Source organism: Vigna umbellata, chromosome 7 (assembly GCF_029865625.1).
Source record: "Vigna umbellata cultivar VRB3 chromosome 7, Vumbellata_1.0, whole genome shotgun sequence".
Lineage (NCBI taxonomy): Eukaryota > Viridiplantae > Streptophyta > Magnoliopsida > Fabales > Fabaceae > Vigna > Vigna umbellata.
The window spans coordinates 17,791,241-17,933,656 of record NC_142171.1 but is presented as its reverse complement, the minus strand read 5'-3'; the positions used below and the strand labels follow the sequence as shown (position 1 = coordinate 17,933,656).

Below are 142,416 nucleotides of genomic sequence, written 5' to 3'. Positions count from 1 at the left end.
TTGTAATTATCAATGAAAACAAAAAATATTAAGGGAAAAGAACACATTTTGTTGAACTAAAACTAAGTTTTAGTTTCCCTGCTTGTGGAAGAAACTGAAACTAAAACTAAGTCACCTAAATGTGGAAGAAAGTGTTTCTGTTTTAGGAAGTTATATCCACCAACAAACTGTTTCTGATAGCTGAAAAGAGAAAACCAACTTTTCTAAATGTTCAAAGGAATTTCCTTTTTATCATGACCCAAGAATGGTGCACCCACCCACCTCAATTTTCCTACCTCCTACATCTCTAATTCCATGTTGTTAGGAACTTGAAATTGAATTACATACCATGTTGGACAACACAAAGCAAGAAATTATAGAATATAACAACTCATAGACTGATTTTGGAACAATACTGTTCCAGAAGACTGAATCCTCTTTCAGCAAGGATTGAAGGGCTAAAGCACCAAGAGAGATACAGAAAGAAATTCAAAATCAGTGAATACATGGAGCAGTAGAGTAGTTTATCTTGATCCTATTTGAGTTTTGAACTTGTAATCTGTTTTCTTTTGTTTTCTTGTAAAAGGTCATTAAGAAAATTTGATATAATACATCCTTCTCTTCCTAGAGATACTGAATCCTTTGCTCTTAACATATATCTTTGTAGATTACAAGAACATGCAAGTGAGTGGTGGAGTCATAGGCAATATTCTTTTGAGATAGAAGAATATCGGTACATTGTTGTTAAAAACAAATGCAGTGTGGACAAATAAGCAAAGAGATTAGCCGTAACCCTCACGGGTGTTTACCTTCCAATTCCATGTCTTTTTCCCTACACTGCGCACCACTACAGTTGGAATAATTATCCAATGATATTTACTGTTAAACAAAATCTCCAATGCGAATTTCAGGCAATACACACATATTCAGGTTAACTCACACATGCATCACAAACAGGGCAGCCACCAAAAGGTACATAATAATTTCAAGCAATAATTTGAACCAGTAACTCACCTCTACGGTAGCGACAACCCTCCGATACCCTCTGTCGTGCAACCCTTCTCACGCAACGAAAGGTACTTCGTCACACAACCCCTGGATTAGCCTCCCTTGGTACAAGCTCTGCCCACGCCGCGACAACACCTCCTCACGCCGCCAAACCACCGTCGTAAAGAAATAGCAGCTCCACAGGTTGAGAATCAATGCCAATGATGGTTTGGGATGGTGAATGACAAAGGGAGGTAGAGCTTAGGGCACGGTTGAGTGGAAAGCGGGGACGGGAGTGAAAGATTGGGACAAGCTTTTCGGAAAGTATTTGGGAAAATGGAAGAGGGAAATCCCAAATTCAGATTTCATTAAGTGAATGCATATACCGACGGCCAAAAGCCTTCGGTAAATCCTCTGTGTAATACCGAGGGCCAAAAGCCTTCGGTAATGATCAACTTCAATGACCGTCGAAAAATCCTTCGGTATTACCATTTTTACCGAGGGGCAAGCGGCCTTCGGTAATTATCCTTCGGTAATAAATGATTTTCTAGTAGTGAAAATATGATCACTATATGCATCACTCATTCATTTAATTTGTATATTTTGTGGGAAAAGACAAAAAGAATGGCATGGGTGAATGCATTGGATGAGTGAGTCTATGTTGAATTGCGAGCATAATCGCATCCCTGTTCCATTCCCAGATGATATCATGGTATGGTAAACATGATTTTCTTACCGGTGCCTGTTACATAAAAAACACGTTATTTTAGAAACGCAGACAGATGAGTAGACACTTTAGATATCAGTGATCTGGCATTGTTATGGTGATGGTGTCATGCAAGTCTCAGTTAGAACAAATAAAACCGCTTTAACGGTCTGAGAAGTACGTTTCACTCTTCATAGTGGTTTTATTTTGTTTGAGCTAGCAATTTATATAGAAGATGCAAATGAGAACTCGTGCACAAATACTTCCACAGGAGATGACATAGTATCTGATAAATATTTATTATGCTATTTGTTTTCTTATGATGTATTTATTGTGCAGCATGGGAATGACAGACATGATTGTTGTCGCAATACAGAATATAAATATTGCATAATTTTGTTTACATTTGTACTGAATCTTATATTCATGAGGAATTGCGACTCTTCATGCTTAAAAAATATAAATCCCATTTTCAATTTGTCAATTCTGCTGCTTATAATTATGTAAACTTTCATGTCAATTCTGATGCTTACAACAATATAAACTTTTTTCGTGTCAATCTTGATGCTTACATTACAACAATATCAGACAATTAACTTGAACTATTCTACTCAATGCTTTTATCATCTTAAATGTTTTCCTCTGTTGGGAACTAGAAATAATCTTCTAAACTTTGTTCTCTGATAAATTCAAATTAATACCATAACTATTATAGCAAAAAGACTTGATGAAGTGCAATGCAGTATTGCTTAACAAAAAAACATATAATAAGCTATTCTCAAGTAGAAATCAATGTTTCACTTGAACTCGAGCATTTCTTTAAAGCAAACCTTATCTCCTTTAACATCTCATTAATCTGGATGCCCTTTCTGCTAGCAACAACAAATTATCGTATAGTTGTTATTAGTGTCTAATAACTTTTTCTTTCCGTTAATATAACCAAAAGGATAATAATACCATCTCATCTGCGTAGAGTGAGCTACCATAAAATATATAGGACATCATTGCAGAATAATTTTCACTTGAATAAATTATCTCCTTTGAGTGAAATTAAAAAAAAAAGGCTATAAACACCATTTTTGTTTAAGTTAAAAAAACCTAAAATATAGATTTTATTTTAGAAAAAAGTAACTCACTTCATCATTATTTCTTCAACTTATACATGCCTAAAAACACATTTTCATATAGGAGAAAAAATTAGAGACAGTCAAGGTAGAAGAAGATTAATTTTAAGTGGGAGTGAAAATTTCCACATCGACTCTTTTTCTTTATATTCAATGGCAATAGAACTATATAATACTTTTTTAGTAAAGAGTTAAATATGAAATAGAGCAGATTAATAAATGGAGAAATATAATTCTCAAGCCTATGTATCATCTAGAAAAGATTAATGTGATAAAAAATGTTTTTAGTAAAAGAGTTGTTCAAATATATAACGATGTTGAAAGAGTTAAAGTTTATTGAGTAATTTTAATATATGAATATGATAGTAAAATTTTCAAATAATCATACCAGCTTTACACTAAAAATTCAAAGATGTGTATATCATTATAATTTTGACCCATGCAACGTATTACATTCGTTTTTAATGTATTTTGTTTCTATAAAAACAATTTTACAAACCATCATTATTGGTGTGGGTGGGTTAACCTTTCAATTTTGATTTTTTTTTCTACTATTAAATTTAATATTATCAATTTTGTTGGGCTAGTTTGTTTGGTCGGGATGATTGTTGGGTTGATTGGTCTGGTCTATATGATTGTTGGGTTAGTTTAGTCTAGATCTACGTCGGATTGGTCGAGTCTGGTTTGAGGGATTGTTTGGATGCTAGTCTCATGATTGTCAAGCTATTATGCAATGGTCTAGATGATTGTCGAGTTGATCTAGTGTGGTATACTATCAGGTTAGTCTGGTGTAGTCTAGTCAAAATGATTGTCGAACTAGTTGGTTTGATCTAGATGACTACTGGGTTAGTCTGGTTGAATTAAAGATCTTTTTCAAGAAATGCAAAAGCTTTCTCTATGACGATTGAGATACATTAATGTTGTGAAAAAAATGATAGATATATGCTCTAAAGAGATCTCACATGTAGTATTTGCGGTGGTTAACAAAATTGAAAGAAAACAATAAAAATTTTATAAGAACATATGAGAAAACATTTGCATCTTCACAGAGAAAGAAGCAAAATTTGGAAATAAGTAAACCCTAAATAAACCTATGTGTAAAAAAAAGTAGAGTTTCTTGTGGGATGAACTCATGTTGTATATATGTCGAGCTTCTCTCCTACCGAGTTTGCTAAGGTTGTTCCTTCCAAGCTTGTCTCCATGTTTCTCATGTGGAGCTTTTCTTCTACCGCACTTGTTGCTTGTCTCTTGTTGAGCTTGTATATATGGCTAGCTTGTTTCACTAAAGGTTCTACTTCTAATTTTATACATGTTTTGGTTTATGTTGATGACATTATGCTTGCTAGTCGTAATTCAACTATCTTGATTCTGGTACTGTTATGTTAAATAATTATTAGAAGTCTCACATTCACTAAAGATAAGGCCAGTTTATAATATATAAGTGGGTGCAAACCTCATCTTACAAGCCGATTTTGTAGAGTTGAGTTAGGCTTAAAATTCACTTCTTAACGATAATCATTTCAAATTAAAAGATCTTAGTAATCTTAAGTTTTTTGTAGGCTTGAGCTTTCTTGGTCCAACTATATATAGTATTTTTATGTGTCAACGACATTATGTCTTGTCCATTCTTTCTAATTGTGCCCCGATGGATTGTAAACCATCTTCCATTCCCATAATGCCCAATGTTAAGCTTCATTGTAATTGAGTTGATCATTTATTTGACACAAGTATTCATAGATGTCTCATAGTAAATTACTATCCAGACCTGATATTTGTTATATTATTCATAAATTGAGCAAATTTGTATCTAATCCTTTATCTAAACATATGAATGTTGCACATTTTCTTTTTATATACTTAAAGCATATTGTTAGTCAAAGTCTTTTATTCAAATATGTTATTTAGTCGTACATCGATTAGATATGAGATCAATTTAGAGTACATATGTGAGCAAACTTTACCTCCCAAGTCGATTTTATGGGGTTGACTTAAGTTTAAAGTTCACTTTTTAACATGGTAACAAAACTATGAATTAGAACTTATTCTAGTATAAGATTTGTATTTGTTGGGCATATAATTCTACTTACTATCTGACCGCTATCGAACCATCCATTAATGTTTAATTTCACGCACGAGTTGTATATACATCAGCATAAAGATAGTGTATTAGAAGTTTTACTACAATTAGAGATAGATCAATTTAAAATACATATATGAATACAAAATTTATTTTATAAATCGGTTTTGTATCGTTAAATTAGGTTTAAAATTTCCTTTTTAGCAAAATTCAATTCTGAAATACATAAATAAATGCTTATTGGAGTTCATGTCTTGAGAATAGAAAACCTACTATTAAGTTTTGCACTTTTTTGACAGTTGATTAATTTCATGGAAAGGAAAGAAGCAACCAACTATTAGCAAATCTTCAACTAAAGCTGAGTAGAGATATCTTGCATCTCTTACAACTAAAATTACTTAGATACTGACTTTGCTAACTGATTTTCGCATTATTCCTTTTGCTTACTGTGAAACAAGGCTATTATTTGCATTGCATCCAATTGTACACATAATAAGCGAACAAAACATTTGGAAATTGACCTCCATTATGTTTCTGAAGAAGTTGGTAAAAACATCATCAAACTCATTCACATCAAAAGACATCATCAAATTGCATATATTTTTACAAAATTCGTACGAAGACAACGTTTTCTCTCAAAGAGTTGATAACATTTTTCTCGATCTTGAGGGAGTGTATTGGATTTCATGTTTCGGGCCTATTTGATTTGGATTTCTTTTAATTTGTTTTTATGTTTGAGTGTTACTCCCTCCACCACCACCCTATACTTCTTCCACCTCCTCACATTATTTTAAATACAATTATATCTTAAGTTAAAAAGATTTTTACTTTTACCCTATTTTAAATAATTTGAAACCCTAATTTTACTTTCCCAACACCCACCCACGGAACTCTCTTCTCCTTTCCCCATTTTCGTTTCACCTCCCCACCTCCCGCACTTCCATTCCTTTTTTTTTCCAGTTTTTTTTTGTTTGAAAGCTTCCATTCGCCGTGGTGTGGAGGAACATCGAGGAGCGTCCAGAGCATCAACCAGCGTGAGGAAGTATACATCAACGGAGGTGACATCTTCAACGGATGTCGACATCCGTTTTTCCTTAAACGGATGTTGACATATGTTGAACGATGTCACCTCCGTTTAAAGGTTACGTTTTTTATTTTAAGGTTTTATTTCAAGGTTTATTCGAATACAAGGAAACACGACACGCACTGCACCACTCCATGCCACTGCACCACGAGAGCGATACTGCACCACGAGAAGAAGACTGCTTGATAATTCTTTCCACCACCACCAACCTTTGCAACTTGTAGTATCTCACAACGACGGATGAAAGAAAGAGAGGAAGAAATATAATGTTAAAATGAAAGAAAAGTATTTTACTCATGTATGGGACTAGAATAGGTTATTAGTGAAAAGTGAAATAGGTTGTGAATGGGTAAAATTAAAAAATAATAATCCTAAAAATAAAATTTTACTGAAGGACAAAATAGTAAAGGAGAGGTGGAGGGAGAAAGGTGTGGTGGTGGAGGGAGCAACACCCTTTATGTTTTTGTTTTGCAACCCTTCGTATAGGGTTTTGGCAGTTGCTCCCTCCACCACCACCGAATGCTCCCTACACCACCTCATACCAATTTTGCCCTTCTCTAAAACGGATGTCAACATCCGTTTCACCTTCAACGGATGTTGACATCCGTCCGTTCACATATTTTATATTTTAATTTATTGTTTTTATTTTAAAAAAAATAAATCTTCAACGTTGCCACATCCGTTTTAATATAATTCTTAAAACTATTTTGATTAATATTTAAATAATAATACATAAATTAAATTAATAATAATTATTTTATTAAATAAAATAAAATAAATTTATAATTAATTAAATAATAATTTTAAAAAAATTAAATAATATTTATATATTAATTTAAAATATAATAAAATAAAAAACTAAAAACTTTAAAAAGAAAAAAACTTTACGGATGTGAACATCCGTATCCATTCTAATAAATTTTTAAAAATTATTTTAATTATTATTTAAAATAATAATACATAACTTAAATTATAATAATTATTTTATTAAATAAAATTAAATTAAATTTTAAATAATTAAGTAATAATTTTTAAAAAAATTAAATAATATTTATATATTAATTTAAAAACTTAAAAAAACTAAAAACTTAAAAAAAAAACTAAACGGATGTGGAACATCCGTTCAAGAGAAAAGGAGGAGGTGTAGAATATTTTAAAATATAAAAGATAGTTTTGGAATTTAAAAAAAGTGTGGTGGTGTAGAGAGCGATGTGTGGTGGTGTAGAGAGTAACCCTCTAGGGTTTTTTGTGTATTTCTGGGATGCAGTTGTTTTTTATTCTCTTTTCTTCAAACAATAAACACGTTTCGTTTTTCCCTACTTCTGTTCAATATGTATATTAACAATTTAAGTAATATTTTTGTTGTTTCGAGTAATACCGAAAGTAAATATTTTTAAACAAAGTAATCTGAAGCATAGTTATGGAGACTAATGTTAAAAAAATTCGATAAATGTTTCGTGTCAGCAATACAATAAAGATATGCACAAATTGATGCGTTAAAATATTAATATATAATTAACATTTTTTACAACATGTCAAAGTCCATTTACTCATATATGTAATTTCGATTACTAAAGTAATAATTATTTATCATAGTTGATTTAACAGAAAAAAAACAAATATTGGTATAGTTTTATCATAGTTTATATGGATGCGGGATCAAATCAAAGAAAAAAAAATATAAATTAAAAGTGTAGTAAAACTAACAACTAAGTGTGCATTTTAATTGTACAGAAATAGTAGAAATTAAGCGATTTTTTTTCAATTTATTTATTAGACTAATAAAATAAAAAGTGAAAGTTAAATAAATTATACGAAACAGATTTTTTATAATGATAAAAATACCAATGTAATAAAAATTAAAACGTATGTCTGTAGTACTTTTAATAAAATTGTTTTAATTTCTATATGTTATATAAAAAATTATTAAACATTATAAGTAATTAAAAATAGCTTGCCCCCACCTTACGAGAAAAGCATTTTTAATAATTACCCACTCCATTGTTCCATCTCCTTCGTCCTCTCTCCCAACAATTACACTTCTAATAACTTTATGATAATTATTTCACAATAATAGATCAATCGCCACCGTAATTTGTTCTTTCCTTTTCACTAAAATCCAACCAATCAACTACAGTTTTTTTTTTCTAAAATAAACCCATGCAGTTTTTTTTTTTCAAAAGAAAAATATATTGTTTTGGTGCACAAACACATGCAAAGATGCTTTCAGAATTTTTTTTTTAAATCGCCGAATATGATGAGACAGAGACGTGTTACTTCCTTGTTGAGACACACGAATTAATTTACCTTGTGATATTTTTTTTCTATTAGGGTCCACCTAAAATATTATTCCTCTTCTCATAAAAGCAACCCTCCTCCATTCCTACATCATGCACAACCATTTCCACTCTAAGCTCATAAGGAAGGACACAGTGTTTTAATATTTTAAAAACTATTTTTCCACAATTAGAAATCATAAGAGTGACCTCTACAAATTACAAATTAACAAGATTCTTTTTTCAATTTTCAAATTTTAATTATAAAATGAGAAAAATAGAATAGGTTTAGAAGGTAACCTTGGGCTCCATCTAACTACCATTGTATCCTTGGTGATGTCCCCAAGTTAAAACCATGTTCATATATTGAGCAAAACAAAACAAGAAGGTCTATTCAATTTGAATGAAGAGGTAGGGTTTGGTGAATTGAAGTGGTGAGAGATCCTTTGCATGGTTAGCTATGGCAGGTAAAATATTCATTATTCCGTTCTAAAATTGTTTACTTTAACTGTATATTAAATTTAATTTGGATTCACTCTGTTTTCTTGTTTTTCCTTTTTTGTGATTGATCGTCAGCAACGATTGCAAAGGCGTGAAGTAAGGAAAAGGGAACAGTGATTGAGTGAATTATACACATCTGGATTTTGCTTTAAGAAGGTTGGGAGTGGTTGGAAGAGAGCAGAATGGAAGGAGGAAGAAGGAAGAGGAAAATGGCGAGGGAGGAAGAGAGTGAGGAGGAGCAGATGGAGAAGTTCTTTGCACTGATTAAGAGCACGAAAGAAGCACGGGATCAGTTATCTAAACAGAAGGAAGAAGAGAAGGCCAAGGGTGTTTGGAAACCCAGTTTTGAACCTGAAGATTTCATGGATGATCAAGAGCTGGTGAAGATTAACTTTAAAGATGTACCAGCTCGTTCTGGGAAAGAGACAGAGCAAGATCCTCCGCACAAAGAATCAGCAGAACCAAGCACAGAGCCACACTCACGAAATCAAAATGGAAATAACAACAAACCAACCCATGATTTAGACCTAAATCTTTCTCTATAAGTAACACCAATAACGTCTCTACTGTAATGGATTGCCTTCAAGACCACCGAATTGCTTTCTTCCTTCAATTTTCCCTGTATTTCCTCAATCAATATATATACATATTTTATAGTTTTAATTTTGTTATATATGTTAATTACTTTTTTTTAAAACAGTTTTATCGTTTATTTATATTATAAAATATGTTTTTGACAGGTTTCATAAAATGTCATTGTAATGATTGAGCATACAAGTGTCTCAATTTGATGAATTTAGCATGTAGGGAGAAAGAGCACCGTCACTCTCACTGAACCAATTTTCCATGCCAACAAGAAACAAGTCACAACCACACAATAATAAGGGAGGAGAGAGGGGAAAAATTCACAAATGTGTAAAGTAGAAGGCAAGTAAATTGGAAAATTTAATCAATAATGATACTTTTTCTCACACACAATCAAGATAGAGGTTACAAGGTCATGTTAACATAGATGTCAAATAATGCATTAATGTCCCATATTATTTGATACATCATCATGAAAAAAAAAAACGTGTAGATATAATAATAAATAGGTTTAAACCCTCCCTTAGTCCTATTTTTGTACTAAAATCTCATGTCGGTAACTGGTCTCAGACAACCTTAAATTAAGGTCACGTGCAGAGAAAATGTACTGATGTGTGATATGACATTATTTACTTCTCTTATTTAATATTTTTAAAACCAAGTTTTATTTATTTTTTATTTACTTATAGAAGACTTTTTTATTTACTTATAGAAGATTTTTTTTTAAGTTTCACCACCTACAGTGGGTTAGAACACAATTATTCTTCGAAATTAAATTAGTTTATTTTTAATTATTTATTTGATAATTTTTATTTAATATTTTAATTTTCAAGTTTTACATAATATTTTAATATTATCTTTTTTCTTTAAATATAAATACATAAATATTAATTTTTATAGAAAACTATTTAAAATAATTTTTTATTGTAATCATTAGATATATAATTTTATTACTTTGAAAAGTTAAAAATATAATATATATATATATATATATTGAATTTATTTAAATTTAAAAATAAAATAATTTTAAAAAAATATAATAAACATATTTTAGTTTAAAAAGAAATGTTTTCTCTCAAATAGTCATCTAAAAAATATTAAATAAGTTATTAGTTTTATATAATAATTTGATATAATATAAACAATTTTATATATTAATATTCAATTAAAATACACATAATTTTATAAAAATTTTAAAGTTAAAAAAGTAAATTTATAATAATTTAGTTCAAAATAATGCCGAGTGAATATGATTAAATAGGATTATTAATTAAATTGGATTATTAATATATTATTAATTAAATTAAAATATTATTTTAATATAAAAGATTGGAAAAAAAATATGGTGATGTGACTTTAAGGATATTCATTTTAGGGATTTCAACGCATTCTCTCTACACGTAAATGAGGAACACACATCAACACATTCTCTCTGCACTACGTGACCTTAATTTAACGTCGTTTGAGACCAGTTAACGGTTAGAATAAAATGTGTTCATTTTTACAAAAAATATGACCCAACTGAGAGAGATGAAAAAATGAGGACCAAACTGAGATTTTCATACAAAAATAGGACTAACATAGGGTTTAAACCTAATAAATACTAGTTAAATAGAATAAAGTGTTGATATTTTTTTTATAAATAGCTAAATTACTAAATAAATTGTATATTATTGAAGGATTTTAGTGATTAATTTTTATATTTTAATTATTAATTAAAATATTTGTTAGTAATATTTGTTTTAAATTAAGATTTTTATTATCAACAAAAAAATTATTAATAATAAATTCATCAATAATATTTGTCCATAATTTATAATATTTATTATAAATGGATAATTTTTTCGATGAAATGGATGTCGTTAAAAAATTGTTTATAAATATATTATTTTGTATATATTTTAAATTTGACAATAATTTTTTGCTAATTTAATTTTTTTAAATTTGCCCATTACTTTGTTTGTATATTTATTATAAAATGATGTCAATTTTCCTATTATATATGAAGAAATATCTAATGTAAATTAATTATAAAAAAACATAAAGAAAAAGAAAATGAAATGATAACAATAATAACAGTAATAATAATTATATTTATAAAAGTAATGGTAGGGATGGAGTTGGTAATGATGTGACTAGGGTTGGCAACCGAGCAGGTCGGACACGGGTAGTTCTTACTCGTAATCCGACTTGTTGGATAAAACTGTACACGTTATCCGACCTATTATTCGTATAGGTACCCGTTTAAAAAATACCCGTGGGTATTTTAAAACCCATGACACCCACGAATACCAGCAAAAATAAAAAAATATATATTTAATACAATTTTAAAATAAAATTTAAATAAAATTACAAAAAAATATATAATATAATATAAGTTAAATTAAATATAAATAAAATTTTAATTTTAATTAAATTTAACCTAATAAATTATAATTTTATTTTAATTTTAATTAAAAAATATATAAATTATTTTTTTATAATTTTTTGCGGATAATGAATACCTACAGGGCGGGTAGTATACTATCCGTACCCGACCCGTTTAGAAGCAAATATTAAAATACACGCTACCCGTTACTCGCGGATAGTAAATACTCGCAAATAGTAATTACTCGCCTCGGATTTTATCCGCGGATAACCATGTCCGCACGTAAAATTTTCATCTAGATGTGACCGAGAAGAATGAATAAAAAGGTAAATGAAGAGAACAAAGGAAATGAAAAAAAAAGAATATTAAATTACAATATTTATTAATAATTAAAATTTATCGGTAATTATTAATAAATATTTTTTAATAAATAATTATCGATTCTATCAATATTGATGAACTTTTTATTAATAGTTTTTTAATCATTAAACATATATTAATAACTTTAGTTTATTAACAAATTTTAGTTATTGGTATCAAATTTTATCTATCTTTAAATCTGTTCCTTTTACTATCTTACAGAAATAAATTGTGATTACAAAAAAAAAAAAATTACCTAAGTCTAGAATAATAAATATATAACAAGATTTTTCTTTTCCCTAGCTAAATCAACAACATATTAAAAGGCCAAGTTAACAAAGTGACTCAACCAGAGAGCAGACTATTGATTATGCATTGATACCGGAAAACAACCCCTGAGAGAAAAAAAAAAAAAAGAAAAAAAGGGAAAAGTTAATGGTATCCACTCTTATACCAAAAACCAACTTACTAACCTAAGTATATATCCGTATTAAGAAATATGTAATTTTATTATATAAACCTCTAAAATTTTATTTTTAATATGTAATTCCAATTTTAATAATAATATCTTTATTTTCATAGTTAGTGATTTTTGTGTACATTTTCTTTTGGAATTAGATGACAGAAGTAAAATTTTTAGTTAAAAAAATTAATAATTGAATAACCATTTAAATTTGCTTTTGTAAATTTATAAGTTTTTATTTAGATTTATATAAAAAGAGTATATATATATTATAACTCTTTATATGTTTTTAAATTTATATGCCTCTTAATGCATTATTAATTTAATTTTTCTTTATATTTATTTAACTACTACATATCTATAGAAACTATTTTACATTTTTATCTATTTGTTATATTTAAACTAATTTGTCTGAAAAATATAAATATATTTTTATATTATTTTTTCATTTTAAATTTTATTTTTTATAATTTTTAAATACTTAGTCATTTAATATATTATCAAAGAATAACTCATATTTAAAGTATTCGTTATTGTTCTGTATTAATTTTTTAATTTTTTTTATAATTTCAAATTATTTGATCATTTAATAAAATAAAATTTAGAAAAATATATTTTATTTTTATTTATTAAAATAAATTTATTTCAAATATAATATATATTTATTAAATATAAATCGTTTATCCTGCATGTAAAAATTATTTCTCTAAATAATTATTTCACTATTATATTCATGTGTTATTAAACTTATTTACCGTAAAAATAAAAGTATATTAATTCTCTATTTAAAATCTAATAAAATACTATTTTAATTTTTAAATAACATTATTAGTTTTTTATATTTAAATTCTACATACTAATATATAAAATGTCAATTATAACTTAATTTTAAAATTTTATTCTTAACCAATTTAATTCAGGATATGCATTTTACAAATTATTTTAAAAATTAGTCTATTTTTAAAATAAATAAATAATTACTTTTTTCAATAGAGGTCTTTCAATAGGTGTTTTTATACACATATTTTATCCTTTTATAATTTTTAATTATTTTTTATTTAATAAGTTATTTTAAAAATAACTGATATTTAAAATATTATTTTTTTATACTACATATTTCATTTTATTTTGTTATAATTTCTAATTACTTGATGATTTAATAAATTAAAAAATATATTTTACTTTTTTCTCTTAAAATAATATTATTTAAAAAAATATTAATAATAAAAATTGTTTACACATTCATATAAAAAAATTGTCTATGTAAAGATTTGTTTTACTTCTTTTATCCATTTTATTTATTTTTAAGTTTAAAAAGTAAAAATATATTTAACTATATTATTTAATATTTAATAAATTATTATTCTAGTTATTAATTAGCACCATTAGTTTCTAAAATTTAAAACCTTCGTATCATTCTTTAAAACGTCAATTATGTTTAAAATTTGAAATTTTTTTATTAATTAATTTAATCTATGATACACATCGCTAAAATAAATTATTTTAGAAAAAAAGTTGACTTTTAGAATAAATAAATAATTATTTCTTTTACTATGCCGTTCTAAATACATTTTAATCACCGTTACAAGTTTTCTTTTTAATATAATATTGGATTCTTTTCTTAATCAATTTAATTCTTTTTTATATTATTTTTTATGTTTATTTTATCCTTTCATATTAATTATTTTAAAATATACTTTTAATATATTTATATTATTATTAAATGACTCTGTGAATATATATTATACATATAACTATATTAATTAGGGTTAAATATGTTTTTAGTCCCTAAACTATTGACCGTTTCTGGTTTTCGTCCCTCTTCCAAACTAAGGTACGATTTGGTCCTCAATCTTTAAAAAACGTTCGTTTTAGTCGAAAAAACGAACGGACTAAAACGAGGATTAAAAACAAAATTTTGAGGACTAAAACGAACGTTTTTCTAAAGAATGAGGACCAAATCGTACCTTACTTTGGAAGAGGGACGAAAACCAGAAACGGCCAATAGTTTAGGGACTAAAAACATATTTAACCCTATTAATTAGACGAGTACTATAAACTACATTAGTATAATAAAAATATTAAATAAAAATAACTTATATTAAGTTATTAATTCTCCATTTTATATATATTTTTCATTTTCAATTCTAACTTTTAATCATTTATAATTACTTATTCATTTAATAAAATAAAATTATAAAAAATAAGTTTTACTTTTATTTCTTAAAATAATATTATTTAATTGAATTTCTGTTTAATAATGAGTTTTAAAAATGTGAACTTAGGAGTAAGAGCGTTAACTTCACGCTTAAATAGTTAAACTCTTTTTCTCTCTCCTCTCATCTTCTTGACACCTTTTCTTTCTTTTTTTTTTTTTTCTATTTTTCTCACCGTTACAAAAGCTACTCACAACAGTAGCAAACCACAGCTTCAATCTCTCCCTGTTTGCATGTTGAACCAGAGTATACTCCATCACGAGGACCCTTTGTCACTGGAAGTGATTCACCTGTAAGTGCGGACTGAAAAGCACAAAGGAAAAAGAGGATAATTGACCAATTACGCATGTGGAGAATTCAAAGAACAAATACTATAACATAGATATATGAAAATAATAATAAAAAACAACCCGCTTGATCAATTTCCAAAGGATCACATTCAAGAAGCCGAGCATATGCTAGAATAATATCTCCAAGCTTGATGTTGATTATGTCACCAGCATCTGCGTGGTGTAATATATTTCGAAACGAAATTATAGCTACTCACAGCAAGTTCAAAAGCTTCCATAAGATCGAATGATGATAAGAACCATACTTTAAAACGATGACGTCTCGAATTAATGAAGAAAGAAATAAATAAACATATACTAAAGACCTTCTCACCCAGCAGAAGCAGCAGCGGATAGAACTACATTTAGAAGATAATATCCTCATCTTTGTCACCCACAGCCAACAAATGAGAGGAATTGTAAGAAACCGCTTTGTGCAGAGGTAAATTAGACTCAACCTTCTTCAACAACATCTGCTTCTCAATCTCCCTCTTCTTATACCCCTGAATCTTCTTCAGCCTGAAGAAATCTTCCCTCTCGAGCTCATCCAACTCCCCCTTGATGTAACTAATCGTATTCTCCAACCGCGGCTTCACCACATTCTCCTGAGCGTTAACCCTACGATTCGTGGTCTTGATAACCTCATCGAGAGTGAGGAACGAGGTCTGAAGCGAGGCGAGCTCGACGAGAACCTCGATGGCCTTGATGTAGGCGGCACGACAGTGCTGCACCTGCTGGCCGCCCCGCGCCAGTCCGGTGAGGTCGTTCTTGTTGGCGTCAGCGTCGGAGGTGTACTCGAACTTGGGGAGCTTGACACCGGCGACATTTTCCTGGCGCAAGCGGACGCGGAGGGAGGCTTCCCGGACATTCTCGAGGACCACGTGTTTGATATTGTCGCCGGCGACGTACTTGGCCTCGGTGAGCGCGAACGACGAGGTTTTCGTGATGTCGCCCATGGACTCCTTCGCGGTGACAATCTTCTTCAGGATCTGACGGAACTGCACCGTGAGCGCATCGCTCTTCTTCTTCTTCTTCAGCGCATCACTTTCTGCTTTTACTCGATGGTGAGAGAAACAGAAGAAAGAGAAAAAGGTGAGAAAAAAATTGCAACCAGTTAAGTGTCAAATTAACGTTATTTCTACCCGGTTAACTTTCATAAGAAAAACTGATTATTAAACAAAAATTAACTTCTTAATAGTGAGATCAAACAAAAATTTATTTCTTGATATGGAGATCAAGTAAGTATTTAAACTTATTATTTATTATATAATATATATATATATATATATATATATATATATATATATATATTGATAATAATAAAAATTTAGAGTGTTACACAAAAATTCTCATGTGATAATTTTGTCTTAAAAAAATTTTCAACAAAAAATTACATTTATTTTTTTATATTAAATTATAATACAAATATTTTTTTTAATATTTTTCATAATTTTTGTATGTAAAAGTTAAAATGAAATTATTTAATAAAAAGATTAGTATTAATCATATGTACATAAAAATTGATAATAAGGTTTTAAATAATTATATTTGTAAATGAGTAAACTAAAACATTGTAGTTAACCGTTCATTTCAATGGTTTAAGTTATATATTTATAATAAAAAAATTACACCTTTTGATATTATATATATTTTGTTTTATATTCTTTGTATTTACTTTTTATTATTTTTTAAGTTGAAAATGTAGACTTAAGACTTTAGTAAGACCAAAATGAAAGGTAAAATTAACAAATTAATTGTTTTAAATATATCACTAATGTATTTATATTGTTATTAGATGAGTTCAAAAATACGTACATTAATTATACAAGCCTAGCAACACGCTAAACAAACATAATAAAAATTATTAGATGAGTTTAGCAATATATACTTGACGAGTATGTCCATACATTAATTAGACGAATATAAATAAAATCATTAGATGAGTTTAACAATACATAATAGATGAGTTTGCCTATACATTAATTAGATGAGTATAACAAAAAATATTAAAAAGTTTGTCAACAGTGATTAGACAAGTTCAATAATAGAGATTAGATAAGTTGTTCATACAATCACTAGATAGTAAAAAACATGACACAAATCATTCCACATATTGATTAGAAGAGTCTAATTATGATGGTAAAATATAATTATGATGCAAAGAAGAAATTGTGCTCGATGGGTATGGAGGCAAAAAGATTCATGCATGTATGAACGATTATGTGTTGTATATGAAGGAATTTGAAAAGTTACATTAATGTCCACATTGTGGATTATCAAGATACAAGAAAAAAGATGGTGACTTTGAATATGATGTTAGGAAGGGTGTTCTACCAAAGGTGTTATGATATCTTCCTATAATTATGAGGTTTAAAAGATTATTTGTTAATGTAAAAGATAAAAAACTTATTAGATAACATGCAAATGAACTTAAAAAGTATGGTCATTTAAGGTATCGAGCTGATTATAGTCAATAACATGAACTCATATGGTGACTTGAGTAATAAACATAGTACATGGTTTGTCATGCTAGTGATCTACAACTTACCTCCATAGTTGTCCATGAAACGTAAATATGTGATGTTATCTTTAATGGTTTTTGGTCTACGACAATAAGAAAATGACATTGATTTTTATTTAAGCCCACTAATTGAAGATTTGAAAATGTTGGGGGAAGGGATTGATGTATTTAAAGGGTATACATACTCCACTTTTAAGTTGCATGTTATATTATTTTGTATAATCAATAACTTTTCAATGATAATTTGAGTGGGTAAAACACAAAAGGTCACATAATACATATATTTTAATTACTTTTAGGCTTCAATTATTGAAAATCTTACAACATATTAAAAAAAAAAAAGTAAAAACTCTCCAAGTATGAAGGTAACATTGACCATCTTATGGTAAACAACAAGAGAAAGAATAGGAAACATATTTAAGCTTTAGCTTTAGTAAAGACCCACCTTGTACTGGTGTTTTGTGGGTGTAACTTACAATACGTCATCCATAAAGATGAAAGAAAATCGTTGATCATAAGCACAATCCATATAATTTGGTTAATTCAATTGAAATAAAAAAGAAATAAATAAAATTAAAAATTAAAAATTAAAAAGTTTGTTTGAGTGAAAACATAAGTTGAGAAAGACAAAAATTATGCACCATAACAATACGCTTAATAATGCTGGAAAAAAAAGGAGAGTTAAATTTTAGCTTTTAAAAGATTCAATTGTTTTAAACATAAAAAATAAATAATAATTACTTTTATCAAAGTTTGAGTAAAACTGAAACGTTATAGTATTGTCGGTATAAGCACGTTTACAACAAGCTATTTACGCCAAAAGTAACACCAGAGAGATACGTACCAAACGTTTTCCTTAGGTGCATTGAGATTGTGCTAAAAGTAAAAGTAAAAGAAAGATTGCACGTGTTAAAATAAAAGTTGTAAAAGTAATATTTCGCATATACTTGAAATAGATAAGAAGTTGATATAGCTACAATTCGATTTCACAAGCCATGCATTTGCTTACCGTATTACAGTTTGTTAAGAACGTTAGTTTGCGTAAGTAATTTGGCAGTGTTTACTTTCTTATTTCACTTTTTATATTGAAAAAATATATTTTAACACGATTTTTTTTACAATATTTTAATACAACACACATTATTTTCTTACTAGTTTATTATTTATTTGTTATTGAAAATGTTATAAAAAAAATCTGTGTTAACATATTATTCTCCTTTTATATTACAGAAACTCCACACTTACGCTAATGCTATCCACGATATCCTATACTTGTTGGTGTTTCTTGTGTATATATTTGAATAGAGAGACATGTATATCTCATACTCTGGAACATTTCATTTCTCATCCTTTGAAAAAACTCTGGCCAAATTCCCAAGAAGAACCTTTGAAGAGAGAATGGGTGGTAGCGTTATTCCACTCTTGGCCATGATTGTTGTACAATTGAGTTATGCAGGAATGAATATTTCCTCAAAGCTTGCAATACAATCTGGCATGCACCCTCTTGTCCTTGTTGCTTATCGTCAAATTTTTGCCACTTTCTCCTTAGCTCCTTTTGCTTATTGCTTTGAACGGTAATACACATTATATCATACACTAATTACCTCCCTTAAACACTTTTACTTTCACATTAACACCTATTATTTTTGTTTGCTTTCAATAGGAATACGGCTCCCCCAATGACAAAGCGAATTGCGTTCCAGATATTATTAGCTTCCTTAACAGGGTAAGTTTAATCTGGTCTGTTGCTGCTACCTTTTAACGTCTTCAACTTGCACTTTCTTCTTATGCTATATAACGTACAAGTTACAACCATCATTGTATTTCTAATCGATACAAAATCTCTTATTTTGTTTACTGATTTAGTGTTTCACCCATTCTAATTGTTTAGTAATTATTAGTTTGACCTCGAATGCAGAATTACAGGAAATCAGATACTATATTTCTTGGGTCTTAAATATTCAACCCCTACAATTGCATGTGCACTAAACAACTTGCTCCCAGCATTCACTTTCGTTCTTGCAGTTCTCTTCGGGTAACTATCATGCAAGCAAGCAAACAAACAGAAGCAACCACCCCAATATTTTCTTTGCAGTGCACAAATTCATGTTGTAATTGATTAAGATTATGTTTTTATGAGCAGACAAGAGTGTTTGAGGATCAAGACAAAGGCTGGGGTAGCGAAGGTGTTTGGGACAATCCTTAGTGTGGGTGGAGCAGTGGTTCTATCATTTTACCATGGAAAACTCCTTGGTCTAGGTGAATCAAAAATTCAATGGAAATATGCTGAGAAAATGGAAGGAGGAGCCTCCTCTCGCGGTGAAACAAACTTGCTTCTGGGTCCTGTTACTGTAATTTGTAGCGCTCTTCTTTGGGCAGTATGGTTCATAATTCAAGTAAGGATCATATAAACTAAGTTACGTTAAACTAAACAAACACTACATCTTAAAAAAAGCTCCTAAATTAAGTACATACACATACACTTGTTTTGTTTGTTTGTTCAGGCAAACATAAGCAGGAGCTACCCAGTTCCTTTTACCAGCAGTTTCTACATGTGTTTGATGGCAAGCATTCAGTGTTTGGTCATTGCCTTGTCTGTCGAACACGAGGCCTCAGCTTGGTCACTGTACAGTACAATAAGACTTACCTCTGCACTTTATGCGGTATATATATTATATAGTTTCCATTTTCTATGATGAATTGGGTTATTCATTTCGCTAATTATTGCATTTTACAATGTCGGTTTCAAGGGAATTATTTCAACTGGGCTAACCTATTCGCTCCTCTCGTGGTCTATCGAGAAGAAAGGTCCTCTCTATGCGTCTGTGTTCTCCCCTTTGCAGCTTGTCATCATTGCTGTTGTTAGCTGGGCACTACTGCACGAAAAAATATACATTGGCACGTACGAAATTCATGGACTTCAATAAAACTCAATAAAAATTGAACATTTTGGGTTCTTCAATTTGATTTCTTTGTTCCTAATCAAAGGTTTTTGGTCATGTTCAGTGCGATAGGGTCTCTGGTGATAGTGTTTGGGCTGTATTTTGTGTTGTTGGGAAAAAACAAAGATGTGGATGAGAATGACGGTGTTGATGAGATAACGGAGGCAATGGAGGATGATGTGAAAGACCTGGAATTGGAACCCTATAATCCTTTCAACGGTAACGGAAAGCATCATGAAGAAGATGATAAAAGGAAAGGGAAGGTGACAGGCAGAGGATTCGACGCAGATTAGGTGCATGAAGACAAAGACGTTTCTATATTATAGTGCAGTTTGAAATGTCGCATTTGAAAGTCTAGATCGAAAATTGCTCCTACACATTTCAATTTATTACCTTTATCTAACAACAAGGTCGAAGGTCTCTTTCACATTTAGGAAAGATGATTGTACAAGTTACTATAGATCATATGAGTTTTAAAGTAGAAGAATTCCATATAAACTTTCTTCTATTCCTATCGCTCCTCGTCTATCATTATTAGTTTCCTCGTGCTCATTCATAATTCTTTTTGCTTTTATTAATAAACGGCATCCTTACTTCAAAATTTCCCTTCATTAGAATTTTTCTTAAAACAAGCAAGAATCATAACCTGAAATCAAAGTTATTATATATATATTATATATATATATATATATATATATATATATATATATATATTTCATCTTACACTTTATAAAAATAACGTGAAATATTTTTTCAATAAACAACACATAAAGATTGTATTATAAATTTTGTTTGTTATATAAGGAACCGGTCTCCTCCTAATGTCGGTTTACATCATTTTACATAAAATACAGAAATATATATTAGTTTAGTTTATAGGACATATATAATATACTTTTTCTTTTTAAATAGCTTGAGGTAAAAATCATATTTAACCTAAAAGTTAATCATATCGAGAAACTTATAGCTATAAATGTTAATATAAAAGATTTGGACTATGAATGAAAACAAAAACTCTACCAATAAACTTTATAGCTATCACATTATTACAATTTGTTCTATGTAAATAACTACCAACTTCATTCTTTTAGTCTGAAGTCGTTTTTAACATAAAACTTTGTAGTCATGTCTTTAAATATTGATTCTTTTATTCTCGTTCACACAAATGGTATCAATTTTTAGGTTCACACAACGATAGCAGTAATAAAAGAGGACAATTGTATTATAAAAGAAAGTCAATCAAGAGACAATAAAAAGTTTTTTAATTCTATGGTATTAAATAATCAAATTACTTTAATCAATCTCATGAATTTAACATTTTTTTATTTCTAATCTAAATAGAATATTTTATCATAAAACATTTAAATACTTTATATAATATAAGCTTGTTTTAAAATATTTTATATACATAAATTTTCTTTTAAATACTCTATTACGAACACATTATAAATATTTTGTTGACATATATCGTTTGATGAATGAATTTTAAGATTTATATTTACATGAAATAAATTTAATTAAAATGTACTAGAATCTAATCGTATACGACCATGCATAATTAACTAGGGTATTAAATATAGAATAGTATTTCTCTTTTATTATATTAAATAATAATTTTTGGTACTAAAATAACTCAATAATATTAAACGTAAGAAGCATCGTTCCCTTCACCACCACCGTCTGGATTCGATTTGGAGGGAGCTTCTTCTTGGATCTACCCTCTCCATTTCTCTAATCGTCTCAATTATCTGCCTCTTCTTCTTCTACAAAGTCATCTCTCTGTAAGATTCTTCTCTTTTGGACTGTGATTGATTCATTTTTGCCTCTCGCTTGCTCTAGATCTGATTACCTTTTGTTCAAGTTCTGGATTGAAATCCTTGCCATCTCGTTACGTGTTATGATAGCAGATCTGTTGCAAGTAAAAAAGTTTCTCATTTTCAATTATAAAATCAAGCAGGTTTTTCTCAATTACGGAGATCTTGGCTTTCACATTTCCTGTCTTATGATGTTCGATGAAGAAATCGAATAATTTCATTTCAAAACTTTCTTTCGTATTTGTGTTTAACAGACTGTTCATCTTACCTTGCACCGAATTATGTTATTCTAATTTTTTGATAGATTTCGCGAAATAAATTAACACTTGACACCACCTCTCCAGTTTTCAAAAATTGATGGGATATCACTTGCGTGTAGTATTTTTTTTTTCGTATTTCTGTCTGAATTTGGAAAATTAAGGTTAATGGTTCTCATGTACATTGATTCTTAAAATATGAGTTTTGACTGCGACTATCTGATTTTGTTGACATGTACCTTCCCATGAATATCTGCATCCAGTTGAAGCAAGATGGGGTTGTCTTTCACCAAGCTTTTTAGCCGGCTCTTTGCAAAGAAAGAGATGCGTATTCTCATGGTAGGTCTCGACGCTGCTGGTAAGACAACCATATTGTACAAGCTCAAGCTGGGAGAGATTGTGACAACCATTCCCACAATTGGTATTCTCCTGAATTTGTCTTTTACATGCTTCAGTTTTTGCTTATGTTGCGATTCTCCTTAGTTTTAGAAGTTCTAGTGCTTTTATGATCTGATCCAAACTTACCATCCAACTTCTCTTGTGTACATCTTTTGTTTGTTGAAAAAGGAATTGCCAATTGATGCTGATGTTTGTTGTTATACAGGATTTAATGTGGAGACTGTGGAGTATAAAAATATTAGCTTTACTGTATGGGATGTGGGTGGCCAAGACAAGGTCCGTTGCTTGCATATTTGTATTAAGATCTGTTAAGGTTTTGGAGGAATCGTTTATTATTTTTGTCCTGTTCCTTTTCTTTGTTGATAAAGCACTCTGAACCTTAGACAACAGATGTGAACATGTGGCAGTAACTACTTCTTTCTTTGTTAAACATACTTTTTGACGATCAACGTAAACTACATAAATCTCGTTACAAGTTTTATTTGAACCATATTAGGGAAAATTATAGCGTTGTGCTGTGACTTACCTCTTAAAAATAATTAAATAGAATTCATGTAAACAGTGATGGAGCATTTCAGAAAATCACCCAAAAGTTTGATGGGGACAGGAGCTTAATGAAGGCTTCTATGTAGTTGTGGTGAAAAAGCTTCGAGCTTTGATTGTGATAGAAGATTTATAACCAATACAAGAAAGATAAAAAAAATTAGGGCGCAACTGCCACCCCTCTCCCTAAAGATGCTCCACCACTGCCAATGAACATATACAAGGCTTTATGTTTCCTTATTTGTAGACATATGCTATCTTTCACAATTTATTCTAGATTTGCTGCTTGAAATTTATAGGTTTTGATGAAAATATGCTTATTGATGGTCCTGTGCCTAGCGGAGTTTCTCTCATTAACACACAACACAAACATAAACTAGTATTGAGCCATCGATGTTTACAAGTTTTTCCTGAACACATTGTGACTTACAGTTTAGATGTCAAACATATATATTGGTGTTCATTGAAGAGTTGCATTTACCTATAGACAGTCTGTGTCGAGTAGTCTATCTTCCCAGTACTTTTCTATGCATTTTTGTTAAGAACGTTCTTCATTTGTCCATTTTTCTTGCTTTGAAAGTATTTACCAAATATATATTCTATTATGTGCTTTAGATTGACTAAAATTTTTGTACTCGCGTGTGGTAGCAAAATTTCTACCGTGTTCCTGTTTACTTTTGAAAATGTTTTGGATGGTTTCTATGGCTTTTGCACCGTTATTACAGTACATACGATACAAGGTCTTTTAGGTTAGCTTCTAAATTTTTCTTGCCTTCATCTTGATCCTTGCATGTTAACATTAATGGTCTTTTGTGCGGTGCTCTCACAGATTCGTCCTTTATGGAGACACTACTTCCAAAACACTCAGGGACTTATCTTTGTTGTGGACAGCAATGATCGTGACCGTGTTGTTGAAGCTAGAGATGAGCTCCACCGGATGCTGAATGAGGTAAATGGATTAAAATAAGAGCAAGATGAGTGTAAATTAATATGGACGGCATCACCGTGATCGAAATGTCTTGCATTTTCAGTTGTTTTAAATAATTTTGGACTTTAATTTTTATACTTCTCTTACTCTGTCAACTACATACATGGCCTTAGTTATGAGGTAAATGGATTAAAGTAAGAGCAAGATGAGTGTAAATTAATATGGACGGCATCACCGTGATTGAAATGTCTTGCATGTTCAGTTGTTTTAAATAATATTGGATTTTAATTTTGATACTTCTCTTATTCTGTCAACTACATACATGATGGCATTAGTTATACTCTTTTTATTGATAATCTTCTGGTTTTAGCCTTTCTCGATTGACCGAGTGTTGATAGTGAAACTGCTGCATTTAAGATTTACATTGTGGTAGAAAATTTAGTTGTCTACTTGGTTAATTGATAGGATGAGTTGAGAGATGCAGTTCTCCTTGTATTTGCCAACAAACAAGATCTTCCAAATGCTATGAATGCTGCAGAAATCACAGACAAGCTTGGTCTTCATTCTCTTCGTCAACGCCACTGGTATTCAAATGCATCTCTGTTATGTATGCCGCATGCTGCCATCTTTATCGATTACTTATGATAATTGGATTTTGGTGTTGGGTGTTTTGTTTTTCTTGTTCATCACAGGTATATCCAGAGCACATGTGCCACCTCTGGGGAAGGGCTCTATGAAGGTCTGGACTGGCTCTCCAACAATATAGCTAACAAGGTAGGTTTAGATTCTTCATCTCTTGCGTTCGATGCTTGAGCTGTATAACTGTAGTTGATTTCTGTTTACTTTTCTGGATCAGGCTTAGGGACATTTTTGGGGAACGCTGCTATCTTGCTCGGCTTTACGATTATATTTTGAAGTTGATCGGTTGATGTTTAAAGTCTTTTTCAACTACTTATTAAGTTCTTTTTGTCTTTATTTAGGTTTTTGATACTATATTATCATAGCAATCTTATTTGTTCCTGTAGAATTTCTAAACAATTAATAATATTAATGAATTACAAACTATACATGCAGTGATCATGCTTTTCTTAGAATTCTGCATGAGTCAATAATCTCACCCATTTTAAGCCGCGACTGCTAGTTGTTCCGAGGTACAATGTACTGGTTATACTCGTTATATGATTTTGATTATGCAGTAACGTTGGTACTTTTCAATAGTGGTACTGTTTTTTTTTTTTCAAAAGAAATTAAATTACTTGAGTCATGAGCCTAGGGTTGGAAAAATAGGTTCTAATAGTTAATATTTTGCTCACTACGAATTTGAACCGGAAAAAATTTAGGATTTTTGATTGTGAATCTAATTAGACATAATTCACTTAACTAGGAGATTAAATGGATTCAAGTTGAGTGAAGGTGGATTGACTTAGTTGACTGTTAAACAATAATTTTTCATTAATTTTTTATGATTTTTTATCATAATTATTTATTATTTCTAATTATGTAGATTAATAATTTGATATTTTTAAATATTAGAACATTGTATAACAATATTTAAATAATTTGAATATTTAATTTATTTATCTGTTAAGTGATTGATACTTTAATTTTTAACTATTAACTATTGTCTTCGTAATAATGTTTATTAAAATAGATGAATATTTTGTTTATATTTTTATAAAATAATGAGTTAAATTAATTTATTTTAATTGTATTATAATAAATATATAAAATAAATTAAAATGTAAAATATTATTTAGTAAATTAGTTTACTAATTTATTAATATGTGAAGAGTGAAACTTATTTATAGAATATTTTACTCAAAAAATAAATTGTGTTAGTCATTATATTTAGCTCCTAGGATGATGAGTGTGGTTGACTCACCTTGATACTCTTTGCGTAGTGGTTCAGTTGCAATGCATAGCAAAGTCTATGTTACGTAGAAATTGGGAACCCCATATGTCTTTCACAGACATCACAAGATTCAATTGAAGACATGGGGAACGGATATACGATTTAAAGTGCAACGTTATATTGCTAGCGTATTTTAATTCGTAGGATAAATAAAGCGTTTCCTTCTTTGTTATCTTTTATAAACAAGGTATGTGGAGAATTACATATTCTTTGTTTGTAAAAGCTTATTTTTCGTGGAAGTGGAATTCTCTGATATTTGGATTTACAGTCAAAGACTCCAACTTAATGAAAAGAACAGGAAATTAATGGTAACGAGAATTTCACGAGGCTATTTTCTTTATTCTCATATATCGAGCACAATTTTGCAAATACTAAGGCCACATTAGACATATATATTATTACCTCACATGTTATGCTTCCTATATAACAACAACTCATCATATATGCCATAAGGCACTGAAGAAGAAATTTTGTTCAGAAGTTGATTGCATTTGAAATTTATCTACTGCCTCAGTACTCGATTAGAGCTGAGGATGAAGTTTTCCTCACCAGCAACGGTGGAATTTAATCGTCCTGCTGCCCACCCATTATTAGTTGCTCGAATTGCAGCACGTGCAGGATCCCCTGTTACACGGCTTCCCTCAATTTTCTTTCCAAATTCAGGAAGCCCAGCTGCTTTTCTTTCTTTTCTTTTCCTTCTATCTTCATCTCGTTCCTTCCGCAGCCAACTTTCTACTGTTCTCTGCATATTCAACACCAATTACTTTTGCATATACTCAAGACACACAGCACATTACTTCGCGTTACAATCTAACAGTAGCACACATATCAATAACATGTTGAGTTATCCATGTTTGGGGTCTTGACAAGTTTTATAATGGCCGAATTGTTATTTTCTTTGGCATAGGCTCGCACTACGGGCAACAAATAAATAATCGATCAATAACTCATTCAAGTCTTAAGATTATGTACAAGAACACTAACCATTAGTGACAATTTGCTAATTTCTTTGACTTTGTCCATAGGCATTGCTAGTTGCAGCTTTCCATGGGCTACATACACCTGATAAAAAGAACATTAAGAATGGTGTAGAGCTTATGCTAAAACTGACACAAAAAGAGTTCAGAAATAGCCCAAACGTACAATATGTGTAGGCCAATCCTCAAGACCGTCAAATATATGTGTTGCATAGATAATGGTGGCACCCCTCTCTTCACATTCCTTTCTTAGAAATCTAAGAAGGTCAGCTCTTGCTAGAACATCAAGGTCAACAGTTATCTCATCAAGAAGAAGAACCTATATAAACAAGGAACAAGCTTGTACATATGTGTAATGAGGCTAAACTGACTTTTTGACAGATCAAGCACAAGATTAACATACCTTGAACGGTTTGAGAAGACCCATACAAATCTGTACTCTTCTTCTTTGACCGTCAGATACTTTATGCAATCTCCAGGAAAGATCAATGTCCAATACCTACCCAGTTGAACAGTAAAACTATATATAACAAAAAACATGAACATGAAGAGAAAGTAACAACTTGGTTTTAGACATATTCCGATAAATATCTGCATAAACACTAAAAGAAGAGAAAAATGAAAGTTTATCCATAAGCTTAAATTAGCTAATGCAATAAAAAATCATCTTTTGGAAAAACTAGTATGGAAGAATTTCTACAGATTAACTAAGTATAAGCTAATCTTAGTTTATCAATAAACAGACCCTAGTCAAGTACCAAGCTCAGTCTTCATGGAATCAAATATTAAATTGATGGATATAGAATCAGGTACCATATAGAACACATTTAGGTTCTTATGTTTTCCACCACGATGAGTTACTTATATTTTATCAACATGAACGACATAAGTTAATAGAAACCACATGCAGAAATGAACAAGTAGTTAAAACATAATCAATAAATAAAGCAATGGAAAAAGGAGGAAATAATAGGAAAAGATTCATCCAACCTTGATGAGCTCCGCCCTTCTTTGAGGATCAATCCCAGCCACACCAAATATCATTTTTTCAGCAGAAACGTCCATCTGTATTGGCACATCAAAACCCGCAAAAGCAACATCTCGCCTCCACTGATGGAATCAATTTCAAACAATTAAAAAAGTTCCAGAGACACAAGAAATAAAATAAAAATGCAGATCGCAATACCAATTTCCGACAGTCCTAAAGTTTAACTGGGGAGTTGGGCATATAACTAGTTTGTAATAACCAAAATGAACATTAGTTATTAGTTACATAAACAGAAGCAGTAGAGTTGAAAGGTAAAAGTAAAATGAAAACAGGAACGAACCTCGCCACCGAGATAACAGAGATCACCAGAAGACACCAAAGTGGTGTCGTGAAAAGCTGATCTTCCAAGCACGCGAACCATGTCAGGTTCCACCAAGTGCTTCCCTCCTAGTATCTTCAGGATCGTGGTTTTCCCTATAAATCGCAAAACCAATAAACTTACAATTGAATACAAAAAAAGGGCCAATCGCATATTCCAAGATTCAAAGAGAGAGAGAGAGTACCGGCGCCGTTGGAACCGACGAGAAGGCAGCGGTCGCCGGAACCGAGAGTGAGAGAGAAGTTTTGAATAAGCGGTGAGGAACCCGGCGGCGCGTGGCCGTCGATGCCGGGGTATGTAAATTTGAGATCTTTAATGACAATTGTTGCAGCTTTTGAATCTGAATGGGTCCCATCACCGGCCATTTTGATTTGAACTTTTAACAGCGAAACGTATCTGAGTGTCTCTGCTTCTGCTTATTCTTGTGAGCTTTTGATTGGCGAATAAATTGATTCATGAAGTGGGGTTTGGTGGCTTTGAGGGAAAGGAAAAGGAGTTGCGTGGCTTCTTCTCAGACACTCGCGTTGGCCTCCGCCACCAACCCAAAGGACCATCAAAAATGGAAAACTCTGAAAACTCATATATTGTCTTTTAATGAAAACGGTGGATCTACTTAGCTTCTTTTTAGTAACCTTTGTCAAAACACTATAAGATTAATTCTTAAATAATTTATTTTTTTTAAAATTTAAAAATACTTTGACAGTTATATTAATCAAAACTTGAAAAATATTATTTGAGGAATTATGTTAATGTATATTCAATACCTAACTTGATAATAAGTGATTGAGATTTACAATTTTATTTGATGTTTTCAGGATTTATTAATCTTTTCATTATTTTATACATTTTCTGACAGCACAGAGGCATTCTTTAAGAAAAATATTGTTCCTTTAAAAGAAAATAAAGAATTATATCTTATTATATGTTCTATGATGATTGTATAGTTATAGAGCACTCCTACTTCTAAAAATTTTTATAGTTACACACAATTACATCTTATTGATATGTTTATAGAATAATTTTATCATTAAATTACGAGGTTTTAAAACTAATATAATATTAGATCATATTTTTCAAAGAATGTTTCACCTTATGTAATAAAATTCAAGGATTAATTATTATTCAGTAGTAAAATTGAATCGGAATTTTCTTTTTTCACACACCAACGGAATAAGTAGTGTATACAAAGAAAAGTATGTGAATCATGTAATGTAAAATCCTATCACACCAATCTGGTTATAATAGTTGAAAAAAAAATATATGAAAAAGGACACAAAAAAAGGGTCCTCTCAACTACAAATCCATAAAACTTAATGATCTACAAGTCTTAAATATAGTATATGGAAGCAAAAACACTTTAAGCAGCAGATGGAGCAGGAACGTAATTGAGTTCGCCACCCTCTAAAAGCGCCTCAGTGAACCTTTCTGCATTGAGTGAATAGTTATAATCCAAAGTCTCATCCTCATATATATCCCACCACTTCTTCACTAACATCTTTATATCTTCTCTCTGCATATTCTCCTCTTTTCCACTGTACCTCCAAGGTTTTGATCCCTGTCACACCAATGCAACCAAAATAAATAAATATTATATCACTATTCTACATTCCATTTTCATTTCATTCAGAATTCAACACTCACCGCAGCACAGTAGTGAACCACTTTAACTTTTTCAAGCTCAACATTCTCAGGGTGACGCCATAACATGGCCAGCACAAGATTGTACATATTGGAAATTGGCTTATACTTATCCTTGAAGTACATGTTCAGAAAATCCTGCAACACAATAAACAAAATCATAAGTTTCTGTCATAAGCTAATTTCATACTAACATGTTTGTTGTATCAGCAATTAGTACTTGTTCAGCAAAGGAAGTGGGCTTGGTGACTTGAACTTTTTGAAGAAGGTCCTTGTAGGTAGCCAGATTGGGCTGGTAAACAAACATCCCAGCGTTGAAATAGAGAGGAGGCTTTGGCCCAAGGTTGGTGGGCCACTGAACCTTGTCGGGGCACTGCTGGCAGTACCCGATCCCATACTGCGGAGTGTGGGCCCAGGTGGCTTCACAGAAACAGTCCTTCACCGCATAGAAGTAGTTGTCAGCCAAGTCGAACAAGTGGTCGATGTTGTCAAACACTTGGATATCACCATCTAGGTAAATCATCTTCGAGTATTCCACAAACTGGAACATTTGGCAGAAAAAAAAAACACATTAATACTATAAGAAAATGGAAAAAAGAACAAAAATTAAAAGATGAATTATAGTTGTGTGTTTACCTCCCAAATTCTTAGCTTGGAGTAGTTGATGACATAATATGCCATGGCAAACTGGGTTTGGTTTTCTGGAGGGTACACGGGCTCAATCTCTCTAACAATGCAGCCTTGGTTGATGAGAATGTTGCGATGCTCTTCGGGAACATCCGGTAGCATTGCTACCACCAGAGGGTACATGCTCTTCACCTTTCTCAGACCTTTCGCCAACCCAACCACACCTTTTACATAGTCACCGTTTCCGGCAAGGAAGGTCACGTAGGCACGGTCAACACCTCCGACGGATTTAGCTTCTGCTTTGGTGAGATTGGCTTCCACGGTGGTCATGACAGGGGCCATGGTCTCAGTGAGTAGTTTTACTTGCTTGAAGGATATTTTTAGACAGGACACTGCAAAGTTGCAAAGAAGATCTTGGTTTGTTGCTGTGTTGATCGGGAGTTGCACAATTCTTTATATAGATCTCCGAAGGGTACTATAGTCATTAACTACGTCATTAATCCAACGGTTAGGAGATCGTTCTGGAATCTCACAGTGATATCTTTCATTGATTAATTAATTTATTATTCCACTGATCACGCGGTTAGAAATGGTCTTTTTTCCGGTTAATCAATTAAAGAAATTATCAATCAATTCACATTATCCCTTTAGTGTACTTTTATAACATTAGAGTATTCTAGCACACTTTCAGGATGAATTATTGGTGTTATTAATTACTGTTAGGTGTAATTATGATAAATCCTTGATAAAAATGGATAATATAGGAAAATAATGATAGTAAAATGGGTGCTTTATTAGCTGATCAATAGAATCTTGACATTAATGTAGTCCACAATTTACAAGCTGACTCTTATGTCATTATTACAAGCAAATCATAGTTGATTTTTTTTACAATATAGTATATCTCAGTAGAAATTAATAAAACGACCTGAATCAAAATTATTATAGTTTAGGAACATGAGAGAATCTTCAATTTCTAGTAAAGAAAACACATTGAAATATTTGTTTTTTTTTTGTCATAATAGTTATTTTCTGAGGAAAATATGGAGTAATAGCGTTGAAATGGACACATGCAAGAGGAGAAAAATTGAAAAGAAAAAAACCGACATCCAAAAAATTTGGAAAAAGTTAAACTGAGGTGACATGATGAAAGAAAGATATGGGCATGCATAAAGGAGAAAAAGAGAGTACAGATAGAATATCCGTTAAGAGCTTAACTGCCACCGCCCAAACAGTGGATATCATCACCACCGACTGCCACATGGACTATCATTGGACACGTGGCATTAAATGAGGGTATTGTTGGGAACTCTGTATATTTTTGTGGGATCCATGAAATCCTTTGCGTGTGTAAACGGGGTGGTGCTGTAAGGTGGAGAGAGAGCCACATGGTAGTTAGTTTAACTTCCTATCACAATCGTTTTCTGGTTTTGTTAGTTGGTGGACCAAATATAATTCATTTTGCGACTCTTTTTATTTATTAATTAATAAAATATAGTAAGGTCACTAAAAGAAATTTAAAAAAACACGACACTAATCCATGTTATAAGATTTATAAGATGTTGCAGCATGAAGAATAGTCAAATAGTCAAGTGAAACGTAATTTTATAATGTTAGGATAATGCTTTGATCTTCTTTTCCAACGCCGACAGCCTTAACTTGGGTTCGAAGGTTTTCCTTAAATTTTGACAAAAGAAACTCACTGCCAACGCCTAGGAAACATCCTTTACAAGAATATTCTCTGAAATTCTAGATTCCTTTCTTTTTTTTCTTTTTTTATATTTTGATTATTATTACCTTTGACGTCAAAATGAAAAAAAAAATTAAAATGAATTTTTATTGATAGCATCAAATAAGAATATTTGTATTGCTTTTCTATCATTGTAGAAAAGATACTAGTGAAACATGCATTCTATAATTCACTTATCTGTTTGCTTGTAGATTAAGTACAGAATTTTTACTTCTAACATGCACATGATTTTAACTGTTTTAACATGCACAATAATGTATATTTAATATTTCATAATACTTTAAAAGGTATTGTTCCGAATAATAAAAAAAATCTGTTAGAAATTACAAAATATATACTGAAAGGCGGTTTTTCCCTCCACCTCTAATGTTTCTCCCAGCATTAAGTTTACAGTTTCTTTTATCAGTAAAAAAAATTATATAAAATAAAATAAAAATAGATAAGCAATAATTGTTCATTACCAAAGCGTATTTATTGTATTTTTTATATTTATTTAATCATGTATCCTTTAAGTCTTCATGTGTTTTTTTTATTTCTTTAGTCTCTTTTCACATATATTAAAATTTGAAATTCCGTTAAACTTATCATTTTGAAATTCATATTAAAAAATTACTCAATTTTAAAATCTAGTTTTAAAAATTATTGGATTTTGAAATTTGATTAAAAAACTTACATAATTTTGAAATCCAATATTTATTGATTTCAGATTTTGAAATATGATATTTATTATTTTTGGATTTTGAAATCAGTATTTATTTTCCTCGAATTTCAAAATTTGGTGTATATTTTTTTTTTGGATTTCAAAACTGATGAACACTCCTACTTAATTTCAAAATTCGGTAATAAAAAATTATATATTTACATGTTTTAATTCATAAATAATTTATTATTAATAGTATTAATGATATTATAATTAACATAATATTGGTAATGATATTATAACTTATAATATAATAATATTAATAATATAAATTTTATCATTAAAAATTGTAGGAATAATGTATCAAATTTTACTATTTTTATTTATTATAACTGAATTCATCATGTATTCTTCAAATAATTGATCTAATTTAAAGCAAAATTCCAATAAATATGTCAATTCTAATTTTGAAATCATGTTAATATAATTTAAAATATATTAAAATATCAAATTATTCTAAAACGAAATTCAATTAACTTTAAATTATATTAAAATGAAATCAGGTTAAATATAAATATGAAATCTGATTAACTAAACTTAAAATATTTAATAAATTTTATTTAAACCTTTATTCAAATGAATTTAAATTTCCATTATTAAAATTTGAAAATCCTGTTTAAATTATGTTTAAAAATAGAATTTAATCATTGTTTTTATTAGTATAATTTATATATATATATATATATATATATATATATAATATATATATATATATATATATATATTCATTTGAATTAACATAAAAACAAAAATTATTTTATTTGGATCAATTTTAATTTTATAAAATTTAAATAATTCAATCTATGTTAATATTTTAACATATAATTTATTAAAACAAGTAAAACACATTTAACAAAAAAAATTAAAAAAGAAAAGAAAATAAATAAAATATAATAATAAAATCAATAGTGAATTTTGAAATATAAAGAAAGTGTTTATTGAATTTTGAAATTTGGAAGAAATGAACTTTATCAAATTTTGAAACATTGAAAATACATTCAACCTAATTTCAAAATTCGATAAGTTTTCAAAACAGATTTTAAAATTTGATGAGTTCTTAAATTAAATTTTAAAATTTGAAAAATTTCCTTCACCAAATTTTGAAATTTTGTAAATTTTTAAATCAGATTTTGAATTCTGATTAGAGGCTTTATCTTTTAAAATATAGTTAAGTGTCACTATGTTTAGATTAAGAAAAAATGAGAGTAAAAATGGGTAATGAGTGGATGAGGTAATTATAGGAGAGAGAAAAAATTTTACATTTATAAAGAGAGTAGTTTAGACATTAAAAAAAAGTTTGGAGGTGGAGAAACCTTGGAAATACATGGAGAAGCATCCGTACTGAAATGCATGAAACTTCCACCCGGCCCGCTAATTTGTTTTATTGTACTGGGCTCGAAAGATAGCCCAATTTGTAACATTTGGCAATTGCTTCCTACACTCTATTATTTTCTTCCTGTACTCCATCATTTTATTTAATTTCCATTTTGGCCCTGAGACTTTTATTTGAAATCTATCTCAATAAAGGAGTCATAGTGAACAAGGAAGAACTAGTGTTGCATTGTTGAAGGTTCTTGGAAAATAAAATGTTATCCTAAATGATTGTGGAGGTGGGAAATTTATTTTAGAATTATGTTTTCAGAATTTGAAATCTATATTCCTGAACCTGATTAATAAATCTGCAAGTAGTTTACTATGTTCTGAAAAATAAATTCTGTAATACTAGTTTTGTTTCGTTACAGAAAGTGAAAACGAAGTGTAAATATGACTTCCGGAAAATCTATTTCAGGAAGCATAAAATATCTTATCCGTAAAATGTCTCACTTTTGGGTCATCGTGGGAGCAGAAACATTTAACAATTGCGAAAATTTGTGGCAATTTGTAGGCTTCATAGCTTTTCTCTGTTATTTGCGCTGTCACTGGTGGAAGCAGTTGTCACCATGAACGTAGAGAAGAAGATGCAATCAAGTGATAACGGGAAAATTTAGGATAAAGTAAAAAAAGGTATAAAGGTCAGTTCTGGTATTTCACATGTTTGATGGGTACAGAAATAAAATGTTAGAAAGAAAAATAATAGGGTGCAGGAAGCAATTTTCCTTTCATCTCCTTGAAAAAGCCCAATCATTAGCCCGAGTAAAATTCCTTTCCAGCACAAAACGTTTTTGTTGTACAGTTTGCAGTTCCTCGAAATAAAGAAGTTCTTACTCTCCAAAAATATTTATTTAAGTGTTTTGCTAACAAATTTTGGTCCGAAATTCGTTGGAGGGTATGAGATCTGGTATGCTATAGTTCCCAAGACTCTCGTTACTTGCAAGCTTCGTTCATTCTCTCTCATCTGTACACATGGATCCCAACCAGGTTAGTCAACCACCTTTCTACATTTCTTCGCAATTCCTAGATCTGGTGTTATCCAAGTTCTTTCATTCAATTACTGTGCGTTTCTTGAAATAAAGTTTATTTCATTTTTGTCGCCGAGATTATCTAACCAAATAACATACATGCTTAATTTCCTCTGATGATTTACAATGTCTTTGATTTTCTGCTCGATTTTTCACTTGTTGCGCTGGACACTGAAAATGGATGTTTTATGATTGATCTTGGTATTGAATATTGATTCTTTCCAGATTTAATTGATTAGATAAATTTTTCTGTGTGCAGCCTGTGGGTGAAAACTACGCTAATCCTAGGACTTGCTTCTTTCATGTCCTCTTCAAGGTTTGTTTATCCAATTGTGCACTTTAATATGTATTTTTATGCAAGCCATGTTCATTTCATTGAGGCATAAGTTTTTTCTCTGTATCTTGCAGGCTGCATCCTTGGCATTTTATATTCTCTCGGCCCTCTTTATCGATAACTTTGTCATCATTTTTGTGGTGACTGTCCTTCTCGCTGCCCTTGACTTTTGGGTAGTCAAGAATGTGAGTGGGCGAATTTTAGTTGGTTTGAGGTGGTGGAATGAAATCAATGATCTGGGTGAGAGTGTTTGGAAATTTGAGTGTCTTGACCAAGAGGTAGGTAGTTCTTCTTCAGATCAGTGGCATTTTTGAAATGATATCTCTGTCATGTACTGTTTCTGCTGAATCGGAACATAGCAAAAGAACGAGCGCTTAATTCTTTATAGATACTTCCTTGCACCTTACACATTGACTTTCCCCCTGCAGTCTTTGTCTCGGATGAACAAGAAAGATTCTTGGCTTTTCTGGTGGACCCTGTACCTTACGGTAAGTAAATATAGATTGATTACCGTATGCAATGGCATTCCCAGTTTTCTCTCGGATTGTTAGAATTACAGTCAAAATGTGGGCGTTGGCAGTTTTTGATAATGGGGGCTTTATGTAATAATATTGATCAGATTCATTCACATGGTGCATGTGTTGTTTAGGATTAAATAGTATTCTAAATAGGTTAATACCCGCCAGATGGAGAGAAACTCTAGGAATTAACATGGCATGGTGTGTTAGTGCTTAGGGTCATTGCGTCTGAAAGGTGGTTCTGATGTGATGATGGGATGGCGTGACCAACTTTCAAGAAGATACCATACTGAGTCTATGGTGCGGCAGATTTGTGGTTGTGCTATGGTGAATATCACGCTCACCGCGCAATAGAGCCGAAAAACAGTTATGGTGGAAAATTCCCAGGAAAAAAACGGGGCCACTCTAACCTGACATGTTAGACCCATATTCATGGATATACCCATGATTCATAAGTTCTAGTGTAACCGTGTTGCACAATCTTCAGGAAACCTGTATCTTTCTCCTCAGTTTTCATTTTCAGCACTCACTCCCATTCTAGATCTTTCCTCGTCCACCTCTGGCCAGCCTAGACTCTATTTCCCACAGTTTCCTCCCTGTTTTTGGTTTTTATGCTCCCTGACCCCTTTTTGTGTCTCTTCCATATCCTTACATTCTCTAGGCAGACACTGTTTCTTTTTCTTTCCCGTTCCATCGGTTGTCTTTTTGGATTTATTCTGCACTCCATTTTTTTCGTAAGTGTTTATTTAGGTTCTAGTGCTCTGTGTCTAAAGTTTATGAATTGAGCATTTCTTTTGTGCATTGTTCTTTAACACGTTGGTTTTATGTTCTATTGTTAGTTTATTTTTTATATTTTTTGCATCCACTTTGAAATGCTACCCCTTCTAGCAGATTTTTATCGGCTGTTTTGACCTGTTTCCATAAACCATGATCTCTCATTAACAAAATTGCTTGTAGTTTTGATACAATCCCCCTCCGAGAAGTTAAAATCGTAATGGTGATCAACATAAGAATTGATGTTTTCTATTTGTATTTTTATACAGGCTACTGCATGGATTTTTCTGGCAATATTCTCGCTCATAAGGCTTCAAGCTGATTATCTCCTTGTTATTGGAGTTTGTCTGACCCTCAGCATTGCAAATATTGTTGGTTTTACCAAATGCAAAAAAGGTTAGTAAGTTTACTGATAGTATTCTTAAAAGTGTATGTTTTCCACTCTCCTAATATTCAAAAATTGATTTGGAATGGAGGAACCATCTTCATATAATAATAAGATACGGGTAATTTTTATTGTTTATGATATATACTATACATATATCTCATCATGAAGTTATTGAAACTTAATCTTGAAGTGCCCTTTTCCTCATCTCATTTCTAAAAATGTGAACTCTAATTTGCTGCATTCTCCTACTTCCTTAAGTTTGTTGACATATTAGGATGATCACTAATAGATGATTCATGTTTAGAGTCCACCTCTTATTTGTGAACTGCCAATTTATGATATTTGTTTCAATTCACTGTTGGTGAAAGGGCTTCATTATGAATCAACATGACCTTTTTAATATCTGAATCATAATTCCCCAGGGTTGGATATGATGTTAAGTATGAAAAATGGTTTGGGTGCTGATATAAACTTATGTAGGGTGCTCTTAGTCTCATTCTACATTCACAACAATTGGAATATATTACTAGTGACTTTCTGCCAAGCACACCATTAGCATTAGTAGTTTTAAAAGTTAAAGTGTTGAATCCTCGTGGACTCGATGTAATGCTGAGAATTATACTAACTTTGATCCTACTAGGCATAAAAGAAACAATCAAGCATGAAGTGAGACTAAATAGCAATAACTTAAAAAATAGTAAAAATTAAACACTACAATATTTTTGATATTTTTTAAATATGAAAGCTAGTCAGATAGAAATATATGATGGATATTCTTGGGTAGACTTCACACCTCCCTCTCCTGATTCATTAAGCTCATGAATAAAGAGTTTCCTCTTCTTTGACATCAATCCTTATCATGAAAAGTTATTCTCCAATTTCTCAAAGCGAACCTAAGTATACTCCAATCTCTTAGAGCAAATTGAATTACAAATCCTTGTCAAATTAATAAAATCAACACGCATTGTGTTCAAGGATTTGAAGATGATCAATAAGTCATTCTCTTTCCTAGACAAATGATTTATTGATTGTTTTATCTTAGGTCAAGAACTCATAAGGGTTTTCGAACCTCTTACAACTTCACTAATTTATGATTGAGTAAGCCACAATAAACAAAAAGCATTAAGAGTAAACATCAAAGGATAAGAGTAATATAACATTGTACATAGATATAGTCAACACATACAAGAGAGTTTGGTGATTATATCTAACCCCAATAGAAGAGGGTTTAGTTGGAGTTGAATAACATGGAAGCAATGTTTTCATGCTCTTTGCCTATAGAACTCACTAGGCTACCCTGATCTCTTGCTGGGAAGACCTGATCTTCCATATATGGTAATCTTTGGTCTATGTTTTGTCTGAGCAAGGAGAAGATTGATTAAGAGCGAGGTCAATTTTGGGCAAGCAAGGAATCATGTTAGCTTGGCTAGCTTTGCTTCTTCCATGTTCCTTTATTCTCTTAACTTTTTTTTCTTCCCTAAATCCTACCAACAGAATTTCAAAATGTTATCAATAAAAAATATGTTAAAGCTTTTTTTTACTGTAATTATAAAAAGAGAAAACTGTGAGAGTCATCTTCAAGTGTCTAAAAAAATGAAATAAGTGAATATTATGCTTAAGCATAAAGAACTCTATCAATTACAGTTATTGTTGTTACTGTACAAAATAATTGCAGGGGGGGTGTTAAGTAACAAAAAACATTTTGGAACGAAGATTCCTTTGTACTAGCACCTGTTTTTGTCAGATTGGGAGCTCTGGGTCTTGTATTGTATCAATATTTTCTGCATTCCATCTGGTTTAATTGATGTTACCACGGAGGCATGTTTCATTCTGAATGATTGGGATGTTTGTGAAACATACACGCCTAAGGAGTTCTCTATTAGTCTAGTTTTACTCATCTCAAGAGTGGTTTTATACTCGAAATGAATGGCTAAAAACTTGCAATGGTGAGCTTATTGGTTTTATTTCAGATGCCAAGAAGCAGATACAACAATTTGCGTCTCAGACAATTGCCTCTCGGTTCTCATCAACCCTACAGTCAGCATTCAGTGTCGTCTGATTGTGAAAGATGGAAATACAAGTTGAATTGAGATGCGGTGGAAGTTTGTACATGATTATACAGCACGTGCAAAATTTTGTACTTTTTATATTAAATGGCTTGAATGAGACTTTTATGATCTAATAGCGAAACAGTTATTTTTAGGCGTAAATCATGTTTTTTTCTTGTATTCTTTTTCCATTGAAGGATATTCAATATTGACTGCAAAAAAAATCTTTACGGCATATATAATCAGGATATTGACTCATGGAAATGAATGATAATAATTATAAATGACGATGTTTCATAATCACGGGTAACTGGCCACAGTTGTTTCACTGAACAGAATATATGCAGAACTCGCATAAAATTTATGATTTAATTTTAATCATCTTTTCCTGTCTACATATATAAATTCTAACTGTTTCTAACCACTTCAACACAGGACAAGAAAAACAGAGTTTCCAATTATATAAAGCTCTGTATCTCCGATAACTGTAGAATTTATTTGTTGCAACCTTCGATTTTAAAATTTATTTTACGAAATAGTATAAATTCCTTCTTTTTTCCCTTCTGTTTCTTCCTTTTGTTGATACGTTTAACACCTTTTTCATATAATTTTCTCTGCTTCTTTTATGTAAGACACTATTAATTATTTGGCGAAGTTCATTTCATAATTCAACTCCAGCCTTTGCAATTTCCGTCAATCACAAAATTATATATTTTTTTATTTAGTGTTTAAAAGTGTGTTAATATCATTTTGATAATCATTAATATATTAAATGTATTGTAACATCCAAAAAATACAATGTAAAACCATATACGAGTGTAATCACATATTAACAATACTACAGATCAGTTCAACATTAAGCCAGATATAATTATGGCCTTACTTAACAACAAGGAATTAAAAACCACTAGACCGAACGGTGTACAAAATAACTTATATTGAACGGTCTTACAAAAAGGTAAGCTAGCAATAGACCGAACGTCACTAAGGTTCGGCCTTCACTTCCGTCGCGTCTTCCAATACTTCTTCCAGCAGCTCTTCTCCTTCTGCTCACATCCACACGGATGATCATTGCAACAGGACAACGACAGGAAGCACAACACAGATAAAAATGATAAACAGGGTAAGCTTATGTAATTTAATTTATTGAATAACAACGTACAACATTCATAATTAAACCAACAACACCCAATTTATTATTCATACATCAAGGCATACAAATAACGACCACTTGACTATGACTGTCCGGACTGTATGAATCCTGTGTAGCTACGACGTTCGTGCACCCGGGTGATGTAGTAACTGGGATACCTTCAACAGCTTCCACCCGAGGTTGATCCGTTCCGTCCAAGTTAACCTTATGGACTAGGACCTCCGGTCATTCCTACACATGACTTACTCCTCTCTAAATGAGAACTAGTAATCATGGAATATCAGGATGAACGCCTGCTAAGCTTTGCCCACGTTCATACTTTACCAATCAGTAACCACTTCCTGAGATATTCCTCCCTGGAATACTCGTTCATAATCACATTATTTCATTCACATCACATTTCAAACTCCATTAAAATCAATCATTAATACATTCGACTGAAATACGATCACATTCTCTCATCATCTCATAAATTCGACTCGAATAATACTTCTTAGAAACTAACATGACTGAGCGTTACTTATTAACTTAAATAAACAGACCACTAAGAGTTCAAAACGGACGTCACGAAGCCTAGGCCGAGTACTAAGACTCTAGGCCAAACACCTTTTAAAGACCAACATTGTTTGACATACAATACTAATACTGATGAGAAACTATGAGTAACGAACGCTATCGAGTTTGAATAAAAACTCTTATTCTAAAAACGGTAATAATATATTATAGAAAACAAGACTCAACGCTTGGTTTAAGACCGAGCCCTACAGAAACCGAACACTATTGAACGAGCATTGGTCCAAGACCAAGTGCTTATCAGGAACGAACGCTACTGAGACTGAACGTTTGGTCCAAGATCGATCACTAATAAACTTACATAAAACGAATGAATCTATATATATACAATTGAGCCACCACTTATTCTGAATGAAAAAGAATGATAACGTCCACGACTTTAAGTAGTATATAATACATTAACTAAACTGCTTAGGAAACCTAAAGAAGAACTACACTTAGGCCGAACACTCATTCATACATTTCTAATATTATAACACGATCGTTATTACCGAAATTCCTAGTATAAGAAGAACATAATATAAACGGACGCTCGACCAGATTACCACCTTTACTCAGAATACTACAGTTGACGATCAATCCCTATCTCAACTCAATTCACCACATGCATCATTCATCCATCCACACGTCCAAACAAGCACTACACACCTACTCATACTCATCAAATAATCAAACAACAAATCATGCAAACATACCAACGTTCAAACAAGAATTTAATCAAGTTATATAAGATTCCCTTACCTCTATACGTAACCGAACGCTCAACGATGCAGAATAGAACTCCCCACTACCAAAGTCTTAACGTTCGACAGTCACGTTTTAGGAGTACGACTCAAAATCATAAACCGATCGGTTTAAACGAAAGCTCTTGTCGCCGGGAGTGTTCCAACGGTGCCTGAGAGGTGATCGGAAGAAGAAAATGAGAGATTTTCTTAGAGAGAAGGAGGAGATTTTAGAGAAAAGGAGGAGAAAAATGGTTTCAGCAGTTAGGAGAAGAAGAAAGACATGCAGAGAAGTGGCACGACATTTGAAATTTGGCATTAAATACTGCCATCACCCAAACCGAACGGCGACTCTCCTGCAACCACCTGTTGTTTTCCACTAACTGAAACCCTCAGTCACTTCCTGCCACATGGATCCCACTGCTTGGAGTTTTGAGTGTGTTTTAATGGGTCTGACATATATCAATTTATAACAAATTATTTCTTTAATCAAATTATAAAACTACCATGAAATAATTCTTAATATATCTAAAACATAATTGATATAAAAAAAATCTAATCATTCATAATTCATAACATTAGTAAACATAAAAGTAAATTATATAGTTAAATACTTTAACTTTTGAGATTAAATCAACATGTGACTGCGTGAAATAAATTACAGCAATGTTGTGACAGAGTTTTGTAATAATTATTTAAAAATCAGATATAAAATTATTTGTATTTAATCTTCACTTAAGATTAAATTAAGATAATAGTTTATTGGATATCCATGTCAGCAGGAAAGTTTGCCAGCTTCTTTGTGGTTGGAACTTGGAATCATTGCAAAGCTGACGAATTGTTTATAGTTTCGCAGCAAAAGCAAACTTTTTCTCATCTTCTTCACTACCAATTCTGCTTCCGATTTTGGGTATACTCCAGAGAACGACAGTGATGCTGCAGTGCATATTTCTCCTCTCAGATGCCGGGTAAGATAAATCAAACTTCATAATCTTCATTTTATTTTAAATCTGCTCTACTTGCTCCAAATTCAGTTAAATTTTATTGCAATTTGAATTTGATTCCATGTGAAGAGAGGTAGTACTAGAGAAACAGCTTTCGGGGCACTGCGTCGATCGCTCCATATGTGCCTGGTTCTGGGAACAAGCCGTTTCATTTGGCGACTCCTTCAAGGTTTTTTTTTTCTTCTTTCAGATTTTTGAACTTCATTGACCTTATTTATTTGCGCTCTTCATTCAACTATTTTACTTTTAGCAACAACCAGTGATCACCTCTCATTCGCATTACATTTTCCAAGTTTTTCGCGATGGAATCACTTTTTTGGGGTGCACGCAAATTGAAATGCCACCCTTGATGGCCATTGAGGTATGTTTTTTGCTACTCAGAATATGAAGCCGAATGAATGCTACTCTGTTTATTTAATGATTTTTCCCTTAACTATGTCAGTTTTAGTTCCTTTGTAGGGCCGCTGATGTTCTCAATGATTATTTTGGGGCCTTAAACGAAGACATAATTAAAGACAACTTTGTCATTGTGTACGAGGTACTTGTCTTGAGTACTAATGTCTACTGACAACTTTATCAACTGGTCTCTGTTGATTAGATGCAAACTGACCAGTTTACTTTGCGTTATTCTTTTAGTTGTTGGATGAGATGATAGACAATGGATTCCCCTTAACTACAGAACCTAGTATCCTGCGAGAGATTATTAATCCCCCAAATGTGGTTAACAAAGCTTTGAGTATTGTGACTGGTAGCAATTCAAATGTGAGTGATACCCTTTCGAGGGCTACTGCATCTTGTATTCCCTGGAGAACAGCAGAGCCAAAGTACTCCAACAATGAAGTATATGTTGACCTTGTTGAAGAAATGGATGCGATTATTAACAGGTCTATTATACACATTCTTCTTTATCACTTCTTAATATTACACTTTGATATTGATAATATTAACGGTGTTTTTACTTTTTGGATATTGCGGTCGAATGCCACAATGTTTTTGTAATGGGACATCTACCTTACAATATTTGTGAATGGGATATTACTAACTATTCGAAGTCAGAACTTGGAGGAACCTTTTTTGTAAAAAATATTGCAGATCATGTTCAGACCGCTCTTTTGTAGTTTTTATCTTTTGGAGAATTTCATTATTTCTTAGCAGTCACAGCTAAAGTGCTTTATTCATTCAGGGATGGAGGTTTGTTGAAATGTGAGATCTATGGTGAAGTTCAAGTAAATTCCCGTATCTCAGGTTTTCCTGATTTGACCCTTTCTTTTACAAATCCTTCCGTCCTAGATGATGTCAGGTTCCATCCGTGTGTTCGTTTTCGGCCTTGGGAGTCTCATCAAATTCTTTCGTTTGTGCCTCCTGATGGACAATTTAAGCTTATGAGTTACAGGTGCAAAATCCCCTCGTGTGTTGCCTGGATCAAAATTTGAAACTAGCATGTGTGAGCTTTGTTTCTCTTGGCGGTGTTTATCAAGAACCAAAATCTTTTTGGAAAAAAGTTGTAATGGATACAGTTGTGATTCTGAATGTTAAATTATCCCAATTTGTGTTCTTTCAATAATTCAAGCACTTCACTTTTCAGGGTAAGAAAGTTGAAGAGCACCCCAATATATGTAAAGCCGCAGTTAATATCTGATGGTGGGACATGCCGTCTTAGTGTATTGGTTGGAATAAGAAATGATCCTGGAAAGACAATCGACTCGGTTACTGTTCAGTTTCAGCTCCCTCCTTTCATCTTGTCAGCTGATCTGACTTCAAATCATGGAACAGTGAACATCCTTGCTAAAAAGGTACTTAAAATTTCGCTAGCATCATGTTTCTAATGAATAGTGAGTAGTGAGCATCAGTGTTTCATATTGACAATTAATTATCCACTGTGAAACTTGAGAATAATTAAAATCATTAAAGACAAGCTTCTGGGTCCATTTTTGTAACATCATTATAGATAGTATATACATAATATAAAAGGTTTTCATACTGTTATCCAATTACAAATCCATTGCTAAGTGATTGCAATGATTTTTACAATAACTAGTTTAAAAACGATGATTTCAGACTGACTGACACTGTAAACTTTTATCCTATCATTACTCTTGCTTTATTCTTTCTTTATATCATACCAGACATGCATATGGTCCATTGGTCGGATTCCAAAAGATAAAGCCCCTTCCATGTCTGGATTATTGGTGATTGAAACTGGCTTGGAGCGCCTTCATGTCTGCCCCTCATTTCAAGTGGGTTTTAGGATTATGGGTGTCGCCCTCTCTGGTCTGCAAATAGATAAACTGGATCTGAAGAATGCACCATACCAATTTTACAAAGGTTTTAGAGCTCTTACTCGGGCAGGTCAATTTGATGTAAGATCATAATTTATGATCTACCATAAGTCATTTGTATAGTGTGGATATGAAATTATTGTCTGTATAACATTAGGTGGTTTTTTTTGTAATTTGTTGGAATTTTGTAACTCACGTTTGGTTGAAAGAGTCAAATAAGTTAAATAAAAATATATCCCTATCCTATTTTAGGAAGATTTTATGCATTATTTAATTAATTAGGTTTAGTAAATATTTTTCAAAGTTGGTTACAAATCTTGTAATTTAAATATTTACTGTTTATGTTCAATAAAAGATATCAGTTCCCCTTTCATTTTTTTGCCTCTTATATTTTAAAACCCAACAATTGATATCAGAGTAAAAAGGATCTCACAGGATCTGTGATATAACCCACAAACACCTACAACCACAAAATAGCCACCACACATAAGATGGAATCTCAAACATCCTGCACCTGAATTTGATGGACAAAACTATCAAATGTGGGTTGTCAAAATGGAAGCATATACAGATGCTAACCATGGAAAGCATATCAAATGTGGGCTGTCAAAATGGAAATTGTAATAATTACTAATTATATACAAATTAACATTTCTATTATTACATTTAAATAAAAATGGTAATAATTACTAATTATATACAAATTAACATTTTTATTATTACATTTAAATGGAAATTGTAATAATTACTAATTATATACAAATTAACAAACATAGCACACAGAACAAAAAAAACTCTTTGTTTTAACACTAAAACCTTCTGGTAATCAATTACCATACCAGAGCTTATGTCTATTACAGGTGAAGTCGTGCCTCCTCTACATGAGTTCAAACTTCTGTAATCGATTACAAGGCCGGATAATCGATTACCAGACCTAAAATCGTTTCAGGGGTACACGACTTCACTTCTGACTCGTGTCAGGGTGGAGCACGACTTCTTCATTTGAAGTCGTCTGGACCCCACAACTTGCCTAAATGTGTAATTTTTAAAATTTTTGCCTATATCTATAAAATGTTTTTCAAATTTGCCTATTTACGTAAAAAAATCCAACTTTTAAATATAAGCTCCATTCTATTTATTCTTGTGATGTATACTATATCTGCCAGTTCTTACTATATGCATTAGATGGTACTTCACTTTTTACTTACACAACCTTTCGAATTGAAAGAAATTCACAGGCAATCAAAAGAAAAATGTGGTTTACTTCCTTGAAGCTCCTGTTTCGGATAGCAAGAAGCCTGCAGAAGATGGCCAACTAGTCATACTTGTCGCTGGGGACAAGGTATTAATTGTTGATAAATGTTCTTTGCATGCTTCTCTGTTGTGCCTTTAACTATGCGAGGGCATTGAAATATTCATATGCCTCTTCTCTCCACCATATGACATGTTTGCCTGACTGGATGTTTTCAGAGTATAGGATGCATAAGATATATCAGCAACCAGTTAATGCCCTCAAAACCTTTTAATGAATGTCATTGATGATCAGTGTTCTCCTGGAGTATTCTGTTGATTTCCCAAAACAATAAAATGATGTATATTTGAGTAATTTAAGCAATATTTAGTGTTGTAAAATGCAATCTGATGACAACAATGTGAAGATAATATCTATAAATTATGGAAACATCTATTGATTATTGTTATCCAAACAGCAGTCAACTTTCCACAGAGAACTTGAAAATATCATGACAGAGTCCTACCAGTCAATTTTAAAATGTATAGGCAAAGACGATTGTTGTGAACCAACTATTCCATAAATTTAAGTTGCAAAGGAAGTTATCAGGAAGCAATTTTAAAAGGTATTATTGTAAAGGATTTGCTACCGTACCATGAATTAGGATTGATTGGTCATGCTTGTTGTATTCGCGTTGATGTCCATAATTCTAGCATAGTTCAAAGCTGTATAAATAGTATTTCTTGTTATACTGTGCTCTCATTCAGATTCTTTGTTGTGAACTGCTCCATACTGAGTAAAACACGAGAATTGTTGATTCTTTTGACTTGCAGGCATTGTATGATGAAGCACTTCCAGCATTTGACATACTGGGGAAGAAGTCTTTCTTTTTGGGTGACATTGTAGAATCTAATTGAAATGAATGAACCATTTAAAATTTTGACATCGTTGCAACAATATGCCTTAATATGTGAAAACGAGTTTAGTTCAACTCATTTATGATTAGATAAACAACACGAAAGCATTAACCATAGAAAATGTAATTTTCCCTTAATTGCACCGGTGGTACCCATCATTTATATTTCATACAGTGATGTCAAAATGGGTTGTAACCCGCGAGCCAATCCGACTCACCACGGGTTTGAGCCGGATTGAGTTTGAAAGAAATGTAATTTTTTTTTTATGCAGGTTAGTTTTCAACCCGACTCACTTAGAACCCGGCTCATCGGGCTGAACCCGTGGTGAGTCGGATTGAACCCGTGGTGAGCCGGGTTGGCTCACCAACCCACCTAATTTAATTTAATGATTTATTATTTTGTGTTTCAATATTATTAGTTAGCATTTTTTTTTATTATATTGTAGATAGTGATAAAGAAGATGTTTTAAGAGAGAAAAATATTATAGATTTATTTATTCAAAACTCTAATATTATAAATGGACAAGTGATACAAAAATTTTTAATATTAAAAACTTATTTGTTCTTGTGTACATGTTTTTGGATTACGCTTGGATTGTATAATATTTCTTTATTTATTTTGAATTATCTGAGTTTAATATCATTTTAGAGTTACGTCTATTTATATTTGAATTTAAAAAAATTGTAACTTTTTTATTTTAAAAAAAATTATAATTAAATGAACTAGTGAACCAACTCGTTTAATCCACCAACCCGTACCCGTAGTGAGTCGAGTCGGATTCGAATTTTTTCAGCTCGATAATAAATAAGCCGGATTGGGTTGACTCACTAAATGATCAATCCGTGGTGGGTCGAGCCGAGTCTAACCGGGTTACTGACACCTCTTTTCATATCGGTATAAAGTAACATCATGTATATATACTTGACATATATGAACTTAAAAAACACTTGACAAACCATACAACTTCAAATTATTTTAGAGAGAAGTAAGAAAATTTAACGTAAATACGACCAACATGCAAATTGTGTTTCTTTGTAAAACAAGATGGAACACTTTTTTTGTCTTAACTAGTGTGATTTTAAGTTTAATAACTTTTTCATAGAAACTTCATAACTTACTAGAGTTTAATTTATAAGTGTTCTCAAATTATATTAAACTTTAACGTTAAAATTAAAAATAATTTGATAAAATATATTAAAAATAATTTTTAGATTGAATAACCTAATATTAAAAATAATATTTATAATTTATAAAATAATCTATAAACCATAGATAAAACATAATGATTTTAAGTGAAAATACAATTTTAAAAATAAACTACTGAATTAAAAAGTAGAAATAACATAAAATTTTACCTTATTCATATTTAATATATTACATAGGTTTCTTTATATTCTAGTTAATGAAGTATATTATAAATATTAATTCTTAATCTTCAAATTTATATATCATTATATCTTTAGAGATAAAGTATCTGTTTATAATGTTCCAATATAACTAAAAGATAGAAACAAAAATCAAATTTTAAACCGTAAGTAAAATATAACTATTTTTAATGAAAATCCAATTTTAGAATACATTGTTTTTTTAAATACGTTATCCAGTGCAATAATACTTAATAATAAAATTATCTTATTTGTATTAAATAATGAATAAATATATCAAATTAAATTAAGCATTCAAAGAATAAAATTAACTTAATTTAAATTTTGTTTACTTCAATTACTTTAATAATTAATAATTCTCTGTTTTACAAGAATAAGACGACAAAGAACATTTAAAAAAATCTCAGATTTAAAATTTGAACATTATTTTCAAAAACCAAATATATTCCTAAAATTTGAAATTATTTGAGTAAATACTTATTAATTATAAATATATATTTTATTTTAAACTTTGATAGTTATACTTAAGGCAGAAATGCTTTAAGATCAATTATTATATTATTTTCATAGATCCGACCGCGCTATGAATATATTACTTTTTGTTATCAACAAGTTGAAATTAAAATTAAAATAAAATAAACATAAAATTAAAGAAGAACAAATTAAAATTAAAATAAAATAAAATTATTATATTATTTTCATAGATCGGACCGCGCTATGAATATATTACTTTTTGTTATCAACAAGTTCAAATTAAAATAAAAATAAAATAAACATAAAATTAAAGAAGAACAAATATAGCTATCAACCGAATTCGAATTTAAATAAAATAAACATACAAAAAAAATAAGTTGATTTCAAGTTGAAAAATTGACTACAATTAAAAGATAAGAGCGTAATCTTTACAACGAAATTTCATCTGATATTAAAACTACATCTCCTTAGTAATTAAGGGAATAACTAAATAATTAACAAAATAACAGTGATTAACAAAATAATTAAACATCTCAAAATTTAGTAATTTTTTTTCTTAAAATTTGCCTTAGTAATTTTGCTGTTCGTTGTAACATAAATTTTGAGGCCGACAAGGAAATGTAAACGGCTGATTATACTACTAAGGAAAATACCATCGATAATCCATTAAAATTAAATGTTAAGACAAAAATAAATATAACTCCACTCCAAAAGTATCCCAAAATTGTGATCCAGATGCAAGTTAAACACCTCCTATTAATGCAGCAATTAGACTGCACCCATGATAAAGTTTCACTCATCATCATCTTCATCAACATCAGCAGCAGAGTTCAGAGCCTGCAAGCGTGCAACCAACTTGGCCTTTCTCTCTTCATAAGTGAGCTTCTTCAGGTTGTACCTACGCAAAGATGGAAATACTTTCAGAAACATTCTCCAAACCAGACATTACAAATGTCAAACAATATAATGAGCACAAACTAGATTAAAAACATGTGCAAATCCAAAAAATTGATAGACTATACATAGTTCATTATTTGTGGAACGTATAAGCATTCTCAAAAATTATCAGAGCGATTTAATTTACCTCTTGTGCTCCTTTGGTGGCTCTTTCTCAGATTTCTTGACAGTAGGATCTGCACGGATGGCAGCATGGACATTCTTGTAGAGCTCCTCCATACCATCAGGCTCTATTCCACGCTTAATATACTCACTGAAGTGTGTCTGGTATTTTTCTGGCTCATCTTCGATCAGGCTCTGCAAAAAAAATAAAATGGTTTGCCTAGCTTATCCTTTGAAAAGTCACAATAAAGCTCCAAAACATTCTACCAGCACGATGCTAAATAAAATCTGTCCATACCTTCATATAAGAAGCAACATGTCCACCAAAGACATATTTGCGATGAACATCAGCATCAAGCTCCTTTTTATCCTTATCAAATCCAGCAAACCTTTTGTCACTGTGAGGAATATCCAAACCACCATCCAGAGCTCCCTGTAAACGATTACAAATACTCCATTAATAACTAATAAATCAGAAACAAACCAAGTAGCATTGCGTATAGATCACCTTAAGGGCACCAAAGACACGATTTCCCGTTGTAGTCCTGATAAGACCAACATCAAGGAGAGCACGGAATGGTCTCCTGGTATCAGCGGGTTCAACAGAATAATCCTCTCCACTGGCCTAAAAAGTGAAAAAAGTTAACTAAATAAGATGTAAAAACAAATACAAACACAGATCATAGAAAACTCCTATACCTCAACATTTCCTTCATAATCCTCGTCCATTTCAAGCTTTTTAAGTACTCGACGGGCCAATAAGAGCCCAGTGCAATAAGCTGTTCACAGACCCAAAAGAGTGAGATATAAGCACAAAACAATAAGTGGGTTGGGGAGATAAACTATAGCAGAAAATACCTGCAGCATAATTTGTAAGGCCTACTTCAAGACCATAGCGTGGCAGCTCATGTGAATATGCTGCAGCGAGGACAATATCGCCAGCAATGCTAGCAGATGTTATTTGGGCGATGATGTCTTTGTTGGTCTAATAAGAAGGTCAAGGTTTGTACACAGACACATAACAGGACATATACCGGTAAAATAACTTCACTTATTCACATAATCTAAGTATGTCTCAACATAAAAATCGGACGATCAATGAATTCTAAACAAGTAAAACCAACTAGTCATAACATAAAAAAAAATTATAAGCAGGATACAAATCGAACCACAAAGCGATATTTTGGAGTGTTGTACTTGTTCTTATCCTGGTTAATCAATCGAATCCTGGCTCGGTAATCGGTTTTACCCTCTGCGATAATTAAAATTACAATTATAAAAAAAACGTATGGAAGAAACAATTTAAACATTAAACACAAAGAAACAAAACAAACAACACACCTCTTCTTCTTTTAAACTTCACTTGATATCTCTTGAAGTAGGCCCTTGATTTCTGAGCCTTAACAAACGCCTTTCACATACACACAAGTTTCGATACAAATTATGTCAGAGACCCGTTATATATTATCAAAAGCTTTGTTTAAAACAGACCCGTTATATAATTATCAAAAGCATAAAAACTCCGAAAAAAAAAATAAGAAAACAATGGAACAAGATGCAAAACCCCATCGTAATTGAAAACTTCAAAGAGACGACGTAAACACATTAATTGGATTGGACACTTTTGTAAGCAAGATGCGGTTAGCGGAACTCAGTTCTACGACCTACCCTTTTGAAGTCTTTTTTCTGGGACTATAAACCTTTGGAATTGATGCCAAGACTAGATTCGAAACTAGGGATAGTTCTTGTTCAGGAAAATATTACTATAACTACCCAAAACCCTTACTATAACAAACAATAAAAGTATAAGACAAACTAAAACATGTATAACTGAAGTTCAAATTAGGGCATCTGATGAGATGAAAGAAGAAGGATCCAATACGCACCATTGCTGTGAAGCTCGGTCTCTTCCCCCGACTGTGACTGATGGAAGAGTGAAAGCAAATTAGGGTTTGCCAATATTTTTTGCTTATAAAGACGTTGAGTTTTGGGTAGACTGGTTTGTTGTGGGCTTAGGGTTTTGTAGGCCCAAATGGGGTTATTTTTTTGGACTAACCTGCTGTTTGAAATCCTGCACCATATTTTCTACATATACCCTCATCTCACTAAAAAAACTGAAATATCTCATGTGGATTTTAACTTCATTGTTTCAAAAACAACACACGAGGAATTACTTTTTGCACTCATGTTTTCTTTTTAGCAAATTAGAAAGTGGTAAAAGATGTCACCTAAGCATTTTCTATGGGTAGATATGACTAAGGATGTACTTCCTAATGTAGAGAATCCTTCACGTACTTTTAGATTATAATTATTGTTAATGTGAGAAGTTTATAATCAAATCGTATTCTTATTTATTAAATTGACAAATAAAATTATTGGTGAAAGACATATTAATTACTGAAATATTGTTTTACTATTTGACTTAATATATATTTTTTTATTGAGGTTTATAAAATGAAGGTTATTAAAATGAAATAATTTTAGTAAATTTATATTTTAGTGTAATTCATTTAAATTTACATTGCATTAATATTTTAATGAGTAATTTGATTTAAATCATATTTTTAAAATTAATGTTGTATTTACTTGTATATTTACAAAGATTATTTTTAAATAATTTTATTTAAAATTTAAAATAGAATAAGATATAAAAATATTTGTCTGTGTCCATGGTATTTACATGTATAAAAATACTGCAATATTTCTTAATAAATACCCAATGGATAATGTGACTGATACCGAAACAATTTTTTTAGACGACAAATAATAGGTGGACATTACATATATCCGATCCATTGTCATTTATAAGTGAGACTCAAAAATTTAAAATGTTAACAATTTTAGATTATTTATATAATCAAATATGTTAGTGTCGTTATTTTATTAACTAAAAATATGAGAGTGATTTAATTAATATAAAATTGTATAATTTAAGAAGATATATGTCTAATTGTATAGATACCATAAATAATATTTTTAAATTTAATAAGGAATAAAATTAAAAATATTAAAAATTATGAATGTAAATAAAAGTTATATAAAATAATTATAGTTCTCATATGTAAAGAAATGATATTATTTCTATTTTTTTTCTTTTCATCCTGGTCGAAAATGCAAATCATTAAAAAATTTAAAGTGTTACATGCTTCTTACTCATTTTATAACTTTTGTTACTATTTTTAATGAGAAATCCATATACGCTCTCGTGTTTTCATTGGAATATCATATGCTTCTGCAGTTTTTAAATGCTATAAAATTCTATAAACCTTTATTTCTTTATTTTTTGTTTTTTCCTACAAATAATTTGACATAGTACTAACACCAAGCTAAGAAACTTTAGCAGATCCAGTACGAAGATAGCCATAGTCAAACATTGTGTGATACTATTTACCACTACAAATACTAATATGCTGCAGTAATTTCATTAGAATGTTTATTCATTACCATATCCAGAGGAACATAACCACCATAGCAGCCACTGAAATTCTTTAATTCTTAGCATATGCTGAGAACATAAAAGGCTTATTAAATGTTTATTTAGTATAAGTTACTAAACATGGAGTCAAGCAACCTTAGTTTCAGATAATTGAGTTGTTGGAGAAGATCATAGAGATCAATTTTAATAGTAGTCAAAGACAACTGTTAGAAGTACACTTGTAGGGTGAGGTTTGCACCCACTTATAAAGTATGAATTGACCTCTAGTCGAGACGGAGCTTCCAACACACCTCTTTCATGCCGAAATATATACATCTCGAGCATGGAATTAGACATTTTTAATGAGTGGTCCGATAGATTTGCACCCACTTACCTCGAGCATAACAAACAATAAATTATCGCTATGATAGGCTCTAACCATGACTCTGATACCATGTTAGAAATGGAGATTAAGCGTAACTCAACCCCACAAAATCGGTTTGTAGGGTGAGATTTGCACCCACTTATAAATTATGAATTGGTCTCATCTCTAGTCGATGTGAAATTTTTAACAACAATCAAGTAGAAATAAAGTTCTGCTGCTTACTCATATAAGGTTGATTCACTATAAATTTGGAAAATATCCGGTCCAAGTTCAGATTCTGCTGATCTTGAAGTAACCTCTAGCATCCATGTTGAGATTCTGCTGATCTTGAAGTAACCTCTAGCATCCATGTTGTAGTTGTCTTTAATCTTTTGTACTCCCTTTATAACAAAAGATATACTAATCATTTTGTTATAACAAAATCCAGAGATTGTCAAAATTTGCTTTCTTTAATAGATCAAAGTTAACTCTTCTTCTCTTATAAACGATAACTGAAACAAAGGTAAAATTCAAATTATTAAATGCATGTTTCAATATGCAATGATTTTGTATTTAATTCCAATTTCATATTAAAAGTTAAAAGTTAAAGTAACAAGTTACTTCCGCATATTCAAATTTTGGATCATGATGACACTACAAAAAATTCATATTAAATAAGATGATATGTGATATAAAATGGTGTTTATGACAATTATATTTTGCACAAATGACATTCAAATATCACTCTATATATTGTCGTCACAAAATATAAATTTTTCTAAATTTCTATAACTATGTTTCTACCTAGTTTTGTCTCCCTCGCTTAATCTTCTTACACCAGTTTGATCTTCTTACACCAGTTTGATCTTCTTACATTCAGTGGTGATGAACGCTATTTCTAACATTCAGTGTCTGAAATAAAAAATATACATATAAATTATTTAATCTTTTTAGGCAGAAGCCCAAATGGGGTGCAGATGGAAAAGGCCCACTGGGCGGCCCACATTGAAGCTGAGGCTGTAATAATCCAACATGGGTAAGACGTGTCTTAAGCGTCTCTTGCACGAGTGAAGAGAAAAGACTAAGCTACTCCAGAAGCTTCTTCCTGGGAGCGAGGCAGAGCACTGACGGTGCCGTGGAAGAGACCTACCAGAGCTTCAGAAGATGATGCCGGAGAAGAGAAAAGAAAAGCTATCAAAGGCACAAGTAAGTAAAATGCAAACTTTCCTTCATCTGATTTATTTCACTGTTGCAAAATACATTGTTTCATCATCTGTAAAATATAAAGCAGAACTCTATTTATAGAGTTCTGATCTAACAGAAAACCAAAACAATAATGAACCTAATAAAAGCCCTAAACTGAAACACTGAACGAAGACCAAAAGAGGTTTTGGTCCATTCTGTTAGTTGATGAAACTAACAGATTCTTAATAGCCTCCCCTCAAACTGGATGGTGTATGGTTACTAATCCAAGTTTGGGAACAATAGATCTGTATTTGACACGGTGAGGAAACTTTGTGAAGATGTCTGCAAGCTGCTCGTCTGACCGTACTGGAAGGAGAGTGAGGAGACCTTCCTGAAGCTTCTCACGAACAACATGGCAGTCAAGCTCAATGTGCTTGGTGCGTTCGTGAAAGCTCTGATTGTGAGCTATGTGCCTCGCTGATTTGTTGTCACAATATAGAGCAGGAGTTCCTGATTCTTCAATCTGAAAATCACGTAGCAAATAGCAGAGCCACTGTATTTCACATACAGTGGCTGCTAATGCCCTGTATTCTGCCTCTGTAGATGACCGGGAAACTGTCTTCTGCTTCTTAGACTTCCATGAAACAAGAGATGACCCTAGGAAGATGCAGTATCCCGTTGTGGATCTTCTAGTTTTGGGACAAGTGGCCCAATCAGAGTCACTAAAACCCTTTAGCTGCATAGGTGAGTTAGCTGAGAAAAATAGCCCTTCAGATGGCTTACCTTTAATATACCTTAGTATGTGTTGGATAGCGCTGTAGTGGTGATTAGTGGGTGACTGCATGAACTGACTGAGCAGGTTTACAGAGAAACATAAATCAGGCCTAGTGTTGGTAAGGTAGAGCAATTTTCCTATTAGCCTTCTATATGGTCCTGGATCTTCCAGATAGCCGTCCTCCTTGTATAATGGGGCTGTATCACTGAGGAAAGGAGTAGAGGAAGGCTTGCACCCTAACATCCCTGTCTCTTCTAGTATGTCCAAAGCATATTTTCTTTGGCACAAATGGATGCCTCTCTTTGACCTAGCAACTTCCAAACCCAGAAAATACTTGAGTTCACCAAGGTTCTTTATTCGAAACTCTTTGTGTAAGAGTTCTTTCATGCGGTTTATTTCTGTCATAGAGTTCCCTGTCAAAACAATATCATCTACATATACAAGTAGTGCAGTAAAACTGGTAGGTGTTGCTCTAATGAACAGAGAATGGTCAGATTTAGATTGAATGTAATTAACATTTATTAAGAAAGATGACAGTTTTTCAAACCACTGTCTACTGGCCTGCTTCAAGCCATATAGAGACTTTCTCAGTCTGCATACCTGTCCCTTACCGTGAGTCATCAAACCTGGTGGGAGTTCCATGTATACCTCTTCATTGAGGTCTCCATGCAGAAATGCATTGTCAACATCAAGTTGGTGTAGAAACCAGTTGTTTGAAGCCGCTAGGGCAATGAGTAATCTTACTGTGGTTAATTTGGCAACCGGGGAAAAGGTGTCAAGGTAATCTATCCCCTCTTGTTGTGTGTAGCCTTTTGCTACCAGGCGCGCTTTGAACCTCTCAATGCTTCCATCAGCTTTGTACTTTATTTTATATACCCATTTACAACCTATGGCAGCCTTCCCTGAAGGCAGCTGGGTGAGCACCCACGTATCATTATCCTGCAGGGCTCTAATTTCTCTCTGCATTGCCTCTATCCATTCATTCATACCTTTTGCCTCATTGTAGGACTTAGGCTCCCTGCTAGCAGTAATGGCCATGGTGTATTTCATGTGTCTCCCTGAAAGATTATCACAGCATAGTACTTTTGAAATCGGATAAGGTGTTTTGAAATTATTTTTCAGAGATAGGGATTGATTGACCTGATGGACATAGTCTTTAAGGTAGTCAGGAGCCTTTCTGGGTCTGTTTGACCTTCTTTGCAGCTGGACATCTTGATTATCTCCTGCACTGCCACTGTTATTCTCATTAACAGTGAGCTGTTCAGTATTTTCCTGTCTAGAATCATCATGTTCGACATGTGTGTCAGTGTCCTGGTGATAGTGATCTCTTAGAAGATCACTGAGTGTGTTGGAGTTATCCTTTCCAGTAGGGGAATCCTCACTGTTATCTTGCAGATTCATATAGGGAAAAACATTTTCATGGAAAACCACATTTCTACTTATAAAAAGTTCTTTGGAGTTGATGTCAAGAACAAGGTATCCCTTGATACCAGGTCTATAGCCTAGAAAAACAGTTTTTCTAGCTCTTGGGTCAAGTTTGTTTCTGTTCTGTTCAAGGGTAGAGACAAAGCACAAGCATCCAAAAATTTTGAGGTTTAAATATGAAGGGGGCAGGTTATATAGGAGTTCATAAGGGGTTTTGTTATTCAGAGTGGGAGTGGGCAACCTATTTATAATGTAAACTGCATGACTAACAGCATATGACCAATAGGAATTAGGCACATTAGATTGGAAAAGGAGGCCACGGGTAACATTCAATATGTGTTGATGCTTCCTCTCAACCACAGAGTTTTGTTCAGGAGTTTCAACACAACTCCTTTGATGGTTAATGCCATGTATCTTGTAGAAATCCACACAATTAAATTCTGGACCGTTATCAGACCTAATGGTTTTAATTCCCTTGTTGAACTGATTTTTAATCTTGATGACAAAATCCTGCAGTAAACCCCTAGTCTGGCCTTTATTATTCATTAAAAAAATCCATGTGTGTCTACTATAGTCATCAACAATGGTGAGAAAGTACCTATGACCATGAATAGAAGCAGTAGCAAAAGGGCCCCATATATCACAGTGAACAATATCAAAACAATTTGCAGTAGCAGTAATACTTTGTGGAAAAGGCAACTTTCGTTGCTTAGCATAATGGCAAGTGTCACAAACAACATTAGTACCAAGTTTAACATAAGGAAAATCATCACATATTTGTCTTAAAACTTTGTCCCCTGGGTGGCCCAATCTACAGTGCCAGAGATTTACATGAGTACTATTAAACGAAAAAGCTGTCTTAGTTGCACATCTATGATCAGGTTTAGAAATATCTTGCAGATAATAGAGCCCTCCCCAACAATTAGCATATCCAATCATCTTCAATGTATGGTTCTCCTTTATCTGGCAAGTCTTGGATGAAAAAGTTAGACTACAATTTAAGTCTTTAATAAGACTTTGAACAGAGATCAAATTGAACTGAAATTCAGGAATGTATAGCACATTGTAAATGATAAGATCCTTAGATAATTGTATGGTACCAGCATGTTTAGCAGTTAAAACAGTGTTATTAGGGAGTTTAACAGATATAGGTTTTATCTGGTAAAATGTAACAAAGTTCATTTTATTATGTGTCACATGATCAGTGGCACCAGTGTCAATAATCCATGAGGTATTACCTTGTTTGTCAGCACTGTCAGCCCTCTGAATTTGATTAATCTTGTGGGCTGGCTCTTCATCTCTGTCTATTAGTTTAAGCAGCCTCTGCATCTGTTCTGCAGTGAGGGAGTTGAATGTGTTGTTGTTATTATTTGACTGAGTTCTCTGATTTACATCTGGTTCAGTGGTGTTCTGGCAAACATTGGCTGAACTCCACTCATTCTTTTTGTCTTGACTGCCCTCTGCCTTCTTGTACCAAGGTGGGTAGCCATGCTTAGAGTAGCATTCATCAACAGTATGGTTCATTTTGTTGCAGTAGGAGCATTGTTTGCCATGGTTAGGATTTCTGCCCCTTCCTCTTCCTTGGCCACGCTGTCCAGCCCCCCGTCCTTGCCCTTTCCACTGGCTGTTTCTATCAGCAGTGTTAATCATGACCTTAGCATCAGTTGACCCATGTTTTTCTTGTCTTTCCTGTTGCATGATAAGAGAGAAGACTCGGTTGATGTTTGGAAGAGGGTCCATTAGAAGAATTTGTGTTCTAACAGTGTTGTAAGAGTCATTCAATCCCTTTAGAAAACATATCACATGCTCCATTTCTCTATACTTCAAGAAAACCTTTGAAAGGGCACAGCTGCATGGAATCTTGCATGTGCAAATGGGTATTGGTCTCAAGGACTCCAATTCTTCCCATAAAATCTTCAAATCTGTAAAGAATTGATTGACTCCTCTCTCCCCTTGTCTAATGGAGTGTATATCTTGAAGGAGATCCGAAATCTTGAAATGATCACCTTTAGAAAATCTTTCCTTCAATTCATCCCATAATTCTTTAGCTTCTTCCACATATATGACACTCTCGGCAATTTGTGGAGAAAGAGTCTTGGTTATCCAAGACAATATCATCATGTTGCACCTTTCCCAAGCATCATACATGATGTCATTTTTCTGTGGTTTCTTTATGGATCCATCAATGAATTTCACTTTATTCTTGGAGAGCAGTGCTCTTCTCATGCTTCTGCTCCAAGATGAGTAGTTATTTTCACTCAAAACTTGTGTGATGAGGGTAAGTCCAGGATTCTCTCCTGGGTGCAGATAGTAAGGGCTGGATGGGTTGTTAAACTCAGCCTGTTCCATGAAGCTGTCCGAGCCAGTCCAAGAATTAGTCAAGAAAGGCAGTAGGTGGAGCGGAAGCAGAGCAGGCACTAGACCTGCTCTGATACCATTTTAGGCAGAAGCCCAAATGGGGTGCAGATGGAAAAGGCCCACTGGGCGGCCCACATTGAAGCTGAGGCTGTAATAATCCAACATGGGTAAGACGTGTCTTAAGCGTCTCTTGCACGAGTGAAGAGAAAAGACTAAGCTACTCCAGAAGCTTCTTCCTGGGAGCGAGGCAGAGCACTGACGGTGCCGTGGAAGAGACCTACCAGAGCTTCAGAAGATGATGCCGGAGAAGAGAAAAGAAAAGCTATCAAAGGCACAAGTAAGTAAAATGCAAACTTTCCTTCATCTGATTTATTTCACTGTTGCAAAATACATTGTTTCATCATCTGTAAAATATAAAGCAGAACTCTATTTATAGAGTTCTGATCTAACAGAAAACCAAAACAATAATGAACCTAATAAAAGCCCTAAACTGAAACACTGAACGAAGACCAAAAGAGGTTTTGGTCCATTCTGTTAGTTGATGAAACTAACAGATTCTTAATAAATCTCAATGTTTATAAACTTATGTAATTTTTTTAGTCTATCTCTGACCATGTTTTCTGTTATTTGAAACTTATCAATAAATAAATAGCAATAATATACAAATGGATTCTTATATATTATCATTTAAATCTAATTTATTCTTTATATATGACTAAATTATATTTTAATTGAAAATTAAGAATAGCAAAATTAAATTGTATTTTAATGAATATGTAAGATTTTATCTAAAATGAACTGAAAGTTATTTTCAGAATCTTATTAAGACCAACTTCAAACCTCCAGTACTTTCAGCAAACCGTTCCATCATTTTATTTTCACATACTTCTATGGAGTATGCCTTGGGAACAAAAGACCGAAAAATAAAATTATATGTAATGAATAAAAATTTGAAAAAAATAAAAACATATACAGAGGCACATATAAATAATCATACTTCATACTGCATGCAGTGTACTACTACAATTGAATAAAGTAGGATATTTAAATCAAATGAATTTATGTCCATTAAAAAATAGAAAACCAATTTACTCTGTTTAAAAATTCATTCAGGTTTTTTTATATTAGTGAACAAAATTATTAAAATTGAGTACAGGTGTACGTGAAGAGATAAATTTTAGACACATGATTATATAGTCCAAACACTACAAATAAAAAGGTTTTTTCAACTATAAAACTAAACTGGTGCCAAAACCATATATTACCTTATTACTGTATTTGATCCAGTAAATGCTTTAATATTTTTCCAATCACAATAAAATCTGCATACAAAAGGAAAGCAATAAATTATATAGGAAACATCAAATGGTTCGATTTTAATGGGAGCATCACTCTAATACTTATCATAACTTAGAAATGTGATGGTAAATTTTAGGTTTAAACTCTCGTATTTGTGTGTCAGTTTTCGTTTTTTTTTAGTTTCAATCGGCTTTATAAACTTGTTAAAATGAGTCAGTTAAGTTCTCTCTGTTAATTCATCAGTAATGCCGTCTAACTCTGATGACGTGGTGCACATATTATTAGCTCAGTTATAAGGATTAAATTACGTGGATATTTATATTTAAAAAAAACAGTTTTTGATGTGGTAGGAAATTAGAGATTTTTTTTCTTGAACTTGCATTAGGGATATGTTTGTTCAGAGTCTTCATCATTATTCACCGTCTTCGTCTTTCCTTTTGAGCCTTTTCCTTTCTCAAGCTTTTGGTTTGCACGACGGAGATGGATGAACTGAGGGAAAGAGGGGTGTAGTTTCAAACTGGGCCATACTAGATCCGACTCTGGATCCGCACCGACGTCGCTGATATACTCCGGCCAGAGTGCTACTTCGTCAACAGTGAATGTTCTCCCCACCAGAACATCTACCCTTCCGGGAAGATCTTCGCATTCATCTGCCCCACCGGCGATGAATGCTCTCTGATCATGTTATTTCTCTTCACCATTTACCATCCTTACCCAGTAGAATTTTCTCTAATGGAAAGAGCCGGGGTTCGTGCATCTTTACGCAGTAGGGCCGCAAGGGTAGTAATCAGGATGCCATGATTGTGTGGGAAGTAAGGGTATTGCTTAAAGAGAGACTGTTAATTTTAGACACTGAATCCTATTTTGGATCTGTATCTGTGCAAGATTTTATGTCTGAAGATATGATCTTTTGTGGTGTTTTTGATGGGCATGGTCCGCACGGTCATCTTGTTGCACGCAAAGTTAGGGATGATCTACCTCTTAAACTACTATCATTTTTGCATTCTTCTAAATCAAAGCGAAATGGGTCTGGTAAAACTTGCTTCAAAGGGAATGTAAAATTTGATAGTGTAGAATTTGAGAAGGATTCCTCCATAGAGGATAAAATGAACTCTGTGTGGATTGCTTCTACAATGGGAGCACTGCTGTGACTATAGTGAAGTGGGTAGTAGAAGAGCACTATTTTACTGTTATGATTGTTTCCCATTCTTTTTCAATTTTCTTGATTTCTTACCTTACCAGGGTTCCAATCTGGTATTGACAATGGCGCAAGGGCAAGCTTCCTTTCCTCTCCATCTTTCTCTGATTTTTGATTGGGTTCTCTTGGGATTTCCTGTTAGTGTATTGCGGTCTTGAAATTGGGATTTCTGGGAAGGTTCATTGGATTTTCTATGCAGGTTTTTTATCGCATTTTTGGAAGTTGGAGTTGAATTGGGATTTTGATTTTGTGTTCCTATTTGTGAGCTTGAAACGGTTAGGTTTAATTGAATTTGTGAGTGGTGGTTGTTGTTGTTGGTGGTGCCAGTGGAGCAACGACGGGGGAGGACGCAGAGGGGGAGGGAAGAGAAGAACTGGTGGAGCGTGTCGTGCGGGAGACCGTAGATTGAAGGCTCTCTAAATGTTAGGTGGAATTGAGATGGTAAAACACATCACTCACTAAATTTAATCACAATGACACATCCTCTTAAAAAATAATTACAGCTCAGCATTTGTTAACACCGTATGAGAACATTTAACGGAAATGACAAAATTGGCTCAAAATATTGGACTAATTTAGACACTTGAAAATATAAGAACTCGCTTGAGATTTATTAACAAATACGAGGACCAAAAAGAGGGTTTAAACTTAAATTTTAAAAAGGAATTTGTTTAAAATATGATTTGGTGTTGTATGGTTCTTGTAAAATTAAATTAGGTTTTATAAAAAAAAATATTTTTACTTTTTACATTTGGACGAATTTATGAGAGATTCCAAAATGATTTTTTTGTTTCATATAAATCTAAAAGCATATATATTATTTTTATAAATATTAAATATTTGGAGACATTTATACAGTGATAAATCGTGTTCGACACGTCCAGTCGAGTCGGTAATTGACAGTCATGTTATTATGAACCAAGTGAAAAAGAAAATAATATAATTAGAATTGTAAAGTTTTTATTTGTGATCATTAAATTTAATACTTTTTTAGGAAACCTTGTTTTTTTTTGTAAGTTTTTTTTTTCACTAACAAAACTCAAACTATTATTTTTAGTGGTGATATTGATAATTATTTTATTTTTCCATTTTAGGAGAATAATTATATGTTCCAGAAACAACTAAGATTTCATGAGTTTGACAAAATTGTTGTTTTTCTTATTTTTCCATGGAGAAATCTGTGTCAAATTTATTATGTTGGATAAAAGTGTAGTATTATTACAAGGACCAAAGTTATAAAATAAACAACAAAAAACAAAATGTATTTAAATTTTCCGGGAGGTTATAAAGATCAAAACATTGAAGTGCAGACAGGTGTAGATATCAAATTAATAGTTAAGCCAATTAAAATATTTTAAAACTAATATTTGGATAACCCACTCACGTTTTAAATCGAAAAGGTGTCGAAGGATATTGTCTTCCCCGCCGGCAACAGCACCGCCTTCAGCCCACATGCCATGATGCCATAGCCACTCAACCTAAACTTTCTCATTCATTCTTACAAACACCAAATTTCTCATTCCCGAATGCTAATAACATCGTCTTTAACATATTTTTCGTACAAATTTCCTTAGTTTCTGTCTCTGTTGCCGTTCTTATTTCTTTGTCACGATGAACACAATTGTCCTTATTCGCAACCGGGCCATGAAATCCATTCGCAGGATTCTCATCAGTTCTCGGAACTCTTCGCCTTTTCTGTCCACACCTGCAAATTCAGGTCATGCTCCTCCTATTGCTAGCAATTCCCCGAAACCCCGTTTCAATCATCACCAGCCTTTGCAAATGCATCGCATAAAGGGTATTGCGCAGAATGTTTTTGGCTTGCCCTCTCCGAATTTCGCCCCTTTAACAATGCCCTTTATTTTAATCACGTCCAACAGGGACGTATCTACCTTCAAGGTTCGAAATTGCTCAACCTCTGTGGAGAGCCGTGGCCATGACAAGAATTTTGAGAGGATTTACGTACAGGGTGGCATGAATAACGTGAAGCCCTTGGTGGTGGAAAGTTCTCATGAGGATGTTACAGATGAGAGAATTTTAGGTGATGTGAATGTGAGTGTGGGGAAGAGTAAATGGGAGGAGTCAGATGTGGAAAAACAGGCATGGAAGTTGTTGCAGGGAGCCGTTGTGACTTATTGTGGCAACCCTGTGGGGACTGTGGCGGCAAATGATCCTGGTGACAAGCTACCCTTGAATTATGATCAGGTCTTTCTTAGGGATTTTATCCCATCAGCACTTGCTTTCTTGCTTAGAGGAGAAAGTGAGATTGTCAAGAACTTTCTTCTTCACACCTTGCAGTTGCAGGTAATCTACCCTTTTGAAGTCAGACACCTAATGATTCAATCACGTGCTTCATCACTTGAATACCTTCTATGTAGGAAGAATAAGAACTGTGGACTACACAAAATGATTTTCATGATTTAGTAGTTTTTAATAAACTCTGATAATAGTAGAAAATGTTATAGAAAAAGCGAGTTGCTAGCTATGAAAAGGATTGTCAAATTAAACAAACGTTTGTTGGGTTTCTGGCAGACATAGTACTAAAACAACCTTAGTAAGGGCAGATACACACTGTATTCTATGATAACTAAGAATATTATGAAGTTTCTATTATGTTTATGAAAATAGGCCAGAAATCACATATAATCAAGAATGTTTTGAATTATATATATGCATTATTTAGAATATTTTTATTTATTTTCTTCTTATATCTTTATATAATATGAAAATTGTTAAAGTTGTCAATTCCGAGTAGAGTGTCTTTCTTTTTCAATTAGATGACGAAGAAGATGATAAAATGTCCTAAATGAATCCTCTTTTACTTTTTATTTATTTTAGATAAATGGATTAGATTCAATTTGTATTTGGTAAGAATATATTTAAATTGTTATATTTTGCTAATCTTGTTATAGATAATTTTAAATAAATAACTTATAATGATTTTCAATATATATATATATATATATATATATATATATATATATATATATATATATATATATATATATATATATATATATATATACACTTTTGTTTTATTATACGTGATGTAATGTCCGTGTTGTGTTGCTAGCACTCCTTTTTGGATGAATATATTTTACAGTTCAGTGTTTTGTCTGTAATTGATTGATCCTGAAAGAAAGTGATTTTTGTGTAGCAAGATTCATTTAGTGTTTAAAAATTTTGTTCAGAAATGATTGTTAATATTATACATTTTTGTTAAAAGAGTTGGGAGAAAACAGTGGACTGCTACAGTCCAGGGCAGGGCTTGATGCCTGCAAGTTTCAAAGTTAGAACTGTAGCTCTGGACGAAGATAAACATGAAGAAGTTTTAGATCCTGATTTCGGGGAATCAGCTATTGGTCGCGTTGCACCTGTAGATTCAGGTGAGCAGTTGATTATTTAGCAGTTTCTTAAATACTTCCCATAGAGGAATATGTTGAAAATTGCTAGAGTTGTACATACGCAATGAGAACTCTGGAAAATATTATTTGAGTAGTATGGAAAAGAACTTTCATTTATTAATTCTGTTTTTGTTTTCTCGATAGGATTGTGGTGGATCATCCTCTTGCGGGCTTACGGGAAGCTCACAGGAGATTGCAGCTTGCAAGAAAGGGCTGATGTTCAAACAGGCTTAAAAATGATCCTTAACTTGTGTTTAACAGATGGTTTCGATATGTTTCCTTCTCTGCTAGTCACTGATGGTTCTTGCATGATAGACAGGAGGATGGGGATTCATGGTCACCCCCTTGAGATCCAAGTAAGTTTAACTATGCTATAAGCTTTTTCATTCTTCTGCTGTTCTGTTTAAAATTGTACAATGCTCTGTATTACACATTTGAAATTGCCCAAGTCTATGCATCTATCATTATATGCTCCCGTTCCATTGAAGTATGTTATTTTAGTGCATATGCTTCAGCTCACATTAATCTGTCTGCTAAATAAAGATAAAACTCTCAATTCAGGCAACGTGGTTTCTGCAATGTACTTCTACTTTTTCACATATTATCCTTCTATTTAGCTGTGGCAGTTTTACTTTTCAGGCATTATTTTACTCAGCTCTTCGCTGCTCACGTGAGATGCTTGTTGTAACTGAGGGAACTGATAATCTTATTAGAGCTATTAACAACCGGCTCAGCGCTTTGTCATTCCACATTAGAGAATACTATTGGGTGGACATGAAAAAGATAAATGAAATATACAGGTATAAAACAGAAGAGTACTCCATGGATGCCATCAATAAATTCAACATCTATCCAGAGCAAATTCCACCGTGGTTAATGGATTGGATTCCAGAAGAAGGTGGATATCTGATTGGGAATTTGCAGCCAGCTCACATGGACTTCAGGTTTTTCACACTTGGAAATCTTTGGTCCATTGTATCGTCATTGGGCACCCCAAGACAGAACCAGGCTACTTTAAATCTGATAGAAGCAAAATGGGATGATCTTGTGGGCCATATGCCTCTTAAGATATGTTATCCTGCCTTGGATAATGAAGAGTGGCGCATAACTACTGGTTCTGACCCAAAGAATACGTGAGTTCATACCATAATTTTCCTTTTTGTTGTTTGCAGACCTGAAAATTTTGATTCTTTTTTAATATGAAGCACATTTGTTGAATTCCATTTTCATTATTTGTTAGTCTTTGTAGTCAGAACTGCGAATTCCATTTTTATTATTTGTTAGTCTTTGTAATCAGAATTGCTGCTACTGTGTGCATCTTAACCTAAACACCGTGCTTAACTTTTGCAGCCATTGGTCATATCACAATGGTGGATCTTGGCCAACCCTTCTGTGGCAGGTAAATTTTTCCTGATGGCAATGGGTGTATTTTAAGGAAAGCTAAGACTCGTTGTTGGCTATTCTCTTTGGCCTGTGTCTTACCACCTAAACCTTTGAACTCAATGGGGAATAATAATAAGCATGGCAGGAATACATACCAGGTCACCAATAGAAACTCATTCTACTATAATGCGGTAAAGTGGAAATTAAAACCATACACTGCAGAACCTGAAGTAAGAGAAAAATATCCAGAGAGATTATTTCCTCGGTTTTTTAATTGAGAGCAAAATATTTTATAAATAAAACAAAATTATTTTCCAGTTTTGTTGCTGGGACCTTGCATGTCAACTGTCAAGTCATGAACTGTTGCTTTAATTTCTGATATATTCCCTTGCACCTCATCTCATATTCAGTTCACGCTGGCATGCATCAAAATGGGGAGGACTGAACTTGCCCAGAAAGCAGTTGCTTTGGCTGAGAAAAGACTGCCAGTTGATTCTTGGCCTGAATACTATGATACACGCACTGGAAAATTTATCGGAAAACAAGCCCGGATGTATCAAACATGGACCATAGCTGGTTTCCTTACATCCAAGATGCTTTTGAAAGATCCTGAGACGGCATCCAGGTTATTCTGGGAGGAGGATTATGAGCTTCTAGACATATGTGTTTGTGGACTTAGCAAGAATGGCAGGAAAAGGTGTTCCCGTGGTGCTGCCAGGTCTCAGATTCTTGTATGATGAAAACCTAGTGTTGTGTGAAATTCAGAGTTCAGGGGATCATTGGTATATGCTTATAGTAAAAGTTACATAGGAAGGTTAACATATTCTGCATTGGTATAATTATGGTTGAGAAGGCGTTCCTTTGTTCTAGGATGGCAATTCTTACTTTATTTTAACAATGAGGAAATAGAAGGTTAAAAGTACGTCCTCTTCTTGTATATGAACTAATATTCACATTGATTTATTTCACACTATACAGTCGCTCCTTTTCAGCATTTTGTAAGAGTTTCTTTATCTCCCAATACAATTGTTTTACCTTGTTCTGGTTCGTGTTTGACTTCACTTTCTCATCACTGGTCTTAAGATTGAAGGACATTACTAATCATATAGTCAAGGTTGCCGTATAGGATGTTTGCAGAGAACAGTGGCTGTAACACTACCAAGATTAATGATTCACCGTTTAGTTTAAAAGGACGCATTACAAGGTAAATTATAATTATAACCCTTGACTAGAACATTATAGATATTGTGAAAGAAATACTGAGTCCAGAAACTTATCAAGTGATAATTTCAATAGTTATTTTTTTGTTAAAAAAAAAAATCTCTAGTAGTGCAAGATCCGAAGAACTTGAGGAACAATAGGGAACCACGAACAGAAACAGTTTTGAAAGCCACATTGAATTGAGAAGAAGAATACAAGAATATGAGAAACGTCAATTGAATGTCTTCACATAAGGTCGGAGTTGCTTATATAGCAAAACTGATCAACTAACTCCTACCAGAGTTAACCCCTTACTATTGACTTACTGCAGCCTAGTCCTAACCGACTAATGGCTATACAAGTTTCCTAACATGGCCCTTCCCTTGAAAGAATCCTTGACCTCAAGGATGGAAGATTAGGAATTTCTTTTTCAAACCGTAGTAGTATTTCCAAGTTGCATCTTCTAGAAGCTGGTGTTTCCATTTCACAAGGCCTTTAGTAACAGGCATGCCTCTTCTTCTAGCTATCATACGATACGTTCAGGCTCCTTTTCCGCAAAAATATCTTCTTGCTGGTAAAGAAGATAAGTGGCAGTAGCCAAGTTGCCCCCATGTTTCTTGAGTTGAGAGACAAGCCTGTATGTAGGCTACACTACCAATGCAGTAAGAGGCTAAAATATTTAGGACTCAGTTTAGAATTGTGCCTGAATGCCATTGATACCTGTCTATAAGGATGTAGCTTCACATAGACAAAATCTCTAATCTTAAATTGCTATCACTTCTATGTTTATCAGCAACCTGTTTCATCCTTTCTTTGGCTCTTCTCAAGTGGAACTTGATTAATTTCATAATTTCTTCTCTTGATTAAACTTTTGTTCACCAATTCTACTTTTGATTCTCTGGGGAGGTAAGGGAGATTGATTGGGTTTGGCTGTCCATACATTATTTCGAAAGGAGTAGCTTTAGTAGCAGTGTGGTAGGAAGTGTTGTACCAGCATTCAGCCAATGGCGGCCACTTTGATCCCTTGTGAGAACCATCATTACACAGACATCTCAGATAAGTTTCCAAGCATCTATTAAATGATAACTTCAGTTTGACCATCTGTCTGCAGATGGTAACTTGATGACAGCTGAACCTAAATCCCGTGCAAAGTCATGAAATTTTAACAGAACTAACTGATAAAAATGGGATCTCTGCCACTGGGGCTGGTGCTTGGGAATCCATGCAATTTAAACACATTATCCATATAAGATTGGCCACATCACTGTCTGTATAAGGATGGGACAAATCCATAAAATATGCAGCTTTGCTCAATCTGTCAACCACTACAAATATCACGTTCTTACTGAATGAACTTGGCAAGCCCTCAATGAAATCTATAGTGACATGCTTCCAAATTTGTTCAGGAACTGGAAGAGGTTGATGTAAACCAGGAGCCGCTGAAGAGTCATATTTTTCATTGTTGGCAAATTGTACATCGTTGGATGAACTTCTTGACATCATTATACCCCTTTCCAATATACCACATCTTAAACCGGTTTCATAGTAGCATTGATCCCTGAATGTCCTTCCCCAGCAAAAGTGTGCAACCACTTTAAATATCATTCCCTAATGCTAGATCATTGCCAATAACTAACTTGCCCTTCCTTCTCAATTCTCCATGCTGCCATCTATAATGATTTTGAGAAACTGATCCCTCTTGAATTTCTTTGATTAGCTTCTGTAGGTTAGCATCATTCACCCATGACAAATGAATTTTATTTATCCAATGAGCTTGTAACTGATGCATAGGAAGACTATTGTATTCAATTGAAAGAGCATCAACAACTGCATTTTCTAGCCCCTTTTATAATCTATTGAAAAGTCAAACTCCATAAGTTTAACTAGCCATTTTCACTGAAAATCTATTGACAACCTCTGCTCCAGTATACACTTAAGGTTGTAATGATCTGTTCTGACATTAAAGTGCCTGTTCAAAAGGTAGTGTCTCCATCTCTGAGTCGCAAAGACAACAGCTAATAACTCTTCCTCATGTGTGGCCAAAGATTGTTGCTGCAGATTAGAGGACTCTATTGATATAAGCATAAGGTGTTGATCTTGCATAATAACTGCTCCTATTCCACCGCCCGGGGCATCCACTTCCACCACAAAAACTTTAGAAAAATTAGAAAGAGCTAAAACTGGAGTACAATTGAGCAATTCTTTCAGTTTCTGAAATGCCAGTTTAGCATCTAGGGTCCCACTAAATCCATTTTTTTTAACATATTAGTTAAGGGTTTTACTACTATTCAATACCCTTTCACAAACCTTCTATAATATCCCACGACACCAAGAAACCCTCTCAATTGTTCGATAGTCTGTGTAAGAGGGCAGTTGAGCATAGCTTCAGTTTTATTTGGATCTGTAGATATGCCTGAACCATAAATGAAATGCCAAGGTGTTCTACTTTACAAACAACAAAATAGCATTTACTCCTCTTAGCGAACAATTAATTGTTCCTAAGAGTGAGTTTCAACAGACCCAAGTGTTCTTCCAAGGTCTTCCTATATACCAAAATATGATAAAAAGAACAATAAGTGTCGTCTCAAGAATTGCTGAAATACTGTATTCATTAACCACTGAAAGGTTGCTGGAGCATAAGTGAGACCAAATGGCATCACTACATGCTCATAGTATTCCCTATGAGTCCTAAAAGCTATCTTGTACACATCGAAGGGATCCATCTTCACTTGGTTATAGCCAGACTGAAGGTCAATCTTGGATAAGATTGAAGATCCAGGAAGCTCATCTAATAAATCATCTACTAAGGGAAACTCATTCTTCAAAGAGTTGGTTGCATGGGCATTTTTGGAAGATGGTGTTTACTGAGAAGTTACTGTCCTCTTTTGGTTTTCAATTCAACCTTGGTGGTAAAAAGCTATCTTCACAGCATCCAATTGAATGAACTGTTTCCCCCTAAGGATTTGACCATTTAGCCAATGATATTTTAATATTCTTCTTGATAAGAGCTCAATCAAAGAGGCATGTGTTTTGTTTGAAGAAATGCCCCATAGAAATGTGATCACCTAAATGCCATCATCAATGGAAACAATTTGTGCAATCGCTATAAGCATGGATGGAGTGTCTTTCTTCAAATGCTCAGAGATGGGGCATAGCCCATTGAATTCACCATATCTGCTATTTTGAATGCAGGGTTTGAAAGCTCTTTGTGTGGCCAATTAGCTCATGCTTTGGCTATCAAGATTGGTGTCCTAGGATAATTCATATATGTTGACAATGCACTCATAGACATGTATGCCACTTGCTGCAATGCCATGGACTACACAAAAATGATATCACAACCAAACTTATGACTGTCAGACTACTTTGACCACTGGATACACTCAGAACAGACATATGCCATGGTCTTAGAATTTTCTGTCAAATGTTTCTGGTATGTTTTTTCTTAATCCCTCTTGTCTTGCTTCAAAGCCATATCTATTTTTACTTAATTGTTTTATTTATTAGTGTTCTAAATAGCACAACACAATTTCTTGTTGACAAACAGGAGGAAGGACCACCAAGTCCCTTTAGCTTCTCAATCCCGCACTTCTGTCTTTATTTGTTTCGGTTTTTAGGGTAAGTATGGAGTTGAGTCCAACCTTCCTATTATGCATTCCATGCTACACATAGTGTCATTATGTTTTCAGAGTCAAAACAATTATTATCTGAAATGACTTGGAAAGACATCATCGTCACATTGAATACTTTGATAGCTGGATTTAGAAAGTTTTAATCAAGATTGCTTCTCCTATAGATGCATTTACTAACTTAGCAGTTCTATCTTGTGGCCAACAGCTTCACAGTGTAATAGTTCATACAGGCCTTGATAACAACTTGGAAATATCCAATGCCCTAATTTATATGTATGCCAAGTGTGGAAATACAGCTTATTCACAAGAAATATTTAACAAATGTTATTCACAAATCTGGTCTTTTGGACTTCAATGGTGAATGACCTCTGGGATCATGGATATGGTAGAAAAGCTGCTGAACTTTTCAATGAAATTGTAGGATAAGGTACTAAACTAGATAGGATATTGTTTATCACAATTGCTTGTGGCCAGGACTAGTGGGTGAAGGACTGAGACATTTTATCTTATAGCTCTGAAAAAGTGAAGCAAACTTGTTAACTAATTGAGAATATACAATTTCAGTCAGATGGGTCTATATGAGAGGCTTATAAATTGCATGATCAACCCAGTGTGGCCAAATTAGCATGTTATAAGGGATTCGGATATGAAGCCAATAGGAACTTATGCCTTGATATCAAATATTTATGCCGCTGAAGCCAATTAGACTGATTTTTCTAGTTTGAAAAATTAAAGTGAAGTATTAGAAATAAAAGTGACTTGAGAAGGAGTTGGATTGATCTGAGAAGAGGTCTGCAGTTTTGTTGTTGGATTGTTCCAAAACTTTTTATAAAAGTGGTAAAAACACTGAAACTTTATATGATTAAAAAAAACATTTTAACCCTAACAAGTAAACCTATTTAAACAACTATAAATAATAATCTGTTTTGCTGTTATTGTTATATTAAATTTTGTTACAAAGCATTACAATCATATAATTTATTTATCTTTGTTGATCAGGCCTGTGTACATTTTAATAGTTGGTTTTACAATAATTTTCTTTTCTATTCATTATTTTTTGTTAAGAAAGATAAAAATATAATAGTACATAAACACATCTTGAAACAGGACCAGTGAAGAAGATATTATAAGTCATTTAATATTTTATTGAAAATATAAAAGTTAATTTTTTAGTTAAAAAAACGTTCAAACTGCTGTCAGAAGAAAGATAGAGAGTATTAAATATGTTTTTGGTAAAATGTTGGAACTCAAAATTAATCAAATAATTCTATATCTTGTTTAAATTTTAAATAAATAATGTATTAGGTTATATTATATACAAACAAAATTATATATATAAATGATTACTAATTTTAAAATAAGTGTTTTTTATTTATTTCAAAAGCCTAAAACTTACAGAAGAAATTACATAGAAAAAAAAACTCAAAAAAATAACAACGTAGTTTATAATAAAGTTGTTTTAATGTATATTTTTTTTCATTTTATTTGTTTTAATTATTAAAAAATAAGTTGTTTAGTCAAATGTTATCCTACAATATGCTCTTATTAACAAAACTACAACTTTTAACAAGTTTATTTTAACAAAATCTTAGTAATTTGGTTGAACGATCTTGCACATTATATTAATATTTTTTCCTAAATTTATTTTTACAAAAAATATTTCTATATACTTATAAATATTTCCACATAATCAAACATTTACAAATACAAGGATCATCTCATTGTAAAATGAATACAAATAAGAATGTGTGTGATGAGACTACAAAAAGTCATTTAAGCCTTAAGTATCAATTCCAATTTTTACTAACTCCAAAGCAAGCCATAAATAATCCATACTGAACTTGCATTACCGTTGTGCTAAATTGTTTCTTCCCAATGTCTGCTTAATATTTATGTTTCCCAAATTATGAGATTATTTTTATGGCCTCAATTTATTATTCTTTTCTTTTAATGTTAATTTTTTTTTCTTTCTTTAATTGACAATTGAAAGAGATTGATTTTCTCTACCTAAATTATCAAGATTTCATCAAACAATTTATAGGAAACCCTTTATTTCTTTTACATATTTTGTACCTTTTTATACTTATTATAAAATTTTCTTAGCTGAGTTGTAAAAAAAAAGATTCCAATAAATAAATATATGTTGCAGAAGAATAATTAAGACTGCATACGCATTAGAATGTGAAGAGTTCCCAAGAAGAGACTAGTATCTTCGCATTCCCGCCAACTGCATATATAAAACACATTCTCTCTTATTCCGTTCCGTTTAAATTTCCGCAACTGGTACAAACCCTAAACCAAGAATACAATGGTGCCGAAGCCTAAAACCGAAAGTGCATCGGGTTCCGCCGCCTTCTTCAAACCAGGTACTGTGGTGGAAGTCAGCTCTGAGGATGAAGGCTTCCGTGGCTCCTGGTTTTCCGGCACCATCATCCGCCATCTTGCTTCTGACAGGTTCCTAGTAGAGTACCACAACCTGATGGCAGACGATAAAAGCTCAAAGCATTTGAGGGAAATTTTGCATATGCGTCAACTGCGGCCCATCCTCCCACCAGAGACAGACCAAATATTCAAATTTGGGGATGAGGTTGACGCATTCTATAACGACGGTTGGTGGGAGGGATTTATAACTGAGGAATTAGAGAATGACAGATTTGCAGTGTATTTCAGGGCGTCCAAGGAGCAATTAGTGTTTTCCAAAGAACAACTCAGAATCCATCGAGAATGGTTCGATCACAAATGGGTCCCGCCACTCCAACAGGTATATTCATCTCTTAATTTTATTTATATATTCAGGGTCATAACCTGAAAATTTTAAACTAGAGGAGTAGGCTTAATTTGGTTATAGTTTAATGTTATGACGACAGTGTTGTTAATTACAGAAAAACGATGAATCTAATGAAGCTGCAAAGCCAGATGAATCTAATGAAGCTGCAAAGCCAGATGAATCTAATGAAGCTGCAAAGCCAGATGAATTTGTCCAAGGGGCTATAGTCGAGGTTAGCAGTGATGAAGAGGGGTTCAGTGGAGCTTGGTTTGAAGCCACTATTGTTGAAGCAAAGGGAAATGACAAGTTCGTTGTTGAGTACCAGACTCTGTTAGCTGATGATGATTCTAATCTTTTGAGAGAGGAGATTGATATCTTTCACATAAGGCCTCCTCCGCCCAATACTAATGTTGACGGTCAATTCAATCTTCTTGACGAAGTGGATGCCCTGTACAATGACGGTTGGTGGGTGGGTGTGATTTCAAAAGTTCTTGCCGACTCCAAGTATGTGATTTATTTCAGGTCTTCTAACGAGGAACTAGAGTTTCATCACTCCCATTTGAGGCTGCATCAGGACTGGATTCATGGAAAATGGGCTATGCCTTCTAAGGTATGCACAGTATTTACTGAAACTCTCTGATCATGCATGCATGTTATTACTTTTTTAAGAATTTCACATGACAACTTATAGTAAAAAGTAGTTTGAGATTCATTTCAGTCTCTATCTTGATTGAAAATGTATATTCTCATGTTAGATTCACATGTGAAAATTCAGCATATGAAGGTTCATTGTCATTTAATTTGATGGTTTTATCTGGAAAATTTGCATTTAATCATGTTAAGATAATTACCAACATAAATAATTGAGTGACTAGGTTTAGTAGGTCGGAATCAGATATTAAATAGTGCTACCGTGGAGGTGTAGTGAGACAAAATTTGGGATTTCAATTTCTAAACTTGAAATCTATAACTGCAATAGTCAAAATGATAGAGACTTGAAATTAGAAGATGATGATGGATGATTCCCATTTGAAAACTTGTACTTGAATTTTGTAGTTATATTTACTTGAAAGTTTTTCTTTGGTCTTCTGGCACTAGGGTAGCGTAGTTTTTTTATTTTTTATGTGTTTAATGCACCTATGCCTTTCTATATTCAATTCAAATGTCACACACTTTGATTAGCCTTGATCACTTTTGAGAATTCTTATGTATATAGTATGCTGGAATAAGCTAATAAAAATTTTCAGAATTCCTGCTATATGCTATCCTGCTATACTGTTTTGGGGTCAGCTGCTATATTGTTCTTTAAAGGAACAATATCCAAACCTGTTCTAAATGATTTACTTCACTACTTCTTAGCCCAAACTTTTGAAGAATAGACCTAAATTTTTCAAACCAAGCACATGGTGATTGGTTGAGGCCATATAAAGTGTGATGCAATTTGCATACTATATCACCTAAATTTTTCAAACCAAGCGCTTGAGGCGTGATGCAATTTGCATACTATATCAAACTCCTCCGAACAACAAACTCAAGATTGCTCCATATAAACTTCTTTTTTAAGATCACCATGGAGGAAGACGGTTTTTTATATCCAATTGATGAAGTGACCAATGACAAATTGTTGCCACTGAAAATAAAAGATGAATAGTAGTCATCTTGGCCAAGTAATTGATATACTGTTGAATTTCAAGTTATTGAATCATATAATACTAATTCATGCAAAAAATAATCTTTAGATGATTACTAGCTTTCAACGCCTTTGGTTAAAAAATTTCAGGCGATGAAGTTGTGAACGCTGAAGATAACAAGAGGTAGAAGAAAAAACCCGGATTCGGTTCAGTCACTCGTCAGAACTTACCAGTTTGTTCGGATCCATACTCGAACTCATCTCACCGGATATGCTAATGACCACTTTAGATTCTGATTGTGTAGCTTTGCTTTAGACATTGACCTTTGACATTTTCTGGTAAGTATAGCCAGTACATAATTCTCTCGAAATTGCAATTTTTGCTTGTGTGCAGTCCTTTTGTCATTTGATTTGCTACGTGCAACACCAATATTTTTCCTAATGACAAATATCATGGATTGCATTGAATAACAGATAAGCCATAACGAGAAAAATGTTTTACTAAAAAAATGCTATTAGTATTCTTACAATTATTAGTATTATGTGTCGTGTATTGTGAGTATTTAATTCGAATCAACGACGTGAAGAGCAGCGCGCCATAGCTTTTCACTCCTGTAAAATAGTCAAGTCCAATGTGTTTGTTGCTTTAGCGCGACTTTTCTTTTGGCGCATTAATGTCGGTTTATTTTGGCAATTAAAACTTGATAAGTGGTGGTTGGTAGGGCCTAATGCTTCTTTTAATTACGTTGATGTTAAACTTCTTCCTAAATATTAAAAATTGATCACTTAATTATACCCAAAATAAAGATAAGCAAAATAAGGAAAGTACATTACTTCATCAGCTCAGATTCTCTGCTGCTGAAACATTATCTACATGAGTCCCAATCATTAAAAATAAAGTTTACAGTTAAATTATAAATAAATAGTAAGTTAAAAATTGTTCACCCTTAGATTTAAGACTCATGATCCTGCAGTTTCTTTTCAACTGCAGATGATCCTTAATCTTTAATTTCTTGGCATACTGTTATCTTGTTAGTGGTTTCTTTTTCTAGTTTTTCATTTTTGAGAAAAGTAAGGGTGAATGGCGGACATATTAAGCTTCTCTTTTCAATGTATTTATTTTCTCATGTCATGCTTCGCTCTCCAGAGAGTGTGAATACAATGACGCCATAAATGTTTTTATACTCAAAATTATAAATTATCAGAGGTTTTTTTATCTCTTTCTTTATACATGGTCATATAATTAAATATTATTTAATTTTGAAAAGAAACTATTTAAAAAGTCAATAAAGATAGTTTTTAATAATTTTTTAACGAAAATAGGTATAGAGAAGGCCCTTACCATCCAACTAGATTGACAATAATTTTTAATTAATTAATAGGATAATGGTGTATCAAAATAAAATTCTGATAATAATTAAAACAAAGAATGATATCCAAGCTTCATTTGCTCATCACACCCAATTTAACCTGAATCGCGCAAATCACTCGTTAATAAAATTTTCAAATTGTAGAAAATCCTTAAAAATAGCCTATAGATTTGCTTCTCATAGATATCTTTTCATTCCAAACCATGAAGATGAGAGCTGTTTACTGCATCACAAGGTGCTGAACCACAACAGGAAACTGAGGATCAGTTTAACTTAATTAAGAAAATGTGAAATCATATCAGAAACATAAGAGAACAAATTTCAATACTAATACAAATTTATAACTTAAGCATCGTTTTCTCTTTCAAAGTGTAGATAGCTTAGATGCCAATATAGCTGATACATAGTTAGCTAGATATAGCTGTAGCTGTAATACAACTGAGACATGAAACCTATAGAATATAATGAACTTATTATAATATAACAGTGAGAGGAAGAAGAATCAAACTTCTTGAACTTCAACAGCATTACCAACTTGTTTCACTTGCTTCTCTTCTTCTTTTTCTTCTTTATTCTTGAGCTCCTTAACTGGCTCCTCAATCACAAAAGCTGAGACAGGGAATGTCCTGAACAACGCTGTAGGGGTCTTGAAGGTGATCTTCCCACTGGGTGGATCATCAACAAAGATCTCATTCAGTGTCACCCAAATCAAGAGTTCCTTCGCCTTCACACCAGTGAGCTTCTTTATCTTACCAACCTCAACAAAGGCTGTGATCTCAGTTGCATAGGACACTAGCTTCCCAATCTTCTCAAACTTGTGGTTTATGGTCTTCTTCTGCTTCAGCCACACAAACCCACTTTCCTTCTCGTACCCACACTCTTCAATGTCCTTCAAGGGCAAAAGCCCATTGGGTAGCCCTACCTCCTTCAGCAGCAACTTGGTCTTTTCTTGGCACAGTTCATCTCCATGGTACACCTCAGATTTGGCCTTCATCTCTGCAGAAACTTGACTCATTTTCTCTTCTTTTCTGATACTATGATCGGTTAACGTTTGGTATGTGATGGTGAATGATGAAGGTGGGGTTGATATATATAGCTCAAGGGCTATCTCTTTGCCCTTGTATCTCCCATAAACTTCAACAAATGCCACCGTCACAGTTCATAATGTGCCCCCATACTCACTTTAAATTTTCTAGTATGTTATGTGTTGTGTAGTACTCACTATTAAGGTAGTTGGTGAGCAAAAACGTGTGTCTTAAATGCTTCTCTGCATGTTGTTAATATATGGCTGAAGCTGTATTAAAAGAGTATTCAAATGAGGGTCTTTTTGCAGTAAAATTTTCAATCAAATTCGTTTGAGAAAGGTGTACTTTTCTTTCTCACTGTTATAGCTATGCCAAGTATTGGGAAATGCATTCAAAACGGTCAGAAATGACAGCATTCATGTAACAACACTTTACTCCTGTCTGATAAAGATCGAACGAATTGTGTTATAAATGTGTGTTCTGTTCTGAATCTGATTTAATAGGAGTTGTTCGATTGTCACTGGTGACGGTTGAGATTTGGTGACTGGGTAAATGCATGCTATTGCAGGTTGCAAGCAATTAAAATTCTAATTTTACCGTTTAATGAAGCTGATATGTTAACCAACCATCTTAATTGTATGCAAATACATATATGTGGTTTTCATTTAATTAAAAAGAAAATATTACATTTTTTTACTATGCATTAATATGAAGTGTTTATTAATTTTATTGATAATTATTTTCTATTGAATAATTTGACTAATTATTTTTAAGGACATGTTTCTCGATAATTATGTTATTTTTGCATAAAACATTAATCTAATTAAATTATTGACCGTTTTCTTGTTTTTCTTTGTTTGCAACTACATAGAGTTAGCTCACCTGTGGACATAGCTCATTTTCTAATTAACAAAACGCATTTATATCTCTTTAATTATAACTAAATTATTTATTCTTTCACAAGTTATCTCCTGAAAATTTAATTATTAACATGTATGCATATACCTTATATGACAAATATTTTGGGTATGCATTTCTTTTTCAAAGCACTCTAAGCTATCCCAAAGATCGAATGAATTTTATAATGATCTTTCATCATTTAAGTTACGTTGTTCGCTTTCTCTCTCTTTTATCCAAGTCGTGTGGGTGAATATCTATCAAAAACATCTAATACTCAAGTCATTAATATAACGATTAGTTAACACAATAAGTGATACATATAGTGTGCAGGATCTCTTAAGTCATACCTGAAACCTTAATTTATAGTAGTTGTGATAAACGTTTACTTTTTGCTAGTTTAATGATTGTTCAATCACATCTTAACATGCGTTAAGAGTTTAATGAGTCATTACCACTAATAATTTGATCATAATCATACTGAATATGACTTAGGTGGTGGTATGGATAGTGTTTGATCCAAAAAAGATCATAGAATACAACAATCTAAAAAAGTTGATATATATATATATATATATATATATATATATTATATATATATATTATATATGTGTATATGTAAGGAATAAAAATGTAAAGTTGCACATTCCATTCCATGCTTGAGTCACTTTATATTTTAAATGTCATATATTTCGTTAATATGAATTTAATACTTGTAATGAGACATACATCTTCATTCAATCTTGAATGTAAGATTAAACATTAATAATAATACTGGAGAGTAAAATGTGACTAGATGGTTACTTTATTTATGTTTTCTTTTCAACTTGATCAGAGGTTCATAGCATACGTGTAGGAACGAACATACAGAGATATGTACATATGTCCTGATTCATAAATACTCACCATCAAAGTATCATTATGTGTTTGTTTACTACTATTAAGCATGATGTGCTTGGCTCTTCTTATGTCAGATTATTTATATAATTCTTTCTTAGAAATACTACTAGACATATGTATGAGATTTTTTTAGGCTTCACTTCTTTATAGTCAATTGTTACTTTCTTGTGGAGTTTTCTAGATGTTCTTGTCAAAAGTTCAATTCTTTTATCTCCAATATTTCCTAATATTTTATTTTCAGATTTTTAATTTTCCCAAACATTTCATTTTTAAGTTTTTCAGACGACCATGAGGTAATTTAAACTTTTTCTTTTTTAAATTTTGATAAGTTGTTTAGCCCAATAATTAAATATAAAAATAAATAAAAGTTAAAACATTTTTTAGAAAATATTAAATTGAAATAAATAATTAAAAATTTTAGTGTGTTTTTGCATAAGAGAATATGTCGTGCTCAACACCAATATCTCTGGTGGCCTATGACAATACTTAAAAAAAAAGATAATGATACTTTGACAATATTTTAATATCATTTACGTATCATTCTGTGATTGTCCAAACTTACTCTACAATCAATAATAATAATCATAAACACTAACATGGACCAATCACAGAATGACACGTAGATTATGTTAAAATGTTATCAGAAAAATGTTGTCAAAGTATCGTTATAAAAAAATTCCAAATTTCTTGAAAAGCACAGCACTAAACATTTTCATATGGTTGAAAATTTAATGCGTAATAATGAGTGAAGAGAGAAAACAATGAGGTGTGATATAACAGTTGGGAAGGTCACCTAATCATTTCTTACGAATGGAATGAATATAAATTTTATCAACCATCCAAGCTCACCTCACATCGTATTCAACTAGTAAAGTTGTTACCTTTTTAATTAAATTTAATATTGTATTTTAAGAAAAATGTTAACTAGTATCCTTAATGGCTAAGGATACTTTTTGCTGAATTTTCTATACTTTTTTTCTAGAACAAAAAATTGAAATTGTCCTTCTTATAAAAATCAATTCCATAAGCTAAAAGCAAAAATTTATATAAAAGAACTGTTGCAAATTATTTTATAAATAGCTTAATGTTAACTTATAAAAAATACTAATTTCATATAAATAGTTAAACTATAAATAGATATTAACTGCACTAATTACTAGTTTTTTTACCGTCATAACTACAGTTTTAATAATATAATAATTATACAAATGGGAAATCATATAAGAACTAATTAATTTTGGTTGTGAACAAACTAACTTTGTTGATGTTAAACTTATAAAATTAGCTAGCATCCGACAAATTTAGTTTATCTATAAATAAACTTGACCCTCATACATAACGCGAAACGAAATAAAAATGAAGTTATTGTAAAGTAACTGCCGGTGAAAATTCTTCTGACTAGTTTAATGGTTACGCAAAAATATATTATATGTCAAATTTGTTTAGTTAAGTATAAAACGATTAAAGTAACAATTATCAATTACAAAGTTATTAAAGAGGAAAATTTTGTTAAAAATTAATCTTAAAATACTTTGATTTTTCCTTTTATGTAATTTTGAAGTTAAAACAGAAGATAAAACACAAAAGAAGAAGAATTCAAACAGCTCTTTAGGTTGTGCTGTGCATGTGTGAAAAAGAAAATAGATGGATAAGTTTGGCGCAGAAACCAAAACCTTTACACCAAAGAAAATAAATATTTCTTGTGGTTTTAGACAACTATGTTTCACGAATACTCATTCCTTAGCATAAAGAGAAGTAAGAATATCATCATGAAAACTATATAACACAATAAATGTTCACTTAATTAATAATGGTAGATGGTTTATAGTAAATCTATAAGATTTAAAAAATGACATTATAAAAGTGATAACTTATTTAAAGATTAAACTATTTTAATATTAAAATATTTTAATACAAAATTTTGTTACAAACTAGTTTTATTATTTTAAAATATATTATTTTTTATAAATTACATTTTTAAAGTTCTCTTATTTATGTATAAAGATTTTTCTTTTTATGTTTGAATATTAAAACATTAGAGTGATTTTTATGTGAGCTCTTCACTTTCATATGTTTCTTTAGAATAAGTTGATTTTGTACTACTTTCTTTCTTTGTTTTGTTTTCCTTTTGTATACAAATTATATGTGACATCTGAGACATCTATAAGAGTATCTACTAATTAGTGGTCATAAAGGTATAATTATGTGCTATTGACTTAGACTTATCTGAATGAGTTACATGTTATTTACTTAGACTTACATTTTGTACTTTCTTAATTGAATCAAAGTTAATCTTAATTAAATTTGTTGAGTTTAAAATGTCATTTGCTATGAAGTTCTCTCTAATTTTATGTTTGAGTATGTTGAACTTCTTTACCTTTTTCATATGTGTATTTCATTACCTTTACCTTATACGTGAATTATACCGTTCTTAATCATCAATAACATTGATTTTTATTTTTGTCTCTAATGTTAAAAAGAAGAATAATTGAAAGCTTTGGACCTCACCACCAGGTTGGAAGGATTGCGACTACACTCCATCTCTATTAAAATTCGTCATTATTTGGTACAAATTCAATTATATAATGCTAAGTTAAACTTAAATTTGATATGATATTAAAAAAGTTATTCAAAATTTGTTTCTATGTAATCATGTGTATTAAATTTATGTATTACTTATTTTCATATTTTTCTTAGTCCCAGGACGTTATATTTATTTATTTATTTCTATAATCATCGGATAACAAAGTAACCATACCCAAATTTAATAATACTTTAATTGACAATGAAAATTAACCAATAAGGAAATATTCATAAAAAATATTAAGTGTAACTCAATTAAAAATATTATTCAATGATATTTTATAAAAGCATCGCTAACATAGCTATAAATTATTACATTTCAGTTCACTTTCTGAATAACAAATTCATAACAGTCCAATATCTGTTAAAAGGTAATACTACTGGTTTCCTTTATGTTAATTCTTTAAGTTTTGTTTCATCTAAATCACGAAAAATATTTAATTAGCATGTATTGTTTTGAAATTTAAAAAATTACAAAACATAATATTTTTTATTGAAAAAGCCGACAATTAAAACAGGAATAGGGAATAAGTTGCAGTAATGCAATCGTAACGTCAATTAATAATTCAAATTAAAATATTGCTTTGGTTCAATTACATCAATAAGAATTAAAAAAAGAAGAGTAACTATTAAACCACACACAAAACTAGTCAATCAAATAGAATAATATAATATCAGTATTGTCCTTTTCACATTTCAACCGTTTACATTCCAACAGCACTGAACAATTTATCTGCAGTCGGTCACTTCTTGAAATCGCAATCATCAATCATTTACAACTATGAAGTAAAGAACAGAACAGGAATGAGCCATAAATTGGATCATCAAGGAAATGGAACAATAATCCATTCAAGTTCCGTTCAGTTGCAAAGATAGAAAGCATGAATAGACAGTTTTGAAATTTATACCAAAGAAAATATAGAAAATAATTATTTTTTCTATTTTCTTCTTATTTTGCTCTTCAATCAAATCAGATAAAATGTATGGTTATCCATTTCTTTCTCTAATTTATCTTTTATCATCCAAATCCTAACACTAACACAACATAAATAACATATCCCCACCCTCGACCACCTCGTTGTCCTCGTCAAGATTATAAAGTACATGTTTCACAGGTTGAAAAAATATGCAGGAGACCAAAATAAAGGATAAAAATTTAGTTACTGCTCCAAACAATGGCATGCCCGTCTCAAGGATTCACTGTTCTGGTTGTTGTCTGCAACTGCTGGCATAAGGAATATATCAGTTGGATTAACCTCTTCAGTTGTTTTGGCTGTCCAGCGTTCCCATTCCATGGCAGAAATTGTTTAGCAAGGACTCAATATGCTTCACTTCTTTTGGGATTGATGCTGTTAGGACCTGTGTAGTTTCCCAACAACTTAAATATCAGTTACTGATTAACTGTCACTAGTATCTATGCAGGACAAACCATCTGTAGATTTTGCAGAAAGAACACAAATTAAATGTTCTGTCTTGCTTTAATTGTCTAACATTAAGTTAACTAATGCGATGAGATAATTCCCACCATTAACATGGTCACACAAAAAATTAACGTGACAAGATATTACTTGAGAAGTAAAAAATATCGTAATAAGTTTTTTGTTGAAATGTTATTAATTGACTCCACCGTGATTTTCAATGTATTCTTAACATGAAATAAAGTGTTCATATATGAGGTGTAAGAACAACAATATACTGCAAGCGTTGCTCAGAGAAAATCACCGCAAAACATCTAAGAGACTGAAACTAAATCTAAGAGCTCTCTTTCTCTAAGATCTTTCAACCCAAAGTTAAGGACTAATCCCTTTAAATATTGAAATCTATTGAAACAAATGACCTTTCTATATGGATGTTTTTTCACACACAAGTCTAATGATCAAACCTATAAAGACATGTGTAAAAGGCAAAAAAGGTATGCATTAATCATGTCACACTTTATTTACTTTTAAAGTTTCGTCTGATATAATGCTTGCTGGTTTATTTTGATACTGTTAGAAACATTGATTATATATATACAAACACATCTCTTTTTTAACTAAGAAGATTAGACCTTTTCCGTTAATAAAATATTATGAATACAAACTAGGAATTTCAAAATAATGTTTGCTTCAGGGGAGGGATGTATATATCGAATTGAATTTATTGAATTAAACCTAGCACATCCAAGTTTGTAAATATTCTAACGACTTAATTCTGATTGATTAGACGATAATTGATGGAGATTAATGACGTTGATTACTTTATAACGTAACAATATCCTTCAATTTATTGGTTTGTGATTTGACAAGTATGGCTCACAACTAACTGATTACTCATGTAATGACACTGTATAAGACGACCGTGTGTTACTAAGAAATTCTACCACCACTAATACATATACGGATTTCAGAGAGACCAACTTGTGAGAAGCAGCAATCCCTAAAATTCTTGACAACTCATCAAGGGTAATAAAAAAAACGTACCATAGCTGCGCCTACCACAAAATCATTAATGCTATGTTTGGTAGGGAAGAAATGAAAGAGAAAAGAGAAGATGAAATTAAATCGAACTGTATAATTTTAAAAATAGTAAGATTCACCTTATTATTTTTAATCTGCTTTCATTCATTTCTGTATCTTTACTTTTACGACTTGCCTATTTCTTTTTAACAAAAACATTTCAAGCTATTTCTCTCCATTTTTCCATACAGCTTTGACAAGTATGGATAATGATGCTGTGTAAAAAATCATTATCCGTTTTTGTCAGCTTTTAAGTCTCATATGCGGGAGTTTTTACCACTGAGCCTCCATTTGAGTTTTTTAGGTACTATCACAACACATTATTATCCAATATGTCCCCATTTATTTATGGAGTGAAATCGGCTTGGAGAGGTCGTGTTCATAACATAAAAAAGGGGCATATTAGATAATAATATGTGAAGGAGGTCGCATTGTGAAACTCAAATGGCGCAAGTACTTGTTTGTCTTTTAAGGATAAAGTATTTACTTGAACTCATCTATTGCAACCTCTTGCATCTTTCATTCATCATTCTAACGCTCAAGAGAAGCACAATTAGCAGATGACCTAGCTATCCCAATTTACATACTAGTTTCAATATTCAACTGCAAAACTTTAAGAGAAAATACCTCATAACCAGTTTCTGTGATGAGAACCTCATCCTCAATCCGTATCCCAATGCCTCGATACCTGCAATTGGACCTCTTCCAAGATTTATTATATTGCGCAGGAGACAAACATTTAATGTCAAGAGTGAAAACATCCTAAATGTTCATACGGAGTATACGTGGACAATTGTGAACAGGGCAGCGATTGACCAAAAAAGACATAACAAGTAGAATACAGGTGAGAGGAATAAGATCATATCATGCTTGCCCAAATGTCCAACTGGTACAACGATTGAAACAGATTAACTAAAGTAAGATTCTTAATTTACATATGAAAAATTTGAGCAACAAAAACGGACACATGTCTCTTAATGGCTTGAATAATTTAGGAAATATACATCTTCCCAACCTCCGGCCCCACTGAATAGGACTGCAGATGAGAGTGGAATAGCCATATCCACTGCCAAGTGTATATGATTAAATGACTATTCCATTCCAGTCCTATAAATAAGAGTATAATAAAACGTTATTTATAACGAGATGGAGTTGGTGCAATGATAGTTGGGGGTTGAAGGTGGGGACCCTGATGGTCCAGCTACTGGTAGAAAGTGATTTTTCTCATTTTTAGGGAAAACATGGTATATAGAGGTATTGCAGTAAATCTTGATGGAACGAAATACATTCCTATTTTGGAGGGAATGGCTATTTCGTTTTTCTGATGGTACAAGAACACCCTAGACAGTGAATGAATAGTCTCATTGCAAAATTCCAAAATAAGACCTTAGGGATTGAGAAGACTGAGAAAACAGGGTAATTGGTGCTAAATCATCCTTGGAAACTATTTAATCGGGATACTCAATTCAAGCTTTAATAAACTGGAATACGAAACCAGATTCTTGGAAGGAGAAATGAAGGGTAAATTCGTGGAGCTAGTCAAGGCAAACAAACTCCTGTGAATTAGCATTCTTTAGTCGATTTAGCTGGTAAACCAGAAAATTTCCTTAGACCAGTAAGCAATGGGAAATCATCAATTCGGAAAAAACAGTTTGTAAAAAACAGCTATTTAATCAACCTTAATAATTACCTCCCCGGACCATTAAAAGAAGACGGGATGTACACTCCTGGTTCAATAGTTATTACCTGTACACAGACACACCACACAAATTATAAAAAAGAACAGGCTGTCTGCTAATATGGGTACACAGTGCAACTCTGAAGCATATGTCCCCATAAGCAGGCAATCAAAACTCCAAAAAGAGGTTATCTTGCTCAAAGAGGGTTAAAATTAAGTGGCAGGATTCACCTGCTTCAATTCACCACCTAATTCCCAGCCCAAAAAGATTATATTTGTTATTTGAGCCAGAAATTGTTATGTAGTTATATAACAAAATATGTGTTGAAAAATATCAACGAAGAGCCCTAGGCTGTAAATTTTAAAAATTAATTCAGTTAGCACTAGCTTTAACATATTTTTATGCAGCAGAGTTCTTCTGATAGCAGTTAGCTGAGAGCACGTATACACTTGAGAGAGAAATATGAAGCAATTACATCATCTCTTATAACTAATTCATTAATTAATAGAATTCATACACCAAAGATATCCAGAAAAGTAATGAAATGATCAACCTACACAGATCAGATAAGTAATACAATGGATAAGTTAACATATTCTAACAAGTTAGTGCATTCAAATAAATTAAACAAGTATGACAGTCCCCCTTAAACACAAACATATAGATTGTATGTACCAAACTAGGAACAAATAAATTTAATTTGAGATCCTCTCAAAACTTATTCAAAATATCTACAAGTTGATCATTGGAGTTTTGTGCAAATTTCCTTTGATAACAAGTTCTCTCAAACAAAACAACAATAAATGTCTACATTGGTTCTCTCACGAAAAATAGGATCGGTTGCAATGTGAATAGTTGTTTGTTTATCACAACAGTACATGCTCATTTGTTACATTTCACAAAATTTCAGATCTTGAAGGAATTGTTTAATCCACATAGGCTCACAAGTGAGTGATGACATAGCCTTATACTTAGCTTCATCAGTAGATCGAGCATCCACATTTTGTTTCTTGTTTTTCCAAGAAACAATACTTCCTCCAGTGAAAACACAATATCCACTAGTGGATTGCTTATCTATTGGAGATCCTAACCAATCAGCATTACAATAACTAGTCATTTGATTATTTCCCTTAAATATCCTTGTCATGGATCCTTTTTGAGGTATATGAGGATGTGAATGACAACGATCCACTGATCTAGATGAAGATCCTACATAAATTTAGTATTTAATACAATGCAAAAGACAAGTTAGGTCAACTAATAGTGACAAGAATAAATTTCCCAACGAGTCTTTTATATTCTTTTGGGTATGAGAAGAGCTCAATCTATTCTACAATCAATTTTTGTTGAGAAATCACAATACTTTCCTTTGATCAAATTACTTCAATACTGAAGAAGTATTTGAGACATCTAAGATCTTTGGTCCAAAAGTGATTGCATAAATGTTTCTCTAGCTTAAAAGTTTTAGTAGCATCATTCCCTGGAATGACTATATCATCAACGTACACGATTAAGTACACACATTACTCCATAGAAGTTGGACAATAAAAGACTAAATAATCTATTTCACTAAACCCAAAGTGCTGTAAAATGGCTGAATTTTCTATACGAAGCATTTGGTGATTGTTTAAGATCATAGAGAGATAGAGAGATTGGCGCAATTCACAAACTAACCCAGAAGGTTGCTCCATGTAAATTTTCTCCTCTATGTCTCCATGAAGAAAGACATTATTGCTCCATGAATGAGTATTTAAAGTTTTTAAATTATCTATAATTCAATTTCTCCATAATCTAAATCAATTTCTCCATATATCTGAAACAATAATGGATTATAATTTTAGAGGAATAAGGCAAAGATATCTCCATTAACCACGTGTGACAAGTGATTATTAAATATTATCTGTCAGTGGTTAGTGGAGATGGAAAAAATTTGCTTTGTCAGGGAAACTACTTACAACACCTGGCTTCAGAGGACCGTCAAAGCTGACCATTGAACAATCATGGATGTCCATCCCTAGATAGTGACCTGGATGGACCAATAAAGTGTGATTAGATATATATCAGCAGTCGTACGAATATACATGACAATTATTTTTCTCATAACTACATATTGCACACTTTGTCAGCAAGCAGATATGAGCACATAGCTACCTATAGAAGTTGGGTTAAGCTTATGGTAGGAACTGCTTCCAACACCTCTCAAAATCCCAAGCTCTTTGAGTCCTTTTTGCAGCATTTCAACCTATGTAACCAGATCATTTCAGATTACACTTTGTATAACTTCAGCTAATTGAAATGAACAATAATAAAACATTCAAAAGTGAAAATTTTAAAAGTAAGATGACAATCAAAAAATAACGATGGGTTTGTGAAGAAGATACTCAGGCCACTAGCACACACTAATTACTGTTACTGGTTATAAGATGATGTTCGTCAAGCGCAAAGCAAATATTGAAAATTTTTTTGGTGGTGAATTGGGTGTTAATGCAAAATGAACACTTAAAAGAAAATATTTGATGATTAACTAAGACAACATAAGTTCAGATCCACTTGAAATCTTGAACCAGAATACAGCTGAATTATAGGACAGTTTCAACAAGCCAACAACAGAAACCAGAGATAATTAAATTCCCTATGCTCTGTCTTTGGTATCTCCCAAACTGATCATAGAATAAAATAAGAATTAATCAAATGACAGTTCTAATAAGATTTACTGATGAGCTTCACATAGAAAGGGATATTTGGAGAATCCCATGCTTTACTACCCACATAAAATAAGCCAGCAACATCCAACTTTTGAGGCAAACCAAATTCTAGACTTCTAGTATTTGTTTGTGCTGGAACAGAAGCTATTGCATAGGTTGTTCAATTTAAAAAGTAAATAAATGCAGACGGACATCCTATATTATTACCAAATATATCTATGTTGATATAGGTTGTTACTAGCTAAGACAAAATAATTTTTCCATTAATGGACAAGGCTGGATTTTGTTTAATCCGAATAAGCAATTCCATGCTGTTACTAGCTAAGACAAAATGTTGTTTCTTGTTCACCAAAAACAAATATAAAACAAATTATTTTATTTAATTACATAACATTCTACACGTGGTTAAATATATCTTGAATCTAAATAAGTTCATACTTTTGAATCTTTTGAACAATTACTTGAGAAAGTACTGCATAATCCTAATCAGATCATCAAGAAAGTTTTAAGATTAGAATAACTAAGGATACTCTTCCCTCTAAATCCTATCATGAACTGGAAAAGAGAAGAGTAACAAACACAACTGACTAAAATTTCTGTCAATCACCAACTCTCCATAAATATTTTATTAGGTAAAGGCTCCAAAACGGCATTGTTATTTATACGACACAATCCCTCTTGTTGAAAGGAAGGAATATCACAGGCCCACCCAAACTTGCAATGGAATTCAAATTTTATTCAGAAGCATGAGGGCAGCAAGAATTAAACTATTGGCAACTTAGTTATATCTCCTAAAAACTTAAGCTATTAGGTTGGTTTAGAGTGATAGTGACCTTATTACATCTTTCGAAAATTGAAAGGGGATAAGAAAAAAGGGATACCGAATGGTTGTGTATTTGCCTAATACTGGCACCAGGCTTACAAAGTTCCACACAATGCTTATTTGTTTCCAGTATAAGCTGATAAAGCTCCTCCTGAAATATAGAAGAAACCATGATATTCATATGAAAAGTGGCAAGAATAAAAGAGCAAAGCAATAAGTTGATTTTGACATTAAAAGAACAAAGTAATATGGAGATCAAGAGTTTCATTTTGTCTAGATTTCACAAGGCATGGATAAGGAGCAAAACACTCGAACTACACATGGAAACAAGAAAATAATTTTATTGATGACCATACCAAATACATTATGAGGTCCTCTATTGTAACAATCTCTCCAAAATATAGAAAGATGTTAAGGATATTTTATCTTAATCAATATGGAGATTCTAAACATAATGTTATCTTCATAAACCATTATTTACAATAGTTTCCCTCAAGTTAGTCAATAAATATCAATCATTCTCAACTTACCTACAAGATCCTGAAATCCTTCCTAAGGAAGCCCTTTAGTGAAAATATCCACTGTCCTAAGCTTAAGTCTTATAGGGACATGGGTCGTAACCTCACACTCTATCTAGATTATCTTTGATGAAGTGATTGTCATTTTCAATGTTTTGCCTGGTCACGTACTAGATTATTGGCAATGCTCATGGTTGACTTGTCACGACAGAGCTGTATAGGAATGTCCACCTTGATTTTATGGTCATCAAGAATTATTCTCAACTAGAGCCCTTTACACATTTCTTGCACAAGGGTTCAAAATTTAGCTTTTGCACTGGAACAAGATACTCTATCATGTCTTATGACAGCTCCACAATCGATGCAATTGTCAACATAGTAGTTGCTGACGTGAACCACACTGTTCTAACCCACCACTGGCCCCACAACAGTGGGGGTGGCACAAGCAACAGTGCATCCTTGTCTCATTGTTTGCGAAGCAGAAAAAATAGAGCTTCCAATATCAAGAGCTCTGATTCTAACTTGCATGAACAAGAAAATAATTTTTTTGATAACAATCCCACCAATTATATTCTCAGCTAATCTATTTATAACAATCAATATCTCTTAAATAAAGAAACAATATATTGAAATAAATTTGAAGATTCTAAACATATTTTATTCGAAACAATATTGAAATCCTAAACATATTTTATCATAATAAACCGTTATTTCCAACAAAAAACTAAGCTTCAAACATTTTTATGTCATAGTATACCAAAAGCAAAGAAAGATCCGACTTGTATTACATAATTATGTCCCCAACGGTTTAGGCCCATTAGATCCCTTGAAGAAAAGCAAGAGGAGAGGGCAAATCTATCCCTAATTGAATGACCAGATATGCATAAATTATTCAAAGTACCTCTCCCCAATTAACTATATTTCTATGTACAAAAATGTCTATTTTGGCTATAATAACTGATCAATATCTCATCTTCTGTTTCATGTCATGGAGCACCAACAACTAGCGGTAAACTTTTTGTACTTTTAAAGTATTTACCCTTCACCATGAGGCCATTTGCGTAACTATAATCTGCAACGCTTCTTCCCTTAATCTGGAAGTATAGAGTATAACTATAGGCTTAAGCAAATTCAAATATCATAACCACCAACACTTACCATTATTTGTTGAGAAGGCAATCTCATAAATAACTCCCTTCCCTCCAAAAAATTGCAAGAAAAATAAGTTGTGTTGGTTTGAGAAAATGTTTTCTGTTTTAACTTTTAATTACGTATGATATTATTTTCGTTATATTTTCCATTTTAAGGGTTTGTATAGGAAACAGTGAAAAAGAATGTTTCCTTTACAGATCTTTCACAACAAACAAAATTATTTTCATTATTTCCTTTACAAATCTTTGACTACAGAAAACAAACATGAAGTTCAAAACAAAGTAACAATTTTAATGATTTAAATAACATTTTCTTGAAGTAAAAAAGCCATAATATTTCATGTCGTGAAGTTAATGTTGCAGAATCTCGGCCTTGAGTAGAAAACTTAGCAAGCACAAGATGATGGCCAAAAAAGCTCATTACAAGAAACAAAAGGGAAGTTATTTTAACATCATAGAAACTTGATAAAAAACAAGTGCATTATGTATGAGAAGAGTTATATGTCTACAAACAAGAATACCTATAAGTATACAGCCATCATGCAATAAAGTATGCAACAGGAAGTTGAGAACTTGAAGTCTGTTTGTCCTAGATTGCTATTAATTGATCGATTAATTGGATATCAAATGTGAGAAAAAATAAGAAAGTGATATAGACATAAGCTTATTGTATGTGCTGAAATGAAAATAAACTCTTCCTTATTAAGCTCTCCTGCAATTAGTAGATTGAATTGCTAAACGGACATCAATCATGCTAACCTGGGCAGAAGAAAAGCTACCACAAGGTGGCCATGTCCTGGTAAGATCACTGGCATAGCCATGTAACTCACATCCAATATCCATCAAAACAAGATCCCCTTGTTTAATCTGCCAAACAAGTAAAGATTAGAAACACGAAACTAAAGTTACTAGGAGATGGCATTTATTAAATGAATTTACTCTCTGATCATTCCTAGAATAATGTATAATGCTTCCATTAGGTCCACCACCAACCACAGGATTGAATCTGATACAGAGGAAAAAAAAGGTTATATCATTAGTTATGGATGAAATGATCCTTAAACTTGAATTTCTTTTCTATTAATGAACTTCTTTACTTTTATTCTTTTGTGGAAGCTTCTTATATTATCAACAGCAATAGATGAAGTATTCAGACATAAAAAACTCCTCACCCCATCCGCTGGGCACCTCTAATTTTGCATTCATATTCAACCTTTGCTGCAAGTGTACCTTCAAAAGGGTATGTCTTTGAATGTAGCATTGTCAACAAAAGAGCCTGTTCAAAGATCACATGGATATCATTCTACATGTAGGACCTACTAATGGTATTACCAAATGTGCATTCAACAGCCTCAATAGGAGTTTGGAATATTTAGTTAACAAATAGTTACCGTAGCACTAGAGATGAAAGTACCTGACAAGCGATGGATGCAGATTCCTTCATCAGCTTAAGCTCTGCTGGTGACTTTATCCATCGCAGTTGATGGGTGTAAACAGCTAGATCCATTACATTGTTACAGTAAGCTAGTTTTTTGAATGCTTCCATTTCCATATATGATGGAGTTGCAGTCTGGACATTGTGGAACACTTTTGATGATCCCTTTATCATATCGGGAAGGATCTGAATCAGTAGTAAAAAATGTTAAATAAAAATCATTATAAATAACAGTTGTAACAGTTTAACCCAGGAGATGACAATGCACTTTTTAGAATTGAAAGATGTCATAACATTGGCTTCAAGCTTCCAGCAAGCTTACCAATGGAAATATTTCAGTCGTAAGAACAAAATTGTTTGCTATATAATTTCTATGGAAGTAAAAGCTTTTGATGGTTGATACCAGTAATTCACCTCATGCAATTTTCTCATTGGATATGCCTTATCAGCCTTGAATGTATCTACTGCTGCATCAACTCCTGCTATCTGCCCTTGCCAAATAACATCCTACACACATTTGTAGTTTTTAAAACGTTCACTTGAGATTAGGTAATTCTCTATAACAAAACTCCATAGAAGTCAGAACAAAAATCACACACATAATGACCAAATTGACATATGGTTAATCTAACATGAAAAAACAATTGAAATCATAGATTTATAGATAATAAGATATTTATATAAAAGAATGCTTTTATATGTAAGTAAATAACTGAATTAAATTTAAATAAACTGACAGTCTAAAAGAAATTTACACAGTCATCTAATCACAGATTGTTATATAAGATAAAATAGTTGAACTTTGTAATAACTTCTTTACAAGTCACAGATTTCTAATTGGTTAACTGTGTAAAAATCATATCATTGAAAATGCATGAAGATTAAACCCATAACCAATTTATGTCAATTAATTACATCTTTTTACACTGGCATTGTATTCCTATTGCAAAACATAGTTCTATTTTCAAGAAGATATAATGTCAGACACACATAAGGCTTAGCTTCTGGCATGAACATGCATAAACCACAGTCGTGTCCCAAAATGGCCACACCACCAGGCTGTTGGCAGCCTGTGATATACAAGTAATCAGCATCTTGTCGAAATGTATAAGGCACAACATCTGTCATCATCTTTACTGGGGCAGCAGCGATGATTGCCAAACTCTTCTCTGGGAGAAGTTCCAACAACTTTTTTCTTCTTAGGATGTATTCCTCAGTAGATATGCCCGGTGTGAGCTCCCCATCTTTTAGTAGCTACAATGTAACATAACATAAAAAAATGCTAAGTAGTCTTAACAAACAAGCATTTTAGCTAAATGCTCTACACGATAGTGCCCAGCAAGACGATAGTGCCCAGCAAGGAAGCCCTACTTCAAAATAGTTGGCTTGCATGTGGCAAACACACAATAGACACTTGAAATGTTTATATCACAATATTCTTTTACTTCTGTTATTGAACTTCTAAAAAACACAAATAGAAATACAATAAACCTGGGGATGGGATGCGGAGGTTGGCTGTCCAACATCAAAAACAACCCCGCCAGTGCAATAGGCACGAAAACCTACAACCTGCGAGCGAAATTTGCAAATGCCAAGTAGTCAGAGTAACCAAAATGAATTATTTGAATAATCCCTAGATTTACCCTTACAAATAAGAATAAAGAAAATAGAAAAATGAGATCATCAATCATGCATAGCTTCCGGTGAGAAGAACCGGTTAAAGGCCGAGAGTATGAATTGTTAAAGTATTTGCCGTGCGAGAAGATTGAATTGACCAACAGAAAAGCAAGAGTTACAAGCATTTGATAAAATGGGTAACAGAATTTGAAGAAACAAAACAAAATTCCCACGTTCGAAACCACAGTAGCATCAGAAAATCATTTATTAAAACATACTAATCAGACAAACAGTTTGAGAAGCTATGAATACGAAGTACGAGGTTGAAGAAAGCTATGAAAGAAGACATACTTGTCTGTGTGAAATTATGCTGGTTAGTTTTCTTACGACGCGCTGCATCTTCTTTGTGTTCAACAATACACTACAGTGCAGAGGTTTAAAGGGTTTTAGAGTGAGTTAATCCTCACAAGTTTGTACTGTCACTTCATTTGTCTCGCCCAATCGTTTTACTATTGTTATTATTATATTATATATCATTATCATTATTATGTTCAATTTATTTTCCCTCTATAAATTAATTGTGCTGTAAAACGTTGGAATGCCCTCTCTTTCGAATAACATTTATACAGTCTTTTATAATTCAAAAATATATGCTGGGAAATATTTAATATAAGTATTTATATTTATTTGATAAAAAAACAACACCAATAAACGATTTAGTATTACTGAGTTCATTGTTATTTAAAAATTTTGATTATAGTTTCTTCAAAGAAAATAATAGGTGACCAAAAGCATAATGAAAACGAAATGGTTTCAATGATTTGTCCAATAAACATACTTACAACAGGTGAATTCTAATTACAAAATTAAAGCTTCAACTCTAATTGAAGCAACAGTCAGTGCACATGCAGTACTGCACTCATCCATCATACTAAAACAAGGCTAGGACCAGGAACCTTTCCCTCGCAGTCAACCCCGCAGTAACCTACCAAAATTTAAATACTAAATACTTCAAATGAAATATGTTAAGATCATTATTGGAAAAATCAACAAAACTTCCTCTTCCTTTCATTGATGAAAAACCATTGCTATTGCATGTTTTCGAGATGGCCTAACATTTTCTTTTCAAATAATCACGAAATATAACGAAAAGACGTGTCTAATTTTGCTAGTTCAATTGAGGCAATCGCATAGTAATAGAGCATTGTACAAATTTTTGTGGCCGTACATAGAAAGACAAGATATCAAACAACGACGTAAATTTGAATGGTATCAAAAACTTGAGATCATTTTTGTTTGAACTCCTACAGAAAGCCATTAAGAAAATCCTTGATCTCATCAATACAAGGGGACCGAGTAGGAATTATATGACCATTATCATGCTCAACTATCGCAGAACAATCACCGTCATATAGAGAAGCAAGTTCCTTGCTTGTTTGGTTAGCTATCTGTCTGTCTTTACCATGTTCATTACCAAAAATATGAAGAGAAGGGCACTTGATAGGGCCACACTCCATGGCTTTCATCCGGAGAGCAAAGCCAGAGCACAAGACTACAAATTTGAAGTCCATTTCACCTTTCAGCTCTTCTTGTAGTGCTGAGATTAAGGCAGCCATTGCTGCTCCCTGTGAAAATCCCAAGATTCCATCAAATGGTCCTTCCCGGGAAAAGATATTCTTCAAGTGTGATAGTGAAACATCAAATCCAGCAGTTTGCTGCTGGTATTGAAGTGGATCAAATGGGCCATTTGCTACCTTCCAGTCAACACCACTGCTTCCATCAAAGTTGGGTGCCACAAACCATGCAAACTTCTTCTTGCAATTCGCCAATGGTGGTGGAGGACTAGATGGCAATGATGATGATGCACAATTTTCATTTGACTCAAACATGGGGGTTTGGTAAATGAATGGCAATTCATGGGGAGCATCAACAAAAACAAATTCAGTGATTTTCTTTAGTTTCTTGGCTAGTGATGCTGTTCTGCCTTTGAAACTGGATGCATTCTGCCGAAACCCATGTAAGCACAAGATTCTCAGTTTTCTTGAGGTCCTTGGATCTGAACATTAATCATTAGGATGTTAGGAATTGCACACTTGTAGTAAATTACAAAGGGCGTTTAAATTGCCTGAGTTGCAAATTTTAAAAAAAGAAACTTGAATTTTTCAGTAGTCATTATAGTGACAATTGTAAAATTAACCGGTTAACTACAAACTTTATGGAACGCATGTGAACGTAAAGATTTGTCGAGCAATATGGATCACAGACCTTACCATCTCCCTGGGCACTCGAGGCAAATCTGAACAAAAGTTGTTGAACTCGGCACCCGACAATGATGTTTTTGATTCTCCAATTTCAATTAGCTGTGCTGACTCGGCCTTGCCCTGTTTCTGACATAGCTCACAAACATACACGGTAGATTCACTCTGGTGGAACACAACTATATCAGAAGCAAGAAAAAAAACCAAGAACCCAGCAATGAAATAGAAAAAATATTAGACTCAAGCAATTAAAGATGGTGGAGAAGGAATAAATTTTCTGGAGTACCAATTAAGAAAAGTAGTTAATCAAAGATATAGGACACATGGCATAAGGACAAATGTTATTCAAGTGCAAGCACGCTTGAAGCTGAATTTTGAGGCCCAATGACCACAGCAATAGCCGGGCTGGAGCCATACAAAATCAATTAAAACTTGAACCTAATTTGGGAAATATCCAACCTTTTTACCAGTAACAAAGTTAAACTCTTGACCAACATCAAGTCACATTATCTGTATCACCCAGAACCAGTTACAGGTAAACCAGCCCAAAAGCAACTCTAATGTTAAGCTCTATTAGTACACAAATAATCAGAACCAATATCTTATTTAGAACTTCATGGACACTTCACAAACTAACATATATAACAATTCTAAGTTCTCTAGAAACAGGCAAACACCAGCACGATTGAGACTGCTAGATTCAGTATATAATATCAGGAGATATTAAATACTTCCTTTTCTTTTCTTTTACTTTTTCTCCTCCCTAACTCCTTCAAGATGGTTAAATTCACAAAAACTGCAAACAAAAAAATGTAGGCATAAATAATACAAATTATCAGATCATACCTCGCAACTACGGCACACCAAAACAAGCATTCTGCAATAAGTACACCGGCAGCGAGAAGTGTAATCATCAAACGAACATTGACACATAAGGCAGGTACCCATAACATTAGCATCTGAACTTCCAACTGATATCCTACAGTCAATGAATAAAATAAGATTCGTTTCATGCACTGTTGCAAAACTACCCCTATGATTTTGACCAGCTTTCAATATTACCCCCACTCTTTACTAGACACTTGCGGACTTTCAATGAATGAATATATGTAATAAACGAAACCACTAATGCATTAGAAGCCACAAATGTTATCATCAGAAGACAAGAAAAAGTGAACCACCCCCACCCCAAAAGTTAAAAGGCAAAGATATTAAATTAGAATTATCAGCATGTGCAACAAGCTATGTGAACAATACACCTGAGCAGTGAACGCATTAAACCATGATGGTTTGTCCAGGTTCTTTAAACTGAGATTTAAAAGCATAGGCCGTAATTCGGAAAGAATATACATGTAATTATGAAAGTCATATTGCGCATAGTAAAGCTTGCTTTCCATTCCATACAGAATAGCGGAAATAGCACTTCTAGAAAAACAAATTAATAGATTAAGTCATTCCATCAAATTTTAAGATAAGCACAGATTAAATACACTGGAAAATGAGAGGAATGAAGATAGGGGGATTAATGGTGACCTGATAAAAATAATGGTAGCATTGAGAGAGTGTGAGGAAGAGAGAGAAACAAAAACTTTAAAATCAAATTTGGATGAAAAGCTTACAGCCAATGCTGAAACTTTAAAATCAATTAAAAACCTGAGAAACGAGGGGGCAAAATCAGCAAGTAACTCCTAGTTAAAACATGAGAAAATTAAAATCAGGGAATAGCATAAAAACATTATTTGTAGATATTTGTAGAGAAGGACTATGGTGACCTGATAAAAATAAGAATGGTAGCATTGAGAGAGTGTGAGGAAGAGAGAGAATACAAAAACTTTAAAATCAAATTTGGATGAAAAGCTTACAGCTAATGCTGAAATTAATTTCTGTGTGTTAATTTCTGTGTACTTATAAAATAATCATATTTTGTAGTATGAGATCCACACACATATCCAATTTATGTTACATAGAGGTATTTTCATTCCAAAAACAAAAAGTAATGGGTTGTAGTATAATGAAGCTTAAATTAACATTGTAATTTGAGATAATATCTTTCGAATCTGCCTAATTAGAGGAAATAGATATATAATCTTTATTTTATTTTACTTTCCTAGTTTCCCTATTTTCCTTTATTTTACTTTCCTAGTTTCCCTATTTCCCTTTATTTTACTTTCCTAGTTTCCCTATTTCCCTTTATTTTACTTTCCTAGTTTCCCTATTTCCCTTTTTAGGAGAATTAGATTATTACAAATAGAAAGTATCAGAATGTATTTTTTATGATTGAGAATAATAAATCAATCTTATTTTCCATATGGTATCAGAGCTTGTCTGATCCGCTTCCGCTGTCTTTGCTGTCTGCCCGCGGCCCCCTAAAAGTCTCTTCTTTAACATATGTTTTTAATGGGCTCCAATTGCCCTAGTCAAGTTCTACCTTAGAATTCTTGCTTTTTCTCCAGCATTACCAACACACCCATTAATTTCTACCTTAGAATTCTAGCTTTTTCTCCAGCATTACCAACACGTTTGTCCTTCTGATAACAGCTACACAAAATTGTGCTTCCAGAATCTGGCCTAGCTATAAGCTATACTTCCAGAGTTCAATCTAACCTAGCTATAAGCTATACTTCCAAATAGTTGAATCTGACTTAGCTATAAGCTATACTTCCAGAGTTCAATCTGACCTAGCTATAAGCTATACTTCCAGAGAGTTGAATCTGACCTAGCTATATGTTATACTTCCAGAATTTATCTCAAAATGGGTATTTTAAGTGATGCCCAATCTTTTTCGCATTCTCATTAGCTGCCAATCAAAGACCGAAAGTCTCTTCTTCAAGAAACCATGAAAGGCCATTGCCTTCACTAATAATTTTGTGCACCACTGTTGTCCTCCATCCTTCTCCGGCCACCGTCCGCCGCCGGCCACCATCTGCCGCCGGCCACCGTCACAGTTTCAACCGGTGACCAGCGGATCTAGATCGTCTCCTCGAGCGACGGTCAACCCCGTCGGAGTCAGAACCAAACTCCTCTCAATGCGCCTCCAACCTTTCTTCAGCTGGTCTCGGGTGCGTGTTTGTCACGCGCCGTCATCCGGTGTCGGAATCACACCGCGACGCTTCCGGTCGACGCCGGACCTCCTCCTCTCTGTTCTGACCCTCCATAGCTGCCATTGCTACCATCTTTGTTGCTTCACAGAATCTTCATCTTCCTCGCAACACACTTCCGCGACGGGTTGACGAGGATCCATCTCAGTCGCAAGGAGGAGAGGGTGTCACCTCGCGTTTCCACTTCGCAACTACTGCCCTTTGATGTTCTCTCCAATGCAGTCAGCCGCCACCGCTGCAGTCAGCCGCCATCGCTGCCGTCACAGTCAGTTGTCATTCCTACCTCTACTGCTTCCGCTATTTTCTTCTCCATCCTGAAAGGTGCTATCCAGTTCACCTGGAAATTAATTCGCTCTAAAATTGTGAAGAAGGCCTCTGATTCCAAATTTGTAGGGGGGGCCTTAGCCTTCCATTTTCCCTCATTGTCCGTTTCCCGGACGTTCTCAAAAACCACTTGGGCAATGGGCCACCGCTAACTCCATCGTAGTTGTCGTAGTCACCAGTAGCATCGTCGAAGCCAGCTTCTTCAGCGTCGGGGAAGGAAACAGGGTTGTTGTCAACGCGGACGAAGACGCGGTTGGATTGGGAAAAAGATGGGTCAGAGGCGTCGCAAGCGATGAGCTGGAAAGTGGCAGAGTTCTTCTTGTCAATGAACTTCTTCTTCCTCCCTCCCATTCTGCCTTCCAATTGTTTGAAGAAAGGAAAGACTCTAACAATTACGAAGTGTGTCAGTGATTCGGTAACTTCTTGGGCGGCATTGTTTGTTGTGTTTCTTCCGTCATCTTCTTCTCCATTGAGAAGGGTTCTCTACCTTCACGGGCTTTCTGCCACCACCAATGGATTTCTTCTTCCTCTTTCTTGTGCGCCACTGATTGGTGCTACTTGCCGACGTCTCCGCGGCTTGTGCTGCCGAATGCACTGACACCTGTGGCCAAGCCATTCTGTGATTCTCTCTTGCAAGTGTGATGTCCCCGTTGGCCTGTGGCATGAAGGGGAGTCTATTTTTGTAGCTGTAATGTTCCAATCAACAATTCATCAGCCTTGTCGGCGGGTGCTTTAATGCCGTTGTTGCTGCAGTCAGTTGTTGTAACCTCTGCAGTTTGTCGTTTGCCGTGAGGGGAAATATTTTTCAGCCCCTGCAGAAAACTTTCTTTTTGGGCTAGAGTTTAGCCCGTACTTCTTGTGATACAGTGTTAAGTATCACCTTTTTGGAGTAGTCCAGCAAAGAACTTTGGACCTCCAACCTGTCTGTGGCCTTTTGATGCCATCATAAGTCCCAAACTTGTTCGATGTTAGGGGTTTCAGATTTGTCCCCAAGTACGGATTGGTTCTCACCTGTTCTTCCACCTTCACGTTCTGTCATTGACGTGCATATATCGTTCAGTCGTTAGGGGAAGAAAAGTTTCAGCCGTCGCAGGGTAGTTAGTCCCTGAAGGTTTGTTGTTGTTTCAGTCGTTGTAGGGTGGTTAAGTCCCTATAGGTTTGTTGTTGTTAGCCACTGCAAACAGTTCAGTTCCTGCAGGTTTGTTGTTGTTCAAGGCAGTTAAGTCCCTAAAGGTTTGTTGTTGATAGGGCAGTTAAGTCCCTAAAGGTGTGTTGTTGTTCAGGGTGGCTAAAGTCCCTACAGGTTTGTGGCTGTTAGCCTTTTAGTGTCGTTGCAGGGTAGTGTAATCCCTGCAGGTCTGTTGTTGTTTAGGACAGTTAAGTCCCTGAAGGTTTGTTGTTGTTTAGGGTAGTTAAGTCCCTACAGGTTTGTGGTTGTTAGCCTTTGAAGGCCTCCCATATGTTACTCATGGAAATCATGTTCTTGAAGTTTAGTTGTTGTTCGCCACTATTGATGGCATTCCAATCCCTGCAATTTGTTGTTGTTCGCCACTGGAGGCCCTTCATCTGTTCTTGTAGTTTGTTGTTGTTTGCTGCTGCAAGTCATCATTCATTTTTTATGGAAATCTCCCTCGTCCATTACTGTCCAAGTTGAAGTTTCATGATGCTAGTTCGCCCTCGTCCATTGTTGTCCAAGTTGAAGTTTCATGGTGCTAGTTCGCCCTCGTCCATTGTTGTCCAAGTTGAAGTTTCATGGTGCTAGTTCGCCCTCGTCCATTGCTGTCCAATTTGGTTTATTGACGTTCTCTACAATTGAGTTTGACTATTCCAAGCTTGGTTCATACAATCTTGTATGATCCAGCTTGAGGAGGAGTGTTGTAATTTGAGATAATATCTTTAGAATCAGCCTAATTAGAGGAAATAGATATATAATCTTTATTTTATTTTACTTTCCTAGTTTCCCTATTTCTCTTTTTAGGAGAATTAGATTATTACAAATAGAAAGTATCAGAATGTATTTTTTATGATTGAGAATAATAAATCAGTCTTATTTTCCACAATTACATTTTCAGGTATTTGCCTCTATCACTCCAAAAACAAAAATTCTACGACTATAACTCTTGTTACCAAGCACAAACACTGACAACCAGAGAATTTAACATAATATCACTATTCCAATCACTACAAGATTACAAGATACTGGTGCAAATTCATTCCTTTGAAAAGGGGCATACCGGTGGTCAAATACAAAATTCTTTCCTTTGAAAAAACCACCATCTGGGAATTGCTCCAAATAGCGTTGTATGCCACCAATAACTGCAGTTAATACAAAATCATAAGAAATATTGTTAATCAGCCTTAAGGCTATTCTTGATCATGTATGTAGCAACTTCTTATAAAAGGGTACTCCTCAACCGCAATATTTCCACACCCCAAAGTAGGTATTCCATCACACACACTAATACCAGGGACCTTATGACTACATAGGCTCTTTATAAGGCAATAAGTTGTGCCGATATGAACACCTTGTTAACATAATACATTTCCATTGCACAATTATCGAGATTTCTTCTTTTATTTTCAAAAGAGTGAATAGAAAAACAGAAAATTCAGGTTTTACCTGAAACACATTCTCAAAACCGGCACCTTTAGACTTAATATATGCTGATGCCATCTCACACCGAATTCCGCCAGTACAATACCTGCAACCAATCAGTGGAGCCACAGGATAACTAATTACTAGTTACTCGAGCACAAAACGATCGCAACATGGAAAACACCACCCCCAAATGACTGATCAGATAGGCAGCACCAACACCTCTGTAGAATAGCACCGTGTATGACACTTTTTGGATACAACACTTGTTACATGTCTGGCACTCTTGAACCATGTCACAATTAAAAAAATACTTTTTTCAGCTAAAAAACCTTTACATGGCTTCAAGTAAGAAAGTGAACCAACATCTATTCTTGACTAAGCACTTACTAGACACTACTATCATAAGGAAAGGTTTTTTCAGCTAAAAAACCTTTACATGGCTTCAAGTAAAGAAAGTGAACCAACATCTATTCTTGACTAAGCACTTACTAGACACTACTATCATAAGGAAAGGTAAAAAAAGAAATTAAAGGAAAACAAATTATATTACAAATAATGCAGGACTCACTTTTGTAGGCTTGTGTCCTTAAGACTTAACTAGTTATTTAAACTATTAAGATATATGTTTTCGGAATTCTATTGTGAGAGCTGTTATTATAGGAAAACTATAGCAATTTGCCTATATGGTATAAATATAAAATCTTAGTTTTCAATACAGACTTTTGTCGTGTTGATTATATATATATATAGGCAATATCACCGTGTCTTACATTTTGGACATCAGTCTGTTCTTGTGTCCCTGTCTGCCTGAGCCGGAGCTTCGTAATCTATCATATCATACTTTATAATTTAAATCACCCTCAAAATGTCATAAAAGAAAACTTACATGAAAATATTTTTTCCTTTCAACCGGTCACCATTATCATCTATCCACGAGGATAAATCACTGTACTGCCTAACTTGTGGATCCAAAGTCTCAACATTTGGCACGTGAAACTTCCCAATCCTTGTTTCATACATATTCCTTGCATCAAGTAAAACAAGGCCGTTTTCTGGATTCTCGTTGTCTACAAATAATGGATTACACAAATGATGATACAAGACTCAAGTTCCAATACCAATTCCCCAAACATAACCGAATGCAGAAGATAGAGACAACAAAAGTGAGAAATAAACAAATTAACAGGGTAACACTAAACTGGGGGGGGGGGGGGGGGGGGGGGGGGGGGGGGGGGGGGGGGGGGGGGGGGGGGGGGGGGGGGGGGGGGGGGGGGGGGGGGGGGGGGGGGGGGGGGGGGGGGGGGGGGGGGGGGGGGGGGGGGGGGGGTGTGGAATTGCATAAATGAATGTGTGAAGTTATAGAAACTTACTGGCATTGTGAAGGGAAGAATGGAAGTCAAGTGCAGATAGATGCCTTCCAGCATTGGAGATATCAGGCGCTTTTAACAGTGGCTGAGAACTAAGAGTAACAAGTTTCATCCACAATCCGAATAGAGAGAGAAGTGAAGCCACACTCCTGGGCAACTTTGTCGTTTAGTGGGTGATGACACGTGGCGAGCTTAAAATCAGTGCGGTGAAAACAAGGAGTTGTAGGCTTTGAGCGCTTCGATGTGGGACTCGAGAGAGGACAAATTGCCACCAACCTGTGCGAAAATAATTGAGTAGCTAGAGGAATTGAAAGATGAAATGAAAAAAAAAAAAAAACAAACAGGAATAGCATATATGATTACTAACAGTGACATTGACACCATGGGTTGAAAGGCGAACACACGACCTCGTAGGTTGAGGGAGGAGCAGTTGGAGTGGTAGAAGGTGAGGAGGGTGATTGAGGTCTGGAAATTTCAGCGTAATTGTAATAAAGGAGCACTCCGTACTGCTCCCTGTCTTTGTCTTCGGACATGATAGGGTTTAGGGTTTATACTCGCCGGTTCTGTCACAGCGGGTGCAGGGTTGCGCAATTTAACGGCGTACTGGGCTCCACCGTTTACCCCAGATCCTTTTGCTTGTTTTTTTTTAAATGTCTTATTTGAAAATATAAATTTATTACATACTTTTTTAGGTTAAACCCCGTTAGTTGCTCTTGTTTATGTGTGTTTTTTTAGTTTGATCTTTGTTTTTTTTAAATTTACAGTTGAATCCTTAAAAAGTGTTAATTTGAATTAATTGAGTCCCTATTAGTGTTAATTTTTTAAACGTGGCATTCTCATAAAATTTTGAAAATTAAAACCCAAAGGTTCATCGTCTTCCTCAGACATCGAGCTATCTTTCGTTGGCATTTTATCATAGAAAAAGAAAATGGAAGATGATTGGGGCTTGAATGAGTTTTCGCGTTTGGAATCGAGGTTGAAATTGGGTTTCTGGTTGTTGCGATTTTTAGGTGTTCTCTTAAATCTTTTCTGCAGTTCTGGATCTCACGGGGGTTAGGGTTTGCAATTTGTTCTTGCAAATTAGGGTTTTTTGATTTGTTTATGATTCTCTTCTAAGTGCTCTATTCTTGTTTTCTCAAATTGCGTTTTGGGGTCAGAGTTCTACTTCTTGTGTTCTTAATCTCGTAAGTTTCATTTGAGTTGTTGATCGAGATTTTCGGATTATGGCTTTTAGGTTATGTTTTGGAATGTTTTGGAATTGGGGTTCCTGTTTTAAGATAACAACAATTATTCCAGATGTTAAAGCACGATTTGGAGAAGCCAAGCGAGGGCTCAAGACCGGTTGGAATGTTAAGCACTTGTTAGAAAGAGGTTTTTTGTATCGAGACCGGTGTTGCCAGGGGGAACAACAACGACTTGCAGTGTTGGGTGGTGTTTGAATGACGGTGAGGGAGGTTGATGAAGATGTTCGTGAACTGGTAGAGAAATCGAACTCGGGATGGCGCTGCGATTCGCATTCAAGGGTTCTACTGGAGAAGATGAAGATGGTTGCTGGAATGCTATAAATTGATTGCGTGACGGCGGCACAAGGTGGTCTTGTGGCGACGACGCTGGTGTTGGGTGATGGCGAGGGTGATGGCGAGGTTGCGGCAAGGCGGCAGGGTGGTTGACGGTAGCCTAGGGTTGCCCATGGTACTGACGACGGCACAAGCACATTCCTCTCAACATGCCACGTTTATAAAAATTGACACGTCAACCTCCAACCTCAGCAAAAACTCAACCCGGTTAAATCAAATTAACGGCAGGTGCTTAATTGATTTAAATTAGTACTTTTAAAAACTCAATTGGAGATTTTAAAAAATAGGAATCAAACTGGAAAAATCCACGTAAATAGAGACAACTGAAGGGATTTAACCTTTTTATACCAGACTAAGTTAAACCCTTAAGTGTCTTGAGAGGTCAAATATTCAACGACTATTTATTGAAGTCGAAAAAGTTAAATAAAATTTACGATATATATATTATATATATATTATATATATATATATATATATATATATATTATATTATATTATATTATATTGGGAATTTATTTTTGTACCAATTTTTTTCCAATGGTATATTTTAGTTAATTATTATTTTAAACTAAATAATTACGTTTTCATTTTTACTATTGTTATCTAGATTTAATTTTTTTAAATAAATGATTATTTTATTTTATTATTTTGGAATTAATTTTTTAAATTCAAATAACTAATTGTAACAAAAAATATACAAATTATCTATTTCTATAATTATTTTTAATAAAAATTATTGTATAGTTTAATAAATTCTTGTATGAATAAAAAAATATTTATTTATACCTATATAATAAGATTACTTTTTCGTGTACAATAATATTTTTCCAATTTTATTCTTTAATTAAGCGTTATTTAAAATTAAAATAATTTATTTACATTTTTACCTTTTAAATTATATTATCTAAATTTAATTATTTTATAAATTAAAATTGTTATTTTACCATTTTATTCTATTGATAGCTATTTTTTAAAATTAAAAGTATTTATTATAATAAATAAGATACAAATTATCCCATTTTATAATTATTTCTAATACAAATTATTTTACAATTTAACAAAATTATGTTAGAATAAAAAATTAGTAATCATTATATCTATTTTGTGTATACACATTTGTTTTTTCAGTTTTAATCTTAAAAGTTAGGTTTAAATCCTAATATGATACTTGTATTTGTTAAGAAATCTTAAGTGAATCCTTGTGTATACACATTTGTTTTTTCAGTTTTAATCTTAAAAGTTAGGTTTAAATCCTAATATGATACTTGTATTTGTTAAGAAATCTCAAGTGAATCCTTGTTTTTTAAATTGTCAAAATTGGGTCTATATATTTTTAAAATTGAACCAATTTTGTTCTCTCCATTAAGTTTTAAGAGACACTATTAAACTGTAATTATTTATGTATACATTGTTTGATTATGTGAATTTTTTTATTTAAATTAAAATATTATCACATGGCAAAATTGTAAGGAAATTAGGAATTTGAAAACACTGCGCTTATGCCGATATACCACCAGTTCCTCATTTCAGGTTGCCTTTAGCTTCGTCGGACACACTGCGTTCAAATCCATCACGCACCCCGTGCTCTTACAGTTGCTGCCTGACCACTTACGGGAACAACAATCGGGCAGGTTGAACCCGTCCACCAAGCTCACGTCATAAAAGTCAATATCGTTGAAGCCGTCTAAACTGAACTCCACCAGCGTGTTCGGTGGAGAGCCTCCACTTCCATTACATGCCATCTTGCCAGAACTGCAGTCACCGGTAGCACAAGAGAATTTTTCGATAATTGAGTCGGTGGTGCAGAGTGTACGGCCCTAGATTCGACCCAGCCAATTCATGAGTACATTGACACTGGAATTTTCGCTGCTTGGCAAAACGAACCCCGTGGTTGAAAGACTGACCTTACCGCTCAGAGCTGGCCATACCGTGTAGTTGCATTGGTTGATCAAAGTCATTTTAGCGAAATTGATCCCTGTCCAACTTCGAAATTCAAAGCTTCTTCCATCAAATCTATAAAAGAACAAAATTTCAAAATTATGTGGTTTACTGTTCAGGTTGAAGCATCAAATACAAAGATGTATATATCAATGAAAAAAGTATTAACAAAAAAATACAACTCTCCACAGAAAAAGAAAATATAAAAAAGATATGGAATAACCAGCTTCAGTGACTCACGCATATACACCAAAATATTTGTCCTAAGAATGTCAAAGAATAGTTTAATTTCAAATATTCTCTTAAATAATCAGTAAAAGGAAGCATCTTTCGAAAAGGGTTAGAGATCAAATATCGAAAGACAAAGGAAAATTCGATAGTAAAAAATCAAACATTCCTGATTGAAGATAATTGAAAAGGTCTCAACTTTACATGTTCATCTCACATACTCTCCAACAAGAAGAATTTGGGAATACATAACATGTCAAAAATTTTCCAGCTCGAAAGAAAATGCGAGAACATTTCCCTTGATAGAACAAAAATGAAGTACATTTTTTTGTTTTTCCGCAAGAAAGCCTTCACATGCTTGGGTGAATGCCATAAATCACACAGTCCAAGTGATGGACATAGAGTTGATCAATCCTCCAACTTTTGCAAAGAATGTTCAGAAGAACGCGCAGTGGTTTCCAAATCCCTAATTCCCTTCTCAATTTTTGCTATGTCATAATCCTTTAATTTAAATAAAAATTTCACATAATCAAATAATGCACATCAACATACACACACTTCATCACAGTTTAACGTTGTCTATCAAAACTTAACGGAGAAGGCAAAATTAACTCAATTTTACAAGTATATGGACCCTATTTTGATAGTTTAAAAAACGATGACCCACTTGAGATTCTCCAACAAATATAAGGACCATCCGAGGGTTTAAACCTAATAGTTATTTTAAATTTAATTGTTTTTATATTTTTATATATTTCGAAGGTAAATGTCATTTGTCTTCATTACAAGTTGTAAAATGGATCAATTTGTCTCGTTTAAACTTTATCCTACTTTGGTTTGGTAGAAGCAAGTTAGGATGGAGTAGTCCACACACTTAAGAATGAGTTGAATTTTACAACCCGACCTTTTGAGCTGTTGGAGTGTCAAACTAGCAGGTTGAATGAGTTGTCAAGCTAAAATGAGTTTATGTTGGGTTGCAGGTTAGGTCACCGGGTTGATGTTGGGCTGATGGCTTATTTGGATATAAAATTAATGATGTTGGGTTAGTTTAAGTGTTGTCGCGAGCGAGGTTGAGTTGCTTGTATTTATGTTTTTTAATGATCTCAGGTTGTCAGATTGTCCTGAATGTTATCACGGATGACGTCGAGTTTCTTATATTTAAGTTTTTTAATAATGTCGAACTGTTCAAACTGACATATCGAATTGGGCGAGATGAATTGTGTCAAGATGTCAGGTTGAAGAGGTTGACCCAAGCCTTTTTTTCTTGTCAGGCTAAGTCACCAGATTTTGACATTTTTTGTCACCCCTAAATATATATCATGTCATTTATTATGGGATTTAATATTCAACCATTATCTCAAATATTAAAATGAAAAAATTACATATGCAACTATTTCAAATATCAAAAGGACAAAAATACATATTCAAAAATAAAAAGAAAAGAAAAATATAAAGAAAAATTATGTGAATTTTTCACACCTAATTAAATGACTTGATTTTCTTTCATTCCGAAGTAATTGTAAGTTGCAACTGAAATAGAAATTGTAGGATGAACCATACAAATAACGACATTTAAAACGAGATTTAGGAATTGTCATCATGATTTTTTTTTTAATTATAGAAAACTATAAAATAGACATGGTTTACAAAAATGAATTTTGAATTCGATACACGTAACAAAAATATTAACAACTTGCTGAATTTATAAAAGTTGCTTTGGAGTGATACCTGAATGGTGGAAGAAGAACAAGGTTTATAAAGATAGTATGAATTGTTATAAGTTATTGTTATGAGGGGATGAAAGGAGGGGTGGCATTGATTTAGGTTTGGCCAATAACAGGAAAAAAACACACTTACTGTACTAATTTTGAAAACAGAAAAACAATGGTTACAAATTTCGAGATCATCATGTCTAAATATTGTTTTACAAAATTTAACGAAAAAGGTTTGAATTTGATCATCAAATTTTAAATACGAAAAATAAATTAAGACAAATAAAAATAAAAAATTTATTTGAGATTTTTTTAAAAACGTAATCTGACCTAACATTATTTTAAAAATAATTTTTAAAACCTCGAAAACAATACATCCTTATTTTTTTAATATTTTATAAGTTAGATTCCAAATTTTCTTTTGTTCCTCAGTTTTAACCATATATTTCTCCTTTTAATTTTTTTTCATATATCAAAGAATAGAAAAAGTTTGAAAGTTGAATATTTATTTTACTAGAAAAATGTGTGGATGGATTTTTCTTATCTCATAAAATTTAATTGATTTTACAACATTTTTTTGGTAAAAAAATCAAGAAATATATGATTATAATTTATGTATTATTAAAAAATATCTAATCTTTTCCTAATATATGATGTAATTGATGCTGGGAATTCAATTATAACTTTAAGTTTCATTGTTACGAGTGTGTGTGTATGTATATAATATATATATATTATATATATATATATATATATATATATATATATATATATATATATATATATATATATATATATATATATATATAAAAGAAAATAGAGTACCAATACTTGTTAATTTATTATTGGTTTAATAATTTGGCAAGTCTCATTTTTGGTAGGAATATCAAATTAGTCCTCTTATTTTTCGGCGTCTCGTCTTTATTTTGTGAAAATTACAACAATTAGACTCTTGTAGTTAAATTGAACCCAAAGATGTTAATCTGTAGTTGACATGACAATGTTGATCTTCATTTTTAAATGACTGCTCATGTTATACTAACAGGAAAGTCTGACATGGAATTTTATTTTTTTTAAATTAAAAAATTTGAAAAACTTAATTACACATACTTGGAAATCAAGAGAAATTGAAAATTTGGTTCGAGGGTTCATTTAGATATCGCGATTTGGTTTTATTTTTTATTGAAAAATTTGGTTTTATCGATAAAGGATTTCACGATTGTAGGGTTTATGTTTTGTGCGAATTTAGAGGCTTTTCCGACTTTTTATTTGGGATTCTCTTTCTCTGCAGGTTGCGATTATTGTTTGAAAGGGAACATTGAGGCTTGCGGTTGTGGTTTGAACGCTTGCGAGGAAGGTGGTCGCGTGACATCACGATTCAAATGCGATTTATGCCATGGAGAGCTCGAACGTGATTTAGGGTTTGAAAGGGTTTTTCCAATTGGGAATTTTTCTAATTAAAGCTCCTATGCTTTTGATTTGTAGGTGCAAGGCGCGATGCTCTCTGCTGAAATTGATTTGGGTTTTCTATGATTAGGTCTAGTGGTGTTTCATGGAGGTTGACGTGCCGATGGTGCTTGCGATTTAGGTTGCGCTAATGGAGGAGGCTTATACGGTGGTTATCTGTGCGAAGAAGATGATGCGTTGAAGGTTGTGGTCGGCACAAGGAAGCAAAACATGATTCATGACGGCGATGACCTGAGGGTTTGGAAGCACGAGGAAGATGATGCGCGAAGATGGTGGCGGCGCATAAACTGGTTTCGCGTGGAGGTTGCAGCGGGGGTGGTCCGACGAGTCCTGCACGTAACACTACGACAGTGCATATGGTGGCCAGGGCAAAAAGTGTCTTTCCTCATATCTTTTTAAGAAAATAATTTCTGAGACAGTTCCAGCTGTTATGATTTTGTTGTATGTGTTAATTCCTTCAATCTTGTATTATGATTTCAGATATAATTCATGCATCATCTTAAGAAGAAAATAAAAAGATGATCTTATCTTAACCAACATCAAATAAGATACTCCATGTCATTTAAAAATGAAGATAAGCATTTCATGTCAACCATACATCAGTTGGACTTAATTTAAAGGAAGAAGTCTAATTATTGTAATTTTCACAAAATAAGGACCCAAAGTCGCCGGAAAAAGAAGAGAACCAATTTGAGATTCTCACAATAAAAAATAGGACTTGGCGAATGATTAAACCTTTATTATTTTAAGGTTTTTTTGGAAATTATGTTAATTCCTTCCCAGATTGAATTTAGATACGATTGATGCCGTGCCTGGAACTCTTCCTTAATAAATCTAACAAGTGATATTAATTTATTAAAAAATTAATTTAATAGTCTAAATTTATGTTAATTTTATTTTTAAATTAATTAATTATATTTATTTATTATTTAAATATTAACTTCAATTATTTATTTTTGAAATAAATTCATCAATAAATAATAATATTAATATATTAAATAAAATTATATATATAAAAATAACATAAATATCAGTTACACAATTATATATAATTGGTTATGTAAGAATTTTGTCTTTCATGTTCATTATTTCCAACCTTGTTTTTCTTATCATATAGACTGTAGTTTGTGTTTTTTATCATCCAATTAACTATACTTTTTAAAAGTAGCTACAAAGTATAATTCAAACTAGGGGCGGGATTCAAAAACAAAATTGTTTAAATTCAAAATCTCCCGCTTCAAGACTGCAATTATTTTGTGGTATTCAATGTTGTTAATTTTGATTTGATGGAAACTTTGTTGACTGTTTGTTACAATGTTACTGTCTCACACTTTGTCGAACCGCAATTTATGCCGAACCCGTACACTTGTATGTCCTACTCCCACTCATGAAAATTACTTGACTAGTCCATTTTCAGAATGAACAGTTGTGGATCTCTCAAATTCATCTTCAAAATTTCTATTGTAACAATTATGTATAACTTTTAACCTACTACCATGATTAATATTTGGAATCAATAAATACCCACTCTCCTTCACAACCCTTTTCACAAGAAAGTGAGAGGTATTCGACATTTGGTCGGACGATGTGGGAGCTCTCAATGGTGTCGTCATGGCCAGGAACATTGGCATCGTACATAACTCCTCGGTGGTCGCCGGTGAGGTTGCTGAGGTGGTCGGGGATGATGAGCGTGACAATTGTGGACGAGGTGGTGTGGAGAGTGGTGACCGCGTTTGAATCGGTGGCTCTCGTTTCAATGCTCTGTTTCTTTTTCTTGTTCTGTGGCTGCACTATTTGATCCCAACTCTCAACCCATTAGCACTAGCAGTGAACTTATGGTTTTTAGAATTTTTTGTAATGGCATTCGAAAAGTAGAAATGCACTGAACTAGGTTGAAATTTTGGCTACTGTTGTGTGTACTTTTCTCAGACTTCCTGAGCTATGTGTATAATAGTAAAGGAGAAAATTAATGGTTTAATTTGTGCTGATCCTCTGAATTTGGTATCCCTTCCCATTTTTCTTTGTTGACTCAGGAAACGAGGGTGTTTTGAACTAAAGGCGTCGTGTTTAAAAAACTATTTTTTAAATAAATAATAAAAAAATATGTATGTTCTTGTTCATTTAATAATAAAGTGTAAGAAAAGGTGACTTTAATACTATAATTAGACCAGACTTTTTATTTCCGGTTTACTACATTTTTGCAAGGAAAGGTGTACAATAAAGTATTTACGAATGAAGAAAAAGTGGTATTTTTTATTCTTTTCTCTACTTATATTTTTTTTTTTAAATTGAAGAAATCTCATACTTCTTTCTATAGTACATAAAGAAAAGGACATAAAAAATATTCACCTTACAAAATTTATATATATATATATATATATATATATATATATATATATATATATGAATATGAGTGGAAAAATAAATTGAAAATGATTAAATTTATACTTTTGTTAAATTAAAAACATAACACTCATTTTTGTTTGATGACCTTGATACAAACATTGTCAACACCAATGAAAATACATTTTAGAAGTTATGCGGTGCATTTAGCAATTATGGAACTGTATAAAGAAAAAGACCGAAGAGGAAAAAGGGGGCCTAACCCCATGTTGGGCCGGCATAGCAAGACACAGTAAACGTTGATGCACTTGCTTAAACGACGTCGTTGACTATAAACATAGTCCGAAACTCCACAGCCGAAGCCGAAGCCGAAGCCCGTATGAACCTGAAGTGTGTGGCGAAACATTGAAGAGAAAAATGGGAATGGCATGGTTGCAGATACAGAGAATCATCACCAAAGGAGGTGTTAATCTGATTTCAACACTTCCACACTCTATGCCTTGTTCTTCTTCTAGATTCTTCTCTAAATCATCCACCTACGTTGGTAATCTCTTTCTCTATCTTCGTTTTTGCTGCATTGATCACTAAGCAACAAACAAAAAAACACGCCCTAATGTGTGAGCGAATTATTAATGTTTTTTATTTTTGCTGAATGCAGCGAAGGTTGGAATACCAGAGTTTTTAAACGGAATTGGGAAAGGGGTTGAGTCCCACGTTCCCAAGCTCGAATCCGAAATCGGAGATTTCCAGAAGCTTCTTGTCACTCGCACCCTCAAGCTCAAGAAGCTCGGTATTCCTTGCAAACATGTATGTATTCCTTATTCCTATCACTTTGTCGTCGTTCACGATTGCTTTCTGCATCTTTAGCTTAATATGTGAAATTAATTCATCACTCTTGCCAAATTCGTCAATGGAGTGATTTTTTCTTTTCTGCCTACTGTGTATAAAATTTGGGGTATTTTCGTTTCCCTATTAGTCGTAAAGAAATTGGCAATTCTCCAAAAGTAGAATTTGGATGAAGACCTGGAGAGGGAGAATGAGATTTGCCACGGTTGCAGGTGCATATGTGAAAAAAGGTCAGTCTTTGTGGCATTACGTAAACTGGTAATAAAAACAAAGAAGGGAGATTGGTGAATACTGACAAGTGAGATTAAAACTCAAACTAATACAGGCCGAGCTACACACAGAGATAAATGCTGTTAACTGAAGAACTAATTGATCACATAAGCTATTTACACGTACTCAAGCTACAATCAATCAAGTAAGACAACTAATTAGTATCACGGAATTCAATTTCTCAAGTTCAAGATTTTTGGGTTCTGTGTCATCAGCTTGATTTGTGTTTAGTAACTCCTGGTGAAGCCACTGGATTGGCTTGTTTGCTTTATTAGTTCAATCTGTGTTGAATTGTGTCTTGGTTTCTTCCTTAATTCTGTAAGCAAATTTGTGTTTGAATATTTGAATTTATGACTGGCATTGTAACTCCTCATTTTGTTTGGTTGGAGGGGAATTGAGGGAAGGGAAAATGAGGAGCTGAGCATTCCACTCCTCCAATATCAGAAGATGTCATTTTCCTTTCCGTTCTCTCCCTTGTATTAAATGGTCCATAAAATGACGATGAATAACTATGGTTTAGTGAAATATATCAAATTGAGGGCCTTGATTGTAGGATTATCCAAGGGCTTTTTAGAATCTCTATAGGGCTAATAGTGCATCTTGTTCTACAGCATAATTTGTTAGACATTAATAAAGGCTGAACCGTCATTCAACATTTTATGCTTTTAAGAGAACTGGTGTTTGACATAAATTTCAGATCTGAAAAATCCATATGACTTTTGAACCTGTTGATTTTCCTGTCCTTGACAAAATTTATTCTCCTCTCAATGTCTACTACCTTTTGTATGACTTTCCCTTCTGCTCTGTATTAAGCATTTGGATTGGCTCTGACATGCTAGTTGAAAGGGTCACATGTATACATTGTTGAGTGATTCAATTTTCTGCATCTTTCTGTGTTCATTGAGGTGTTTGATGTATGTAATGGATTAAACTCAAAATTATAGAATCAAGCAATGTAACAGTAACCGAAACAAAACAATAGTGGTTCCAAAATTTGTTTAACACGCAATAAGAAAAATATCCGTTAAACAATTCAATGCATAGAATAAGAAAGACGATTGACATAATATTCTGTTAAACTCGAAAAGAACGTGAGCTCATCCATTCTTGCAATTGTTAAACAGGATATGATGAGTAAGAAAAGAGAGGTCAAGCAGAAAAGCTGAATTATGAGAGGAAGAATGTTTTAGAGAATATCAGTGAGAGAAAGTCTCATATCACACAATCTTAATTATCTATCACTTAATCATGCCATTTAGCACTCTCTTTCTCGGACGTCACAGCTCTACATGGTCCATTCTCATTTTTTCTTTGGACACGTGGCCACTACCTTCTACTAACTCTCCCTCTATTAGCACCAGCCCTTTTGTTTGTTACAATGTACTATTGTCATCTTCATCCTGGCATACTACCTATGTTAGGTATATGGTTATGTTACTGCATCTTAGATGTCTTAGGGTATGTGATTTCCATCAATTAAAACAATGTCAGGCTTTTGATCCTAAATTACCATTTTTACCGAAGTCCTAACATGGGTTATCTTAGATGCCACTATAACTTGTATTCTATGTTTTACATTCATGTATCCAAGATAAATTTGCACAATTCATAGGGCTGTTATGGACTCTAATATTGAAAGTAAAACGACTGCTTGTCATGGTAGTCAGTTCTTGTGAGACAATTCAGGTCAGATCTTCAATCCCATAACTTGTTGATTGGGATTGAAATGGCCTCACCGTTAGAATTGGGTTTTTTTGTACTTAGATGGATTTTAAGATACAATGAATTGATTTGTCCACAAGACATTGTTCGGTTAACTTGCAAACTCTTCCTAACGACTAGTTTTTGCTTTGCAGAGGAAGTTAATATTGAAATACACACACAAGTACAGGCTGGGATTATGGAGGCCACGTGTTGAGTCCATCAAAGCTTGATTGTTCTAACTAGTAAGCAGTTACAGTTTGTTAGGTCATATTCCAAATGTTTAGCAGCAGCAGCAGAATGACAATGCTCCACTTTACATGAAAAGATCAAGTCACTTTCTTTAGAGACCACAGATCTTTTCACCCCATTTATCTCTTGCGAACAGATATTGGTATTTACACCAGTTATGTACAATGGACTTATCTTAATTTACAGTTGTTGTTTCTTATTTCGTATCCCCGGTGACATCATTGCATATTATTTGAGTAATGCACCTCTTGATTTTAGCGAAAAGAATATTGATGGCTTAGAAGTTTGCCATGCTTTCATATAGTTCAGCTAGCCGCGCTTAAATCCAAAGATGTTATCGCAATCTTTCGCAGTCTGACATTAATTGGTCAGCAATTGATTCAATACTATGTTGATCTTGATAAAAGTAGGAATTATTAATCAGGATATTCAATTTAGTACAAGTATAAATATATTGTTTTAAGGGAAAAAAAATACAATCATATTAGAGAAATTTTAATTCTATTAATTTTATTTGAACTATGTCAATTGTCGGGATAATTGAATATATATTTTTAAGCAATTATTACTTTTTTTATTAATTGGGAAATAAAAAAATAAGCTTAAGTGCATATTAATATTAAATATGTTATAATTACTAAATATCACCTTTTATTAATAGATTATTTTATTATTTTTGTCTTTTAAAATTTTGTTAATATTTTTCTATTAACTATTATACGAATTTTATCCTTTATCAACATATTTTCTTTTATTATTTTATCTTTTAAGTTTTTATAAATGTTTTTTAAAATCAATTAACCATCAAATTGTGTGATAATTTTTTATTTTATTACGAAAAAGAAAAGTGAATAGACATGGGTCACCAGTAATAAATAAATCATTTATCCTTTGTCTAATTTATGGTAGTCATTGATGGTGGGCTCTAATATTCGTTGAGTCATCATTTAATGTTTGGGCTTTTGAACTCAGTTGAGAGGAGAGTTGCTCCCTCCACCACGGTGAACCGCTCCCTGCACCTCCCATACCTTATTTGCTCTTTTATAAAACGGATGTCAACATCCGTTTCACCTTCAACGGATGTTGACATCCGTAACATCCATTTACATATTTTATATTTTAGTTCATTATTTTTATATTTAAAAAAAAACTTCAACGGATGTGGCCATATCCGTTTAATATATTTTTAAAAAGTCTTTTATTTATTATTTAAATAATAATATATAAATTAAAATAATTATTATTATTTTATTAAATAAAATAAAACTAATTTATAAATAATTAAATAATAATTTTTAAAAAATTAAATAATATTTATATATTAATTTAAAATATAAAAATTAAAAAACTAAAAATTAAAAAACAAAAAAAAGCAACGGATGTCGCCACATCTGTTTTAATATGTTTATAACAAATTTTTTAATTATTATTTAAATAATAATATTAAATTAAAAGTAATAATAATTATTTTATTAAATAAAATAAAATTAATTTATAAATAATTAAGTAATAATTTTAAAATAATTAAATTATATTTATATATTAATTTAAAACAAAAAAAAATAAAAAAACTAAACTAGAAAACAAAAAAAGCAACGGATGTCGCCACATCCGTTTTAATATATTTATAATAAATTTTTTAATTATTATTTAAATAATAATACATAAATTAAAATTAATAATAATTATTTTATTAAATAAAAAAATTAATTTATAAATAATTAAGTAATAATTTTAAAATAATTAAATAATATTTATATATTAATTTAAAACAAAAAAAATAAAAAACTAAAAACTAAAAAGCAAAAAAGGCAACGGATGTCGCCACATCCGTTAACGGATGTAGCACGTCCGTGGAAGAATTTTTTCTTCAACGGATGTTGACATCCGTTGAAGAAAAGGGGTGGGAGTGTAGGATATTTTAAAATATAAAGGATAGTTTTGGAATTTTAAAAAAATGTGGTGGTGCAGGGAGCAAAGTGGGGTGGTGTAGGGAGTAAAACCCAGTTGAGAGTGTTTAGGTTTCCCTATTATGGGCCGAACACTGTTTCCTTCGTTCGGTCGGTTATGTTATATTTATAATGTATTCTAAGTTAAATAAACCTGGAACATACAAATGTTTAATTAGTAATTTTAAGGACAATCTCTTTAAAATTAACTTATTTTTACACGAAGAGATAGAAAAATAAATATATACGATATATAGGAGGAATGGTAGATTTTATTTGATATCATTTGCTAAGACACATTCCATGAGTGTATACATCTTTGAGTTGAATTTTGTCATTTTTCTACACATACTGACGTTTAAGAAATAGTTGAGGGAAAAAAAGACAATAAATCTCATCCTAAAATTGTTGTGAAAAGTATTAGTGATAGATCGAGAAGAGTGTGGAAGGGGACCCTATACATAAAGGGTTAGTGTCCATCATTGGAAGAGGCCACGTGTGGTAAGGGACACTTTGGGCCCACTCCCCAAAATAGTAGTTGTTGTATTTGTACCACAACCCTTTCTCCTTTGTTTCTTTCCTTATTTTTTTTCTTTTGCCTTTTTGCCAACCACCACAAAACCCACCAAAACTCTTATATCCAACAAAACTAAGCAACCAAAATCATGTCAATATGAAAAATGGGAGAAAAATCACGTAAATAATAAAAAATATATATTGAATAAATAGTTTGCGTTGTGTGAAGCACCACGGCATCTGCGCACGATGTTCATTGAATGAAAATTGGTGAAGGTGGTTTGTTTGACACACATTTTGTCGGATACTGGGTTTTGGGCCCATGGGCCCAACCCAATGTGACCACTCTTTGTTTTAGGGCGTTGTCGTTGAACTCTGACAACTCAAAAGTAATTCTCGTCTTGTCGTTTGTGAACTCCACTATTCTCTTACTCCTCTTCCTATCTAATCATTTTAATCTAATCAAACTTTGGCCTTAACTGCTACTTATTTCTAAACTAAACAAACTTAGGATACTAAGAAAATTTTTATATTAACAAAATAAGAGATGAAACGAGTTTATATCTAAAAAATATTTTGAATGGTATTAAAAGTAAATTTATGAAAATTCTTATTTTTTAAATGATTTTTCAAAAACCATATTTTATTCTTTTGAGTATAGTTTTATATTTAAAAAAATATGTGATTTTTCTCTAATTTTTAATTTTATATATTGTTAAATATATTATATTATTAGATATTTTTTATATTGATATTTAAACATCGCGTTTATGAACATGTAGGTACGATGATGTGGATATTTTATCAAATTATCTACACTTTTTAGAATTTGAGACGTTGAGAATTATAATAAATGGAATTTGGTGATTTGTTAATTGAAGAAACTAGCTGACAGATACATGGGTTCAATTATTAGGGCGTTGAATTGAAAGGGTCATCGTTGTTTTGCTTTTCTCTTTTGGCCATTTGCTTTGATTTCGATAAGACCCAAGGCAGGCAGAAATAAAAAAGCAAAAGAATAAAAATTAAATAAGTAATGTATATTTTTTTTGTTGGCTTCTGGATTTAGGAAAATGCAAGTTCTTTCTTTTTATCCAACTATGACATGTCACTTGGTAGCACATGGATCCACTTATACATTCAATTACAGTTTCATCTGAATTTCTGAAAGAAAGTGACACCCCTATATATAAAAATAAAAAATTAAAAAAATAAAATAGTATTCTCACAAGAGACAGAAATTCCAAAAAAACGTAACTTGTTTAAGGAATTTCATTAACCTTATCTTTCGATTTGTGGTAGCAGGTTAAACAGAGAAAGATGAAGTGGAATGAAAAGTTTTTCTTTTGTATTGTTTGGTTTCTAAAAATAAAAATAAGAATAAATAATAAAATGGCTATTTTTTTTTTTACAAAACTTAACCTTGGTATGGTATCTTTAAAATAACAATTTTAAAGTATAAAATTTGTGAAAAAACAGTATTTCATTCCAGTATAAGAACGACTTCAGATATCACATATAATAAGACAAAATTAGAGATATAATGTCATTTTATAAATCTATTTTATAAAATTAAATTCTTAATAAAAAAGATATGTTTCACTACTTTTTTTAATAAAAGGTATGATGTTTTGCTACATTATAATATTTTTGTTCTAACTTGTTTGATTATCTCACTCGGTCATCTCAAATTTCTTTTACACAAACAAAACTAAAATATAAATAAAAGTATTTTTTTTTTAATTTTAAATATTTGACCTTCTCAAATTTATACATGCACACTTTTATAAAAGAAAATGTTAACTCATAAAATATATTTTAAAGATCTGCCACTAGTCTCGTGAAAATATAATGTTAGTGTGATGATAATAAGCAGCCAGGGAAAGACATTTTAAAGATTTTGATTAAAAAATAATAAATTATTTTAATAGTTGAATATTATTTGTTGGTCAAAACATGAATATTGAGTGGGACAAGAAGAAGATATAGGTAAAAAAACAGAAACCAAACTAAAAAAAATGTTATAAATAGTAAAGAGGTTATAGACGTTAGTTGATGATTGTCTTTAATGAGACAATAAAAGCAAGATGGGTCATTGCCCAAATTATGATGGCTCCTAACATATCATTACTTCAACATAATAAGCACTAAAAGTGAACTCCTTCTAACGCAATTCAAGATTTTGGAACCATGACACCAATCATCACACTAAGGTAACTTGTTTTTTTCTTCTTAATATTAAAACAAAAGGGTTGTTTGTGAAAGAAGGCAATGATCGATATTTTACCTTGTCGAACGAGGTTAAACTCAATTTTCAAAATCATTGATGTAACAAACTCCATTTTACCTAGTACCACATAGTAGCTAGGAATCAAGATATGTCACTAGATGGACCACGTTTCAATGTTGAAAATAAGATGCATCCCTGTTTGAGAAAAGAACTTTTTCCATCCCACCAACTCTTGTTCTACCTTGTCTTTTAGGTTTTTTCCAAGGAAAATAAATGGGACGCATAGCATTAAGAATTTTTTGTTAAATTTCTTTACATTAAGATAGATTAAGAAAGATCAGACATTTATCATGTACAGAGTAAGATTTATAAATATCTTTTAAGAAAATAGTATTTTTATTTAAGATTCAATATCAATATATAATGTTTCTATTAAAATAATACTTATCTTAAACATATAATAATAATATAGTTAATAATAATATAATGATAATTTATCATAAATAATAATTATATTATTAAATTATCAAGATTAATTATAATACGTGTCTATTATCTTAGTAGACGTAAATTTTGATTGATAAAAAAATCTAATGATTCTTATTGAACCGTGTTCTTTTATATGTTTATTTAGTCGAATAAGAACAATTTTTAATAAAATATTTTTAAATTTAAAGTTTAACGTGTAAGAATTTATCATTTAATCATATTTTTATTTAATATAAAACTTTGAACTCGTATTTAAATTCTTAATACTAATTTACATACTAATAGTTATATATATAATGACATTTTAATGTGATTATTTCACCTTGGTAGTTACTTGATATGTAGCATGATAGTTACAATGTAAAATACATTGTGTGTATTTAAGAGGTAATTTTTCTTTTCAGTATTTTCCCTTGAGGCAGATTCCATGAATTAATTTGAGGCAGTAGTACATGAAGAAAGTAAAAAACAAAAAGGAAGATAAAGATGAATGGAAACCAAAAGGAAGAGAAAAATAAAGAAAAAGAAGAAAGAGAAAAAAGGAGAGAGAGAAAGATGGCTTCTTAAATGGAGGCACATGGATGCATGTGAAATGTAGTCACTAATGAGAATGAAAAAGAATAAACCAAAGGCCATACATAATGTGATTTCAACAAGTTCAAGGGCCAACCCAACAATATACACATTATATGTATTTGTGGTCCCTTTTAATTAACCATCTATGCTATCAACCACCTTTTCATCAATTTCTCATTATTTATTTTCTTTATTTAGTTTTAATTTTGGACAACATGTAAAATATAATCAATTTTAAAATTATGTATAAAAAGACAAATAAAGTATGTTAAACATGTTACTATTACAAAAGAAATGAGCATTTGATAATAAAAAATAACAAGAGAATGAAACGTTTAAACTTCAAAAATAAACTTCGCAATATGATTATTTATAATTTTTCAGCATTAAAAGTTAAAAAAAAACACAAAAATATGAAATGGTTGACATTAAAAGTCTCTACATTAAAAGAAGTCACTACTTTCAATAAAAAAGACTCAACTTTAATATACAATTTCTTTTATTTCATTAAACTATTTCTATTTTTGAAATTGTGTGGCTGCCGTGAAAGGAAACCCTACCTTGAGATTACCAAGTGGATAAAAACTATTTTAAGACAATAGATAATTCGGTTAACGAGGATGTATGTATACCTAACACTACCACATCTTTACATGACTTTTTAATAAATAATTTGAAAAAAGAAACTAAAATTAACTTCTTCACAAACGAAAATATTTTTAAATTTTTTCAAAATTTATATATTTAAGTATGAAATAGGTTTTGTATGCATGGGATGGTAACGGGGTGTGTCACAGTCCGAGCATGTGGAACTTGACAGTTGTAATGTGGTTGCCCTACAGCACACGTGTCACCCTTTTATTAGAAAAAGGTATCCCTTAAAACTCGCTAATCCTTCATCCAGAGGGTAGGGTACTAGGGTAGGGTCCAACCCTAGAGTCTTTATCCCACCCTCACTGTCTGTTCCGAGAAGAACAAAGTTTATGCAAAAAAAAATAAAACTACTATTTCTTCTTCTTCTTCTCAAAACACCATGTGAAACTCTTCCCCATACACTCACATTCTCACATGCAACCCAATGCATAACCCTTCATTTTGTAGGGCCTCCCTCCCACATGATATACATAATATACATCAAACTTCACCCTCTTTTCATTTTTTCCCCTTAACTTTCTTCAATTTGTCGGCTTCTTTAATTACTTTCCCTTTCACAGAAAAACTATCCAAAACTACCTTCTTGCTCATGTTCTTCCTCAGGCTATTTCTAATCCGAAAATCTTGCACCTCAACAGCAAGACACAATTTTTTTTACCTTTTTTTAAATAACATGGTATATCACTGATACCCTTTTTAAAATAATCATATGGGCTGCTTGGTGTGTAATAAATGAGTGTTTTAGAGATTAACGGCTTAATAGAAGAAAGAGAGGAATGGGTTTGCCAGCAGATGACAACTAAGTAAGTAGCTGAAATGAGTATAGAGTTATTAGTTAAAGAGATTTAATGAACTTGAAATGTACTAACTAGTTTAAGCATGGTGCAGTCAACTAGAATGATAGGTGACCAAAAATGGCGAAGCAAATGACAGCGGGATAATATACATGATATGCTAGTAAAGCTGTCATGGACCGTCGATTACGCGGCTCAGGTGCTTTTATTTATATCTATGTCTTTCTTCGCTAAAAGGTAACTAGCACTTCATCTTCTTTATTAGTTCATTCAGACTCTGTAACTTTTTACTGTGTCAAGCTTTTAGTTCGTAATGGTATAACATGAGTCATTCGGTGTTTGTGATGAGTTTTGATGGACCATATTCAAGATTTCTACTGTATATATTATCAACGAGATACAATCGATAATATGATTTCAAAATGTTTCTTAAACTAATGTTAAAGGATTTTTAATTACACTGTAAAGATGTACGTTTTTTTTCTGACAGCAGACATCTATAATTAGTTGAATTTCACACATGCCTATCTTTTTATTTAAGAGAATCATGTAAGCCTAACAATGTATAAAAGTCATATATATACTTTATTAAGATAGTTTTATTCTGGTTTATTTTTGTATCGGTAAAGGTCAAGATATTTTACTGTTAAAAACAATCCATTTATCAGTAGCATAGTTCACACGGGAAATACATTATTTTTTTTAAACATCATTACAACACTCCTAAATTTATTTATTTCTTTCTTTAAACTACTTTTCATTTTTCTGCTGCTTTCTCCTTCACTTGTATTGGTTCGGACGTCGTTTCGGCATCTGCTCCCGTATAACATAAACGTTATACGATCATCGCAAAAATAAGATTTTTCGGCACAAACAAACAAGTAAGGGTGAGCTACCATGCAAAATTCAAAGAAAAGCATTATACTATTATTATACGTAATACATTCACCATAAATTCTTGCAAGATGCAATTATCATACTAGACTCTATTATCCGGATATAATGTTGATGGAAGTCTCGGGTGGTCATGCACTTGTGGTGACATCTACGACACAGTTATGGCCAAATATTATATATCACATCACCCACAAGGTTAGTCCATTAACGTCTATGAATATAGACTAGGACCTCCTACTACTCTCACCATATAACACATCCTTCTCTAATTGAGACTGGACAATTATTAGAGTTTTAGGATAACCACCAACAACATGACCAACATCAACATATACACTACTACCATGCCATTATAGAGTCTCTCCCCGAGACTCATACTATATTTCAAATGCATAATTTCATATCAAACATCATAAAATACATTGATAATAGAATTCATACAAGATAATTATGAACAATTTAACAATCATAAAATATTACTATAATTGGTCAGAGAAGAATTAAGTATTTGACAATCATATAAAAAATAATCTTAATATAAAATTCTTGGGGAAACAAGAAGTTGAATCTGGCAGAGCCGGTTAGACAACTTCCCATCCTTCCAAAAGTACAATATAAATAAATAAGGAAAACAAAAAAATCTGGAGAAACAAGAAGTTGAATCTGGCAGAGCCGGTTAAACAACTTCTCATCCTTCCAAAAATACAATTTAAATAAATAAGGAAAACAATAAAAAGTTTGGGGAAACAAGAAATTGAATCTGGCAGAACCGATTAGACAATTTCTCATCCTTCCAAAAATACAATATAAATACAATATAAATAAATAAAGAAAGCCGTAAAAAGTGTGGGGAAACAAGAAGTTGAATCTGGCAAAGCCGGTTAGACAACTTCTCATCCTTCCAAAAATACAATATAAATAAATAAAGAAAGCCGTAAAAAGTTTGGGGAAACAAGAAGTTGAATATGGCAAAGCCGGTTAGACAACTTCTCATCCTTCCAACAATACAAAAGAAGCAACTAATAACATACAAATAGCATAACATAATCAATATCGCATTTTACAACTATCAAACTTGGATCTCCTCACAGAAATATGTTCTTATTCAAAATTCAGATCATACAGAAACAAAATGCTCCATATTCAAGATTTAAGATCAAACAAAAGCAAAATATTACATATTCAAGACTCATGATAATACAAAACAAAAACTTAAGGTTAGCTCCGCTTACCTCTATTTCAGACTTAATCTCCTCCTCTGAAACCGTTCTCCGAAAACTTCCAGAATTTCCCCTCTACAACTAGAATTTCCTCCAACTCTCTTCTCTCACAAATTTTTCTAGAATTTTGATGTAAGTTTCAGCCTTCCCTCCCTTGCTATTTATAGCCAAAAAAAAATTTTACTATTCATTTTTACTATTCATTTTTTTACTATTTATTTTTACTATTCATTTACTATTACAAAAATATTATTTTAATCACCATTTGCTAAATTCTTATCTCTAATTATTCAATTATACGTGGAGTGTTTATCTCTTCCACAATTTAATTTAATTTTTTTTAACTATTCACTTTTTACTATTCATTTTTTTTAAACCCTCTAAAATTACTCAAATCCTTTATCTTAAATTGTTAATTTTTCTTATCATAAGTTTTATTATTAATTATATTTTCTACCTTTAAAATTATTACTACAAAAAAAATAATTGATATGATTTATTCGAATAGATAATATTTTTTTTTTTGGACTTTACAATTGTTGTATTCCTTTCTAAATTTTAGTATATGATTGGATGCAATTATAGAGTGATTTTTTATCATTTAGACAGACTCAAAGTATTTGTAGATCATTGTGTGTTTTATATTTCTCATATATTGTATGTTTTAATATATTTTTTTCTGTTATATTTTTCATTTATTTTCTGCACAAAATTTAGAGGTTATAGATACATTTTGACAGTTTATGATATATATATATATATGGGGTTTGCTAACGCGCGTACTCAGTTGGTACATTTTAGCAATGTGTACCGAATTTTAGTAGACAAAAATATCCTTATATATTATGGATTCTAAGTTTTAAGGTTAAGGGTATTTTAATAATTTTCATTCTCAAAACTTTAAAAAAAAAAAAGAAACCCCCCAAACCCTTACTCACCTCTGTCATTCCTCTCAATCCTTTCTCTTTCATCTCTCTCACTCCAACCTTTTCTCCCTCATTCCTACTGTAGCCCCAATTGAAAAAATCAGAAACACTTGTCTTTAAAAAATTTGTCTTTGTAAAAAGTTGAGTCATTGACATATTCACCTTCAAGGCAAACGTTCATTCAAGATCTCTTCAATTTCATCTAAAAAAACCCTCCAGGCCAATTACCAATTCTTTTGAATGTTATTATGCTTGTGAAAATTAGATAAAATTATATACGACAAAAATTATAAAATGAAAACTCATTATAAAGTCATTTTTTGTAAGAAATTGTTTAATAACTGAGTGTTTTTGGTTTTTTTCCAGGCCAATTACCAATTTTTTTGATGTCATTATGCTAAAACTCATTATGAAATCATTTTTTGTAAGAAATTGTTTAACAACGAGTATTTCTCATTTTTTCCAAGTCAATTACCAATTCCTTTATGCTTGTGAAAATTGAATAAAATTAGAAAAGACAAATTATAAGATGAAAACTCATTATAAAATCATTGTTTTTGTAAGATTGTTTAACGATAAGTGTTTCTGATTTTTTTTCAATTGGGACTACAGTAGGGATGACAGAGAAAAGATTGGAGTGAGAAAGAGGAAAGAGAAAGGGTTGAGAGGAATGAGAGAGGTGAGTAAGGGTTTCTGGGTTTCTTTTTTTTTTATTTTAGTTTTGAGAATGAAAATTATTAAAATACCCTTAACCTTAAAACTTAGAATCCATCCATGATATATAAGGATATTTTGTCTACTAAAATCCAGTACACATTACTAAAATGTACCAACTGAAAAACAGGCGTACACGCGTTAGCAAATCCCATATATATATATATATATATATACACACACACACACGATGTAATATCCAAATGTATAAGTAAGTTTGCTTATAAATCTAGTTTTTATGAATTATATTTATTTGTAATTTGCATACTTTTAAGTAGAAGTATGGCTAAATTGTAGATTAACGTGATATTAAAATATTATTACATTTATTTATTCTATTTTATTATTAAAAATATTATTTTCAAATTATTCAACTTTTTGTTGGAGATCTAAATTTTGAGTTGTTAATTGGTAATACTAAAGTACATATAAGCCTTTATTTTTTTTGCCCTTTCATTCTGTTAAAGAAAACAAAAGTTGACTCAACCTTACTTAAAAATAGTGTATAAATTGATATATAAAAAAATATTATTATCTATTATTATAACAGAATTTAATTTTTTGTAAAATCGACAATTTTGAACACAAATTATATATAGTAAAATTAGAAGAAAGGAATGCAAAAAATTATGAATTTATTCTTCTCACTAACTTATGGAAGTTATAAGATTGGTTTAACAAGTTAAAAAAAACGATAAATATTATAATATAATTTTTTTTATTAACAAATACTAACAATTAACATTTATTAATTTTAATATATAATATATATATATATATATATATATATATATATATTTAAAGTGATTCATCTTGTACATTAATTTTAAACCGAAGAAAAGCTCCCTCCCAAAAGAAATACGGAATCTCAAACACTTTTGGATTTTACTGTAACTAAATTTGAACTGGTCACTTATTTTTACAACACTTTATTGTAAAGAGAAGAATAAAGAGCCCAAATCAGTAATAAAACTAATTAACAGTCTATAAAACATAGACATGTTTGGATAAGTTTGTTCATAAATAAATAAAAAAATTAATTTTTAATTATGAAAAAAATAATTTATAAAAATTATCTGATAAATTTTTATAAATTAATTTATAAAAAATATTTTTTATTTTTCCTTTTTGTAAAAAAGTTTATATCTGGATCAAAAATATCCGAAATTCATCCACAGACAAAGAAAACCTTAAAAAATAATTGAAGATTACCTAAAGCTAATTTGCTTACCTATAAAACTGAATACGAAGTTGGGCCTAATCACATTGGATCAACTTTTGTACTGCTGTCATTAGCTTTTCATTTTTTCACTTTTCAAGCATAAATGAAAATTCCTATTGTTACACGGAATGTAATTGCAATTATCTGAGTTGATACCTTGTACGCAAATCAAATCCCGATAAAAGTGAGGTATTAGCTGTGATAAACGAGAGGTGAAGCCTTCTAATGATGTTCAAATTCAAACGCCAAAAGGCTGCAAATGACCATGGATGAAGATTAACAGCGTAATTTGCTTTTCTTATTTTTTTAAAACTTAAATTATGTTTTGTTCTTTTTAATTTTGTAATAAACCTTGAAATAGTAGGCGGAGATATTTTTACGAGCTTCAAAAATCAAGTGCACTGTACAGAATTTCCTTTCTAGTTAGATTTAACTAGACATAAAAAACTGTAAAAATAAACTAAAAAGCTCGAGGTCTTCCTACGATAGACTTCACGATTTCACAACCACTCTTTTAGAAGCATTCACGCATTCACGATGAATTAAAAAGTTCGATAGAAATTTGAGAAGGACAAAAAATAATATGGACTTAAATGTTATTTCCAATCGATAATTTGAAGTGACATTTTATTTATTTTTCCAGATAAATATGCATAACCGAGTTGTTCATTTATGAAGGAAATGTTAAAAAAAGAATAAAAGTAGGTAACATGTTGACATTCAATTAAATATGAAAGAATAAAAGAAATAAAAAAAAATGGAAGGTGGAGAGGATAGTGGAACTCGAAAGAAGGAGGAATAAGCAAATGGCATGTACAGTGTACACGATAAAAATACATGAATCTGGAAACCATTAAAAACGATATAATTAAAAAAAAAAAAAATAAGAAACACCTGGCGCAATATAGCCTAGGCGTTGTAACCAACGCGCGCGGTCAACTCAACGCGCCACCGTCTATACCAGCCGGAGCACCCCCGGAGAGTAATTCTGCTAGAGCCGTCATGGTTCGCACTTGCATCTCCAAGGCGGAGATATAGTCCGTGGCTTCTTCCAGAAGGTTTGGGAACGAGACCTTCCGGCAACCGGGAACCAACCGGCTGAGAACGCGCGCTTTCTTCTGCACAGCCGGTAACCGGTTCCTCCTCTCTCCGCTGTTGATCCTCGCTCTCTTCAATCCGGTGGACGATGTCTTCTTCGCCTTCTTGTGCTGCGTGCGAAGCTTCCTCCACCGGCCCAGAATCGCGCGACTCCACCGCGTTCGGCCTCTGGCGGTGGCAGCGAGAATTCGGTCTGCGGTCTCGCGGACCTGGCCGGCGGCCGCAGGCCTGGCAACCGATGATGGAGTCCGGCGGAGAGCCTCGACGAGGCGGCGAGAGTAGATCCGTTGCTCCGCCTCGGATCTCCAAGGGACAGCGTTGGCGGAATTGTGATCGGCGGCGTGGTCTCCGATTTTCCTGCGCTTCTTTTGATTAGATTCTCGCATCGTTTCTGAATTACTTGAATCTACGTTGGGCTCAAAAGACTCCATAGATAATTGCAACCGAATGATTTGTCGATTGAGATGAAAAGATAAGAAGAATTTGAACGAAACCGTGAGGAAGAAGTCGATGGTGTTGGAAGCCAAGTGGGAGAAGAAAATAGAAGAAGAGAAAGAGTATAAAAGGAGTTCAAGTCACGGGGAACCACGCGTCCTTCAGTTACTCACATTTATTGCCCTACTCTTTCCTTTCCCCTTTTTTTTAACAATAGAACCAGCCTTTCAATATTATAAAATAAAAGGTTAGGATTAAATATCATTTTAGTTTCTAAATTTAAATGTGAAATTAAAATTTATAGGTTACAAATTTTGATTAAGTTTTATTTTTAAGTTTTAAAAATAAATAAATATAATAATTTTAATTTAATGGTGTTAACTTGTTTTAGATGTCAATATTTATTGTTTACATTATGTTTGAGTTCGAATATCAATTTAAAATAACAACGTTTAACACAAAAAAAATTAATATTAAATTAAAATGAATATATTTATTTATTTTGAAAATTTAAGACTAGGTATATAAAATTTTGAATTTTAATTTTATATCTAAATTTAGAGATTAAAAATATAATTAATTTTGAAAAATATATTTCTATCTTTTCCTTGAAATAACAAATAAGGTGTATACTTTTATTTACTAAAAAAGTTATAGATATGAATTGGTTTTGAAGAATAATTTTGAAAGAAATAGATTGAGGGGTTTGATATTAACATGGGTGAATATTGATTTATTTGGTGTATAATTAATTTGAGGGGGGGTAATGAAAGGGGTGGGAAGTTTAAGTATGAGTTTAGTTTGACTAATAAAGCGAAATGAAAGATTAACCAACAACAAGTATGTGGTTTGAATATGATAATAATAAAATAGAGAGAGATAGAGACCTCACATGAGGAAAGTTGAGGTTTATTTGATTGGACAAGAAGGGCTAGTGGACAACTTGCTTAATTAATTTTATCGTATTCTCCCCCACAGTTCTAACTAATTCCTTTTCAATTTTTAATTTTGATTCTAATTTTCGGTTGAAGAAACTTTAAAAATTTGCATGTCACGGGAGGCATAAAACTAATTGTAATTAAAGGGAGAAAGGGGACTCCATTTTCAAAGCATGTACATCCTATTAATCACACTATTATTTTGTGCCTCATACGGATAAGATCTCCCATGTTCCCTCAATCATCTTAACTTGCTTGCAAAGACAGAGCCTAAGAGGAGAGAGGAAAGAGAGAGGAGGGGACAAAAAAGAAAAAATTAAAACATGATTAGGTTAACCCATGTGTCTACCTTTCATTTGGCGCAACATCACCTATTTAAAACTCCTGTAAGTAACTCTTTTTACAAAAACTGCACATTTTAACCCTTCTCAGAAATCAAACAGAACCGGGGCTCATCAAGATTGATGGTCAGAGTGGTCATGACCCGGTCACGCTAAATCATGAACTTTTCTCTATTTCGTTCGTTCATTTTTTGGCTGGGTGTGAATGGCTAGCATGTGATAAAAGCCACAAAATGTGTGTTAAATTTCACTGTGGATCTTACCTTTGCCTGCAAGGATTGTTTAATGGTTTGGTTTATATTTTATGATTGGTAAAGAAATAAGTTTTCCAATGTTTTGGACACGAGGTTTGAAAAACAGGTTGATGAATTGATAAAGTAAGGGGTTTATTGGAAGGAGAAAAAACCTTTTATTTTTTTTAATGAGAAGGCATTGATGATGAATGGGAATGAGAAACGGAGTTGTCCTCTGTTGATTGGTTCCTGAAATGGGGCCAAACTTGTTTGTTTTTATTCTTGGCAATGATTAGGGGGTGATGCACCCAAATGGATGCCAAAATACAGAAAAAGGAAGACATGTTTTTTTTTTCTTTAGCATTTTCTATCTATCGGCTGGCCCTCTATTTTGTATTTATTTATTTGTTTTTCAATGTATGAAAGAAAGGATTTTTGGACTGACTTCCTCCCTGAGACGGTGTGGCCAGGTTTCATCCACATTGCCCACCCCTTTTCTCTCTGAAGAATAATAATATTCTACTGTACACTGCCCTGCATTATTGGTAAACTAAGCACTTCATTTTGGCCACCACCACCACCCTCCATGGCTTTGAGAAAAGCATGTTAAAATATCAGCAACAAAGTTCAGAATAAAATAGCTGTGGCGAGAATGGAAAATTGGAAACAAAATCTGTCAAAAATCTGATCAGCCTCGTATCCAAATGGCAAGCCAGAGAGCTTTGTCTCCCGGAAAGAGACACGCCTTGCTGTCTTAACTCCCTCCTAATATATTAAACAACAACGCAATTGGTCCAGTACAATCATTTTTCGCATTCACCCAAGAAACAAACAATACACTATTACTTTCATTCTATCATAACCATCTACAGTTCAAAACCTATGTGATAGTGAGACCGAGAGAGACCTCCTCCATCGATATTTTCACCTCATCATATCAAACAGATGCTCAATTACTGAAAGCTATTTTTACCTTTCTTATAGATTTGCTCCGAATCTTGTATTTTCATGTGGGGTTACTTACGAGGATTTCCACTTTAAAATCTTGTTATCAATCCATGTGAGAAGATATGACTTATATGATGTGATGAGACTTTTATGCAGCTCCTCTTCTTAGTTTATAATCAATATTCAATTTGACTTCTAATAAACCAATAATTCCATCCATCTCCACTTAATTAACCATGTTCCGTGAAGAACCCAATTTGCGTTTCACTTCCTCGTTTCTGACCATATTATATAATAATTTGCTGGAAAGTTCAGCTCTTGCACAAACATTAGTATATATATATATATATATATATAATACAAAAGATTAGTTATAGCAGGTGACCGCATAAGACAAACAACATTCATTAATGATGCCGCTATGCTCCCCAACATGTTTTTCTTGCATTAAATAACCTCATAACGTATTGTGCAGTTTCTTATTTGTTTTATCTTTTCACCTGTTATGATGATGCATGAATGGTTGACCTTGGACAGGCAAAGCAAGCGCCGACTCATCACAATTCACGAATTTGATGCAGAGCACCAAAATTCGCACCTTCTGCTAATTTTTCTTGACAGCACTAAAAAGAAGAGGAATGATGTCTGCATAGAAAAATGTTTCTCCCACGAGAATTCTATCAGCAAATGGCTTGCACCAAACTAGTAGTAGACAATTGTTAGGCAGAGTTTTAATTTGGGATTTGGTGCAACTAACGCGTTTCACTCTGTCTTATCTTGAATATTATTATAAATTATAGTAAGTGTTGTGGTGAAGAAGACTGTTTCTAAAGACTAATTAATTTGTTTGCAACCTGTTTGTGGAAATGATTTATGCTTCTCGGCATTCTGAGAGCGAATAAAACACACGAATGTCCAATTATTGGCCACCCCACAAGCTTTATATTAATCAAACGCAACTGTTTGCCTTGCTAACCAATCCATCCCTTGCTTATCCACAAAACAATCATCATAATCCTGTTTATTTCTATAATATTTGCTATTAAGCGTATTCTTCAATGTCATTACACAATTCTGATGTCATCTTATTAGGCTAGAGAAAGCCAAAACACCTGACACACACATTGCAATTCTGAATTTGGACGGATCTCTCTGGAAGATGGATGTGTCTTTATTTTGTGGATTATTTTTTTTTAAAATGTAATATGGAAGCTATTATTTTTATGTTTGTCATTAGTTTTTCAAATTTATTGTAACTATTATTATTACTTATGTTTATTTAAATAAAAAATCCTAAATATTTTTGAAAATGTTGAAATGTGTGAGAGAGGTTTGTTGCTGCTGTGTAGTTGAGAAATCACTGTCCGAAGGTGGCCTCACGACAATTTTACCTTAATTTGGTTAATGTAAAGGTGTATTAATTCGAAGTTAATTATTTAGTTATAAATAATAAATTAAGCTTTCATTTCACTTTTTGCATACATTACAAAAAAAGACTAAAGATACTACCAAAAGAACTAGACCGTTACGCTTATTTCCATTAGTGTAAACCGTGTTTAATTAAAATGTTTTATAGATATAGTATATTCACACTAAAATTTAATATATCATCCTATACGAAAATTTAATAAAATTATCTTATTTATTATTATCAAAACTAGGATATTAAAAACAAGACTTACAAATAAAATCTTTTTATACCTTAAGTATCTATATTGATTATTTAATTAATATTTTAAAAAAACGACATAGAAAATCTTAGGTTTAAACCCTCCCTTGGTCCTCAAGTTTGTATGAAAATCTCAGTTGGGTCCTCAAGTTTTTTTCTGTCTCAATTGGGTCATATTTTTTGTAAAAATGAACAAATTTTATCCTAACCGTTAAATTGTAACAAACGGCGTTAGTTGGTGCTGACGTGTTTCATAATTAATACGCTGATGTCAAAATATTTGATTACGTGGAATTTTTATTTAATTTGAGAGATTATGACATGGCACCGTTGTATTGTAGATTTCTGTTCAAGATGAGACAGAGGAAGAGCATTCCGACTTTCTTGCGACCAGCGAACTTGCAGATCCAAAGGAACAACCTCTCCTTCTCCTTCTCCTTGAGCATCTTTGTTGCCTTTCGTGCAAAGCCGTTCTGTACCTGTTTATCCAAAGACCCATAACTTCCAGAACGAATTCAAATACCCAATGGAGCAGACATTTATGCCCCACTCATTCCTCGCCCTTCTCTTTCTCTCCACCCAGATCACGCATTCATCCACGCAACAAAATCCAACGCCACCAATTCCCAATGCACTCTCATCAATCCCACTCTCACTTCCAACTCAAAAATGGGAAAAAAAAAACAAATAAACAATAACAATAGGAATAGGAATAAAACAAAGTTGATTCCCCTTTGTGGTTATTCAAGATCCCGAAATAACACAAAGAACAGAACCATGTATTGGGTGGAATCCTTCTTTAGAATTTCCAATTCCTTCACTGGTTGTTATTGAACAACCATGTATGCTGCAAAGTAGTGTGAGACAAGAGCTTGCTGTAAAATCCTCAACTTGTTCAAGCACAGGATCGTATCTTGAAATTAAAACTACACAAGCACCACATCCCCTGAAACCAACCATTTCAAAACATCAAGTACCAGATTGAAAAAAGAATTAGGACTACTTAAAGCCAACACCTTCTCCTTCTTCATCTGCATGAGTAGACCACTAGAAAAATAAGACGAAACATTGAAATCACAGTTGTCTAAAATTAATCTTACAGAGAAAAAAAAGGGGAAAATAGTAAATACCAAGCTTACAGAAATTGAAAGGCAAAAATAAAAAATAAAAAAGATCGGAAATTCAAATACACCCATGGGGGAACAACGCTAAAAACTAATTCAGCAATGAAACAAAACAAATCAATAAACTCCATGAGCTCCGAAAGATATAAACCCTTTGTGGTTATTCAAGATCCCGAAATAACACAAAGTTGATTCCCCTTTTTGGTCTGTGATTGTGTTGTAGATGGTGGGTGGCGCCGGTGGAGCAACAATGGAGGAGGAAGCAGAGGGGCAGGGAGGTAGTCAAAACATCATCACGTGCCATGTCATAATCTCTCAAATTAAATAAAAATTCCCCGTAATCAAATATTTTGACATCAGCGTATTAATTATGCAACACGTCAGCACCAACTAACGCCGTTTGTTACAATTTAACGGTTAGGGTAAAATTTGTTCATTTTTACAAAAAATATGATCCAATTGAGACAGAAAAAAACTTGAGGACCCAACTGAGATTTTCATACAAACTTGAGGACCAAGGGAGGGTTTAAACCAAAATCTTAATATAGTAATATCTAGTTCTTATGATCTACTCAACATATAAACTTCAAATTTTGAAAATTTTATAACATCGTTTATTTTATCTGAAAATCTTGAGTTAGAATTTAAATGAAGTTTAATGTAAATTATCTAAATCATGATTTAGTATAGTAAAAAACGTTGTAAGTATACGGAGTTTGGTAATAATTTTTTTCTATCCATAATTTATTTTTATAAATCAAATTCCGTCTTAGATAATTAAGTTATACGATATTTCTTTTTAATTTGGTCTTTACGTAAATCTCTAAATATATAATAAAATGTTCTAATACTTATATTGGTTTTTATGTTAGTTATTTTGTTTTTAATCATTAGTTTCTTTTTTTCCTTTTTCATCTTAATAATAAATGCGTAACATAATTAACAAAATTGACAAAACAATAAAATTAATACAATACAAAAAAAAACATTATTTTAAATTTTGAAAACGCTAAATTTAATTTTAGTTTTTGAAAATGAAATCATTTAAAAAGAAATGGAGAACGGAAATATTTATTCTCTTGTAATACACATGTTTGTTTACAAACTTCTTATTTCATCTTCCTCTTTTATTTGTGAGATTAAGTAATTAGTCTCGTTTTGAAAGGAAAACAAAAACAACACTTATACCTAAAGAAATATGTTTAGGCTTTAGACGTCTTAATATTTAAGGATTAAAGAAAATGGCACGATTATATTGAGATACATCTCCACCATGTAAATAATTGTCACATGGCTTAAGTAATAAATTTGTTTAACATGCAAGGAGATGCAACTTGAATGGACAATTTAAATGCCCATCTTTAGAGGTTTATGAAATAGTATTGTTAGATTAGACATTTCTATCTTTTTGCATTTCATATAATTAGGTTCATCAATGACGTTTTTAGGTTTAGAAGATGACTTTTACCTGTGTTTAGTTATTAATAATTTTGTTGCAACGTCTATCAGAATGTGCTTAAGAATGATAAATGACATGTTTTATTTAAATTAAAATTTGAAAGAAAAGAAGACCTTTGTTTCTCGAAATAATTGGTCCTTGAAAATTAATTTGAAACGAAGGATTTTTTTTTCATAAGTAAATATGGAAACTAAATCTTACCAAAATTCTAATATATCTATTAAAAATAATTAACTTATAATTAATAACTTTTAAAATATTTGTTTAATGTCAAATAAATATGTGAAATTATTTTGTGTACAATCGATCGAGAGACAGATTTTATGAAAGCAGAAAAAATGGAAGGTCGTAACGCATACAAGAATTGATTTTTTATTTTGAAACGAGTTTTTTTTTGTCGAACAAAATATAATTGAAAAAAATAATGTTTGTTAACCGTAGGAAAAAATAACTTACGTCAAGTTGATTTAGTTACAAACAAGGGTAAGATAACAATCAAAATTAAATCCTCGAAGAAAAATATTATTAAAAATATATTTCTAAAGAAAAATTCAAGATTTACAGATATGAGAAAACTGAAAGTTAAAATTCTTTGCTTGATATTTAAGTAACTAAATTATGCACACTGATGATAAATTTTAAGATTGAAAAATATTCTTTTGATACACTTAAATTTTTTACATTTATTTAACATTATCTTTATTTTTCTTTTATATTTTTAAAAAAAAAAAAATTTTATATTTTTATGACAATTTTATCTTAAAAGTGTGTCATATAATATCGTTAAGATATTATCTATTTTGTGTTTGTTCGGGTGAAAATAGACTTCATTGAAATAGGGAAAGAGGTAAAATCGAATACCAGGTTTTACTTTTGTATTTGCCTTCCCCTCCCCTTTCCCATCTTATGATGAAGTTGTAGAAAAATTATATTTTAAAATAATAGAGGAATATTGTTTTTTCTTCGTGTAAACAGTATACTAATATTTTCATATAATTTATTTATTTATTTGTACTTATTCAAATAAATAAAGATCATTTATTAATTTCTTGTATTAATCTATTGGTTCAAACAGGATATCTTTTCATTTTTTTTAAATTATCATTCCTAACTATTATATTGTTTATTTTATTTTATATCCATAAAAAACATAAATTATGTCAATTGGCCTTTTTAAGAAGAGTTGACAAACTGTCTTTTCTAATTGTCTTTTTATTTATGAAAGAGAAATGAATATGATAACATTTATAGAGCATGGCATCAAGCTTTCTCAACTAAATAAAGTGACCATTTTAAAATTGAGAGTTGATAAGTTGTCTCAATTAAATTTTTTCGTAATTAAACTTGGCAATAAATGTAGTAGATATGGTTTTGTTACCCTTTTAATTAAAAGTGAGAGTTGACAAAAAATGTTGTAGTTTTCACTACCTACTATTAAAAAAAATAATAATAATAATAATAATAATAATAATAATAATAATAATAATAATAATAATAATAATAATAATAATAATAATAATAACACGTTGCATAAAATTGTCTTAACAAATGTGTCCTTTTCTCTTTTCAAAACACAAAAATGAGTTGAAGAACTGTCTCAACTAATTCTTTTCCGTGAATTCTTTGACAACAAAAGAAGTGGTTGCATAATTACTGTTCAGATAAAGAATTAATTGCTTGGAAATTATCGCATATAAATTCGTGTCTGACTGTATATATATATATATATATATATATATATATATATATATATATATATATATATATATATATATATATATATATATATATATATATATATATTTTAAATTGTTTCTTCTCAAAACTAAATTATATATTATATTGTTTGTGTTTAAAAGTTATGTAAAACATGATCTACTGAGTGACATTTGTCCACTATGAAATTTATTTTGTTATAAAAAAAATCCAACGACTACAACTTTTTTATAGAATATAAAGATAAGTAACATATAATTTAGTTTAAGAATAAAACATATTTTTTTAATGTTTTGAAAAAAAGTATTTAATAATTTTTTTGTGAAGTGATATGAGGTTGCCATAAACACATGTCCATGTATGACTAATGGTGTGAGATTGAATTATGTAAAAGACATACATTTGTTTACCTAATTTAGTTAGTTGATAAAGCTATGAAGCGAGGAGAAGCATTTGTCAAAAATAGTAGGCGTGTGACTTTTCTTCAGGGTCAAATACAAAATCCCTTTTGTTTTTAAAATGAGTTAATTCACTTGAAAATAAAGAAATTGATTTTAGTTATTAACAAGATAAATATATCAATATATAAGTATAAAAAGTTACACAGATAAAATATAAAATATCAATAATTAAGTATATGTTAATTCAAACAGAAACGAGTTGATGCTTTAGATTATTTTAGCTATAATTTGTGTCTATAAGACAAAACTGTTTAATAAAACAATATCGTTTAGCAACTCGTATTTTAAAGTTTAATAAACAGTGCATCTAATAAAAATGAACCGTTTAGGATAAACTTATTAAACGTTTTAGTCATATTAACTTTATCCTAAACGTTAACGTGAAAACAGAGATTGTTTTAATGCTAAGTACACGTACAATGCCTAAACGCTTAAAATATTAAATAGTACTAGTTTGTCGTCTGTGTTGTGTTCTGTTTATATGTGCATATAACAAAAATACAACACTTTTTCAAATGTTGTGCATTGTACCATAATAACATTAAGAGACAGAAATACATTTTTTGAATGTTTCTTCAAGTGTTTTATACTTTGTTAATCCATGATCGTACCTTGCCTAAGCACTTAAGGTATTAAATACATTATGAATAGTATTAGTTTTTCTTATGTGATGTGTTTTCTTTATCTCTACGGATCACAAAAGTACATCGTTTTTTCAAATGTTCTGCATTGTACTAGAAGAACGTTAAGAGATAGAAATGTATTCTTTGAATGTTTATTCAAGTGTTTTACACTTTGTTCATTTATACAAGTTATCTCGTGTATAATATTTGACTTCGGACCAAAAGACTGCCTATGTTTTAAACTATCTATTCGAACTATCTCTTTTTCTGAAATTTATCTGTATTAATTTATATGCATTGTTATGATAAACTTAAACTCATAACTATAATTAATACTATATTAAAAAGTGAATATTATGTCTAACTCAATTTCATCAAATCAATTTATAAAATAAAATTTATACTCATTTATATATTATAAATTTGTGTTATATTGGGTGTGGACTATAATAATATATATTAAATCCACTTTTATGAGGGGTTTGAGTCAAGTGTTTCTAGACTGTTTTCAGATACGTTTAACACATGTTGTAGAACCACGTCTCAAACATTAAACGTGCTTTCAAATCTATGTTAAAGTGTTTGTTTCATACTTCTATAATCAAACTGTACTTGCATCAAAGTTACGACTTGTTCTCTATCCGAGAAACAATGTTTTGTCGCTGTGCTGAAGTGAAATCTCATTTGATATTGTTCACAAAAATATAGTCATATATAGTTTACTACTTTAACCACATTTGTTATTTCAAAACCACTTTTCCATCAAAAACACTTTTAAAACATAAATCAATCTACTCAGACGCACTTTTGACTAAAATCAATTGTATAGTGAAGTTGGTTTAAATTAATTTCTGAAATTGTAAACCAAACGCATACTTAGTTGATAAGTAATCCAAAGTGAAAACAAGAGAAGATGACGAGAGTATCTCAAGATTCTTAACAATCTTCCTTTACAAGTGAAAAGGATGGTGTTTGTTAGATACATAAAAATAATTTTGAATATTTATAGATTTTTATAAGTGAAGACGATGGCCCATAAGATGATGAATGGAAAAGTTAGCCATGTGATTATGAATTATTGATGTAAAATTTTTACGTTTCAGCATTTAAAGAACTATTGATTTAAAAGAAGAGATTATATTCATATATAGAATTTAATATTTATGGATTATCCTTTAATCAAGTTCTTAAGACACAGAGTTTCAAAGCGAAGTCGTTTTTCACATGTGGCAGACCCACATTTATTTACTTCTAGAAGGTAGATCACAAGATACAGCTAA

General features: G+C 32.2%; 16 protein-coding genes and 3 pseudogenes across 22 annotated transcripts; 10 read left to right on the top strand and 9 right to left on the bottom strand.

Annotated features, from left to right (window-relative positions):
* Positions 1 to 8,489: 8,489 nt before the first annotated feature.
* Positions 8,490 to 9,397, top strand: LOC124826348 (uncharacterized). Its single transcript, XM_047299159.2, has 2 exons — positions 8,490 to 8,700; positions 8,810 to 9,397. The coding sequence occupies exon 2, from the start codon at positions 8,917 to 8,919 to the stop codon at positions 9,277 to 9,279; it is 363 nt and encodes a 120-aa protein (XP_047155115.2). The 5' UTR covers positions 8,490 to 8,700; positions 8,810 to 8,916; the 3' UTR covers positions 9,280 to 9,397.
* A 5,403-nt stretch (positions 9,398 to 14,800) lies between these two features.
* LOC124826339 (V-type proton ATPase subunit D pseudogene) lies at positions 14,801 to 16,152 on the bottom strand (annotated as a pseudogene).
* A 2,711-nt stretch (positions 16,153 to 18,863) lies between these two features.
* LOC148195282 (WAT1-related protein At1g09380-like) lies at positions 18,864 to 21,034 on the top strand. The gene is made up of 7 exons (XM_088094984.1): positions 18,864 to 19,150; positions 19,240 to 19,302; positions 19,495 to 19,611; positions 19,720 to 19,972; positions 20,081 to 20,239; positions 20,327 to 20,478; positions 20,583 to 21,034. Exons 1-7 carry the CDS (start codon positions 18,888 to 18,890, stop codon positions 20,809 to 20,811), a joined length of 1,236 nt encoding a protein of 411 aa, XP_087951110.1. The 5' UTR covers positions 18,864 to 18,887; the 3' UTR covers positions 20,812 to 21,034.
* Positions 21,035 to 22,140: 1,106 nt separating this feature from the next.
* Positions 22,141 to 25,526, top strand: LOC124826346 (ADP-ribosylation factor-like). The gene is made up of 7 exons (XM_047299157.2): positions 22,141 to 22,299; positions 22,853 to 23,010; positions 23,194 to 23,264; positions 24,361 to 24,480; positions 24,925 to 25,043; positions 25,152 to 25,233; positions 25,316 to 25,526. Exons 2-7 carry the CDS (start codon positions 22,863 to 22,865, stop codon positions 25,319 to 25,321), a joined length of 546 nt encoding a protein of 181 aa, XP_047155113.1. The 5' UTR covers positions 22,141 to 22,299; positions 22,853 to 22,862; the 3' UTR covers positions 25,322 to 25,526.
* A 1,147-nt stretch (positions 25,527 to 26,673) lies between these two features.
* On the bottom strand, positions 26,674 to 29,288 carry LOC124826344 (ABC transporter I family member 20). Its single transcript, XM_047299155.2, has 7 exons — positions 28,900 to 29,288; positions 28,677 to 28,810; positions 28,339 to 28,458; positions 27,752 to 27,847; positions 27,515 to 27,667; positions 27,356 to 27,433; positions 26,674 to 27,113 (listed from the first exon to the last, which is right to left on the bottom strand). Exons 1-7 carry the CDS (start codon positions 29,078 to 29,080, stop codon positions 26,874 to 26,876), a joined length of 1,002 nt encoding a protein of 333 aa, XP_047155111.2. The 5' UTR covers positions 29,081 to 29,288; the 3' UTR covers positions 26,674 to 26,873.
* A 639-nt stretch (positions 29,289 to 29,927) lies between these two features.
* On the bottom strand, positions 29,928 to 31,410 carry LOC124826345 (galactinol synthase 2-like). The gene is made up of 4 exons (XM_047299156.2): positions 30,990 to 31,410; positions 30,574 to 30,894; positions 30,357 to 30,491; positions 29,928 to 30,270 (listed from the first exon to the last, which is right to left on the bottom strand). Exons 1-4 carry the CDS (start codon positions 31,320 to 31,322, stop codon positions 30,073 to 30,075), a joined length of 987 nt encoding a protein of 328 aa, XP_047155112.2. The 5' UTR covers positions 31,323 to 31,410; the 3' UTR covers positions 29,928 to 30,072.
* Positions 31,411 to 35,615: 4,205 nt separating this feature from the next.
* Positions 35,616 to 40,149, top strand: LOC148195281 (Golgi apparatus membrane protein-like protein ECHIDNA). Its single transcript, XM_088095479.1, has 6 exons — positions 35,616 to 35,788; positions 36,089 to 36,145; positions 36,238 to 36,441; positions 36,592 to 36,651; positions 37,725 to 37,851; positions 39,814 to 40,149. Exons 1-6 carry the CDS (start codon positions 35,774 to 35,776, stop codon positions 39,900 to 39,902), a joined length of 552 nt encoding a protein of 183 aa, XP_087951605.1. The 5' UTR covers positions 35,616 to 35,773; the 3' UTR covers positions 39,903 to 40,149.
* A 3,008-nt stretch (positions 40,150 to 43,157) lies between these two features.
* LOC124826340 (AP-3 complex subunit mu-like) lies at positions 43,158 to 45,985 on the top strand. 2 transcript variants are annotated; one of them, XM_088094617.1, is made up of 8 exons: positions 43,158 to 43,307; positions 43,413 to 43,512; positions 43,594 to 43,704; positions 43,792 to 43,881; positions 43,980 to 44,227; positions 44,527 to 44,736; positions 44,929 to 45,136; positions 45,470 to 45,985. In XM_088094617.1, the coding sequence occupies exons 1-8, from the start codon at positions 43,273 to 43,275 to the stop codon at positions 45,713 to 45,715; spliced, it is 1,248 nt and encodes a 415-aa protein (XP_087950743.1). In that variant the 5' UTR covers positions 43,158 to 43,272; the 3' UTR covers positions 45,716 to 45,985. The 2 variants fall into 2 exon arrangements, with proteins under 2 accessions (XP_087950743.1, XP_087950744.1); XM_088094618.1 differs by having other exon boundaries at positions 43,637 to 43,704; positions 45,470 to 45,983.
* A 4,259-nt stretch (positions 45,986 to 50,244) lies between these two features.
* On the bottom strand, positions 50,245 to 52,700 carry LOC124826341 (large ribosomal subunit protein uL18). 2 transcript variants are annotated; one of them, XM_047299153.2, is made up of 9 exons: positions 52,575 to 52,700; positions 52,030 to 52,099; positions 51,849 to 51,940; positions 51,547 to 51,673; positions 51,388 to 51,467; positions 51,197 to 51,313; positions 50,987 to 51,121; positions 50,714 to 50,883; positions 50,245 to 50,527 (listed from the first exon to the last, which is right to left on the bottom strand). In XM_047299153.2, exons 1-9 carry the CDS (start codon positions 52,575 to 52,577, stop codon positions 50,422 to 50,424), a joined length of 900 nt encoding a protein of 299 aa, XP_047155109.1. In that variant the 5' UTR covers positions 52,578 to 52,700; the 3' UTR covers positions 50,245 to 50,421. The 2 variants fall into 2 exon arrangements, with proteins under 2 accessions (XP_047155109.1, XP_087950903.1); XM_088094777.1 differs by lacking the exons at positions 51,849 to 51,940; positions 52,030 to 52,099; positions 52,575 to 52,700.
* A 9,477-nt stretch (positions 52,701 to 62,177) lies between these two features.
* LOC148195280 (putative protein phosphatase 2C 1 pseudogene) lies at positions 62,178 to 62,660 on the top strand (annotated as a pseudogene).
* A 1,438-nt stretch (positions 62,661 to 64,098) lies between these two features.
* On the top strand, positions 64,099 to 68,541 carry LOC124823131 (alkaline/neutral invertase A, mitochondrial-like). Its single transcript, XM_088094070.1, has 6 exons — positions 64,099 to 65,011; positions 65,934 to 66,093; positions 66,256 to 66,467; positions 66,751 to 67,244; positions 67,462 to 67,510; positions 67,905 to 68,541. Exons 1-6 carry the CDS (start codon positions 64,319 to 64,321, stop codon positions 68,229 to 68,231), a joined length of 1,935 nt encoding a protein of 644 aa, XP_087950196.1. The 5' UTR covers positions 64,099 to 64,318; the 3' UTR covers positions 68,232 to 68,541.
* Positions 68,542 to 71,506: 2,965 nt separating this feature from the next.
* On the top strand, positions 71,507 to 77,116 carry LOC124823040 (protein AGENET DOMAIN (AGD)-CONTAINING P1). 2 transcript variants are annotated; one of them, XM_088094071.1, is made up of 5 exons: positions 71,507 to 72,127; positions 72,242 to 72,312; positions 74,476 to 75,087; positions 75,209 to 75,703; positions 76,874 to 77,116. In XM_088094071.1, the coding sequence occupies exons 3-5, from the start codon at positions 74,635 to 74,637 to the stop codon at positions 76,886 to 76,888; spliced, it is 963 nt and encodes a 320-aa protein (XP_087950197.1). In that variant the 5' UTR covers positions 71,507 to 72,127; positions 72,242 to 72,312; positions 74,476 to 74,634; the 3' UTR covers positions 76,889 to 77,116. The 2 variants fall into 2 exon arrangements, with proteins under 2 accessions (XP_087950197.1, XP_087950198.1); XM_088094072.1 differs by lacking the exons at positions 71,507 to 72,127; positions 72,242 to 72,312 and having other exon boundaries at positions 74,441 to 75,087.
* A 1,216-nt stretch (positions 77,117 to 78,332) lies between these two features.
* Positions 78,333 to 79,164, bottom strand: LOC148195279 (uncharacterized). Its single transcript, XM_088094080.1, has one exon. It carries the CDS (start codon positions 79,106 to 79,108, stop codon positions 78,596 to 78,598), a length of 513 nt encoding a protein of 170 aa, XP_087950206.1. The 5' UTR covers positions 79,109 to 79,164; the 3' UTR covers positions 78,333 to 78,595.
* Positions 79,165 to 84,417: 5,253 nt separating this feature from the next.
* On the bottom strand, positions 84,418 to 96,417 carry LOC124826677 (intermediate cleaving peptidase 55, mitochondrial-like). 4 transcript variants are annotated; one of them, XM_088094648.1, is made up of 14 exons: positions 96,276 to 96,417; positions 95,799 to 95,876; positions 95,298 to 95,561; positions 94,722 to 94,814; positions 94,287 to 94,493; positions 94,045 to 94,148; positions 93,812 to 93,878; positions 93,632 to 93,739; positions 91,262 to 91,354; positions 89,827 to 89,917; positions 89,631 to 89,701; positions 87,687 to 87,742; positions 86,624 to 86,684; positions 84,418 to 84,857 (listed from the first exon to the last, which is right to left on the bottom strand). In XM_088094648.1, the coding sequence occupies exons 1-14, from the start codon at positions 96,321 to 96,323 to the stop codon at positions 84,759 to 84,761; spliced, it is 1,440 nt and encodes a 479-aa protein (XP_087950774.1). In that variant the 5' UTR covers positions 96,324 to 96,417; the 3' UTR covers positions 84,418 to 84,758. The 4 variants fall into 4 exon arrangements, 2 of the variants coding, with proteins under 2 accessions (XP_087950774.1, XP_087950775.1); XR_015780868.1 differs by having other exon boundaries at positions 84,778 to 84,857; positions 89,636 to 89,701; XR_015780867.1 differs by having other exon boundaries at positions 84,791 to 84,857; positions 87,675 to 87,742.
* Positions 96,418 to 97,067: 650 nt separating this feature from the next.
* LOC148195278 (rhodanese-like domain-containing protein 6) lies at positions 97,068 to 105,682 on the bottom strand. Its single transcript, XM_088095146.1, has 8 exons — positions 105,574 to 105,682; positions 105,090 to 105,270; positions 104,225 to 104,306; positions 103,995 to 104,094; positions 103,839 to 103,920; positions 99,029 to 99,161; positions 98,190 to 98,347; positions 97,068 to 97,973 (listed from the first exon to the last, which is right to left on the bottom strand). The coding sequence occupies exons 1-8, from the start codon at positions 105,680 to 105,682 to the stop codon at positions 97,229 to 97,231; spliced, it is 1,590 nt and encodes a 529-aa protein (XP_087951272.1). The 3' UTR covers positions 97,068 to 97,228.
* A 2,991-nt stretch (positions 105,683 to 108,673) lies between these two features.
* LOC148195277 (thaumatin-like protein 1 pseudogene) lies at positions 108,674 to 109,105 on the bottom strand (annotated as a pseudogene).
* Positions 109,106 to 113,938: 4,833 nt separating this feature from the next.
* On the top strand, positions 113,939 to 114,459 carry LOC148195276 (uncharacterized). The gene has a single exon (XM_088095567.1). It carries the CDS (start codon positions 114,078 to 114,080, stop codon positions 114,288 to 114,290), a length of 213 nt encoding a protein of 70 aa, XP_087951693.1. The 5' UTR covers positions 113,939 to 114,077; the 3' UTR covers positions 114,291 to 114,459.
* A 755-nt stretch (positions 114,460 to 115,214) lies between these two features.
* On the top strand, positions 115,215 to 118,110 carry LOC124837628 (uncharacterized). The gene is made up of 3 exons (XM_088094875.1): positions 115,215 to 115,379; positions 115,494 to 115,642; positions 117,808 to 118,110. Exons 1-3 carry the CDS (start codon positions 115,253 to 115,255, stop codon positions 117,883 to 117,885), a joined length of 354 nt encoding a protein of 117 aa, XP_087951001.1. The 5' UTR covers positions 115,215 to 115,252; the 3' UTR covers positions 117,886 to 118,110.
* Positions 118,111 to 130,868: 12,758 nt separating this feature from the next.
* LOC148195275 (transcription factor bHLH149-like) lies at positions 130,869 to 131,796 on the bottom strand. The gene has a single exon (XM_088094117.1). It carries the CDS (start codon positions 131,618 to 131,620, stop codon positions 131,027 to 131,029), a length of 594 nt encoding a protein of 197 aa, XP_087950243.1. The 5' UTR covers positions 131,621 to 131,796; the 3' UTR covers positions 130,869 to 131,026.
* Between the last annotated feature and the right edge of the window lie 10,620 nt (positions 131,797 to 142,416).

Excerpts from the sequence above, each read along its gene's own strand:
- LOC124826348 (XM_047299159.2), top strand. The coding sequence starts at position 8,917 with ATGGAAGGAGGAAGAAGGAAGAGGAAAATGGCGAGGGAGGAAGAGAGT.
- LOC148195282 (XM_088094984.1), top strand. The coding sequence starts at position 18,888 with ATGTATATCTCATACTCTGGAACATTTCATTTCTCATCCTTTGAAAAA. Across the intron at positions 19,612-19,719 it reads GTTCTTGCAGTTCTCTTCGG|ACAAGAGTGTTTGAGGATCA; the intron begins GTAACTATCATG and ends TTTTATGAGCAG. Across the intron at positions 20,240-20,326 it reads TTACCTCTGCACTTTATGCG|GGAATTATTTCAACTGGGCT; the intron begins GTATATATATTA and ends GTCGGTTTCAAG.
- LOC124826346 (XM_047299157.2), top strand. The coding sequence starts at position 22,863 with ATGGGGTTGTCTTTCACCAAGCTTTTTAGCCGGCTCTTTGCAAAGAAA. Across the intron at positions 23,265-24,360 it reads ATGTGGGTGGCCAAGACAAG|ATTCGTCCTTTATGGAGACA; the intron begins GTCCGTTGCTTG and ends GTGCTCTCACAG. Across the intron at positions 25,044-25,151 it reads TCTCTTCGTCAACGCCACTG|GTATATCCAGAGCACATGTG; the intron begins GTATTCAAATGC and ends TGTTCATCACAG.
- LOC124826344 (XM_047299155.2), bottom strand. The coding sequence starts at position 29,080 with ATGGCCGGTGATGGGACCCATTCAGATTCAAAAGCTGCAACAATTGTC. Across the intron at positions 28,459-28,676 it reads TCTGTTATCTCGGTGGCGAG|TGGAGGCGAGATGTTGCTTT; the intron begins GTTCGTTCCTGT and ends TGATTCCATCAG. Across the intron at positions 27,114-27,355 it reads TTAGCAAATTGTCACTAATG|AGAACAGTAGAAAGTTGGCT; the intron begins GTTAGTGTTCTT and ends TTGAATATGCAG.
- LOC124826345 (XM_047299156.2), bottom strand. The coding sequence starts at position 31,322 with ATGGCCCCTGTCATGACCACCGTGGAAGCCAATCTCACCAAAGCAGAA. Across the intron at positions 30,895-30,989 it reads CCAAGCTAAGAATTTGGGAG|TTTGTGGAATACTCGAAGAT; the intron begins GTAAACACACAA and ends CAAATGTTCCAG. Across the intron at positions 30,271-30,356 it reads TGGTTCACTACTGTGCTGCG|GGATCAAAACCTTGGAGGTA; the intron begins GTGAGTGTTGAA and ends TTGGTGTGACAG.
- LOC148195281 (XM_088095479.1), top strand. Across the intron at positions 36,442-36,591 it reads TTGAGTGTCTTGACCAAGAG|TCTTTGTCTCGGATGAACAA; the intron begins GTAGGTAGTTCT and ends TTCCCCCTGCAG. Across the intron at positions 36,652-37,724 it reads GGTGGACCCTGTACCTTACG|GCTACTGCATGGATTTTTCT; the intron begins GTAAGTAAATAT and ends ATTTTTATACAG.
- LOC124826340 (XM_088094617.1), top strand. The coding sequence starts at position 43,273 with ATGCTGCAGTGCATATTTCTCCTCTCAGATGCCGG. Across the intron at positions 43,513-43,593 it reads CATTTGGCGACTCCTTCAAG|CAACAACCAGTGATCACCTC; the intron begins GTTTTTTTTTTC and ends TTTTACTTTTAG. Across the intron at positions 44,737-44,928 it reads TTTAAGCTTATGAGTTACAG|GGTAAGAAAGTTGAAGAGCA; the intron begins GTGCAAAATCCC and ends TTCACTTTTCAG.
- LOC124826341 (XM_047299153.2), bottom strand. Across the intron at positions 51,674-51,848 it reads ATCGCTTTGTGGTTCGATTT|ACCAACAAAGACATCATCGC; the intron begins GTATCCTGCTTA and ends CCTTCTTATTAG. Across the intron at positions 51,122-51,196 it reads GTGTCTTTGGTGCCCTTAAG|GGAGCTCTGGATGGTGGTTT; the intron begins GTGATCTATACG and ends AATCGTTTACAG.
- LOC124823131 (XM_088094070.1), top strand. The coding sequence starts at position 64,319 with ATGAACACAATTGTCCTTATTCGCAACCGGGCCATGAAATCCATTCGC. Across the intron at positions 65,012-65,933 it reads TTCACACCTTGCAGTTGCAG|AGTTGGGAGAAAACAGTGGA; the intron begins GTAATCTACCCT and ends TTTTGTTAAAAG. Across the intron at positions 67,511-67,904 it reads GGCCAACCCTTCTGTGGCAG|TTCACGCTGGCATGCATCAA; the intron begins GTAAATTTTTCC and ends TCTCATATTCAG.
- LOC124823040 (XM_088094071.1), top strand. The coding sequence starts at position 74,635 with ATGGTGCCGAAGCCTAAAACCGAAAGTGCATCGGGTTCCGCCGCCTTC. Across the intron at positions 75,088-75,208 it reads GGGTCCCGCCACTCCAACAG|AAAAACGATGAATCTAATGA; the intron begins GTATATTCATCT and ends TGTTAATTACAG.
- LOC148195279 (XM_088094080.1), bottom strand. The coding sequence starts at position 79,108 with ATGAGTCAAGTTTCTGCAGAGATGAAGGCCAAATCTGAGGTGTACCAT.
- LOC124826677 (XM_088094648.1), bottom strand. The coding sequence starts at position 96,323 with ATGCAGCGCGTCGTAAGAAAACTAACCAGCATAATTTCACACAGACAA. Across the intron at positions 95,562-95,798 it reads CCTCCGCATCCCATCCCCAG|CTACTAAAAGATGGGGAGCT; the intron begins GTTTATTGTATT and ends GTTACATTGTAG. Across the intron at positions 89,702-89,826 it reads GCTTAACCCAACTTCTATAG|GTCACTATCTAGGGATGGAC; the intron begins GTAGCTATGTGC and ends TGGTCCATCCAG.
- LOC148195278 (XM_088095146.1), bottom strand. The coding sequence starts at position 105,682 with ATGAAACTTGTTACTCTTAGTTCTCAGCCACTGTTAAAAGCGCCTGAT. Across the intron at positions 105,271-105,573 it reads TTCTTCCCTTCACAATGCCA|ACAACGAGAATCCAGAAAAC; the intron begins GTAAGTTTCTAT and ends CATTATTTGTAG. Across the intron at positions 98,348-99,028 it reads TGGTGTGCCGTAGTTGCGAG|AGTGAATCTACCGTGTATGT; the intron begins GTATGATCTGAT and ends GTGTTCCACCAG.
- LOC148195276 (XM_088095567.1), top strand. The coding sequence starts at position 114,078 with ATGTGGGAGCTCTCAATGGTGTCGTCATGGCCAGGAACATTGGCATCG.
- LOC124837628 (XM_088094875.1), top strand. The coding sequence starts at position 115,253 with ATGGGAATGGCATGGTTGCAGATACAGAGAATCATCACCAAAGGAGGT. Across the intron at positions 115,380-115,493 it reads TAAATCATCCACCTACGTTG|CGAAGGTTGGAATACCAGAG; the intron begins GTAATCTCTTTC and ends TGCTGAATGCAG. Across the intron at positions 115,643-117,807 it reads TCGGTATTCCTTGCAAACAT|AGGAAGTTAATATTGAAATA; the intron begins GTATGTATTCCT and ends TTTGCTTTGCAG.
- LOC148195275 (XM_088094117.1), bottom strand. The coding sequence starts at position 131,620 with ATGGAGTCTTTTGAGCCCAACGTAGATTCAAGTAATTCAGAAACGATG.